This window comes from Triticum urartu, chromosome 3 (genome assembly GCF_003073215.2).
Source record: "Triticum urartu cultivar G1812 chromosome 3, Tu2.1, whole genome shotgun sequence".
Classification (NCBI taxonomy): domain Eukaryota; kingdom Viridiplantae; phylum Streptophyta; class Magnoliopsida; order Poales; family Poaceae; genus Triticum; species Triticum urartu.
This window is the reverse complement of record NC_053024.1, coordinates 699,422,660-699,555,014: the sequence shown is the minus strand read 5'-3', so window position 1 is coordinate 699,555,014 and position 132,355 is coordinate 699,422,660. Positions and strand designations below refer to the sequence as shown.

Here is a 132,355-nt window from a genome sequence, read left to right as displayed (position 1 = left end):
GAGGAGTAGTTCCGGGAGGCGCAGGTGGACGCCAACTACAACTACAACCTCCCCAGAAGCATCTGCAGGCGGAGTAGCAGATTGCCACAGGTAGGGTGATCATGTCAAACGTGGACCCGACGAAGAAAGAGGCGTTGCTCGACTCCTACCGCACCACCCGCGACATCTGCCTCGTCCACTAGCGATACCACCGGCAGGTGGCCAAGGTGGCGGCTGTTGGAAATATGCCCTAGAGGCAATAATAAAAGCATTATTATTATATTTCCTTGCTCATGATAATTGTCTTTATTCATGCTATAACTGTATTATCCGGAAATCGTAATACACATGTGAATACATAGACCATAATATGTCCCTAGTAAGCCTCTAGTTGACTAGCTCGTTGATCAACAGATAGTCATGGTTTCCTGGCTATGGACATGGGATGTCATTGATAACGGGATCACATCATTAGGAGAATGATGTGATGGACAAGACCCAATCCTAAGCATAGCACAAGATCATGTAGTTCGTTTGCTAGAGCTTTTCCAATGTCAAGTATCTTTTCCTTTGACCATGAGATCGTGTAACTCCCGGATACCGTAGCAGTGCTTTGGGTGTACCAAACGTCACAACGTAACTGGGTGAATATAAAGGTGCACTACAGGTATCTCCGAAAGTGTCTGTTGGGTTGACACGGATCGAGACTGGGATTTGTCACTCCGTATGACGAAGAGGTATCACTGGGCCCACTCGGTAATGCATCATCAAAATGAGCTCAAAGTGACCAAGTGTCTGGTCAGGGATCATGCATTACGGTACGAGTAAAGTGACTTGCCGGTAACGAGATTGAACGAGGTATTGGGATACCGACGATCGAATCTCGGGCAAGTAACATACGATTGACAAAGGGAATTGTACGGGGTTGCTTGAATCCTCGACATCGTGGTTCATCCGATGAGATCATCGTGGAGCATGTGGGAGCCAACATGGGTATCCAGATCCCGCTGTTGGTTATTGACCGGAGAGTCGTCTCGGTCATGTCTGCTTGTCTCCCGAACCCGTAGGGTCTACACACTTAAGGTTCGGTGACGCTAGGGTTGTGAAGATATGTATATGCAGTAACCCGAATGTTGTTCGGAGTCCCGGATGAGATCCCGGACGTCACGAGGAGTTCCGGAATGGTCCGGAGGTAAAGAATTATATATAGGAAGTGATTTCGGCCATCGGGACAAGTTTCGGGGTCACCGGTATTGTACCGGGACCACCGGAAGGGTCCCGGGGGTCCACCGGGTGGGGCCACCTGCCCGGGGCCACATGGGCTGTAGGGGGTGCACCTTGGCCTATATGGGCCAAGGGCACCAGCCCCAAAAGGGCCCATGCGCCTAGGGTTTGGGGGAAACCCTAAAGGGGGGCGCCCCCTTGCTTGGGGGGCAAGCCCCCCACCCCTTGCGCCGCCCCTAGGAGATTGGTGAAGGAAATATGCCCTAGAGGCAATAATAAAGTTATTATTTATTTCCTTATTTCATGATAAATGTTTATTATTCATGCTCTAGAATTGTATTAACCGGAAACATAATACATGTGTGAATACATAGACAAACAGAGTGTCACTAGTATGCCTCTACTTGACTAGCTCGTTAATCAAAGATGGTTATGTTTCCTAACCATGGACAAAGAGTTGTTATTTGATTAACGGGATCACATCATTAGATGAATGATCTGATTGACATGACCCATTCCATTAGCTTAGCACCCGATCGTTTAGTATGTTGCTATTGCTTTCTTCATGACTTATACATGTTCCTATGACTATGAGATTATGCAACTCCCGTTTGCCGGAGGAACACTTTGTGTGCTACCAAACATCACAACGTAACTGGCTGATTATAAAGGAGCTCTACAGGTGTCTCCAAAGGTACATGTTGGGTTGGCGTATTTCGAGATTAGGATTTGTCACTCCGATTGTCGGAGAGGTATCTCTGGGCCCTCTCGGTAATGCACATCACACTTGCAAGCATTGCAACTAATGAGTTAGTTGTGGGATGATGTATTACGGAACGAGTAAAGAGACTTGCCGGTAACGAGATTGAACTAGGTATTGGATACCGACGATCGAATCTCGGGCAAGTAACATACCGATGACAAAGGGAACAACGTATGTTGTTATGCGGTCTGACCGATAAAGATCTTCGTTGAATATGTAGGAACCAATATGGGCATCCAGGTCCCGCTATTGGTTATTGACCGGAGATGTGTCTCAGTCATGTCTACATTATTCTCGAACCGTAGGGTCCGCACGCTTAACGTTACGATGACAGTATTATGAGTTTATGCATTTTGATGTACCGGAGTTAGTTCGGAGTCCCGGATGTGATCACGGACATGACGAGGAGTCTCGAAATGGTCGAGACATAAATTGATATATTGGAAGCCTATATTTGGACATCGGAAGTGTTCCGGGTGAAATCGGGATTTTACCGGAGTACCGGGAGGTTACCGGAACCCCCCGGGAGCCATATGGGCCTTATGGGCTTTAGTGGAAAGGAGAAAAGGGGCAGCCCAAGGTGGCCGCGCGCCTCCCCCCTCCCCTAGTCCTATTAGGACTAGGAGAGGTGGCCGGCCCCCCTCTCTCTCTTTCCCCCTCGGGGAATCCTAGTCCAACTAGGATTGGGGGGGGGAGTCCTACTCCCGGTAGGAGTAGGACTCCTCCTGCGCCCTCCTCCTGGCCGGCGGCCCCCTCCCCCTTGGCTCCTTTATATACGGAGGCAGGGGCACCTCTAGACACACAAGTTGATCCTTGAGATCATTCCTTAGCCGTGTGCGGTGCCCCCTGCCACCATATTCCACCTCGATCATATTGTAGCGGTGCTTAGGCGAAGCCCTGCGATGGTAGAACATCAAGATCGTCACCACGCCGTCGTGCTGACGGAACTCCTCCCCGACGCTTTGCTGGATCGGAGCCCGGGGATCGTCATCGAGCTGTACGTGTGCTAAGAACTCGGAGGTGCGGAGTAACGGTGCTTGGATCGGTCGGATCGAGAAGACGTACGACTACTTCCTCTACGTTGCGTCAACGCTTCGCAGTCGGTCTACATGGGTACGTAGACAACACTCTCCCCTCTCGTTGCTATGCATCACCATGATCTTGCGTGTGCGTAGGAATTTTTTTGAAATTACTACAGTTCCCCAACAGTGGCATCCGAGCCTAGGTTTTATATGTTGATGTTATATGCACGAGTAGAACACAAGTGAGTTGTGGGCGATATAAGTCATACTGCCTACCAGCATGTCATACTTTGGTTCGGCGGTATTGTTGGATGAAGCGGCCCGACCGACATTACGCGTACGCTTACGCGAGACCGGTTCTCCCGACGTGCTTTGCACATAGGTGGCTTGCGGGTGACAGTTTCTCCAACTTTAGTTGAACCGAGTGTGGCTACGCCCGGTCCTTGCGAAGGTTAAAACGGAGTCAAATTGACAAACTATCGTTGTGGTTTTGATGCGTAGGTGAGATTGGTTCTTGCTTAAGCCTGTAGCAGCCACGTAAAACTTGCAACAACAAAGTAGAGGACGTCTAACTTGTTTTTGCAGGGCATGTTGTGATGTGATATGGTCAAGACATGGATGCTGAATTTTATTGTATGAGATGATCATGTTTTGTAACCGAGTTATCGGCAACTGGCAGGAGCCATATGGTTGTCGCTTTATTGTATGCAATGCAATCGCATGTAATGCTTTACTTTATCACTAAACGGTAGCGATAGTCGTGGAAGCACAAAGCTTGGCGAGACGACAACGACGCTACGATGGAGATCAAGGTGTCACACCAGTGACGATGGTGATCACGACGATGCTTCGGATATGGAGATCACAAGCCCAAGATGATGATGGCCGGCCATATCATATCACTTATATTGATTGCATGTGATGTTTATCTTTTTATGCATCTTATCTTGCTTTGATTGATGGTAGCATTATAAGATGATCTCTCACTAAATTATCAAGAAGTGTTCTCCCTGAGTATGCACCGTTGCCAAAGTTCGTCGTGCCCAGACACCACGTGATGATCGGGTGTGATAAGCTCTACGTCCATCTACAATGGGTGCAAGCCAGTTTTGCACACGCAGTTTTGCACACGAGAATACTCAGGTTAAACTTGACGAGCCTAGCATATGCAGATATGGCCTCGGAACACGGAGACCGAAAGGTCGAGCGTGAATCATATAGTAGATATGATCAACATAACGATGTTCACCATTGAAAACTACTCCATCTCACGTGATGATCGGTTATGGTTTAGTTGATTTGGATCACGTAATCACTTAGAAGATTAGAGGGATGTCTATCTAAGTGGGAGTTCTTAAGTAATTTGATTAATTGAACTTAAACTTATCATGAACTTAGTACCTGATAGTATCTTGCTTGTTTATGTTGATTGTAGATAGATGGCTCGTGCTGTTGTTCCGTTGAATTTTAATGCGTTCCTTGAGAAAGCAAAGTTGAAAGATGATGGTAGCAATTATACGGACTGGGTCCGTAACTTGAGGATTATCCTCATTGCTGCTCAGAAGAATTACGTCCTGGAAGCACCGCTAGGTGCCAGGCCTGCTGCTGGAGCAACACCAGATGTTATGAACGTCTGGCAGAGCAAAGCTGATGACTACTCGATAGTTCAGTGTGCCATGCTTTACGGCTTAGAATCGGGACTTCAACGACGTTTTGAACGTCATGGAGCATATGAGATGTTCCAGGAGTTGAAGTTAATATTTCAAGCAAATGCCCGGATTGAGAGATATGAAGTCTCCAATAAGTTCTATAGCTGCAAGATGGAGGAGAACAGTTCTGTCAGTGAGCATATACTCAAAATGTCTGGGTATAATAATCACTTGATTCAATTGGGAGTTAATCTTCCGGATGATTGCGTCATTGACAGAATTCTCCAATCACTGCCACCAAGCTACAAAAGCTTCGTGATGAACTATAATATGCAAGGGATGAACAAGACTATTCCCGAGCTCTTCGCAATGCTGAAAGCTGCGGAGGTAGAAATCAAGAAGGAGCATCAAGTGTTGATGGTTACAAGACCACTAGTTTCAAGAAAAAGGGCAAAGGGAAGAAGAAGGGGAACTTCAAAAAGAACGGCAAGCAAGTTGCTGCTCAAGAGAAGAAACCCAAGTCTGGACCTAAGCCTGAAACTGAGTGCTTCTACTGCAAGCAGACTGGTCACTGGAAGCGGAACTGCCCCAAGTATTTGGCGGATAAGAAGGATGGCAAGGTGAACAAAGGTATATGTGATATACATGTTATTGATGTGTACCTTACTAGAGCTCGCAGTAGCACCTGGGTATTTGATACTGGTTCTGTTGCTAATATTTGCAACTCGAAACAGGGACTACGGAATAAGCGGGCACTGGCAAAGGACGAGGTGACGATGCGCGTGGGAAACGGTTCCAAAGTCGATGTGATCGCGGTCGGCACGCTACCTCTACATCTACCTTCGGGATTAATATTAGACCTAAATAATTGTTATTTGGTGCCAGCGTTGAGCATGAACATTATATCTGGATCTTGTTTAATGCGAGACGGTTATTCATTTAAATCAGAGAATAATGGTTGTTCTATTTATATGAGTAATATCTTTTATGGTCATGCACCCTTGAAGAGTGGTCTATTCTTATTGAATCTCGATAGTAGTAATACACATATTCATAATGTTGAAGCCAAAAGATGCAGAGTTGATAATGAAAGTGCAACTTATTTGTGGCACTGTCGTTTAGGTCATATCGGTGTAAAGCGCATGAAGAAACTCCATACTGATGGACTTTTGGAACCACTTGATTATGAATCACTTGGTACTTGCGAACCGTGCCTCATGGGCAAGATGACTAAAACACCGTTCTCCGGTACTATGGAGAGAGCAACAGATTTGTTGGAAATCATACATACCGATGTATGTGGTCCGATGAATATTGAGGCTCGTGGCGGATATCGTTATTTTCTCACCTTCACAGATGATTTAAGCAGATATGGGTATATCTACTTAATGAAACATAAAAGTCTGAAACATTTGAAAAGTTCAAAGAATTTCAGAGTGAAGTTGAAAATCATCGTAACAAGAAAATAAAGTTTCTACGATCTGATCGTGGAGGAGAATATTTGAGTTACGAGTTTGGTGTACATTTGAAACAATGTGGAATAGTTTCGCAACTCACGCCACCCGGAACACCACAGCGTAATGGTGTGTCCGAACGTCGTAATCGTACTTTACTAGATATGGTGCGATCTATGATGTCTCTTACAGATTTACCGCTATCGTTTTGGGGTTATGCTTTAGAGACGGCCGCATTCACGTTAAATAGGGCACCATCAAAATCCGTTGAGACGACGCCTTATGAACTATGGTTTGGCAAGAAACCAAAGTTGTCGTTTCTTAAAGTTTGGGGCTGCGATGCTTATGTGAAAAAGCTTCAACCTGATAAGCTCGAACCCAAATCGGAGAAATGTGTCTTCATAGGATACCCAAAGGAACTGTTGGGTACACCTTCTATCACAGATCCGAAGGCAAGACATTCGTTGCTAAGAATGGATCCTTTCTAGAGAAGGAGTTTCTCTCGAAAGAAGTGAGTGGGAGGAAAGTAGAACTTGACGAGGTAACTGTACCTGCTCCCTTACTGGAAAGTAGTACATCACAGAAAACTGTTTCAGTGACACCTACACCAGTTAGTGAGGAAGCTAATGATAATGATCATGAAACTTCAGATCAAGATACTACTGAACCTCGTAGATCAACCAGAGTAAGATCCGCACCAGAGTGGTACGGTAATCCTGTTCTGGAAGTCATGCTACTAGATCATGATGAACCTACGAACTATGAAGAAGCGATGGTGAGCCCAGATTCCGCAAAGTGGCTTGAAGCCATGAAATCTGAGATGGGATCCATGTATGAGAACAAAGTATGGACTTTGGTTGACTTGCCCGATGATCGGCAAGCAATTGAGAATAAATGGATCTTCAAGAAGAAGACTGACGCTGATGGTAATGTTACTGTCTACAAAGCTCGACTTGTCGCGAAAGGTTTTCGACAAGTTCAAGGGGTTGACTACGATGAGACTTTCTCACCTGTAGCGATGCTTAAGTCTGTCCGAATCATGTTAGCGATTGCCGCATTTTATGATTATGAAATTTGGCAGATGGATGTCAAAACTGCATTCCTGAATGGATTTCTGGAAGAAGAGTTGTATATGATGCAACCGGAAGGTTTTGTCGATCCAAAGGGAGCTAACAAAGTGTGCAAGCTCCAGCGATCCATTTATGGACTGGTGCAAGCCTCTCGGAGTTGGAATAAACGCTTTGATAGTGTGATCAAAGCATTTGGTTTTATACAGACTTTCGGAGAAGCCTGTATTTACAAGAAAGTGAGTGGGAGCTCTGTAGCATTTCTGATATTATATGTGGATGACATATTACTAATTGGAAATGATATAGAATTTCTGGATAGCATAAAGGGATACTTGAATAAGAGTTTTTCAATGAAAGACCTCGGTGAAGCTGCTTACATATTAGGCATTAAGATCTATAGAGATAGATCAAGACGCTTAATTGGACTTTCACAAAGCACATACCTTGACAAAGTTTTGAAGAAGTTCAAAATGGATCAAGCAAAGAAAGGGTTCTTGCCTGTGTTACAAGGTGTGAAGTTGAGTAAGACTCAATGCCCGACCACTGCAGAAGATAGAGAGAAAATGAAAGATGTTCCCTATGCTTCAGCCATAGGCTCTATCATGTATGCAATGCTGTGTACCAGACCTGATGTGTGCCTTGCTATAAGTTAGCAGGGAGGTACCAAGTAATCCAGGAGTGGATCACTGGACAGCGGTCAAGAACATCCTGAAATACCTGAAAAGGACTAAGGATATGTTTCTCGTATATGGAGGTGACAAAGAGCTCACCGTATAAAGGTTACGTTGATGCAAGCTTTGACACTGATCCGGACGATTCTAAATCGCAAACCGGATACGTGTTTACATTAAATGGTGGAGCTGTCAGTTGGTGCAGTTCTAAACAAAGCGTCGTGGCGGGATCTACATGTGAAGCGGAGTACATAGCTGCTTCGGAAGCAGCAAATGAAGGAGTCTGGATGAAGGAGTTCATATCCGATCTAGGTGTCATACCTAGTGCATCGGGTCCAATGAAAATCTTTTGTGACAATACTGGTGCAATTGCCTTGGCAAGGAATCCAGATTTCACAAAAGAAGCCAAGCACATCAAGAGACGCTTCAATTCCATCCGGGATCTAGTCCAGGTGGGAGACATAGAGATTTGCAAGATACATACGGATCTGAATGTTGCAGACCCGTTGACTAAGCCTCTTCCACGAGCAAAACATGATCAGCACCAAGGCTCCATGGGTGTTAGAATCATTACTGTGTAATCTAGATTATTGACTCTAGTGCAAGTGGGAGACTGAAGGAAATATGCCCTAGAGGCAATAATAAAGTTATTATTTATTTCCTTATAATCATGATAAATGTTTATTATTCATGCTAGAATTGTATTAACCGGAAACATAATACATGTGTGAATACATAGACAAACAAAGTGTCACTAGTATGCCTCTACTTGACTAGCTCGTTAATCAAAGATGGTTGTGTTTCCTAACCATGAACAATGAGTTGTTATTTGATTAACGAGGTCACATCATTAGTTGAATGATCTGATTGACATGACCCATTCCATTAGCTTAGCACCCGATCGTTTAGTATGTTGCTATTGCTTTCTTCATGACTTATACATGTTCCTATGACTATGAGATTATGCAACTCCTGTTTACCGGAGGAACACTTTGTGTGCTACCAAACATCACAACATAACTGGGTGATTATAAAGGTGCTCTACAGGTGTCTCCGAAGGTACTTGTTGTTGGCGTATTTCGAGATTAGGATTTGTCACTCCGATTGTCGGAGAGGTATCTCTGGGCCCACTCGGTAATACACATCACTATAAGCCTTGCAAGCATTGAAACTAATGAGTTAGTTGCGGGATGATGTGTACCGAACGAGTAAAGAGACTTGCCGGTAACGAGATTGAACTAGGTATGGAGATACCGACGATCGAATCTCGGGCAAGTAACATACCGATGACAAAGGGAACAACGTATGTTGTTATGCGGTCTGACCGATAAAGATCTTCGTAGAATATGTAGGAGCCAATATGGGCATCCAGGTCCCGCTATTGGTTATTGACCGGAGATGTGTATCGGTCATGTCTACATTGTTCTCGAACCCGTAGGGTCCGCACGCTTAAGGTTACGATGACAGTTATATTATGAGTTTATGCATTTTGATGTACCGAAGGTTGTTCGGAGTCCCGGATGTGATCATGGACATGACGAGGAGTCTCGAAATGGTCGAGACGTAAAGATTGATATATTGGAAGCCTATGTTTGGATATCGGAAGTGTTCCGGGTGAAATCGGGATTTTACCGGAGTACCGGGAGGTTACCGGAACCCCCCCGGGAATCATATGGGCCTTAGTGGGCCTTAGTGGAAAGGTGAAAGGGCTGCCCATAAGGGCTGCGCGCCTCCCCCCCTCCCCTAGTCCTATTAGGACTAGGAGAGGTGGCCGGCCACCCCTCTCCCTCTTTCCCCCTTGGGAATCCTAGTTGGAATAGGATTGGGGGGGGGAGTCCTACTCCCGGAAGGAGTAGGACTCCTCCTGCGCCCTCCTCCTAGACCGGCGCCCCCTCCCCCTTGGCTCCTTTATATACTGAGGCAGAGGCATCCCAAAAACACACAAGTTGATCCACGTGATCTATTCCTTAGCCGTGCGCGGTGCCCCCTGCCACCATATTTCTCGATAATACTGTAGCGGAGTTTAGGCGAAGCCCTGCTGCTGTAGTACATCAAGATCGTCACCACGCCGTCGTGCTGACGGAACTCTTCCCCGACACTTTGCTGGATCGGAGTCTGGGGATCGTCATCGGGCTGAACGTGTGCTCGAACTCGGAGGTGCCGTAGTTTCGGTGCTTGATCGGTTGGATCGTGAAGACGTAAGACAACTTCCTCTACGTCGGTTCAGCGCTTCCGCAGTCGGTCTGCGTTGGGTACGTAGACAACACTCTCCCCTCTCGTTGCTATGCATCACCATGATCTTGCGTGTGCGTAGGAATTTTTTTGAAATTACTACGTTCCCCAACAATTGGATCTCCTAGGGCCGGCTCCCCCCTAGGCACCCCTATATATAGTGGGGGAGATGGAGGACATCACACCTCAGCCTTTTGGCGCCTCCCTCTCCCCTGTTACATCTCTCTCTCGTAGTATAGGCAAAGCCCTGCTACTGTGACGCCCTACATCCACCACCACTCCGTCGTGCTGTTGGATCTTCATCAACTTCTCCTTCCCCCTTGCTGGATCAAGAAGAAGGAGACGTTACGCTGACCGTACGTGTGTTGAACGCGGATGTACCGTCCGTTCGGTGCTAGGATCTTCGGTGATTTGGATCACGTCGTGTTCGACTACCTCATCCCCGTTCTTTGAACGCTTCCGCTCGCGACCTATAAAGGTATGTAGATGCATCCGATCACTCGTTGCTAGATGAACTCATAGATGGATCTTGGTGAAGCCGTAGGAAATTTTTTTGTTTTCTGCAACGTTCCTCAGCAGTGACATCATGAGCTAGGTCTATGCGTAGTTCTTCTTGCGCGAGTAGAACACAATTTGTTGTGGGCGTAGATGTTGTCAACTTTCTTGCCGCTACTAGTCTTATCTTGCTTCAACGGTATTGTGGGATGAAGCGGCCCGGACCAACCTTACATGTATGCTTACGTGAGACCGGTTCCATCGACTAACATGCACTAGTTGCATAAGGTGGCTGGCGGGTGTCTGTCTCTCCTACTTTAGTTGGAGCGGATTCGATGAAAAGGGTCCTTATGAAGGGTAAATAGAAGTTGACAAATCACGTTGTGGCTTTCACGTAGGTAAGAAAACGTTCTTGCTAGAACCCTAATTCAGCCACGTAAAACTTGCAACAACAATTAGAGGACGTCTAACTTGTTTTTGCAGCAAGTGCTTTGTGATATGATATGGCCAAAGTTGTGATGAATGATGAATGATCTATATATGATGTATGAGTTGTTCATGCTATTGTAATAGGAATCACGACTTGCATGTCGATGAGTATGACAACCGGCAGGAGCCATAGGAGTTGTCTTTATTTTTGTATGACCTGCGTGTCATTGAGAAACGCCATGTAAATTACTTTACTTTATTGCTAAACGCATTAGCCTTAGTAGTAGAAGTAATAGTTGGCGAGCAACTTCATGGAGACACGATGATGGAGATCATGATGATGGAGATCATGGTGTCAAGCCGGTGACAAGATGATCATGGAGCCCCAAGATGGAGATCAAAGGAGCTATGTGATATTGGCCATATCATGTCACGTTTATTATTTGATTGCATGTGATGTTTATCATGTTTTGCATCTTGTTTACTTAGAACGACGGTAGTAAATAAGATGATCCCTCATAATAATTTCAAGAAGTGTTCCCCCTAACTGTGCACCGTTGCGACAGTTCGTTGTTTCAATGCACCACGTGATGATCGGGTGTTTGATCCAAACGTTCACATACAATGGGTGTAAGACAGATTTACACATGCAAACACTTAGGTGACTTGACGAGCCTAGCATGTACAGACATGGCCTCAGAACACAGAAGACCGAAAGGTCGAGCATGAGTCGTATAGAAGATACGATCAACATGAAGATGTTCACCAACGTTGACTAGTCCGTCTCACGTGATGATCGGACACGGCCTAGTTGACTCGGATCATGTTATACTTAGATGACTAGAAGAGGGATGTCTATCTAAGTGGGAGTTCATTGAATAATTTGATTAGATGAACTTAATTATCATGAACTTAGTCTAAAATATTTACAATATGTCTTGTAGATCAAATGGCCAACGTAGTCCTCAACTTCAACGCGTTCCTAGAGAAAACCAAGCTGAAAGACGATGGCAGCAACTATACGGACTGGGTCCGGAACCTGAGGATCATCCTCATAGCTGCCAAGAAAGATTATGTCCTACAAGCACCTCTAGGTGACCCGCCTGTCCCACAGAACCAAGACGTTATGAACGCTTGGCAGACACGTGCTGATGACTACTCCCTCGTTTAGTGCGGCATGCTTTATAGTTTAGAGCCGGGGCTCCAAAAGCGTTTTGAGAGACATGGAGCATATGAGATGTTCGAAGAGCTGAAAATGGTTTTTCAAGCTCATGCCCGGGTCGAGAGATATGAAGTCTCCGACAAATTCTTTAGCTGTAAGATGGAGGAAAATAGTTCTGTCAGTGAGCACATACTCACTATGTCTGGGTTACATAACCGCTTGACTTAGCTGGGAGTTAATCTCCCGGATGATGCGGTCATTGACAGAATCCTCCAGTCGCTTCCACCAAGCTACAAGAGCTTTGTGATGAACTTCAATATGCAGGGGATGGAAAAGACCATTCCTGAGGTATTTGCAATGCTGAAATCAGCAGAGGTAGAAGTCAAGAAGGAACATCAAGTGTTGATGGTCAATAAAACCACTAAGTTCAAGAAGGGCAAGGGTAAAAAGAACTTCAAGAAGGACGGCAAGGGAGTTGCCGCGCCCGGCAAGCAAGCTGCTGGGAAGAAGCCAAAGAATGGACCCAAGCCCGAGACTGAGTGCTTTTATTGCAAGGGAAGTGGTCACTGGAAGTGGAACTGCCCCAAATACTTAGCAGACAAGAAGGCCGGCAAAACAAAAGGTATATATGATATACATGTAATTGATGTGTACCTTACTAGTACCCTTAGTAGCTCCTGGGTATTTGATACCGGTGCAGTTGCTCACATTTGTAACTCAAAGCAGGGGCTGCGGAATAAGCGGAGACTGGCAAAGGACTAGGTGACGATGCGCGTCGGGAATGGTTCCAAGGTCAATGTGATCGCCGTCGGCACGCTACCTCTATATTTGCCTTCGGGATTAGTTTTAAACCTTAATAATTGTTATTTAGTGCCAGCTTTGAGCATGAACATTGTATCGGGATCTCGTTTAATTCGAGATGGCTACTCATTTAAATCCGAGAATAATGGTTGTTCTATTTATATGAGAGATATGTTTTATGGTCATGCTCCTATGGTGAATGGTTTATTCTTAATGAATCTCGAGCGTAACGCTACACATATTCATAGTGTGAGTACCAAAAGATGTAAGGTTGATAATGATAGTCCCACATATTTGTGGCACTGCCGCCTTGGTCACATAGGTGTCAAACGCATGAAGAAGCTCCATGCTGATGGACTTTTAGAGTCTCTTGATTATGAATCATTTGACACGTGCGAACCATGCCTCATGGGTAAAATGACCAAGACTCCGTTCTCAGGAACAATGGAGCGAGCAACCAACTTATTGGAAATCATACATACTGATGTGTGCGGTCCAATGAGCGTTGAGGCTCGCGGTGGCTATCGTTATGTTCTCACCTCACTGATGACTTGAGTAGATATGGGTATATCTACTTAATGAAACACAAGTCTGAAACCTTTGAAAAGTTCAAGGAATTTCAGAGTGAGGTTGAGAATCAACGTGACAGGAAGATCAAGTTTCTACGATCAGATCGTGGAGGAGAATACTTGAGTCACGAATTTGGCACACACTTAAGAAAATGTGGAATAGTTTCACAACTCACGCCGCCTGGAACACCTCAGCGTAATGGTGTGTCCGAACGTCGTAATCGCACTTTATTAGATATGGTGCGATCTATGATGTCTCTTACCGATTTACCGCTATCTTTTTGGGGCTATGCTTTAGAGACTGCCGCATTCACTTTAAATAGGGCTCCGTCGAAATCCGTTGAGACGACATCGTATGAATTATGGTCTGGGAAGAAACCTAAGCTATCGTTTCTAAAAGTTTGGGGATGCGATGCTTATGTCAAGAAACTTCAACCTGAAAAGCTCGAACCCAAGTCGGAAAAATGCGTCTTCATAGGATACCCTAAAGAAACTGTTGGGTATACCTTCTACCTCAGATCCGAAGGCAAGATCTTTGTTGCCAAGAATGGATTCTTTCTAGAGAAAGAGTTTCTCTCGAAAGAAGTAAGTGGGAGGAAAATAGAACTTGATGAAGTATTACCTCTTGAACCGGAAAATGGCGCAACTCAAGAAAATGTTCCTGAGGTGCCTGCACCGACTAGAGAGGAAGTTAATGATAATGATCAAGATACTTCTGATCAAGCTCCTGCTGAAATTCGAAGGTCCACAAGGACACGTTCCGCACCAGAGTGGTACGGCAACCCTGTCTTGGAAATCATGTTGTTAGACAACGGTGAACCTTCGAACTATGAAGAAGCGATGGCGGGCCCGGATTCCGACAAATGGCTAGAAGCCATGAAATCTGAGATAGGATCCATGTATGAAAACGAAGTATGGACTTTGACTGACTTGCCCGTTGAACGGCGAGCCATAGAAAATAAATGGATCTTTAAGAAGAAGATAGACGCGGATGGTAATGTGACCATCTATAAAGCTCGGCTTGTCGCTAAGGGTTATCGACAAGTTCAAGGGGTTGACTACGATGAGACTTTCTCACCGGTAGCGAAGCTAAAGTCCGTCCGAATCATGTTAGCAATTGCCGCATTTTACGATTATGAGATATGGCAAATGGACGTCAAAACAGCATTCCTTAATGGTTTCCTTAAGGAAGAATTGTATATGATGCAGCTGGAAGGTTTTGTCGATCCTAAGAATGCTGACAAAGTGTGCAAGCTCCAACGCTCGATTTATGGGTTGGTGCAAGCATCTCGGAGTTGGAACATTCGCTTTGATGAGATGATCAAAGCGTTTGGGTTTACGCAGACTTATGGAGAAGCCTGCGTTTACAAGAAAGTGAGTGGGAGCTCTGTAGCATTTCCCATATTATATGTAGATGACATACTTTTGATGGGAAATGATATAGAACTCTTGGACAGCATCAAGGCCTACTTGAATAAGAGTTTTTCAATGAAGGACCTTGGAGAAGCTGCTTATGTATTAGGCATCAAGATCTATAGAGATAGATCAAGACGCCTCATAGGTCTTTCACAAAGCACATACCTTGATAAGATATTGAAGAAGTTCAATATGGATCAGTCTAAGAAGGGGTTCTTGCCTGTGTTACAAGGTATGAAATTGAGCTCAGCTCAATGTCCGACCACGGCAGAAGATATAGAAGAGATGAGTGTCATCCCCTATGCCTCAGCCATAGGTTCTATTATGTATGCCATGCTGTGTACCAGACCTGATGTAAACCTTGCCGTAAGTTTGGTAGGAAGGTACCAAAGTAATCCCGGCAAGGAACACTGGACAGCGGTCAAGAATATCCTGAAGTACCTGAAAAGGACTAAGGACATGTTTCTCGTTTATGGAGGTGACGAAGAGCTCGTCGTAAAGGGTTATGTCGACGCTAGCTTCGACACAGATCTGGATGACTCTAAGTCACAAACCGGATACGTGTATATTTTGAATGGTGGGGCAGTAAGCTGGTGCAGTTGCAAGCAGAGCGTCGTGGCGAGATCTACATGTGAAGCGGAGTACATGGCAGCCTCGGAGGCAGCACATGAAGCAATATGGGTGAAGGAGTTCATCACCGACCTAGGAGTCATACCCAATGCGTCGGGGCCAATCAAACTCTTTTGTGACAACACTGGAGCTATTGCACTTGCCAAGGAGCCCAGGTTTCACAAGAAGACAAGGCACATCAAGCGTCGCTTCAACTCCATTCGTGAAAATGTTCAAGATGGAGACATAGAGATTTGTAAAGTACATACGGACCTGAATGTAGCAGATCCGTTGACTAAACCTCTCCCTAGGGCAAAACATGATCAACACCAGAATTCCATGGGTGTTCGATTCATCACAATGTAACTAGATTATTGACTCTAGTGCAAGTGGGAGACTGTTGGAAATATGCCCTAGAGGCAATAATAAAAGCACTATTATTATATTTCCTTGCTCATGATAATTGTCTTTATTCATGCTATAACTGCATTATCCGGAAATCGTAATACACGTGTGAATACATAGACCATAATATGTCCCTAGTAAGCCTCTAGTTGACTAGCTCGTTGATCAACAGATAGTCATGGTTTCCTGGCTATGGACATGGGATGTCATTGATAATGGGATCACATCATTAGGAGAATGATGTGATGGACAAGACCCAATCCTAAGCATAGCACAAGATTGTGTAGTTCGTTTGCTAGAGCTTTTCCAATGTCAAGTATCTTTTCCTTTGACCATGAGATCGTGTAACTCCCGGATACCGTAGGAGTGCTTTGGGTGTACCAAAGTCACAACGTAACTGGGTGACTATAAAGGTGCACTACAGGTATCTCCGAAAGTGTCTGTTGGGTTGACACGGATCGAGACTGGGATTTGTCACTCCGTATGACGGAGAGGTATCACTGGGCCCACTCGGTAATGCATCATCAAAATGAGCTCAAAGTGACCAAGTGTCTGGTCACGGGATCATGCATTATGGTACGAGTAAAGTGACTTGCCGGTAACGAGATTGAACGAGGTATTGGGATACCGACGATCGAATCTCGGGCAAGTAACATATCGATTGACAAAGGGAATTGCATACGGGGTTGCTTGAATCCTCGACATCGTGGTTCATCCGATGAGATCATCGTGGAGCATGTGGGAGCCAACATGGGTATCCAGATCCCGCTGTTGGTTATTGACCGGAGAGTCGTCTCGGTCATGTCTGCCTGTCTCCCGAACCCGTAGGGTCTACACACTTAAGGTTCGGTGACGCTAGGGTTGTGAAGATATGTATATGCAGTAACCCGAATGTTGTTCGGAGTCCCGGATGAGATCCCGGATGTCACGAGGAGTTCAGGAATGGTCCGGAGGTAAAGAATTATATATAGAAAGTGCTATTTCGGCCATCGGGACAAGTTTCGGGGTCACCGGTATTGTACCGGGACCACCGGAAGGGTCCCGGGGGTCCACCTGCCCCGGGGGCCACATGGGCTGTAGGGGGTGCACCTTGGCCTATATGGGCCAAGGGCACCAGCCCCAAAAGGGGCCATGCGCCTTGGGTTTTGGGGAAATCCTAAAGGGGGGCGCCCCCTTGCTTGGGGGCAAACCCCCCACCCCTTGGCCGCCGCCCCCCTAGGAGATTGGATCTCCTAGGGCCGGCTCCCCCCTAGGCACCCCTATATATAGTGGGGGAGATGGAGGACATCACACCTCAGCCTTTTGGCGCCTCCCTCTCCCCTGTTACATCTCTCTCTCGTAGTATAGGCGAAGCCCTGCTACTGTGACGCCCTGCATCCACCACCACGCCGTCGTGCTGTTGGATCTTCATCAACTTCTCCTCCCCCCTTGCTGGATCAAGAAGAAGGAGACGTTACGCTGACCGTATGTGTGTTGAACGCGGAGGTACCGTCCGTTCGGTGTTAGGATCTCCGGTGATTTGGATCACGTCGTGTTCGACTACCTCATCCCCGTTCTTTGAACGCTTCCGCTCGCGATCTATAAAGGTATGTAGATGCATCCGATCACTCGTTGCTAGATGAACTCATAGATGGATCTTGGTGAAGCCGTAGGAAATTTTTTTGTTTTCTGCAACGTTCCTCAGCAACGGCCGCCTACAAAGCCAAGTGGCGACGCGAGCGAGGCTCTGTTCGGCGACACCGACGAGGAGGAGGACATTGTTAGCTCCGTCGAGGCCGGGTCCCGCCACCATGACCATGAACCCGGGACGTCCAAGGGTGCCGCCGGCAGTGAGGAAGAGTAGTGCACGGTAGGTCGCCGCCGCTCGGGTCCTAGGAAGGCCACCGCTCCTCCCCTCTCCTTGACGCTAAGCTTGGTGGACGCCAAACACATTTTCTTAGTGGGGAAACCGCTGGATATGTGTCCCACTTTACCGCATTTATAACACTTTGGGCCTTCATTTTCCTTACCCTTGCGTCTAGTTTGCTTTGGGATGGGTCATTTTGTCTTTGGTGGAGCGGTCTTTTCTTCCACTCTATTAGTGTGATCCTTAGACGAGCTTTCGATATGAGGATATGGAGACTTAGTTGTCTTTCTTGTCCTCACAAACCTCTCGGCCTTTAATGCTAGGGCTTGTGCTTGATCAATGGATCATATTTGTTGCATTATCAATCGAAAGATCTTGAATAGCATCATTGAGACCATTGATAGATGTACCTTGCAACGTGTTAATCTTTAGTTTCGGCAAGGTTGCGCCTCACTTGTAGCCTCAGAAACTCCTCCGTGTAATCTGAAACGGTCATATTTTCTTGGGGGAAATTTTGGAATTAGATAAATAGGTCTTGTCATAATCAACGGGTTAAAATCTCCCTTTCAAAAGACTTTTCATTTGCCGCCAAGTTCTCATACAAGGTTCTTCTCTCAGCTTGTGCTCTTCTTGCACGCGATCCTTTCAGCTTGTGCGCGACCAAAGGAACTCTACGATCTTCCAAAACCTCCATGACCTCAAAGAAAGTCTCCACTTCATATAACCAATCAAGGCACCCTTTAATGTCAACATTCCCATTAAAAGTTGGGATCTCAGCTTTCACCTTGTATGTATCCCTTGCATATGTAGAGTTGGGTACTTTCCGATATGCATAGAGACTAGGTTCTTCAAGGGCATCATCATATTCTTCACCTTCAAAAGCTTCAATATAGATCGGCCTTCTTGAAGTACGTTGAACAACACGTTGTTATGGCGGTCTTGCTCCAAGATTACCTCTCCTTCTTTGTTGAACATCTTATTTTTCTTTAGATGAATCTCCTTCATTGGTAGTAGGGGGACACTCTTTCTTATCATCTTATCATCTCAATCAGTCGGTCAAATCTCCGATTAAGATCTTCATGCAACTCTTTGATTTGTTCTTCTGCAGCATCTATCTCTTCCCCAATTGCTTCATTGCTTGCTGGAGCTTGCTCTCAAAGAGAACAACAAGAACTTGTATGGATCAACGAGGCTTTGATACCACCTGAAAGCAGCACAAGGTTGTGGAGGAGCGACTCCGCCTTGTTGGTACAAAGTGTACAACACTAGAGTTGAAGGGACTACTTCAACGTCTTGTGGTAGATATCGCTCTAGAGGCAAATGTAGGCCGATATGACAGGAGGAGTTCAATCCAAAACTCCTATAGCACAAGATCTACTCCAAGATCTTAGATAAAAACACCAAGTTATATTACAGATAGTGGGGGTACATAGTCTGGATATAAAGTAGAGGTGAGGGCCTCTATTTATAGGGCTCTTGGAAGCCTTCACATACTCCTACTTATAGCTGGAACACTCTAGAAAACATTAATTAAGATTCACCATTCTACTCATAGCTACTCACAACTAGAGGGCTCTAGAAAACAGTAGGTAGGATAGAAAAAAAAATATTTTTTGAGGAAAGGGAGAGCTTCATTTATATCAATATACCTGGGTTACAAATGGAAGCAATTACATGTTTCTAAGCTTGTGGCACATCAACTAACACAAAGAAATCCCCATTCACTCTAGCATGGGCAGCAAGCTCATGCGCGACCACATTGCTCTTCCTATGGACTTTGGAAACAGAACAAACTCCACCCTCCTTAATATCCTTAGAGTTATCATAGCAAGCCCACGAGCTGCCCCTGCTAACATTACAATCATTCACAACGGCCACTACTGCGATGCAATCGGTCTCCATCTGCATTGTTCAAATTCAGTTTACGATCCTGGTTGAGGCCAAAAGATAGGACCTAGACTTCAGCTTCCTCTGCATCCGAGCATCCATGAAAATAGGAAGCCGCTGAGAAGACAATATCACCAAAACAATCCCTGCCAACCGCTCCCAGCCCAGCCAATCCCGTGCCTGCAACGAAAGAAGGGTCCACATTGATCTTTATGTGATTCTTGGGCGGCTTAATCCAGCCAACCACATCAACCTACGGGGGTAGGCTAGAAGACTGCATATTAACTTCATAAAGCTTTTGCTTCCCCTTAACATCATTTGATATTAGATAGAAAAAATATATATTACACTAGAGCGAAAGCATCTAGAAGTAGCCAAACAAATCCAACATACATTTTTCTTTTCTTTTTACTCATCTAGTGTTCTTCATGAACGAACCCCTCCGTCCTAGTAACAGTGAAGCGAAGGAGTATTAGACGAGGCTCAAGCTCGATGCGATCTTGAGATGGGCAAAAAATGGCCCTTGGATGCCGCTTCGACTGCAGTGATCAGGTTAAATTAAACCGCGTCACTGGTCTCCATGCGCGCACTTTACTCGCGTGCTGTCGTGCCTAAGAAAAGTGTCAGGACAGATTGCTCTCTTGCTCCTGAGACCATGTGTAGGTGTGAGCAACTCTTTTTTTTTTGAGGGAATAGGTGTGAGCAACTCTAGTTAATTACTCCACCCATGCAAATGCAATACTTAATTAAACTCTCTTTGGCACTTGTGAAATCGTAGTATGTGCCTGCGATGCCATCTATGCCTCTGAGCATGTGCACTCTGGTTTAGTTATAATGTGCTTGGTTTGCACTGCCTAGAGATGCCTCTGAGCAGATGCATTAGTTTAGTTATATAAGCTTGGCAGTTTGCAATTAGACAGAAGACACCACCTCCGTATTTTGGCACTCCCACCATGCGTACCCATTTAACTCGTTCCTGAATTCTCTGATGGATTATGCGTCCAATTCATCACTTGTACGCTTGCTCGTAACCTCGTATTGTACCGTTGTCAAGCATGGCATCGCTACTCCAGTCAGTCATAGAGACATCCCCCGCAGATTGAGGTCTTGTCAGTGGAAGAGGCTGGAACCTGGTGGCTGTATTTCACGACCAGCTGTACTGTGGGGGCAAGCCCAATGACTGAATGACACGGTTTGCATCCCCAACAGAAAAGAAAGAAAGGAGAATGGCACTGTTTGCATCATCGCCATCTACAGCTCGGCCAAAGCAGCCTATCAAAATACTTCTACTACAGAGTAAACGACAGCGAAGCAGCCTATCAAAATACTTCTACTACAGAGTAAACGACAGCGAAGGTGCGCCTGAGATGAAATGGCGAGTCAAGTTCCAGTTATACTCAAATAAAGATTTACTCAATACAGGTCCTAAGCCGGCACATTAAAATGACACAGCTGACTTCCTCGTATATTCGATCAAACCAGCACGACAAATAGAAGATGAAACTTCAGAACATAGTACAAGCTGAACATGGTTTTTTGGTTTGTGAGTCTGAAATAAAGCTGTAACAAACAAAGGAGTGTAATGATGAATGCAGGAGAGGAAGCAAACATGACATCAGTACATAAGAACTAATGGTTCTTAAGGACAAAATGTAAGGGATGCCAGGTTACATTAACTTGAGCTGGCGTAAAATTAACCTGCCAGGCATACATCATAAGTACAAAACTCTTCCTTACAAAAGAATGAAATGGAGAAGGAAGTTCATCCTGAGAAAAATGCAGGAGGTGCCGCAGAAACTTGGTCGTTCTTGAATCTGACGGAAGTGATAATGTATTCAGGCATAAGTGGGTATAGTTACAATGAGAGCTTCATGTTGATGCAGAAGACAAATCAAAACACCATGGTTAATGCACACTGTTCTTGAGTCTCAAAATATCAATTGGAAAGAATGGAAGCATGCAGCACAATATTCTAAATCTAACACATGTAGAACATGAACACTCAGCATAAGCAACACTGAATAGACAATAGCACATGAATATTGCAAAGAGAGCTCACTTGTGGCATTGTTGCTGCTTCTGATGGTGGTTATGTCTGTCGTGCTATTTCAGATGGATGATCTTCAAATCTTGCCTTTGGATTCACCCAATGCCATACAAGTGGTTTTCTTCACTTGGCAAAAACATATGGGATCAATCATCATATCATGTATACGATAAGATTTATTCCATGCCTTCATCAGCATTGATGTCTGTTGGTTCAATCATGTTTCTATTTATTGTCTCATTGAGTAACTCTATTCCGATCTCAAATAAGCTAATCTCTTGTTTTTCATGATAAACAAAAACATTCAGCTATCCATTTACTATCAACTGACCTTGCTTAATCTTCTAATCTTCTGAAAACATACTTAAATATAATAACTAATCCTATAGCAGATGTCAAGGTAGACCAAAACTAGTAGTAAAAGAAGCTTGATTCTAGACCATCACTTTGACATAATCTACAAGTCAGGAGCTTGTTTTACTATTTCATTGCTACTTTCCATATAGTTGGTGTGTGTGGCTCCTGTTGTGTTCTATCTCTAGTCTACACTGACTTGCCAAAGTCAAAAGATTATGTTGTTGTTCTATGATCTACCTTCACATCATTTATTATAAGTAAGCATGTATCCAGAAGATTACAAAATGAAGAGAGACCAGTTCATATGGAGATGGATATCTGAATTTTTTATGTATCATGTAAACGAGAAATTGGCCCATTTGAGCTAGGAGAGGGTTACTTCAATCTGTTGATAAATAGAAGCATGATCGAACTGGTAGACATCGACTATGAAGACAGCAAAAGCTTATGGTGTACATGACATGATGCTCGATCTAATATATTCGTTGCGGAGAGGAACACTTATTGCATTCTGTAACCCAAAAGAACATGGATGGCAACAGCCAAATAACAAGACATTCTTCCCTTCCTCCACAACAATTGTGATTCCCATCTCATGCCCATGTACCTATGCATGTGAAGTTTTTGCAACGATTAGTTGGCAGTATGTCATCATGATGCGTATACTATTTCTAAATATAGAGAAGACATCAATGAATGAATAATAAGCTAGTTATCAAGGCAAAAAACATTAGCAAATCCCAAGGGAAAAACCATCTTTTACCAACCAATGTAAATCTACAGGGAATCACCAACGATTTGTACTTAAGGCGCAAACACCAAACCAGCAGTAAAAAACAGTGGACGATAACAGCTAATTAACAGCGCCCTCTTCATTTCTTCTGCACTGGCATCTCTTTTAAGTCCGCAAACAGCGGTAACTTTCATCCAAGACTGACCTATTTATATGAAGTTTTTGCACCCTTCAGTTGGCAAACAAATCAAGATGCATCTTTTTTTTCTTGTCGGGATAAATCAAGATGCATCTGATATATGTTTCTTCATAAAGAGAGATGAGTATTGAAGTATGTTTTAGTTATCTGGCAAAAAAGGACTCACTGGAGCAGACCCTACAAAGTAGCCTACACGGCCAAATTAGCACTATAAATCTATCGTGGATAACCAATAATTTGCACCGAAGAACTGAGATGCACACACCGGCCAACCAGCACAGAAATGATTTACTTGAAGAAACTAGAGTACACGAAGAAAGATCTACTAGAACGGATGGACATTTTTTTTGCGGGACAAACCAAGATGCATCTGATATACGACTATGTTTCTTGATAAAGAGAGGTCGGTATTGAAGCATGGCTAGTTATCTGGCAACAAAGGACTCACTAGAGCAGACCCTGCAAAGTACTAGCTTATACGACCAAATTAGCACTGAAGAACTGAAATGCACACACCGGCCGACCAGCACAGAAATGATTTACCTGAAGTAACTAGAGTACATGATGAAAGATCTAGAACGAACGGAACGAAATCTGTGGTGGACGACGAACAATTCGCACTTAAGATGCATACCGTGACCCACACGATTGTAGTCCAAGAAACTAATTTAGTCAGATCTACTATAGAACAGAAGAACAGATTCGTACCTGATATCGCTGTCCTGGGAGATCCGGGGAAGCCTTCCCCTGCACGTGCCTCTTCGGGCCGCTGCATATACTCACCGGTGGTCGGCAGGACCTAGCAGCCCCGGGAGGAGGCCGGGGGCCGGCGGCCGGCGGAGGCCCCTTCCGCGAGATCCACTCGACGGCTTTCCCCTCTCCATATGCGGTAGAAATAATCATCGGGAGCAGAGGACCTATGAACCAACACGACCGGTCATGTGCACGCACAGAACCGCTGTCTTGTGGTCCTCCTTACGGTATGGCCCCATGTGTCATCCAGCTATGGTTGTTATTATCATGAAAACATGAACAAGTAGGACGAGTATGAGGTTACTGGTAAAAACAAGATACTTCATGGCACGCAGAAAACATCACCTGGTTTGTTCCGCTGTATAATGGGCCCCCCAATTTATGTGTCTGAGTTGATTGATCCTACTTCGGCATGCTGGGATAGACAGAGGGTTGAGGAAGTTTTTCTGCCCATGGATGTGAATATTATTCGGGGGATACCACTCTGTACCAGAAACGTTGAGGATTTTTGGAGCTGGAGCTATGAGAGGAACGGGATTTTTTCAGTTAAATCGGCCTACAGAATGCTAGTGGCAACACGTCAGAGGAGAGAAGCATGGTTGGAAGGCTCATCCGGATCATCTACAAGGTCAAAAGAGGAAGGATGTTGGAAGATGCTGTGGAAAACAAAGGTACCAGGGAAAGTCAGGCAATTCTTATGGCGTCTTGCGAAGCAATCTATACCGACAAATGATGTCCGATCGCATAGACATATGGCTGACAGCAGCGCGTGTGGTTTCTGTGGATCACCAGATTCGTGGCGACATTCCCTCATTGAGTGTACAGTGGCACGATGTACATGGGCACTGGGAGATGAGGAGCTAGCGCAGATGCTGGTTGCAACTTCCGAACCTGACGCAAAAAACTGGCTCTTCACTCTCATGGAATCATGCTCACACACCGTCTTTATTAAAATCACGGTAACGCTATGGGCGATCTGGTCAGCGAGGCAAAAAGCGATCCACGAAGGAGTGTTTCAAAGTCCTCAAGCTACTAATGCTTTCATTGCCAGGTTCATTCTTGAGCTTCAGATGGTACAGGAGGGCGAACCAAAACAAGCCAGGGGCACATCTCTTGCTGCTCCTGCCCGACGACCCAAAGCGCCACCACCTGGACATGCAAAGATACACGTCGATGCGGGCATCAGAACTGGGCGCGGAGGAGCTGCAGCAGCAGTATGCAAAGACACTGATGGCACTTACTTGGGTAGTTCTGCCCTTGTTATCGGCGGGGTAGATGATCCAGCCACAATGGAGGCAATTGCGTGTCGGGAGGCGCTGGCACTAGCGGAGGACTTGCATATACAGTACTTCGTCGTCTCATCGGACTCAAGACAAGTTGTTGCTGATATCCAAAACAAAAGTAGAGGGAACTACGGAGCTATTATTAGTGAAGTCAACACTAGAGCTAGCTTCTTTCATTGTAATTTCCAGTTTGAAGGTCGTGCTTCCAATCTTGAAGCACATAGGTTAGCCAAGTTCGCACTTTCATTGGGTTCGGGACACCACGTCTGGTTTGGCCAATCCCACAACCTGAACTGTATCCCACACCATGTGGCTTTTGCGGAATAAAACTTGGTTTTACCCCTAAAAAAAAAAGTGCAAGTAAGGAGAGACTGACAGTCGATGAAGGGTGTACATCGAATCACATTCTTACCTCCAGAAACCATTGCATCAGTTTAGGACCAATAATTCTACAGAGTAAAAGACAGCAAGGGCACACGGTGTGATTCAGTGGCAAATTCAAGTTCCAGTTCACGATTTATTTGATCAAACCAAGTCCAACATGACAAATGGAAGATAAACTTCAGACCATAGTACAAACTGAACTCTGGCTTTACAGTTTACGAGTCTGGAATAAACATCGAGTCTGAAATAAAGTTGTTACAAATAAAGGAGTGTAATGAACAATGCTGGGGAGCATCCAAACCAGACATCTTCAGTACATGAAAATTAATGGTTCATCAGGGCAAAATGTAGGGGGCGCCCTACAAACTTGACTGTTGTTGAACTGACGGAAGCAAGAAGAGACTTCAGGCATGGGTGGTGGACAGAACGAGAGCATCATCTCGTTGCGGAACAAAGACAGATCAAACGGCAAGGCAAACGCAGTGTGCTTGACTGTATTGGTTGGAAAGAGGAACGCACGATCGAGTCCATGTCGGCGAAATTTATTAACTCATGCTACCTGCAGTGCCACATGTGAATGGCTCAGTTAAATGTTACAGAACAAGAGAACAGAGTTCAACCAACTGCCGTAGTGAATTGCTTGCTAATCTGTAGCACATCATATGAGACCTTGTCTTTTCAGAAAATGCGAGACCTTGCGTGGCAAGAAAAAGTAACTAGTGATCCTATTATGTACTTATGCGCCGTAAAGTAACCAAGGCGAAAATGACATTGCAGTTCTGTTGGCACTTCGAAACACACACATAAAAAAACACAGGGTTCATCCAAGTAGAGAAACACATAGTACTTGGTGGGCTGCTCACTAATCTAGACTTGTTGTGAACTTGTAGCATGCAGGAATAACAATTAAGGGGCCCTATGTATCTTTGCAGCAGAAATGAACAGGCCAACGCTGAATAGATTCATATCGTAGTAATGTTTAGGCTTTAGGGGCCTGATCGATCGAGCTAGCTGGCTTATGGAAATGCTGAAATTGAGAATACTTTGGTACTTGTATAATCAAATCGATGGAGTTAGTATAGTACCTGGGTGCAAGATTCGATGAATCGACCTAAGCACTCGGGCTGCCTGAAACTGAAAAACGGAAGAGGAGAGGAATAAAACACTTGGTGTGGAAACTAGGGACAAAACCGTGGAGGAGTATCTAGCGAACCTCAATCGCATGCCTCGCTTCGTCCGCCTGAAACAAACAAAGAGCAATGAATATCATATATCAAGGACAATGTACAAAGAGCAATGATGTGAATACATGCTTGTGCGTCTAGTGTATGTACCTCCACTGCGGCCCTTTGCATGCGTCACCATAGCCCAATCTCAAGGACGGGACGGTTGGGGTGGTCCTCCGCTGCGGCCCTTAGCGCATCCTCCGCTTCAGCCACCTCCTGACGGCTAGCTCCCTCCTCGATAAAGTCAACCCTGACTCGCTGGAGGGAAGGGAGGTGCCGCATGCCCAAATCCAAGTTTTCACGGGAGATCCACTTGGCTGCGAAGGAGAACACAAGGCGTTTAAGCCTTGGCGCTGCTCCTCGTGGAAACATTGATGGCATGGCACAAATACTATAGAAGCGGCACTCCGTCGCACATGGGAATAACGCAGCACCAGAGGAAAGGACCGGCGCTTCCACCTCATGCCCTTTTCTGTACAAAGAATAATTCCATATCTGAAGATAAACAAGAGCAGGCAGAGTCCCAAGAAGCTGGATGACCTCCGATCGCACTTCAAACAACGTTATCTCCAGATAGGAGAGGAGAGGAAGCGATGAAGGATTAATCCATAACGGCAATGTCTTGAACCAACTTTGAGTTGACGGGAAAGCCAATCTACGGAGTTGTGGAGGAGGCACCCAATCTTCGCTCGGCCAATTGATGAGTCCATGAAAGACATATACATCTAGACTCTCCAGTTTGTATATATTACTAATGGATTCCTCCAAAGCTTTACTCAGGCTCTCATCAAAACCATTGCAGTCAAGCCGGAGCACCCTGAGCTTGGTCAGATGGCCCAATTCTTTCACAAAATCAAGGTCTACATCATATAACCCCAAGTTATCTAGCACTTCTAGGGAAGTCAGGTTGCCTATTCCAGATGGCAACTTCATATTACAACCAACATACAGGCACATTAGACGTCTTAGTTGAACAACACTCGATGGCAGTACTTCTATCTTAGAACCTCTTAAGTCCAAGGTAAGCAAAAACTTCAGCTTCCCTATTTCCTTGGGAAGGTCCTTAACATGAGTACCTTTTAGCCCCAAGTACCTCAAATGCAACAGATTCCCCACATACCCAACATCTGAGACATTTTTACAGCCTTCTAAATCCAACACGTGCAGAACTTGGAAACTTGAAATATCCAACACTTTCCCAACAACATCACTTGTGAAAATGGTAACAGATCTGATATGCTCCATCCTAGTGGTTTCCACATCTATCTTGCTATTTTGGATGGACAATCTGCGAACCTTGATCTCTGAGTTAGGCATTTTTCTTCCGATGCCATCCAGTATCGTTCCAAAGTTTTCTTCACTTGCCAATGAGCATATAAGGTCAAGCACCATGTCATGTACACGGCAAGCCTTTACCTTTTTTTCATTATCAATGCCTATGGGTTGGATCATACTTCTATTTACTAGCTCATTGAAGTAGCTGTCACCGAGCTCATATAATCTAATATCTTGATTTTCACTATAAACAAAGCCTTCTGATATCCACCTCCATATCAGTCTATCTCTCCTAATCTCGTGGTCTTCTGGGAAGATGCTTAGATATAATAAGCATGGTTTCAAATAAGAAGGTAGATCATAGTAGCTGAATAATAATATCTTTTTCATCTGCTCCAAACTGCGATCTTTTGTGAGTCCATGACCAATGGAACTAAGCAAAGCATACCATTCATCCTTTGCTTTTATATGACCCTTATTAGCTAGAAGACTTGCTATAGTAATAATAGCTAACGGTACACCGCCACATTTCTTCAAAATTTCTTCGGATACTTTCAATAATTCTTGAGGGCAGCCTTCTTCTTGTGAAAATATTCTTTTACAGAAGAGTGTTCTTGATACATCATTGGAAAGGGGTTCCATTCTGTAAATATCATCCTCAGAAGAGCAACATGCTTCAGAGACACTAGCATTTCGGGTTGTCGTGATTAGTCGGCTTCCGGTGCTCTTCTTGGAGAAAGCACACTTAATTAACTCCCATGCTTTTTCATTCCATATATCATCGATTACGATGAGGTACCTTGATGAATGCATTTAATAATTAGTTAACAAATCAATACAATGAAGATAACAAAATAATATATTATTATATTAGTTTGGATAAATTACTTCTAAGCAAACTCGACCAAATTGCATAATCAGAGACTTGTATTACCCCCCCCCCCCCCCCCCCCCCCCACTCACACACACATAATTGAGATCGTCGACCTAGAATATATATTTTCAATTACCTTAAAAATGTGCACTCACTAATTATTACATCATATGATTTATACAATAACTATAGAAATTTACATCAAAAGTATAAATTAACAATATGCTATCAAGATGCATATGCACTAGTATTAAACGATGTCACTATTTTACTAGATGAAATGGAAATCAGTGTGTATAAGAGGAAAAAAGCATACATACATACCTCTTGTCATTAAGGAATTCAATTATATCGTCTATGAGATACTTTTCGTCCCTCGCTGCATTATGTATGTTTTCGTACTTGACCTTGTCAAGTCCATAGAGAATATCCTTCAAAACCTTTTTCATTTCAGGGTTTTGCGAAACCGAGACAAAAGCACCACAATCAAATTGCACTTTGATCTTGTCGTATGCTGCTTTGGCAAGAGTCGTCTTGCCTAACCCACCAAATCCAACAATAGATATCGTCTTCAACGGATGCTTCGACCAATCATCACCTTCAGTCAACATATTGATCAACTTGTCTCGTGTTTCTTCAATACCGACGAGCTCTGTAACATCTGTGTACAAGGCCATCATGCGAGGGTCAACACTAGTATTAGCACTAGTGTCCCGCATCTCTTGCTCGTACCTCTGACGCAGCTCGGCCAACTGCTTCGCTTGAAGAACCACTTCTTCCAGAGCATCAGAGATCCGATGAAGATCCTTGCCGTTCTTGAATAATCTTTTGACCTTCTTGAGTATCTTCTTGACTCTGTTCTTCGGGTTGGTGGACTCGCCGCCATCCCCCACACGCACCATGAAAGCATCAACGATGTCCTCCATTTGGTAGGACAACTCCTTGACATTTCCTGCCCAGATCTTGACCCCCTCGTCAAGCTGGTCCGCCGGCACTTTTGACACCTTGCTAAGGACAGCATGCATTAATTTCAGCTCTGTTACGAGAGACTCGATACCTTTCCTTACTTGTTTCTCCATGGTGAGCTCGCTATGAAGCAGCTCGCGGAGCTTGGGGAGGAGAGGGCCGATAGCCCCCATAGCGATCTCCATAGCTGGATCTCTCTCTACTTGCGAGATTGCAGTTGTGTGGTGGTGGAAGAAAGATGATGTCTCCGTGCTGCTGCTGCTACTACGATGGCCTCTCCTCGCAGTGTGTTTGCTCGTTGTTGTGGAGAAGACGAGCTGGGTTCAGATTAATGATCGCTGGTCTGTGTAAGGAAGAGCTGGCTTTTTATTTCGCCACCAACCGACCGGGCTTCTAATCACGTCAGGTCAGGCTGCAGTTCACCACAGGCTGGCCGCTGCTGGACTGATGCGTTGGGGATTAAAGAAAGTTGAGCACGCCACCAGTGTCCAGTGTCCAAGCCTTTCACTGTGGTAAAGTCATCATATGTAAAGTAGAGATCCCTGCTCAATGCAACTGTGGCATCATGCGTTGCTGTCGGCAAGACTGCAGCTCGATTAAACGGATCAGAGCGTCCAGCCCGTACTGGACCCAACCTACAAACAAAATAATTACGTACACCTCAAAAGAGCATGCATGTTTTCTGCATGCGGCCAAAGCTGCTAAATGCAATTTCAGAAAATATATTTCAAACTAAACTAATTTCAATTTCAAGAGAGATGATTGATCTCTTTTCTTAGCTCATCTCTCTGTTTGGTTGGAGGGATGTACATGAAATAGGGTAATTTCAGAAAATATATTTCAAAACTAGAAGTAGATACGTACAGCAACGCGTACTATGTACTATGAAGTCCACAACCACAAACAACTGTGATTTCTTCCTAGACTGACCTATGTACTATGAAGTTTTTGCACCGTTTAATTGGCAAATAAATCAAGATGAATCTAATATATGTTTATTCATAAAGAGAGGTGAAGCGTGTACTAGTTATCTGGCGTCATGGGCTCATGGACCCAATTAGCACTGTAAATCTGTCGTGCATAACCAACAGTTTGCAGTTAAGAACTGAGATGCACACACCGGCCTGCCAGCACAGAAGTAGTACGCACACATGATTTACAGGAAGAATTTAAACTATAAGTAAACCAGCATGCACCTCATCGAGCTTGATGTGTGAGGTGATGAATCTGAATTCCTGACCATAAATGTTGATTTCAGGAGTAGGCAAAAGTAACTAGACAACGCCAGGAATTAGTAACCCAGAGTGCGACAACGACAGAATGATTACCTGAGTTTGATGTTGAGCTGGGCTTCAGGACTTTCAGCTTCAGCTTTACTTAAACGGTGACTGTAAATTACAAGGTTGGCAACATCCTCATCTGATCTCTCTTGCATCTCGGCCGAAGGAATAGAACGGCAGTCGATGAAGGGAGTACACCGAATCATTCTTGCCTCCAGCCTCCAGAAATCAATGCATCAGTTCAGGGCCAATATTTCTACAGAGTAAAATGATAGCAAGGGCACATGGTGTGATTCAGTGGTAAATTCAAGTTCCAGCTCACGATTTATTTGATCAAACCAAGTCTAACATGACAAATGGAAGATTAACTTCAGACCGTAGTGGAAACTGAACTCTGAAGTTATAGTCTACGAGTCTGGAATAAACACCGAGTCTGAAATAAAGCTGTTACAAATACAGGAATGCAAGGAAAAATGCTGGAGAGCAGGCAAACCAAACATCACCAGTACAACAATCAGCTTTACTTAGATTTCTGTCAAAATGGTGACTGTAAAATTATGCGGTTGGCACTTGCAACGCATCCTCATCTGATCTCGGCCGAAGCAGGCTATTGCGGTGGAATGCAGTAAAAAGAGAAGCAAAGACGTGTGCCTTGTCATTGAGTTGCTAATAAACGGGTCTTCCTCTGCCACTACCAGAATTTACCCAATTGCCGACGGCCCCGTCGGCATCGATGGATGTATCCCGACGGCCCAGGTCAGGCCGTCGGCGTAGAAAAGACGTCAGCATACATCCACCTATGCCGACGGGGGCCGTCGGCACAGATCGGCCGTCGGCATCCCAATCAATATGCCTACGGCGGCCGTCGGCATAGAGGCTGTCTTCGGCATATCTGTGGGCCCGACTACCCGGGCGGCGACATCCTTTGAGGGCGTGAAGCCTACGCCGACGGGGCCTAACGGTGGCCGTCGGCATAGCTATGCCGCCGTCATCGATCCGCGTGATCCGCCACGTCAACGATCCGAAATGCTCACCGGTCCGGGGGTGGCATATCTATGCCGACAGCCTCGCCGTCGGCATAGGCTTGGCCCGTGGACGGTGCCACGTCATCGATCCGCGCCATACGCCACGTCATCGATCCGCGCCATACGCCACGTCATCGATCCGCGCCATACGCCACGTCATCGATCCATGGCTCTACCCTTCCGTGGCTGTAGCTATGCCGACGGCATAGCCGTAGGCATAGATTTCTAATATTTTTTCATATTTTTATTTATTTTCTCTTTTTCCTTTTTATTTTTCTTCCAAAATAATTAGATTAACTTAAATGTGCCTTATGTACAGAAAACATATCTCGATTATATATACATACATACATACATACATATATATAGGTAAAATATATATATATATATATATATATATATATATATATATATATATAGGTAAAATAGATGGGGCACCTAGGTGTCTGGACACCTTGATTGTTTTGGAAACCATGATATATTTAATTAGTTTCCTATCCATTCTTCATGCAAGACTTTCCATAGTTACGATTTATTTTTGTTTCCTAATTATTAGGCATGCAAGACTTGCCATATAATAAATCATATTAATGTTTGATTTTATTTGAACTGCTATGGTTATCTAATACGCGTATTTTTGTTTCCTAAATATCTAATACATACCAACTCGTATATACTCAATATTTTTTTTGAACTATTATATTTCATTTTTTTCCTAACTATCTAATATGGGTATCGAATACCTACTAATGAAATTATTTACATACGTGGTATGTATATACCCAATAATTTATTTTCTAACTATCTAATACTTGTATCCGGTACCTACTGACGATGTATATACGCGGGTACGTATATTTCAGGCTGCATAAAATATGGCTACATAGATACCCTGCTATGTAAAATATACCCAATGAACTCCTAGTATACCTTCGTAACAAAAAAAACTCCTAGTGTATCCACATACTTTATACGACATGCTCACATAAATCTTCTAGTATATACCCAACGTACTTACATAAAACAGTATACCCAATGTGTCTGCACACGTATATACCCGGCTATATGAAAAGGTGTAGAAAACTGTTCTAGGTTTCCTGTCAACATATATATATATACAATAAAATATGGCTACATATATACCCGACTACATGAATTATGGCATGCATATGCAGCATACATGGTCTTAATGGACCACTAATTGTTGTTTTTTTTCTCTATCTTGTTTAATCTAGGCATTAAGTGTCCATATGAAGCAATAATTTGCAATAATTCTTTCCTAACATGGTTGACCCATCAGTGCTAATACTAATTACACATGCACACATCTCAATGTCATCCATCTATTGCCCCCTCACGGGCGTCGCTTCCGTCGTGTTACGGAGAGGGGAGACGGGACGGGGTACCTGGGGGGTAGCAATGCCGCCAGGTGTTGCGGTGGGCCCTCCTACGGTTGTGGAAGCGTGGTGGCAGGCGCAGGCACCCGGCACGCGGCTCCGGGGTGTGCCCCTCCCCTCACGGGCGTCGCTTGTTGGGGAACGTAGCAGAAATTCAAAATTTTCCTACGTGTCACCAAGATCTATCTATGGAGAAACCAGCAACGAGGGGAAGGAGAGTGCATCTACATACCCTTGTAGATCGCTATGCGGAAGCGTTCAAGAGAACGGGGTTGAAGGAGTCGTACTCATCGTGATCCAAATCACCGGAGATCCTAGTGCCGAACGGATGGCACCTCCGCGTTCAACACACGTACAGCCCGATGACGTCTCCCATGCCTTGATCCAGCAAGGAGAGAGGGAGAGGTTGAGGAAGACTTCATCCAGCAGCAGCACAACGGTGTGGTGGTGGTGGAGGAGCGTGGTACTCCAGCAGGGCTTCGCCAAGCACCGCAAGAGACGAGGAGGGAGAGGGGTAGGGCTGCGCCAAGAAGGAGATTGAATCCCTGTATCTGGCAGCCCAAAACCTCAAGTATATATAGGGGGAGGGGAGGGGCTGCGCCCCCATCTAGGTTTCCATCCCTAGGGGTGGCGGCCAGCCCTAGATCCCATCTAGGGGGGCGGCCAAGGGGGGGAGAGGGAGGCGCACCACTAGGTGGGCCTTAGGCCCATCTGAGCCTAGGGTTTGCCCCCTTCCACTCTCCCTTGAGCCTTGGGCCTTGGTGGGGGGGCGCACCAGCCCACTTGGGGCTGGTCCCCTCCCACACCTGGCCCATGCAGCCCTCCGGGGCTGGTGGCCCCACTTGGTGGACCCCGGGACCCTCCCGGTGGTCCCGGTACGTTACCGATAAAACCCGAAACTTTTTCGGTGACCAAAACAGGACTTCCCATATATAAATCTTTACCTCCGGACCATTCCGGAACTCCTCGTGACGTCTGGGATCTCATCCGGGACTCCGAACAACATTCGGTAACCACATACAAACTTTCTTTATAACCCTAGCGTCATCGAACCTTAAGTGTGTAGACCCTACGGGTTCGGGAACCATGCAGACATGACCGAGACGTTCTCCGGTCAATAACCAACAGCGGGATCTGGATACCCATGTTGGTTCCCACATGTTCCACGTGTTGGGTTTTGCAGTAATTTCAAAAAATTTCCTACGCACACGCAAGATCATGTGATGTATAGCAACGAGAGGGGAGAGTGTTGTCTACGTACCAACGCAGACCGACTGCGGAAGCGATCACACAACGTAGAGGAAGTAGTCGTACGTCTTCACGATCCAACCGATCAAGCACCGAAACTACGGCACCTCCGAGTTCGAGCACACGTTCAGCTCGATGACGATCCCCGGACTCCGATCCAGCAAAGTGTCGGGGAAGAGTTCCGTCAGCACGACGGCGTGGTGACGATCTTGATGCACTACAGCAGCAGGGCTTCGCCTAAACTCCGCTACAGTATTATCGAGGAATATGGTGGCTGGGGGCACCGCACACGGCTAAGGAATAGATCACGTGGATCAACTTATGTGTTCTAGGGTGCCTCTACCTCAGTATATAAAGGACCAAAGGGGGGGGGGAGGCTGGCCGGCCACAAGGGGCGCGCCAGGAGAGTCCTACTCCTTCTGGGAGTAGGATTCCCCCCCAATCCTAGTTGGAATAGGATTCCTTGAGGGGGGAAAGAGAGAGAGGGGGCCGGCCACCTCTCCTAGTCCTAATAGGACTAGGGGAAGGGGGGAGGCGCACAGCCACCTTGGGCTGCCCCTTTCTCCTTTCCACTAAAGCCCACTAAGGCCCATATAGCTCCCGGGGGGTTCCGGTAACCTCCCGGTACTCCGGTAAAATCCCGATTTCACCCGGAACACTTTCGATATCCAAACATAGGCTTCCAATATATCAATCTTTATGTCTCGATCATTTCGAGACTCCTCGTCATGTCCGTGATCACATCCGGGACTCCGAACAACCTTCGGTACATCAAAATGCATAAACTCATAATATAACTGTCATCGTAACCTTAAGCGTGCGGACCCTACGGGTTCGAGAACAATGTAGACATGACCGAGACACGTCTCCGGTCAATAACCAATAGCGGGACCTGGATGCCCATATTGGCTCCTACATATTCTACGAAGATCTTTATCGGTCGGACCGCATAACAACATACGTTGTTCCCTTTGTCATCGGTATGTTACTTTCCCGAGATTCGATCGTCGGTATCCAATACCTAGTTCAATTCGTTACCGGCAAGTCTCTTTACTCGTTCCGTAATACATCATCCCGCAACTAACTCATTTAGTTGCAATGCTTGCAAGGCTTATGTGATGTGCATTACCGAGAGGGCCCAGAGATACCTCTCCGACAATCGGAGTGACAAATCCTAATCTCGAAATACGCCAACCCAACATCTACCTTTGGAGACACCTGTAGAGCTCCTTTATAATCACCCAGTTACGTTGTGACGTTTGGTAGCACACAAAGTGTTCCTCCGGGTAAACGGGAGTTGCATAATCTCATAGTCAAAGGAACATGTATAAGTCATGAAGAAAGCAATAGCAACATACTAAACGATCGGGTGCTAAGCTAATGGAATGGGTCATGTCAATCAGATCATTCAACTAATGATGTGACCTCGTTAATCAAATAACAACTCTTTGTTCATGGTTAGGAAACATAACCATCTTTGATTAACGAGCTAGTCAAGTAGAGGCATACTAGTGACACTCTGTTTGTCTATGTATTCACACATGTATTATGTTTCCGGTTAATACAATTCTAGCATGAATAATAAATTTATCATGATATAAGGAAATAAATAATAACTTTATTATTGCCTCTAGGGCATATTTCCTTCAGTCTCCCACTTGCACTAGAGTCAATAATCTAGTTCACATCGCTATGTAATTAACACCAATAGTTCACATCTTTATGTGATTGGTTCACATCTTCATGTGACTAACACCCAAAGGGTTTACTAGATTCAATAATCTAGTTCACATCGCTATGTGATTAACACCCAAATAGTGATCATGTTTTTCTTGTGAGAGAAATTTAGTCAACGGGCCTGCCAAATTCAGATCCGTATGTATTTTGCAAAATTCTATGTCTACAATGCTCTGCACGGAGCTACTCTAGCTAATTGCTCCCACTTTCAATATGTATCTAGATCGAGACTTAGAGTCATCCAGATCTGTGTCAAAACTTGCATCGACGTAACTTTTTACGACGAACCTTTTTGTCACCTCCATAATTGAGAAATATTTCCTTATTCCACTAAGGATAATTTTGACCGTTGTCCAGTGATCTACTCTTAGATCACTATTGTACTCCCTTGCTTAACACAGTGTAGGGTATATAATAGATTTGGTACACAGCATGGCATACTTTATAGAATCTATGGCTGAGGCATAGGGAATGACTTTCATTCTATTTCTATCTTCTGCCGTGGTCGGGCTTCGAGTCTTACTCAATTTCACACCTTGTAACACAGGCTAGAAACTTTTTCTTTGACTGTTCCATTTTGAACTACTTCAAAATCTTGTCAAGGTATGTACTCATTGAAAAACTTATCAAGCGTCTTGATCTATCTCTATAGATCTTTGATACTCAATATGTAAGCAGATTTACCGAGGTCTTTCTTTGGAAAAAAACTCCTTTCAAACACTCCTTTATGCTTTACAGAATAATTCTACATTATTTCCGATCAACAATATGTCATTCACATATACTTATCAGAAATGCTGTAGTGCTCCCACTCACTTTCTTGTAAATACACGCTTCACCGCAAATCTGTATAAAACTATATGCTTTGATCAACTCATCAAAGCGTATATCCCAACTCCGAGATGCTTGCACCAGTCCATAGATGGATCGCTGGAGCTTGCATATTTTGTTAGCACCTTTAGGATTGACAAAACCTTCTGGTTGTGTCATATACAACTCTTCTTTAATAAATCTATTAAGGAATGCAGTTTTGTTTATCCATTTGCCAGATTTCATAAAACGCGGCAATTGCTAACATGATTCGGACAGACTTAAGCATAAATACGAGTGAGAAACTCTCATCGTAGTCAACACCTTGAACTTGTTGAAAACCTTTTGCGACAATTCTAGCTTTGTAGATAGTAACACTACTATCAGCGTCCGTCTTCCTCTTGAAGATCCATTTATTTCCATGGCTTGCCGATCATCGGGCAAATCCATCAAAGTCCATACTTTGTTCTCATACATGGATCATATCTCAGATTTCATGGTCTCAAACCATTTCGCCGAATCTGGGCTCATCATCGCTTCCTCATAGTTCGCAAGTTCGTCATGGTCTAGTAACATGACTTCCAGAACAGGATTACCGTACCACTCTGGTGCGGATCTCACTCTGGTTTACCTACGAGATTTGGTAGTAACTTGATCTGAAGTTACATGATCATCATCATTAGCTTCCTCACTAATTGGTGTAGTAGCCACAGGAACAGATTTCTATGATGAACTACTTTCCAATAAGGGAGAAGGTACAATTACCTTATCAAGTTCTACTTTCCTCCCACTCACTTCTTTCGAGAGAAACTCCTTCTCTAGAAAGGATCCATTCTTAGCAACGAATGTCTTGCCTTCGGATCTGTGATAGAAGGTGTACCCAACAGTCTCCTTTGGGTATCCTATGAAGACACATTTCTCCGATTTGGGTTCGAGCTTATCAGGTTGAAGCTTTTTCACATAAGCATCGCAGCCCCAAACTTTAAGAAACGACAACTTTGGTTTCTTGCCAAACCACAGTTCAGATTGTGTCGTCTCAACGGACTTAGATGGTGCCCTATTTAACGTGAATGCAGCCGTCTCTAATGCATAACCCCAAAACGATAGTGGTAGATCGGTAAGAGACATCATAGATCGCACCATATCTAATAAAGTACGGTTATGATATTCGGACACACCATTATGCTGTGGTGTTCCAGGTGGCATGAGTTTGTGAAACTATTCCACATTATTTTAATTGAAGACCAAACTCGTAACTCAAATACTCTTCTCTACGATCAGATCGTAGAAACTTTATTTTCTTGTTACGATGATTTTCAACTTCACTCTGAAATTCTTTGAACTTTTCAAATGCTTCAGATTTATGTTTCATTAAGTAGATATACCCATATCTGCTTAAATCATCTGTGAAGGTGAGAAAATAACGATATCCACCACGAGCCTCAATATTCATCGGACCACATACATCGGTATGTATGATTTCCAACAAATCTGTTGCTCTCTCCATAGTACCAGAGAACGGTGTTTTAGTCATCTTGCCCATGAGGCACGGTTCGCAAGTACCAAGTGATTCATAATCAAGTGGTTCCAAAAGTCCATCAGTATGGAGTTTCTTCATGCGCTTTACACCGATATGACCTAAACGACAGTGCCATAAATAAGTTGCACTTTCATTATCAACTCTGCATCTTTTGGCTTCAACATTATGAATATGTGTATTACTACTATCGAGATTCAATAAGAATAGACCACTCTTCAAGGGTGCATGACCATAAAAGATATTACTCATATAAATAGAACAACCATTATTCTCTGATTTAAATGAATAACCGTCTCGCATTAAACAAGATCCAGATATAATGTTCATGCTCAACGCTGGCACCAAATAACAATTATTTAGGTCTAATATTAATCCCGAAGGTAGATGTAGAGGTAGCGTGCCGACCGCGATCATATCAATCTTGGAACCACTTCCAACACACATCGTCACTTCACCTTTAACTAGTCTCTGTTTATTCTGCAACTCCCGTTTCGAGTTACTAATCTTAGCAACTGAACTAGTATCAAATACTGAGGGGTTGCTATAAACACTAGTAAAGTACACATCAATAACATGTATATCACATATACCTTTGTTCACCTTGCCATCCTTCTTATCCGCCAAATACTTGGGGCAGTTCCGCTTCCAGTGACCAGTCTGCTTGCAGTAGAAGCACTCAGTTTCAGGCTTAGGTCCAGACTTGGGTTTCTTCTCTTGAGCAGCAACTTGCTTGCCATTCTTTTTGAAGTTCCCCTTCTTCTTCCCTTTGCCCTTTTTCTTGAAACTAGTGGTCTTGTTAACCATCAACACTTGATGCTCCTTCTTGATTTCTACCTCCGCAGCTTTCAGCATTGCGAAGAGCTCGGGAATAGTCTTGTTCATCCCTTGCATATTATAGTTCATCACGAAGCTTTTGTAGCTTGGTGGCAGTGATTGGAGAATTCTGTCAATGACGCAATCATCCGGAAGATTAACTCCCAATTGAATCAAGTGATTATTATACCCAGACATTTTGAGTATATGCTCACTGACAGAACTGTTCTCCTCCATCTTGCAGCTATAGAACTTATTGGAGACTTCATATCTCTCAATCCGGGCATTTGCTTGAAATATTAACTTCAACTCCTGGAACATCTCATATGCTCCATGACGTTCAAAACGTCGTTGAAGTCCCGATTCTAAGCCGTAAAGCATGGCACACTGAACTATCGAGTAGTCATCAGCTTTGCTCTGCCAGACGTTCATAACATCTGGTGTTGCTCCAGCAGCAGGCCTGGCACCTAGCGGTGCTTCCAGGACGTAATTCTTCTGAGCAGCAATGAGGATAATCCTCAAGTTACGGATCCAATCCACATCATTGCCACTAACATCTTTCAACACAATTTTCTCTAGGAACATATCAAAATAAACACAGGGAAGCAACAACGCGAGCTATTGATCTACAACATAATTTGCAAAATACTACCAGGACTAAGTTCATGATAAATTTAAGTTCAATTAATCATATTACTTAAGAACTCCCACTTAGATAGACATCCCTCTAATCCTCTAAGTGATCACGTGATCCAAATCAACTAAACCATGTCCGATCATCACGTGAGATGGAGTAGTTTTCAATGGTGAACATCGTTTATGTTGATCATATCTACTATATGATTCACGCTCGACCTTTCGGTCTCTGTGTTCCGAGGCCATATCTGCATATGCTAGGCTCGTCAAGTTTAACCTGAGTATTCTGCGTGTGCAAAACTGGCTTGCACCCGTTGTAGATGGACGTAGAGCTTATCACACCCGATCATCACGTGGTGTCTGGGCACGACGAACTTTGGCAACGGTGCATACTCAGGGAGAACACTTCTTGATAATTTAGTGAGAGATCATCTTATAATGCTACCATCAAACAAAGCAAGATAAGATGCATAAAAAGATAAACATCACATGCAATCAATATAAGTGATATGATATGGCCATCATCATCTTGTGCTTGTGATCTCCATCTCCGAAGCACCGTCATGATCACCATCGTCACCGGCGCGACACCTTGATCTCCATCGTAGCATCGTTGTCGTCTCGCCAATCTTATGCTTCCACGACTATCACTACCGTTTAGTAATAAAGTAAAGCATTACATCGCAATTCCATTGCATACAATAAAGCGACAACCATATGGCTCCTGCCAGTTGCCGATAACTCGGTTACAAAACATGATCATCTCATACAATAAAATTCAGCATCATGCCTTAACCATATCACATCACAACATGCCCTGCAAAAACAAGTTAGACGTCCTCTACTTTGTTGTTGCAAGTTTTACGTGGCTGCTACGGGCTTAAGCAAGAACCAATCTCACATACGCATCAAAACCACAACTATAGTTTGTCAAATAGACTCCGTTTTAACCTTCGGAAGGACCAGGCGTAGCCACACTTGGTTCAACTAAAGTTGGAGAGACAGTCGCCCGCAAGCCACCTATGTGCAAAGCACGTCGGGGGAACCGGTCTCGCGTAAGCGTACGCGTAATGTTGGTCCGGGTCGTCTCGTCCAACAATGCCGCCGAACCAAAGTATGACATGCTGGTAGGCAGTATGACTTATATCGCCCACAACTCACTTGTGTTCTACTCGTGCATATAACATCAACATAAATAACCTAGGCTCGGATGCCACTGTTGGGTTTCGCAGTAATTTCAAAAAATTTCCTACGCACACGCAAGATCATGTGATGTATAGCAACGAGAGGGGAGAGTGTTGTCTACGTACCAACGCAGACCGACTGCGGAAGCAATCACACAACGTAGAGGAAGTAGTCGTACGTCTTCACGATCCAACCGATCAAGCACCGAAACTACGGCACCTCCGAGTTCGAGCACACGTTCAGCTCGATGACGATCCCCGGACTCCGATCCAGCAAAGTGTCGGGGAAGAGTTCCGCCAGCACGACGGCGTGGTGACGATCTTGATGCACTACAGCAGCAGGGCTTCGCCTAAACTCTGCTACAGTATTATAGAGGAATATGGTGGCTGGGGGCACCGCACACGGCTAAGGAATAGATCACGTGGATCAACTTGTGTGTTCTAGGGTGCCTCTACCTCAGTATATAAAGGACCAAAGGGGGGGAGGCTGGCCGGCCACAAGGGGCGCGCCAGGAGAGTCCTACTCCTTCTGGGAGTAGGATTCCCCCCCAATCCTAGTTGGAATAGGATTCCTTGAGGGGGGAAAGAGAGAGAGGGGGCCGGCCACCTCTCCTAGTCCTAATAGGACTAGGGGAAGGGGGGAGGCGCACAGCCACCTTGGGCTGCCCCTTTCTCCTTTCCACTAAAGCCCACTAAGGCCCATATAGCTCCCGGGGGGTTCCAGTAACCTCCCGATACTCCGGTAAAATCCCGATTTCACCCGGAACACTTCCGATATCCAAACATAGGCTTCCAATATATCAATCTTTATGTCTTGATCATTTCGAGACTCCTCGTCATGTCCGTGATCACATCCGGGACTCCGAACAACCTTTGGTACATCAAAATGCATAAACTCATAATATAACTGTCATCGTAACCTTAAGCGTGCGGACCCTACGGGTTCGAGAACAATGTAGACATGACCGAGACACGTCTCCGGTCAATAACCAATAGCGGGACCTGGATGCCCATATTGGCTCCTACATATTCTACGAAGATCTTTATCGGTCGGACCGCATAACAACATACGTTGTTCCCTTTGTCATCGGTATGTTACTTGCCCGAGATTCGATCGTCGGTATCCAATACCTAGTTCAATCTCGGTACCGGCAAGTCTCTTTACTCGTTCCGTAATACATCATCTCACAACTAACATATTAGTTATAATGCTTGCAAGGCTTATGTGATGTGCATTACCGAGAGGGCCCAGAGATACCTCTCCGACAATCGGAGTGACAAATCCTAATCTCGAAATACGCCAACCCAACATCTACCATTGGAGACACCTGTAGAGCTCCTTTATAATCACCCATTTACGTTATGAAGTTTGGTAGCACACAAAGTGTTCCTCCGGTAAACGGGAGTTGCATAATCTCATAGTCATAGGAACATGTATAAGTCATGAAGAAAAGCAATAGCAACATACTAAACGATCGGGTGCTAAGCTAATGGAATGGGTCATGTCAATCAGATCATTCAACTAATGATGTGACCTCGTTAATCAAATAACAACTCTTTGTTCATGGTTAGGAAACGTAACCATCTTTGATTAACGAGTTAGTCAAGTAGAGGCATACTAGTGACACTCTGTTTGTCTATGTATTCACACATGTATTATGTTTCCGGTTAATACAATTCTAGCATGAATAATAAACATTTATCATGATATAAGGAAATAAATAATAACTTTATTGTTGCCTCTAGGGCATATTTCCTTCACCACGATGATCTCATCGGATGAACCACGATGTCGAGGATTCGATCAATCCCGTATTCAATTCCCTTTGTCTAGCGATATTGTACTTGCCCGAGATTCGATCGTCGGTATCCCGATACCTTGTTCAATCTCGTTACCGGCAAGTCTCTTTTACTCGTTCCATAACACATCATCCCGTGATCAACTCCTTGATCACATTGTGCACATTATGATGATGTCCTACCGAGTGGGCCCAGAGATACCTCTCCGTCACATGGAGTGACAAATCCCAGTCTCGATTCGTGCCAACCCAACAGACACTTTCGGAGATACCTGTAGTGTACCTTTATAGCCACCCAGTTACGTTGTGACGTTTGGCACACCCAAAGTATTCCTACGGTATCCGGGAGTTGCACAATCTCATGGTCTAAGGAAATGATACTTGACATTAGAAAAAGCTTTAGCATACGAACTACACGATCTTTGTGCTAGGCTTAGGATTGGGTCTTGTCCATCACATCATTCTCCTGATGATGTGATCCCGTTATCAACGACATCCAATGTCCATGGTCAGGAAACCGTAACCATCTATTGATCAACGAGCTAGTCAACTAGAGGCTTACTAGGGACATGGTGTTGTCTATGTATCCACACATGTATCTGAGTTTCCTATCAATACAATTCTAGCATGGATAATAAACGATTATCATGAACAAGGAAATATAATAATAACCAATTTATTATTGCCTCTAGGGCATATTTCCAACATCGCTGTCGCCGTGTCCCGGATGGGGGAAACGGCAACGTCGGGCCGACACGGAGGGAATCTTGGGGTGGGTTGGGCCGGGACTGTGTTGGGGGTGTAGCTATGGGCTGGGCTATGACAACCAGGTGAAAAGGTCCACCGGTCAAACCCCGCCCGGCGGAAGTCAAAGGGCTAGACCCGGCGGTCGTCTGTGTCAGGGTTAGACGGGATGGTGTACCTGGGGGGTAGCAATGTCGCGAGGTGTCGCAGTGGGCCCTCCTACGGTTGTGGAAGCGTAGTGGTAGGCTCAGGCACCCAACATGCGGCTCCGGGGTGTGCCCCCCTCATGGGCGTTGCTGCCACCGTGTCACAGAGGGGGGAAACGGCCACGTCGGGCCGACACGGAGGGAATCTTGGGGTGGGTTGGGCCGGGACGGTGTTGGGGGGTCTAGCTATGGGCTGGACTATGACAACCAGGTGAAAAGGTCCACCGGTCAAACCCCGTCCGGCGAAAGTCAAAGGGCTAGACCCAGCGGTCGTCTGTGTCAGGGTTAGATGGGACGGGGTACCTGGGGGAGGGGGGGTAGAAATGCCGCCAGGCGTTGCGGTGGGCCCTCCTACGGTTGTGGAAGCATGGTGGCAGGCGCAGGCACCCGGCACGCGGCTCCGGGGAGTGCCCCCCTCACGGGCGTCGCTGCCGCCGCCAGCAGCGACGCACGTGAGGGGGGCACTCCCCGGAGCCGCGTGCCGGGCGTTTGCAACCGCCACAACACTTCCAGACTTGTGAGAGACCGCCTACGCAAGATTTGGCGGCATGCTAGCCCCCGGAGGCCGCCGGCCACAGTCGTAGACGCGCGAAGAGCAATCCGCGTAGAGGGAAGTGTTCAGATACTTCTCCATTACGAAAAATTATGAAAAAATTACCATCGGTCCTATAACACATGTGCCCACGTCTTGTAAATAACTCATGATTTTATCGCGCTCCGAGTATTTAATAATATTCACGCCGCATCATTACCGTAGAACATCTACTACCGTGTCATCGCCGTCCGTGAGGGGGGCCACACCCCGGAGACGCCTGCCACCTCTTCGTACATACCACCACACCGTACGGCATGTATGAGGTCCCGGTGCGACGCTCCGGTGGCATTGCTACCCCCCAGAGCCCCCGTCCCGCCTAACCCTGTAGCGTTTGACCACGGGATCTAGCCCTTTGAGTTTGCATGGACGGGCTTTGACCAGTGTAACTATCAACCCGGTTATGTTAGGTCAGCCCATAGGAACACTTTGGAGCAACATCCGGGCCAAAGCCACGCGTAGACCTGACGCGTCCGTTTCCCCCCTCCAGGTGCCGGCGGCGGCGCCGTCCGTGAGGGGGACCACACCCCGAAGACGCGTGCCGCCTCTTCGGACATGCCACCACACCACCCCGCATGTATGAGGGCCCAGAGCGACGCTCCGGTGGCATTGCTACCCCCAGGCCCCCCGTCCCGCCTAACCCTATAGCGTTTGACCACGGGATCTAGCCCTTTGACTTTGCACGGACGGGCTTTGACCAGTGGACCTCTCCACCCGGTTGTGTGAGGTCAGCCCATAGGAACACTTTGCAGCAACATTCGGGATAGACCCACAGCAAGATCCCCTCCGTGTAGACCCGACGCATCCGTTTCCCCCCCTCCAGGTGCCGGCGGCGGCGCCGTCCGTGAGGAGGGGCACACCCTGGAGACGCGTGCCGGGCGTTTGCAACCACCACAACACTTCCTGACTTGTGAGAGGCCGCCTACGCAAGATTTGGCGGCATGCTAGCCCCCGGAGGCCGCCAGCCACAGTCGTAGACGCGCGAAGAGCAATCCGCGTAGAGGGAAGTGTTCAGATACTTCTCCATCACGAAAAATTATGAAAAAAATTACCATCGGTCCTATAGCACATGTGCCCACGTCGTGTAAATAACTCATGATTTTATCACGCTCTGAGTATTTAATAATATTCACACCGCATTGTTACCGCAGAACGTCTACTACCGTGTCATCGCCGTCCGTGAGGGGGGCCACACCCCGGAGACGCCTGCCACCTCTTCGTACATACCACCACACCGTACGGCATGTATGAGGTCCCGGTGCGACGCTCCGGTGGCATTGCTACCCCAGGGCCCCCGTCCCGCCTAGCCCTGTAGCGTTTGACCACGGGATCTAGCCCTTTGACTTTGCACGGACGGGCTTTGACCAGTGGACCTCTCCACCCGGTTGTGTGAGATCAGCCCATAGGAACACTTTGGAGCAACATCCGGGCCAGACCCACAGCAAGATCCCCTCCGTGTAGACCCGACGCGTCCGTTCCCCCCCCCTCCAGGTGCCGGCGGCGGCGCCGTCCGTGAGGGGGCACACCCCGGAGACGCGTGGCGGGCGTTTTCAACCGCCACAACACTTCCAGACTTGTGAGAGGCTGTCTACGCAAGATTTGGCGGCATGCTAGCCCCCGGAGGCCGCCGGCCACAGTCGTAGACGCGCGAAGAGCAATCCGCGTAGAGGGAAGTGTTCAGATACTTCTCCATCACGAAAAATTATGAAAAAAAATTACCATCGATCCTATAGCACATGTGCCCACGTCGTGTAAATAACTCATGATTTTATCGCGCTCCGAGTATTTAATATTATTCATGCCGCATCGTTACCGCAGAACGTCTACTACAGTGTCATCGCAGTCCGTGAGGGGGGCCACACCCCGGAGACGCGTGCCACCTCTTCGGACATGGCACCACACCACCCGACATGTATGAGGGCCCGGGGCGGCGCTCTGGTGGCATTGCTACCCCCCAGGGCCCCCGTCCCGCCTAACCCTATAGCGTTTGACCACGGGATCTAGCCCTTTGACTTTGCACGGACGGGCTTTGACCAGTGGACCTCTCCACCCGGTTGTGTGAGATCAGCCCATAGGAACACTTTGGAGCAACATTCGGGCCAGACCCACAGCAAGATCCCCTCCGTGTAGATCCGACACGTCCGTTCCCCCCTCCAGGTGTCGGCGGCGGCGCCGTCCGTGAGGGGGGGCATACCCCGGAGACGCATGCCGGGCGTTTGCAACCGCCACAACACTTCCAGACTTGGGAGAGGCCGCCTACGCAAGATTTGGCGGCATGCTAGCCCCCGGAGGCCGCCAGCCACAGTCGTAGACGCGCGAAGAGCAATCCGCGTAGAGGGAAGTGTTCAGATACTTCTCCATCAAGAAAAATTATGAAAAAAATTACCATCGGTCCTATAGCACATGTGCCCACGTCATGTAAATAACTCATGATTTTATCGCGCTCCGAGTATTTAATAATATTCACGCCGCATCGTTTCCGCAGAACGTCTACTTGTTGGGTTTCGTAGTAATTTCAAAAATTTTCCTACGCACACGCAAGATCATGTGATGCATAGCAACGAGAGGGGAGAGTGTTGTCTACGTACCAACGCAGACCGACTGCGGAAGCGACCACACAACGTAGAGGAAGTAGTCGTACGTCTTCACGATCCAACCGATCAAGCACCGAAACTACGGCACCTCCGAGTTCGAGCACATGTTCAGCTCGATGACGATCCCCGGACTCCGATCCAGCAAAGTGTCAGGGAAGAGTTCCCTCAGCACGACGGCATGGTGACGATCTTGATGTACTACTGCAGCAGGGCTTCGCCTAAACTCCGCTACAGTATTATTGAGGTATATGGTGGCAGGGGGCACCGCACACGGCTAAGGAATAGATCACGTGGATCAACTTGTGTGTCTAGAGGTGTCCCCTGCCTCCGTATATAAAGGAGTAGAGGGGGGGAGGCTGGCCGGCCAAGGAGGGAGGCGCAGGAGAGTCCTACTCCCTCTAGGAGTAGGATTCCCCCCCCCCCAATCCTAGTCGGAATAGGATACGCGGAGGGGGAAAAGAGGAGGAGGGGGTCGGCCACCTCTCCTAGTCCTAATAGGACTAGGGGAAGGGGGAGGCGCACAGCCCATCTAGGGCAGCCCCTTCTCTTTTCCACCAAGGCCCACTATGGCCCATATAGCTCCCGGGGGGTTCCGGTAACCCTCCCGGTATTCCGGTAAAATCCCGATTTCACCCGGAACACTTCCGATATCCAAACATAGGCTTCCAATATATCAATCTTTACGTCTCGACCATTTCGAGACTCCTCGTCATGTCCGTGATCACATCCGGGACTCCGAACAACCTTCGGTACATCAAAAATGCATAAACTCATAATATAACTGTCATCGTAACCTTAAGCGTGCGGACCCTACGGGTTCGAGAACAATGTAGACATGACCGAGACATGTCTCCGGTCAATAACCAATAGAGGGACCTGGATGCCCATATTGGCTCCTACATATTCTACGAAGATCTTTATCGGTCAGACCGCATAACAACATACGTTGTTCCTTTTGTCATCGGTATGTTACTTGCCCGAGATTCGATCGTCGGTATCCAATACCTAGTTCAATCTCGTTATCGGTAAGTCTCTTTACTCGTTCCGTAATACATCATCTCACAACTACCATATTAGTTGTAATGCTTGCAAGGCTTATGTGATGTGTATTACCGAGAGGGCCCAGAGATACCTCTCCGACAATCGGAGTGACAAATCCTAATCTCGAAATACGCCAACCCAACATCTACCTTTGGAGACACCTGTAATGCTCCTTTATAATCACCCAGTTACGTTGTGACGTTTGGTAGCACCCAAAGTGTTCCTCCGGCAAACGGGAGTTGCATAATCTCATAGTCATAGGAACATGTATAAGTCATGAAGAAAAGCAATAGCAACATACTAAATTATCGGGTGCTAAGCTAATGGAACGGGTCATGTCAATCAGATTATTCAACCAATGATGTGACCTCGTTAATCAAATAACAACTCATTGTTCATGGTTAGGAAACATAACCATCTTTGATTAACGAGCTAGTCAAGTAGAGGCATACTAGTGACACTTTGTTTGTCTATGTATTCACACATGTATTATGTTTCCCGTTAATACAATTCTAGCATGAATAATAAACATTTATCATGATTATAAGGAAATAAATAATAACTTTGTTATTGCCTCTAGGGCATATTTCCTTCACTACTACCGTGTCATCGCCGTCCGTGAGGGGGGCCACACCCCGGAGACGCGTGCCGCCTCTTCGGACATGCCACCACGCCACCCTGCATGTATGAGGGCCCGGGGCGACGCTCCGGTGGCATTGCTACACCCTCCCAGGGCCCCCGTCCTGCCTAACCCTGTAGCGTTTGACCACGGGATCTAGCCCTTTGACTTTGCACGGACGGGCTTTGACCAGTGGACCTCTCCACCCGGTTGTGTGAGGTCAGTCCATAGGAACACTTTGGAGCAACATCCGGGCCAGACCTACAGCAAGATCCCCTCCGTGTAGACCCGACGCGTCCGTTTCCCCCCCTCTAGGTGCCGGCGGCGGCACCGTCCGTGAGGGGGGCACACCCCGGAGACGCGTGCCGCCTCTTCGGACATGCTACCCCACTCCACCCCGCATGTATGAGGCCGGGTGCGACTCTCGGGTGGCCTGCCTAGTCGGAGTGGTCGAGCACGCAATCCTCCCCCTTGGCTACTTGACGATGACTCCTCATAGGGAGGTCGAGGGAGAGGTGCCCCTAGAGGAGGAGGGGCAGGGGGAGAGCCTCTAGAGGGCAAGGTGGTGGGGGGAGAGCCACTACAAGGGGTCGCGGCCAGAAAGAGCGCACCCTCACCGACTTAGGGGTGTTGTCTTCGAGGCCCTCCTCTAGTGAGGTACCCTCTAGGGAGGAGGAGGACGAGGAGGTGGAGGAGGAGGAGGAGGTGGAGGAGGAGGCAGGCGAGGAGGAGGTTGGGGAGGGGGAGGCAGGCGAGGAGGAGGGTGGTGAGGGGGAGGCAGGCGAGGAGGAGGGTGGTGGCAGGGATGATGGTGGTGACGGGAAGGGGGTTGACAACAAGGGGTGGCTGCGTGGTAACGCAAAGCTACCAAAGCAGGTTCCTACTACTGAGGAGCAGAAGTGGCTCATTGAGTCCACGGGGAAAGAGTAAGTGCCACTTTGTAATAATTTCATTATTTTGCTTGTCACATGCTTATTCCGGTTGTTATTTATTTTTCTTGTCACATGCTAATAGTTCATTCTTTTGCAGCAACTGGATATATTCTAAAGGGGTCCGTATTCCCAACGGCCTGATCACCGTCTTGCTGAAGTTATACTGGCCGGGGTTGTACTGTCCGGATCCAGTCAGGCAGCCGGACCGTCGGGTTTTGGCCACGAGCTGGGACCACTGGGAAGCGGCCCTCCATGCGGACCATGAGACCCATGCCAAGGCCGTGATCGCTACTTTCTGGGTGAGTTCTCTTCAGAAGCACAAGTCCATTCTAGTTTCATGAATGATTTAACTCATGGCTTCTTCCATTCTTGTTTCATGCATGATTGTAGAAATTCTATCGAGTTCTTCCGGAGCACAGGGCCAGAGCGAACCAGATCGTGTTGCGCCAATGCAAGAAGAAGGCCCGCCAGATGCAGTACGAGGTGCACCATGTGGCCATCTCGACATACTACCACGACGTTCTTGGTGTGAAGATGACCAAGGAAGAAGCGCGGAGGATGGGCATTACCGTGGAGAGGCCCCAGTTCTTGGCGGTAAGTATAAAAGATTTTTCATTATGCTTTCATTACCTTGTGGTACATTTCACCGTTTCGTGTTGACATGTCATTATGCTTTTATTATGTAGGTGTGTCCAAATTGGTGTTATGGAAAAGACGAGTCCTGGGCGGCATTGGTGGATCTTTGGTGTGATGAGGCTGGAGCCTGGGCGACTATGAGAATCTAAAATAAGGCTAATCGAGGGAAGGCGGGAGTACATGCTCAGGGAAACCGAAACCACTATCTCCACAAGGCAGTTAATGTATGACTAATCCCATTAAACATTCTTCTTCTTCTATTTACCATCACTTTCTTATGTATGACTAACCTCTGTTTGGTGGTGCAGGAGGAGAAACTGAAGCGGCCACTCTCACACATGCAGGCGTGGGAGATCGCCCATACGCGGAAGGACTCCAAGCCTGGCGAGCCCAAGTACTACGGCAAGAAGACTGCGGGGAGGAAGAAGTCCTACTCCGAAGCGTATCTGAAGTTACATCCTGACACACCTGACCCCATTGCGGCGGATCTGGACGAGGGGGCGGTGGTGAGCATGGGGCCCAAGGAGCACGGTCGGGAGGCGGTTCTCGATGCTGTGATCACTCCTACTATCTCCTACACACAGCTCCGTCGGATCGACCCGAGCCTGAGCCAGCGCACGAGCCAGCCAGTGACCAGTGCACAGTCCCTCTTTCAGGAGCAACAATCCGTAAGTATTTTCTCTCTTATCTTCATTGCTCACTTTATTTTCCGCATTTAGTAGTTTTATGAGTTTCATCATGTCATACCGCAGGCCTACCTGGAGTACACACGCCAGGAGACCATGGCGTGGCATGAGAGGCTTTATGAACACCAAGTGCAGAGGGATCGCCAGATGCAGCAGGCTTTTCAGGAAATGGCGGCCGACAGGTGTCCTCAGTTGCAGCCAGCACAACCAGTGCTGCTGACTTTTGAGGAGTTTGTGGCACAGAACGCTAGCCCCTCGCCGGTTAGTTCATCCCCAATCTATTCACCCAAAGCATGCCATGCCTTTCAACACAGTCATATATCCCGTTAATATGTCTTTTCAACATCCAGGGAACAGGTGGATCTACCGTTGGCGGTGGTCTTCGCAGCACTCCCGAGACACGGAGCCCGACCACTCCGATCCACGGAGGTGGAGGCGGAGGCGGAGGCGGAGGCGGTCTTGGCGGTAGCGCTGCCGCTAGCAGTGACGACCTGGGCTTTGGCGGTCTTGGCGGTGACGACCTCCGCGGTGATCGACGTCCTGGCGCTTAAGCCTTTGGGTCACATTGTGGCTGTCTTGGTGGTGATGATACTTATATGCTAGTGATGTTTCTTATTGTTGTTTGTGAGATTCTTATATGCTTTGGTGGTGATGATACTTATATGTTTATGCTTTGTGATGCTTCTTATGATGTGTGATGCTGAATTTGTTGTGTGATGCTGCTCCTTATTGTTATGTGATGCATATATTGCTGTATGATCCTTATATATGTTGTATATATTCAAATGAATTGAGCTGAAACAAAACAGAAAAAAGAAAAAAAAAACAGGCAGAAGCTATGCCGACGGCTAGGCCGTCGGCATAGAGCTGGCGTGAGCTCCCAGTGGCTGACACGCGGCAAGCCTAGCCATCGGCATAGTTTCAAACTAAGCCGACGGCCAGGCTGTCGGCATAGCCCTGCCCTAGGAGAGCCCAGTTGCTGCCACGTGGCAGGTCTATGCCGACGGCCTGGTCGTCGGCTTAGTTTGAACCTATGCCGACGGCCAGGCCGTCGGCATAGACCTGCCCCAGGGGTGACGCCTGCTCGCCACGTGGCACGTCTATGCCGACGGCATAGTTTCAAACTAAGCCGACGGCTAGGCCGTTGGCGTAGACCTGCCACGTGGCGAGCAGGTGTTGGTCAGAACTTGACGGCGGCCGCTGTTAGGAGGTAACGTTGCCGACGGCCGGGGCCGTCGGCATACATGTACGGACACAGTCGGGATAGGTCCTATGCCGACGGCCTTTCTATGCCGACGGATATGTTGCCGACGGCCCTATGCCGACGGGAGCCGTCGGCATAGGCCTGTCCCGACGGCCAGTCAGGGCTATGCCGACGGCCAGGGCCGTCGGCATAGGGTGCGATTCCGGTAGTGTGCGTTACAGCATATGATTTACTTCATGACACAGTGAGAAATAGAAGATTAACTTGAGACCATAGTACGAACTGAACTCTGACATCATAGTTTATGAGTCTGGAATAAACATCGAGTCCGAAAGAAAGCTGTTTCAAATAAACAAATGGCATGGCAAACGCAATGTGCTCGACTGTATTGGTTGGAAAAGAAGTTGCACCGGAGATGGAGGCACGCACAACTGAGTACATGTCGACGAAATTTATTAATGCAATGTGCTAACTGCAATGCCCCATGTGAATTGCTCAGTTAAATGTTATAGAAGAAGAAAACATAGTTCATCCAACTAGAGAAGTTGCACATATTACTACGGTAGTGGGTTGCTTGCTAATCTGTACCACATTATATGAGACCTTGTCTTTTCCAAAAATAGGAGACCTTGTACGTGGCAAGCAAAAGTAACTACTGATCCTATGTGCTTATTCACCATAAGTAACTAAGGTGAAAATCACATTGCAGTTCTGTTGGCATTCCAGAATTTAGGTAAGACATATACAAATGTGGATTGTCGAAGTAAAAACACTAGTACTTTTTTAATACTGAGCCAGACTGCCCACTGTTTTAAAGCTGAGCAAGCTATCAATGTCAAGAGCGTTCAACCGGTCAGCTTAGTAAGGAACCAACAAACAGAAAATGTGGAGAGCGTTCACATTAGGATCAAGCAAAGAAGAAATTCCTACTCGACGCAACTGTCTGCAAAATTGCAGCTCGAGTTAAACGGATCACATACAAACAAAGAAAATAAAAGAGCATGCATTTTTACCAAGAAAGCTGTATGCATTGTTACTGGATCAGATACCATTTTCATTAATCAGAACGACCATACCAGAGCCGAACTGATACTTTTTTGCTGCCTATTCGTTGCGTGTTGGCTGATGCAAATAATAAGGCCTTGCAACCCAAGTCAAGCATAAAGATTCTCCTCATTACGATCGCCTTTGTGCAATTCCTCACCTAGAGTCGTCACTTTGGTGACACACACACACAACAAACCGGCAGCATGACTGCTATGGCAAACGCAACTACCAATACCATGCATCCCGAGCTGCTGGAGGTGGCGTGCCATGCATGGCAGCTGCCGGGAACTGACGAACCTTCTGAACGGAGGAGCGGCCAACGTGCCTATTGAGGTCGTCGTCGACATCGACCGCCCCGGGCGCTCAGCAGCGTCGTCCTTGCTCCTGGAAGGGGTAACCCCAGACGGGGACTCCGCACTCCACATCGTAGCAGCCTACGGGTACCAGATGAAAGCCAGGGCGGTCTACGACAAGGCACCACACCTCTTGGGCGCACGCAACAGCGGCGGCAGGACGCCGTTGCACTGCGCCGCTAGAGCCGGTCATGCCCCGATGGCCGCTCTCCTCATTGAGCTGGCCAGAGGGGAAGAAGTCGCCGGTGAAGATGGGAGGGTGGAGACGCTGGTGAGGATGCAGAACGAGCTCGGGGAGACAGCCCTGCATGAGGCCATCCGCGCTGGTCACATGCTCACGGTGGCTGAGCTGATGACGGCGGACCCGTTCCTCGCTCGCGTTCCGGAGAACGGAACCTCGCCGTTGTTCCTCGCCGTCTCTCTGCGACATGAAGAAATTGCGCGGGAGCTCTACGAGAGAGACAAGAAGTTGTCATACTCCGGGCCAGATGGACAGAATGCTCTTCATGCCGCAGTTCTTCGAAGCAGAGGTACCTGACTTCTATGCCACTATGTTGTGATCATAAAAATGATTGTATTTAATTTGCTACTCCCTCCATCCCAAAATAAGTGTTGTTGATCTAGTACAAAATTTGTACTAATTTAGTATTAAATCTGCGACACTTATTTTGGGATGGAGGGTGTATATATGAGTACAATACAACTTAACATTTTGAATGTAAGATAATTGTATTTACTTAGCATGTCAGATATGCTAGAGCATTCTTTTCCTCTTCTACATGATCAATCCAAATGTACCTTTCACACGGCTTTTTGCATATTTCACTGTTTGACACAGAGAGGACCAAATTGCAGATATGACAGAATTACTAATGAACTGGAACAAGGAGCTTACTAAAAAGCGAGATCAACTTGGAAACACACCTCTACACTTTGCGGTATCATTAGAAACGGGCACACGTGGTATGCTTCCCCAATATGCCGTGCCAGTGGTAAACGGGACTAGTATTACAAGTTTTCTGAACGTAGTGGAAACACCAATGGACCTTACCATGCAAATATTGGAGGCAGATGCATATTCAGCATATCAACCGGATGAGGAAGGATCATTCCCCATACATGTCGCTGCTTTAGCAGGGAGACTTTCATCTCTCATCATCTTACTTTTAAAGTGTCCAGGTTGCGCCAGCCTACGTGACACCCGTGGGAGAACTTTTCTCCATGTTGCTGTCATGAAGAAAAGATATGATATAGTTCGGTATGCCTGCCAGACACCCATGTTTTCATCAATTATGAACAAGCAAGATAATGAAGGAAACACTGCACTACATCTAGCTGTGGAGGTTGGGGATTGGTGGAGTTTCGCTTGTCTCTTCGCAAACAAAGAAGTAGATTTGAATCTACCAAAAAACAAGCAACATACCCGGCGAGAAATTTCAGTTAGCAGTACTCCCACAGGGTTGTACTGCCTACTGGTAAACTACTTCCATTCCTTTCATTCAGTACTTTATTTTCTAGATTCAGAGAAAAAAATAGGAAGTTGATAAGTTGATATTGTTTCTTTTTTTCTGATCTGCAGCACTCGCGGATTTTGATACAACAAGCTCTAATATCTGCCGATGCTACACTTCATATTTGTCGGCGGGATATCATGAAAAAAGGACCTAGTACCCAATCTGATGATAAGATTGACGCGGTAATATCAAACTCAACACAATTTCTCGGCCTTGGCTTAGTATTAATTACAACAATGGCTTTTGGTGCTGCTTTCGCCTTACCTGGGGGTTACAGAGCTGATGACCACCTTAAGGGCGGCAAGTCGGAGTGCAGGCCGTTCGCAACTACTCCTGGGATACTATCTTCATGCTTTATGATGAAATTAAACAGTGTTAGGAAAAACTTTAAAATAAATAATGTGTACATTGAACCCCTCTCTGGTCTGAAAAATGTTCGGATGCAATGGCAAGTCCAAGTTCTACTCAAAGAAGTAGATGATGATACAGATTGGTACATTGAAACAACACAGCTGAACTCCCGATTTGTTTGATGAAACTATTTGATGAACCAGCATGACAAATACATAGAGACAGAGAAAACAAGGACCAAGCGATACAAACATACTGAAATTTCACGAACTGAATGTTGACGTGTCTCGAATAAAAATGAGTTTGCAGCTAGCTGCTACCTGCTAGGAACAAAGCAATGCAGTGAGTGGTTAAAGTAGATAAACAACCCAGCAGTACTCAGACGCTGGTTCTTGAATCGCTGGACGGAAGCAAGAAGAAGATTCAGACATTAGTGGACAGATTGAGAGCTTCATCTCGTTGCTGGAGGAAGACGGATCAGACGGCAAGGTGAACACAGACGCAGTCCTCTAGACTGTCTTTGGTTGGAGCGGAAGCAGGACGGGAGTCGGAGGCTCTTGCACGGTCAAGTCCATGTCATCGAAATTTATGAGCTCTACTGCGATGTGAAAGAATTACATGTCAATGTCTCAGTTGAATGTTCCAGAAACAAAAACAGAGTTCACTCAAGTATAGGAAAATGGAAAATTATATGCTACAGTAGTGGTGAATTTGCTTTGCTAATCTGTGCCACCTACGCACCATAAGTAACCAAGGCGAAATTCACATTGCATTTTTCTTTGAACTTGAAGCAGACGGCCACGTAAGCTCTTATTGAACTTGCTAGCAGAATAAAACATGGTAAAGGAGATGCTGCGGAATGGTACCTGTCTGCAGTATTTTGATGGCTCGAGCCCTTGATCTGAAATTGAAAAGAGAAGAAGGAAGATGAATGCTAAACACTTGCTGGATGAAAAAGGAAATCTGAACAATCGGCGAAACACAAACCTCAGCGCCTGCAGCTTCGGCATGTTCCTCCGACTGAAATTGAGAAATAGAGAGAGGAATGAACATTTAATTTGCCACGTGGTGGATCACAGCACAGGGATGGGAAGAAGCGCATGCATGATGCCTCGAGGTGCAGTTGTGTACCTTCTCCGACCGATGTGCCCTCAGGGAAGGAGGATACGAAGGTCCGGGCAGTTGGGATGGTCACTCGCTGCAGCCCTCAGCGCAGCCTCTGCTTCCTTCACCTCTGAATCGCTGGATTCAGTACGGTGAAGGCAGACCTCAACGATCTCGAGGGAAGGGAGGTGGCCCATGCCCAAATCCATGTCGTCACGGCTGATCCACTTAGCCGGGAAGGGAAACTCAAGGTGTTTAAGCCTTGGGGCGGCTCCTCGAGGGAATGCTGACGGCATCACAGGAATATGAATGAAGGATAAGTTGGTCACACATGGGAAGGCATCAGAGGTAAGGAACATCTTCACTGCGGAACTGAAGCAGAAAGCGGAACAACCAGAGCTGGAAATTATTGTGACGCCCTTTCTTGATAAGCTCTTGGTGATATCCACATTGAACCAGAGATAACGAAGAGTGGGCAGCATCCCAAGAAGCTGAATATCCTCTGGTCGCAGTTCAAACACCGATATCACAAGGTAGGAGAGGAGAGGAAGAAATGTCGGGTTAATAAATGAAGGCAGTGTTTCGAAAGCGGCGCCATATACGTAAAACTCTAATTTGCGGAGCTGTGGAGGGGGCACCCAGCCTTCCTGCAAGAAATCCAATGCTCCACCTAGAATACATAGTCTTTCCAACCTATGCAAATTACTTAGGCATTTCGCCAAAGTTTTTCCCATGCTTTCATCAAGAGGACTACAATGCCATTCAATCACGAGCACCTTCAACTTGATCAGATGGCACACCTCTTTCACCATGTGTAGGTCATCATCGCCAATATTCAGTCTGTATCATGGTTTTCAATTTCAGTTTCAGAAAAATTTCAGCACCAACCGAAATCACTGAAATTCAATGAATTTCAGTGATTTCAGTTTCCATTTCAGCCAAATGATCGAAATATTCACTTGAATTCAATTAAAAATTTGAATTTTTTTTAAAAATATTTTGAAAAATATTGGAATTGTTGTTCTATACTGAAATTGCTGAAATATTTTGGCTGAAACATAATATTTCAGTGTCGACTGAAATTACTGAAATTCAATGAATTTCATCGAAATCTCACTGAAAGTGAAAACCATGGTCTGTATAGCACTTCTAGGGACGTCAGGCTAGCAATCCCAGATGGAAGCTTCATCCACCAATCAGTATATAGGCACATTAGATTCCTTAACCAAACAATGCTTGATGGCAATTCACATATATTTTTAGTTCCTCTCAAGTCCAGTGTTTGCAGAAAATGCAGCTTTCCTATATCCACCGGAAACTCTTCAACACATGTACCTCTTAGCCCTAGGTACCTCAAGTGTAACAAATTGTCCACGTGCCCAATATCCGAAATGGTACAGCCTTCTAAAGCCATCACACGCAGCCCTTTAGAACTTGAAACAAGCGGCATTTGGTGACCAGCATTATTTCCAAAAACAGTAACAGACCTCGCTTGTGCTATGTTGGTGGTAGCCACATCTGTGTTGCTCTTATGGATGGATAATCTGCGAACCTTGCTTTGCGGGTTGGGCAGTTTTCTCTTAGTACCATCCAATATAGTGACAAAGTTTTCTTCACTTGACAAGGAACATATGATGTCAAGCACCATGTCATGCACACGACAAGCTTCTGCCCTTCCCTCTCCATCGATGTCTACTGCCTGGACCATGTTTCTATTTATAAGCTCATTAAAATAGCACTCACCGAGCTCATATAAACTAGCTTCATGTGTTTCATTGCAAATAAACCCTTCCGCGATCCACCTCCATATAAGCTCATCTCTCACAATCTTGTGATCTTCTGGAAAGATACTCAGATATAACAAACAAGGCTTGAGATATGAAGGAAGATCATAATAGCTGAATAATAATATCTTCTTCATCTCCTCAACATCGGGATCTTCTGTAAGTCCTCTACCAATGGAGTTGAGCAAACCATGCCACTGATACTTTGTTTTTATTCGACAATTGCTAGCAAGAAGACTTGCTATAGTAATAATGGCTAGTGGTATCCCTCCACATTTCTTCAAGATATCTTCGGATACTTGCACAAATTTATGAGGACATTCTTTTTCATGAGAAAATACTCTTTTATAGAAGAGTCTTCTTGCTACATCATTGGAAAGAGCTCTCATTCTGTAAATGTCATCACTAGATGAACAACATGCTTTAGACACACTGACAATACGAGTTGTTGTTATTAGCCGACTGCCGATACTTTTCTTGAAAAATGCACACTTGATTATTTCCCACACCTTTTTATCCCATATGTCATCAATTACAATGAGGTACCTGCATAGATGCTCTCAAGAGTCAGTTAAAAAATTGATCGGTGAAGATACATATGCAAGGAGACTATTATTAAATGATATCCAAGTGAAACTTCATCAATTATACTCAAAAATGTCTATATAGAAAGTATATGGAACTATATAGAGTGGATCAAAGATTGCTATCAAAACACATATATATACTAAGGCAAATGTTTCGTGATTTTACTTGAAGAAAATGCCTACTGGTATGTAATAGGAAAATGAAGGATACCTCTTGTCATTAAGAAATCTAATGATCTCGTCAATGAGATGTGTTTCATCCCTTACTTCATCATAAATCTTTGTATACTTGTCGTTATCAAGCTCAAAGAGAATATCCTTCAAGATTGTTTTCATGTCGGGATTCTGAGAAACTGTAACAAATGCTCCACAATCAAATTGCCCTTTGATCTTGTCATATGCTGCTTTGGCAAGAGTTGTCTTGCCTAAGCCGCCAAACCCAACAATAGAGACCGTCTTCTGTGGATGGTTCAGCCAATCATCACCCTTGATCAACATGTTGATCAATTCATCCCGTGTATCTTCAATGCCAACAAGGTCTGTGACATCTTTGTATAGAGTCATGACACGAGGGTCAATGCTTGCACCAGCACCGGTGGCATGCACAAGCTCGTACCTTTGACATAGCTCAGCCAATTCTTTAGCCTGACCAACCGCTTCTTCTAGAGCTTCGGATATTCGATGGAGATTCTTGCCCTTCTTGAATAATTTGATGGTCTTCTTGAGTAACTTCTTGACTCTATTCTTTGGGTTGGCTGGCTCACCACCATCCTGCACATGCACCATGAAGGTGTCAACGATGTCCTCCATTTGGTAGGACAACTCCTTCACCTTTTCTGCCCAAATCTTGACCCCCTCGCCGAGCTCATCTGGTGGCGCACCTTGGCCACCGTGCGGAGGGCAGAGTGCATCAATGTGAGCTCTGTGATGAGAGACTCGATGCCTTTCTTCACCCGCTTCTCCAGGGTGAACTCGCCGACAAGCAGATTGGTGAGCCTTGGGAGTAGAGGGCTGATGGCCCCCATGGCAATCTCCATGGCTCGACCTCACTACACACGTTTGTGGTATTGCTTTGGGCGGAAGAGAGAGCTCTACTATTGTGACATGGTTAGTAGGAAGGATCCCTAGCAATGTTTGTTCGGCTGTCCTAAAAATGAAGCGAAAGAGTGTTAAAGAGGAGGCTCAAGCTCAATGCGATCTTGAGATGGGCGAAAAATGCCCTTGGATGCCACTTCGACTGCAGTAACGGGTTAAATTACACCGTGTCACTGGTCTCCATGCACGCACTTTACTCGCGTGCTGTCACGCCAAAGAGAAATGCGAGGAGAGATTCCTCTTGCTCCCTAGGCCATGTGTACGTGTGAGCAACTCTAGTTAATTACTCCACCCATGCAATGTTTAAACGCCTGCCCGTTTCTTTGGCACTTGTGAAATCGTATGTTGCGATCTAAGTATGCCTCTGAGCATGTGCACTAGTTTAGTTCGCATTGCCTAGAGATGACTCTGAGAAGATGCATTAGTTTGCATTAGACGGTCTGACACCTCTGTGGGATTAATCAAATTAGGCACCACCATGCGTACCCATTTAACCCACTCCAAGTATGGTTGTGATAAGATCAATTCCTCAAATCTCTCCAATGGATTATTGAATGAAAATGGCACTTGTAAAGAAAGAAATGTGCATGGCCCGGCCGGACGCTCAGATTGCCTACGGCCGCGGCGCTTGCAGACATGGTCACTGATGCTCATTCTCTTGTGCAAATTAAACATACTTCAGTTGGATATATCTGTGGAAACAACGACCGTGAATGACACGGTTTGCATCTGCATCTACATCTCGGTCAAAGCAGCCTATCAACATAGCTTGAACGTGGCAAGAATAATCACACGCTAACAAGAACAAGTCTGAGGGGGGGACCTGAACAGGATGCTTCTATGAATTTATCATATCAAGTTGCTAGTAGACGACTCTTATTTGTCTGCGGCACCATACAATTTGGTCGCAAAATAGCAAACTAAAACATCGCATGATTTCTACCCCTGTATAGAGATCAAAGAGCCATTTGAGTTGAGGGCACATCCAATCTCAGTCTCTCATCCAGGAAGTGTTGCATCAGTTCAGGGCCAGCCAATACTTCTACTAGAGTAAATGACAGCGAAGGTGCACGTGAGATGAGATGACAAGTCAAGTTCCAGTAATACTCTAATAGAAACATGTACTCAATCCAGGTCCTAAGACGGCACATCAAAATTACACTGCCGACATCACCGTTTATTGGATCAAATCAGCATGACAAATAGAAGATGAAACCTTGGAAAATAATACAAACTGAACACGACTTTTTAGTTTGCCAGTCTGAAAAAAACTGTCACAAACTAAGGAGTGGAGAAAAGTGCAGGAGAGCAAGCAAACCAGTACGCAAGAACTAGTGGTTCATAAAGGGCAAAAATGCACGGGAGCACCCTACAAACTTAATGGTTGTTGAACTGACGGAAAATTAACCAGCCAGGCTGTTATGTCCGGCCTGTCATATGGAAGGCCCATCGGGCAATCTTAGTCCACAAGTTATCTTAGGTTAATTCGTGTGCAAGTTATCTAGGTTATAAATATAAGTTGTAAAACTCTTTTCAGATCAAGCAATAAGAAGAATATTATCTCCTATTGCCCGGCTCCCTGAGAAGCCGGAAACCCTAGCCGCCAACAGCCCTAACCGCCGCCGCCCTTCTCCTAACTCGCGACGGCGCCCTGCCGCCGGCGCGCCCGTTCCTCGCCACGTCCCCCTCCATCCTTCCCTTACCACCTACGCCCTAGACCTGGTAGAGTACTTGATTCTACCAAGTTGGTATTCAGAGACACCAGGCCGATCATGTCGCTCCCTCCATCACCGCCGCCGCTGCCATCCTCCTCCGCCCCGCTCTCGCTGCCGCCGGCCACTTCCACGCCGAAGACGGCGATCACGTCCGGCACCACCACCACCACCGCGCCCACGCCCATCACCACCACGGCGGATCCGCCCCCGATCCTCTCGCCCGAGGAGGTGTCGAGCACCCTGCGGGAGCTTGTCCAGGCGGTCAGGGGCATTACCCTCTACCTCGCCGGGAACCAGCCCCCGCCACCGAGCGCCGCCACCACCGCCTACGGGCCGCCGCCGCTCCAGTGGGCCGCACCGGCCTTCCAGGCGCCCTACGGAGGGGCGCCCCAGCCGCCGCTGCTGCTGCCGCACTACTCCGCCGCGGGACAGCCTTGGCCAGCGTGGCCGGCCTCCATCGCGCCGCTGGGGGGCCCGACCCAGCAGTTTCTCCCGGCACCACCGCCGGCCCCCACGACGCAGGCGCCGGTGCAGCAGCTCCACCAGGCGCCACCACCATCGACAGCACCACCACCCGCGTCTAGGGCCACGGGTCGGCCCCTGCACCAGGTGCAGTTTCCACTGTCACCTTCGCCGATCCCCGCATGGGCGACCGGCTCGTCTCCGGGCCTGGTATACTCCACGGCGCCGGAACACCCGACGCCCTCCCTGCGGTTTGATCACCCCTCCAGCTCGGCGACGTACGCCCCGGCGCTTTTCGACCAGGCGTACGCGCTGCCGGCGACTGCGGCCGCCCTCGGGCACGGCGGGCCAACACCCCCTCGCTTCGCCAAACTGGACTTCGCCACCTACGAGGGCACGGAGGACCCCCTCAACTGGCTCAACCAGTGCGAGCAGTTCTTTCGAGGGCAGCGGACGCTCGCTTCGGATCGTACCTGGCTCGCGTCCTATCATCTTCGAGGCGCGGCGCAGACCTGGTACTACGCCCTCGAGCAGGACGAGGGCGGCATGCCACCATGGCAGCGCTTCCGGGAGCTCTGTCTCCTCCGCTTCGGGCCTCCGATCCGCGGGAGCCGACTGGCGGCCCTCGGCCGCTTACCCTTCACATCCACGGTGTAGGACTACGCCGACCGCTTTCAGGCCCTGGCATGCCACGCGCCGGGCGTCTCCGCGACTCAGCGCACCGAGTTATTTGTGGGCGGTCTGCCGGACAATATTCGCGTGGACGTCGAGCTACGGGATCCCCCCGATCTCCATACGGCCATGTACTATGCCCGTGCATTCGAGCGCCGCGCGGTGGCCATTCAGCAGGACTCACCGTTCCGGGCCGCTGGCTCACTACCTTCGCCGGATTCTGCACCGGGTCGGCCTGTGAAGGCTTCCGCGGCACCTCTCGCCGCGACCGCGGCGCGCCCGTTCTGCCGGCTCACCCCAGCCGAGATACTCGAGCGTCGCCGCCAAGGGTTGTGCTTCAACTGCGACGAACCCTACAAGCCCGGCCACGCCTGCCCGCGACTCTTCTACCTGGAGGTGGCAGACTACATTCCGGAGGACGCCGTCGCCGCCGACCTGGCCGCCCCAGATGTCGAGAAGGTGTTTGACGCTGGTTGATTACCTCGAGGAGTTCAACAAGCGCTTCCCCACCTTACAGCTCGAGGACGAGCTATTTGTGCAGGCGGGGAGAAGTGTTATGTCCGGCCTGTCATATGGAAGGCCCATCGGGCAATCTCAGCCCACAAGTTATCTTAGGTTAATTCGTGTGCAAGTTATCTAGGTTATAAATATAAGTTGTAAGACTCTTTTGAGATCAAGCAATAAGAAGAATATTGTCTCCTATTGCCCGGCTCCCTGAGGAGCCGGAAACCCTAGCCGCCAACAGCCCTAACCGCCGCCGCCCTTCTCCTAGCTCGCGACGGCGCCCTGCTGCCGGCGCGCCCGTTCCTCACCACGTCCCCCTCCATCCTTCCCTTACCACCTACGCCCTAGACCTGGTAGAGTACTTGATTCTACCACAGGCATACATCATAAGTACATAACTATTCCTTACTAAAGAAAGAAATAGAGAAGGAAGTTCATTATTAGCAGGATGCAGGAGGCGCCGCAAAAACTTGGTGGTTCTTGACTCCGACAGAAGTGATAGCAGCTTTTAGGCATAAGTGGGTACAACTACAATGAGAGCTTCATGTTGTTGCAGAAGACAAATCAAAACACCATGGCAAACGCAGTGTTCTTGAGTCTTGCCATCTCAATTGGCAAGAATGGAAGCATTCAACACAATATTCTAAATCTAACAGATGTACAACATGAACGCTCAGCATAAGCAACACTGGATCAACAATAGCACATGGATATTGCAAGAGAGCTCACTTGTGACCTTGCTGCTGTTGACGGTGGTTATATCCGCCTTGCTCTTTCGGATGGATAAGCTTCAAATCTTGCCTTTGGATAGATTGCCTTCACTCAATGTCATGCAAGTAGTTTTCTTCACTTCGCAAAAACATATGGGATCAATCATCATATCATGTATACGATAAGATTTTTCCACGCCTTCATCAACATTGATGTCAATTGGTTGAATCATGCTTCTATTTATGATCTCATTAAATAACTCTATCACCGAGCTCAAATAGGTTAACCTCTTACTTCTCATGATAAACAAATCATTCAGCTATCCACTTACATATCTAGTGACCTTGCTTGATCTTCTAAACACATGCTTAGATATAATAGCTAATCCTATAGATGACATGGTAGATCAAAACTAGTAGTAAAAGAAGCTTTGTTGGAAATATGCCCTAGAGGCAATAATAAAATGGTTATTATTATATTTCCTTGTTCATGATAATTGTCTATTGTTCATGCTATAGTTGTGTTATCTGAAAATCGTAATACATGTATGAATACATAGACCACAACACGTCCCTAGTGAGCCTCTAGTTGACTAGCTCATTGATCAACAGATAGTCATGGTTTCCTGACTATGGACATTGGATGTCATTGATAACGGGATCACATCATTAGGAGAATGATGTGATGGACAAGACCCAATCCTAAGCATAGAACAAAGATCGTGTAGTTTGTTTGCTAGAGCTTTTCCAATGTCAAGTATCATTTCCTTAGACCATGAGATTGTGCAACTCCCGGATACCGTAGGAGTGCTTTGGGTATGCCAAACGTCACAACGTAACTGGGTGGCTATATATAAAGGTGCACTATGGGTATCTCCGAAAGTGTCTGTTGGGTTGGCATGAATCGGGACTGGGATTTGTCACTCCGTATGACGGAGAGGTATCTCTGGGCCCACTCGGTAATGCATCATCATAATGAGCTCAATGTGACCAAGTATTTGGTCACAGGATCATGCATTACGGTACGAGTAAAGTGACTTGCCGGTAATGAGATTGAACGAGGTATTGGGATACCGACAATCGAGTCTCGGGCAAGTAACGTACCGATTGACAAAGGGAATTGTATACGGGATTGATTGAATCCTCGACATTGTGGTTCATCCGATGAGATCATCGAGGAGCGTGTGGGAGCCAACATGGGTATCCAGATCCCGCTGTTGGTTATTGACCGGAGAGTCGTCTCCGTCATGTCTGCGTGTCTCCCGAACCCGTAGGGTCTACACACTTAAGGTTCAGTGACGCTAGGGTTGTAGAGATATTAGTATGCGGTAACCCGAAAGTTGTTAGGAGTCCCGGATGAGATCCCGGACGTCACGAGGAGTTCCGTAATGGTCCGGAGGTGAAGAATTGTATATAGGAAGTCTAGTTTCGGCCACCGAGAAAGTTTCGGGGGTCACCGGTATTGTACCGGGAGCACCGGAAGGGTCCCGGGGGTCCACCGGGTGGGGCCACCTATCCCGGAGGGCCCCATGGGCTGAAGTGGGAGGGGAACCAGCCCCTGGTGGGCTGGTGCACCCCCCTTGGGCCTCCCCCTGCGCCTAGAGTTGGAAACCCTAGGGGTGGGGGCGCCCCACTTGGCTTGGGGGGCAAGCCACCCCCTTGGCCGCCGCCACCCCCCCCATCTAGATGAGATCTGGAGGGGCCGGCGCCCCCTGGACCCCTATATATAGTGGGGGGAGAGAGGGCAGCCGCACCCTAGCCCCTGGCGCCTCCCTCTCCCTCCCGTAACACCTCTCCCTCTCGCTGAGCTTGGCGAAGCCCTGCCGAGATCCCCGCTGCTTCCACCACCACGCCGTCGTGCTGCTGGATCTCCATCAACCTCTCCTTCCCCCTTGCTGGATCAAGAAGGAGGAGACTTCTTCCCCAACCGTACGTGTATTGAACGCGGAGGTGCTGTCCGTTCGGCACTTGGTCATCGGTGATTTGGATCACGACGAGTACGACTCCATCAACCCCGTTCTCTTGAACGCTTCCGCTCGCGATCTACAAGGGTATGTAGATGCACTCCTATCCCTCTCGTTGCTAGAATACTCCATAGATTGATCTTGGTGATGCGTAGAATTTTTTTAATTTCTGCTACGATCCCCAACAAGCTTGACTCTAGATTATCACTTTGAAATAATCTACAAGTCAAGAACTTTATTTTACCATTTCTTTGCTACTTTGCCATACCGTTGCTGTTTGTGTGGTTCCTATTATGTTCTATATCTAGTCTATCATAATTCATTTAAGACTAAAGATTATGTTGTTGTTCTATGATCTACCTTCACATCATTTATTATATGTAAGCATATATCCAGAAGATTACAAAATTAAGCGAGACCAGTTCATATGGAGATGGATAGCTGAAGATTGTGTATCATCTATCATGTAAACATGAAATTGACCCATTTGAGCTAGGAGAGTTCCTTGAATGAGCTCATAAACAGAAGCAGCATCCAACCTGCAGACATCACTATCAAGGCAGAAAAGTCTCATGGTGTCCATGATATGATGCTTGATCTAATATATTCGTTGCGTAGAGAAACACTCATGCCAATGTTTAATCTGAAAGAACATGGATGGTAGCAGCCAAATAACAAGATATTCTTCATTTCCTCCACAACAATTGTGATTCCCATGCCATGCGCAAGTACCTATGTATGTGAAGATTTTGAAACAAATTAGGTGGCAGGGAAGTAAACATGAGTATACTATTTATTCATAAAGAGAAGATAACAGTGAATAATGAGGTAGTTATCAAGACAGAAAAATGAGCAGGCCCTTGGGAAAAAAACATCTCATGCCAAGCAATGTAAATCTAGGGTGAATCACACAAACCATTTGCACTTAAGATGGTAACAGCTAAATAACATTATTCTCTTCATTTCTTCTGCACTAGCATCTGTTTTAGGTCCACAAACAGTTGTGATTTTCATCCCACACTGACCTATGGATATGAAGTTTTTGCACCGTTTAGCTGGCAAACAAATCTGACCTAACGTGTTTTATGGAACGTTTAGTTGGCAAACAAATTAAGATGCATCTGATGTACTTATGTTTATTCACACAGAGGGGTCAGTAGTGAAGCATGTGCTAGTTATCTGGCAACAAATGGCCTCATACTAGAGTAGACCCTAGGAGTAAATCTAACATGGATAACCAAGGATTTGCACTGAAGGATTAAGATGTACTAGAACGGAAGAAGACCAGCAATTTGCACTGAGTTCAAGTTCATCGGATCCAGATCAGGAAGAAACGAAATATACCTCGATGTATTTGTTCTGCGAGATCCAACCTTTGGCCCCTGCACGTACTCACCGACGAGGAGGTCGCCGGTGACCGGCAGGACGCTCCAGCCCCGGGACGAGCCTAGTTGGGGGCCGGACAATGCTTCGGTGCCTTAAGGCACCTGCTTTTGTGTCTATGACATGTGGATCCAATAGGTGACTGACCCACATGTCAGTGACCCAAAGGCAGGTGCCTTTAAGGCACCGAAGCTGCGTCCCTGGGGCCGGTGGAGCCCCGCCGCGAGATCTACTCCACGACTCTCGTTCCGTCTCTGACTATCGGACTCTCCCTCTCTCCAAAGATGTAGAAATAAACGACCGGAGCAGAGGGCCTATTAACGGATCCCACTTCCCACCGATCACGTGCCGGCACAGAGCTGCTGCCGTGTGGGTCCTCCGCCCAGTATTGTCCCATGTGTCATCTAGCTAAGACAAACATGAAGAACTAGGTTGAGGTCTGATAGATCTCCTAGTCTCTTTTTTTTAACACTGTACAGACGCAAGCGCTCATATACACGTGCATACATTCATCCATATGAACGCACACATGCACACCCTACCCCTATGAGCACCTACTGAGCCGGCATATCATCTCAAAATTTACGAATTCACCGTAGGCACCTCGTCGTCGACAGGAACGTCTCCTCCCACTGAATGCGCATCGCCGGAAATCCTGAAATAATTGAAATAATACAGGAATAAATGCGAGTAGCAGGACTTGAACCCTGGTGGGCTGGGGATACCACAGTCCCTCAAATCAATCAACCATAGGTAGGTTCGCAGATCTCTTGAGGATCATTTTCTTATGCTACTAATAAGATTGGGACACTGCATCGTTCTGATTGCAATTCTATCTGAAATCTCTCTACAACGTTTTTCAAAGAAATTGCCTTTAGGTATGTTCAGGGTTGAAGTCCACTAGGTGCATATGTTGGCGGGTGGATAAGCATCTGTTAGCTATATTCGGTCCCTGCAGGGACCCGAGACAGGGGTTGCGGCAAGTAGTCGGCAATCACACAGGGATAGCTGACATAGGCCGGCTCATTTGTGGTAGCATGCGATGAAAAAAAAAGTGCGAACAGAGGGAGATTCACTCACGCTACTAGCCACTGCGACTAGCTGACTATAGTGAGATTCCCAGCATGATTCTTAAAGAAACTAACAGTAGCGGCAAAACTTAAACACTAGTTTGCAAAATCCGAAAAATCTATAGTGTGTGACAGCGTGAGCGGGATAGAAAACACGACCTCCCGCGAGTGAACCACGTCTCTAGCATCTGTAGTTCTTGAGATTTGTTGTGTAAATAGACAATACCGTTTCTATGAACTATAAGCCGACAAAAATACTTTTAAAAAAAATTAAATTGCGATTTTATTTTTGACAACAATCAAATATTTTTAAAACACAAGCATTTTCAAAATCTGTGAACAAATTGTTACAAACTCGAACATTTCGTGGAAACATGAATACATTTTGGATCTCAATTTCTATTTTAAAAAGGGGGACAAAACTGAACAAGAAATTTTTGAAAGTGCCTACAACTTTTCCAAAATGAGAACATTTTTTCAAAAACCGGAATTTTTTTGAAAAACGTGGACATTTTTAGACGTTATGAAGTTTTTTTTTTAAATATGAACATTTTACGGATTTTGCCACACATTTTTTACATTTGCAAACATGATTTTTTTGTATTTATGAATAAATGTTGCAAATGGGAACATATTTCGAATTTTCAAACAAATTTGAAAATCCAAACATTACTATTTTCGTATTTCTGAATATATTTTGAAAGAAGCGAATAATTTTTGAAATTATTAAATATTTTGCAATTTTTAACAAAATTTAAATAGAGGAACAATTTAGAAAAAACAAATAATCTTGAAAAATGGAACATTTTTAAATCACTGAACAGTTGTTTAAAAACTGAAAATAATATAGAAACTAAAAATAAAATGATAGAAATTTAAAAAGGATCGAAACAGAAAAAAGAAACAAAGAAAGAAAAAGAAAAAAAGTAACAGGAAAAAAAGGGAAAAACCAGAAATCACAAAAGAAAAAGAACATAGAAAGAAAAAAAATGGTTCAACGACCTTCTAGAAAGTTTCAAAAAACGAAAAACCTCATTTTGGAATCTCAAATACCGGGATCGGTGAAATGCTTAACGGGTCGACCCACCCAGAACGCTCGCCCAATCTCCCTTTGGCTCTGACAATTTACCGTGACGAGCGTTAAATAGGGTTTTCCCAAGAAAGTTGGCTTGTCTCCCTAACTTTTACCGCTGGAGCTATATCTCGCTTATACGGAGATATATCCTGCCGTCGTCCGAAATCTTTTTCCCACGTGTAGCCATGGGCCCATCCTAGTTTTATCGATAGTTTTTGTTCAATCTGCTTTAATCAAGATGATCGATGGTGGTTGCGCCTACTCTGGTTTCTTTGATTTCTTTGATTTCTTTCTTTTTTTACTCCGTTTTTCTTTTGTTTATTTAAAAAAATTGCTTTTCCAATTTTTTTATTTTCTTGGTTCTCATGTTTTTTGGTTTCTTTGTTTTTTCTTCATTTTTTGTTTCTTTTCTCGGTTTTCTATGGACTTTTGTTTCCTTTTATTTTTGCATGGGTTTTTCTTCAGTTTTCTTGTTTTTTTACTTCAGTCTTCTTTTGTTTCTTCCCCGGTTTTTCTTTTTCTTTGTTATACTTCTATTTTCTTTGGTTCTTTAATAGGTTTTCTTTGTTTTCTTTATGTTTATTTGTTGGCTTTCGTCATTTTTCGTTTTTCATCAACACATATCTAATGAAACATGAAACGTTTTTTTCCTACGTGTTGCACATTTCTCAAATACATGATGTACATTTTCCCCCTAAAAACATGTTATGAACACTTGTTTGAATACATGGTTAACATTCTTTCAATTAGACATTGAATATTTTTTCTACGGTAATATACATTTTTTAAACTGCACGAGCATGTTTTATATACATGATTAACTTTTTTCAAACATATATTTTTTGTCTACTTTTTCATAGACATTTGTATATTTATTATATACAGTACGAACATCTTTTTATACACGTTTAACATTTTCTGAATATATGATTAAAAAATTTCAAAACTTATATTTTTCTATGTCTATATTTTTCATAAATATTGTACTTTTTTATACATTCGTAATTTTTTAATACACGTTTAACATTTTCCAAATACATGGTTAGCACTTTTCAAAACTTATATTTTTTTCTCTACCATTTTGATACACATTGTAAAAAATATATAACAGGATCATTTTTCATATACATGTTTAAGATTTTTGAAATACATGACTAACATTTTGCATATATATGTCTTGATGTGTACTTTTCATACATATTGTATACTTTTCGTATATACTAGGAACAGTTTTCATACACATTGTATTTTTTGTATATATGACAAACATTTTTTCCTATACACATTTAACATTTTTCTAATGCTTGATCAACATTTTTTAAATACTTGATTGACATTTCTTATGTAAAGGTTTTTTGTAATATTTTAGAATATTCGAAAGTATAAACAAAAGTAATAAAAAAGAAAGCATCATAGGCAGCTCTGTCGAGTGTCGATCTACATGCTACAGAATAGCAGAGCACCTGATGTAATTCGGCCTTTACCTTGATCAGGAGGCGTTGACCTACCGGCGGTTCCTAAGAAGACAGTAAGCAAACAGCAGAGGACCTGACCAAAATTCTGGAACGTGTGGTGACAAATCAGAATACCTCACAACAATGCCAGGAACAATTAATTTCCCAAAGGAAGAAGCATCAAGAATTACACCCGAATGTGTCTACGTATAACAAACGCTGCACAAACTGAGTAATCTCTAAAAATCTGTAACTGAATTGGGCGTGGCTTCAGCCTTACACCTTCAGTCAGATTTCTGTCAAAACATCAACTGAAACCGACTCGGTTGCCATCATCGACATCTGCATCACTAATATAGCTGAGAGCAAAATAAATGCGTGTAGCTTTGATCGTAACAAGAGTACTCTCACGCACCGTTCAAAAGAGTAACCATGGAATAACTCGGAGGGGCAACATAACAAGGTACTGCTATGATAATTCGGGGTCATATGATATTATGGTCTTCATATGCATCGCCTAATACGATTTGGTTGCAAGATAGAAAAAAGCATCATGTGATTTGCTCCCCTGTATAAAGATAGAAGAGTCAGTTCAGGGTCAATACTTCTACTACAGAGGAAACATCAGCGAAGCACATGTGAGATGTAACAGCTAGCAATTCAAGTTCTAGTTCTACTCAAATAGAAACATGTACTACTTGATACAGGTGCAAAGCCGGCGAATAAAAATGACACTGCTGATCTCCATATTTATTTGATCAAACCAAAATGACAAATACAAGATGTAACTTCAGGACATAGTACATACTGAACGCGGTTTTTTAGTTTGCGAGTCTGAATAAAGCTGTTACAAAGAAAGGAGTGTGATGAAGGATGCTGGAGAGCAGGCAAACCAGCCAGACATCAGTACATAATAGCTAATGGTTCATCATGGAGAAAATGCGGGCTAGAAACCATGTTGAGTTCAGACTTCAGACATGATTGGACAAAATGAGAGCTTCATTTCGTTACAGAACGAAGACGGATTGAACGCATGGCAAACGCAATGTGCCGGAGAGGATGCGTAGGAAAACATTTGTTAGCTCATGCTACCTGCAATGCCATGTTGAAGGAGATACATGTGAGTGTCCCAGCTAAATGTTACAGAAGAGGAAAACGTACTTCATCCAACTACAGAGAAGGGCACATATGCTACTAGTGGATTGCTTGGTAATGTGAACCACGTTATATGAGATCTTGTGGCAAACAGAAGTAACAATGGCTGCTACGTATTTGTGCGCCATAAGCGAAGTGACCGAGGCACAATCCACATTACAACTTTGTTGGAACTTCAGATAGGCACATATACTGCTAGCAAATACATAGAGTTCTGGGTTGTGGAAGCAGAAGCATGCAAATGGTTCAGTCAAATGTTCCGAACAGAAAATAAAAAACACAGGGCTCATCCAGGTACAAATATGCATATTAGTTAGAGCATAGTATACCTGATTGAGAGATTTGATGAATCGACTAGTATATGTCAAAGGCAAGGATTGGATGGTTGGGGTGGTCCTCCACCACGGCCCTCAGCGCAGCCTCCGCTTCACTCGCATCTGCATCGATAATGTTAACCTCGACTCGTTGGAGGGAAGGGAGGTGCCGCATGCCCAAATCGAAGTTTTCGCGGGAGATCCACTCAGCTGAGAAGGCGAACAAAAGATGTTTCAGCCTCGGCGCAGATCCTCGTGGAAACATAGAGGGCACGGCACCAATACCAATGAAGCGGCACACTGTCACACATGGGAATAATGCACTAGAGGAAAGTGCAGGCATTTCCACCGTATACTCTTCACACCCACAGACCTTAGAATAATCCCATATCTCGAGAACACAAAGAGCAGGCATCGCTCCAAGAAGCTGGATGACTTCCCACCGCACTTCATCCAATTTGATACGAAGATGGGTGAGGAGAGGAAGCGATAGAGGATTGATCCATAACGGTAGTGCCTGGAACCGACTATAGACTGACCGGAAATCCAACTTACGGAGTGTTAGAGGGGGCACCCAATCTTTGCTCAACAAATTTATTAATTCATCTTCGGTAAATATCTCTATCTCTAAACTTTCCAATTTGTGCAGATTACCGAGTGATTCCTCCAAAGCTTTATCCGAGGCCTCATCCAAACAGTTACATAAAACCCGCAGCACCCTGAGCTTGGTTAGATGGCCCAATTCTTTCACAGCATCAAGGTCCAAGCCAGACACCCCTAGTTGACCTAGCATTTCTAAGGAAGTCAGGTTACCTATACCAGATGGCAGCTTCATAGTATAGTCAACATATAGGCACATCAGACGTCTTAGCAGAATAACACTCGACGATAGTTCTTTTATCTTAGTACCTCTTAAGTCCAAGGTAAATAAAAACTGCAGCTTCCCTATTTCCATGGGAAGTTCCTCAACATGAGTATCTTTTAGCCCTAAGTACCTCAAATGCAATAGATTCCCCACATACCCAACATCTGAAACATCGCAACCTTCTAAATCCAACACGCGAAGAACTTGAAAACTTGAAATATCCAACACTTTCCCAACAACATTATTTGTAAAAATGGTAAAAGATCTCACGTGTGCCATCCTAGTGGTATCCACATCTATGTTGCTATTGTGGATGGACAATCTACGGATCTTGCTTTTCAAGTTAGGCATTTTTCTTCCAGTGTCATCCAATATTGTGATGAAGTTTTCTTCAGCTGACAATGTGCATATGAGATCAAGTACCATGTCATGTACACGACAAGCTTCTAAGTTTTCTTCATCTTCACCATTAGTGCCTATTAGCTGGATCATACTTCTATTTACTAGCTCACTGAAGTAGCTATTACCGAGCTCATATAAGCTAGTTTCTGGTTTTGCACTATAAACAAAACCTTCTGATATCCATCTCCATATTAGCTTGCCTCTCATAATCTTGTGATCTTCTGGAAAGATGCTAAGATATAATAAACAAGGTTTCAGGTATGAAGGTAGATCATAATAGCTGAATAATAATATCTTTTTCATCTCCTCTAAACTTTGATCTTCTATGAGTCCGCGACCAATGGAATTGAGCAATGCATACCATTGATCCTTTGTTTTCCCCCGATGATTATTAGCTAAAAGACTTGCTATAGAAATAATAGCCAATGGTATGCCACCACATTTCTTCAAAATGTCTTTGGATACTTGCACCAATTCTTGAGAACACCCTTTCTCATCAGAAAATACTCTTTTATAGAAGAGAGTTCTTGATACATCGTCAGAGAGAGGTTTCATTTTGTAAATGTCATCCATAGAAGAGCAGCATGCTTCGGAGACACTAACGATGCGGGTTGTCGTGATTAGTTGGCTTCCGGGACTCTTCTTGGAGAAAGCAGTACACTTGATTAATTTCCACACTTCTTTATCCCATATGTCATCAATTATGATGAGGTACCTATATGATTAAAATTTTGAATTAGTCGACAAATCAATTTTTTTAGCAATCCTACGGGCACAATATTTCTATGGCAATCAAATTACATGCTGTGTCGCGTGCAGTAGTTGTAGTTGTAGAAATGTGCAATAGCGCCTATTGCACATTTCTAAAAACTTAAGCTGCCCATGTTTTTGAAATGGGTAATCCTATAATTTTCATAGGGTATTGATTCAATGATTGAGAACATCGACCTATAAGCAAGAATTTCTTGGCTGCCCTAAAAATATACTCCATAATTCTTACTAGAGGTTTAACACCAGGAGGGTTTACTATAAACTTGTAATTAATCAACCATATGATATTATATATAAGAATTGGTGTTTTAATTTTACAAGACGAAAATGTATCGATCCATAAGAACACGAAAAAAGAAGCGTACCTCTTGCCATTAAGGAATTCAATGAGTTCGTCGATCAGATGCTTTTCTTCCCATTCTTCATTACGAATATGTGCATACTTCTTCTTGTTAAGTTCATAAAGAATATTTTTGAAAACTTTCTTCATGTTGGGATTCTGAGAAACCGAAACAAAAGCACAACAATTGAATTGCCCTTTGATCTTTTCATATGTTGCTTTGGCAAGAGTTGTCTTGCCTGACCCACCAAATCCAACAATAGAGACAATCTTCAATGGACGATTTGACCAATCATCACCTTTTGTCAACATGTTGATCAACTCATCTCGTGTTTCTTCAATGCCGACAAGCTCTATAACATCTGTGTACATGGCCATCATGCGAGGGTCAACACTAGCACCGGCGTTTGTATCTTGCATATCTTGCTCGTACCTTTGACGTAGCTCGGCTAACTGCTTTGCTTGATGAACAGCTTCTTCGAGAGCATCAGAGATCCAGTGGAGATCCTTTCCAATCTTGAATAATCCTTTGAACTTCTTGAGTATCTTCTTGACTCTATTCTCTGGGTTGGCAGGATCGCCACCATCTTCCACACGCACCATGAAGGCGTCAACTATGTCCTCCATGTGACAGGACAACTCCTTCACCTTTTCTACCCAAATCTTAACTCCCTCGTCGAGTTGTTCTGGTGGCACTTTCTCCACCTTGCGGAGGGCAGCGTGCATCAGCGTGAGCTCTGTCACAAGAGATTCAATGCCTTTTCTCATGCGTTTCTCCAGGGTGAAATCGCCGACGAGGAGAGCACCGAGCTTGGGGAGGAGAGGGCCGATAGCACCCATGGCGATCTCCATGGCAAGCTGGATCTAGCTAATGTTGTGGATGTGTTTTAAGTGGAAGGAAGCTAGGTGGTAGAGCTCTGAGGTTGCAACGAGGGCACCGTGGTAATGTTTGTATCGCTGTTCCAAAATGAGAAGCTATGTATAGGGCATGATTTTATTTTGTCAACCAAAAGCAAACAATGTTACTCTACACAGCTGGTCATGTGCGCAAACTCACTACCTTGTGGTCCTCTACACATCGGGGTCCCAGGTATCAGCTAGTTGTAGTTGTAGTAGTACCTAACAGTGTTACTCTGGTTGCTCACACAAGGCTCAGTCCGATCTTAGACGGGCCAGGATGCCCTTGGACTGCATATCAAAAGTTAAATTACACGGCGCTACCAATCTACAAGCGTAGACCCTGCGAACAAGTCGTTGTACCAAAGAAAAAAAATAGAGTACGTAAGCCCACCTGCTCCGTGAATGAGACCATATATGTGTTACTCACTAAAAAAAACTAATGAATACCCATGTGGATGTGCATGTGTTGTGACCATGTCTAAACGTACGTATGGAGATAGTTTAGCTTAGTTAAACAACTCAGTTTGCATTATCTCAGAAAGACCCATAGCCGCCTTGGTCGTTTGTTTAATCACCATGCGTACACGTAAGGACAAGGTCACAACTAACCAATTTGAAAATGGTGGTTGATCTAGACCCCACAACGACAAGGTCACAACTATTTCCGCAACCATCGTTAGTTGGATGGAAGGACAAGGGTGGATAAGAACATATCTGGTGAGTCGGGGCTTGTGGTGCGCTTGGTGCATCCAATCTCAAACTGGCATTATTATCAGCCACAGTCATGGTTTGGTGCACTACCGGAGATGCTCAACAGGGGGGAGGGCTTATATTGCCATGAGAGTGTAACTTGTCTAGCTTCATGACTTACCGACCAAAGTTCATCATGAGCAAAATCCTGGAGGCACCGCAGAAACTTAACGTTTCCTAAATCGGCAGAAGTGATAGCAGAATTCAGGCACAAGTTGACTGCATGTTGTCGCGGAAGAAAAGAGAATGAAACAGCAAGGCAAATGCAGCGTTCTTGGCTTCTTGCTTGGATTGGAAGCAGCAGAGGGAGTTTGAGGTGGACATTTCAATTTATAACTCTGGAATAAACATGACTCTGAACGCTGTTACAAACAAAGAAGTTGAACAAAGAATTAAAGTGGGCAAACCAGCCAGCAGTGCATCGTAATTAATGGTTCAGCAAAACTTGGTTGTTCTTAAGTTGCTGCAAGCAAGAAGAGAATTCAGACATAAGTGAACAGTCTGCATGAGAATTCAGACATAAGAAGAGAATATAGTTGGATTGCCTCCCCGCTCCCCGGTGACAGTAAACATTTCGTCAGGGGAATCAGAATCACATTCACATCCGACCGCGTGCGCCAGTGAGTGCCTTAATTTATAACAGACGCAATTGCACGAATCAGTTGAGGTATCTGAAAAGGATTGTCTGAGTTTTGCATTGAGCTGGGGGCTTCTCGCTTTCAGGTTCAGTTACCGAATAAGGATGAGCATCGTCCTCTCGCCTGATCTTGGCTGCTGCATGTCGGACAGAGCAGACTATTACTATGAAAGTACGTAGAGTACATAGCTTGATTGCAATAAGACTAACCACACAGACACTCGAGATAAACCAAGGACAACATAACAAGATACCGTCATGACATTGAAACAATCACTGCTGACTTCCCTGTTTGGCTTATGGAACATGATGGCAAATGCAAGGAGACAGGGAAAACAAGGAGCAAGCGATACAAACAGTAAGTGGACATTCAGAAGATATCACGAACTGAATGCTGACGAGTCTCAAATAAAAAAAAATGGCTCCGTGTCTGCTATAGGAAGAAAGCACCACATAGAATAATTAAAGTAAATATATACAAGCCAGCAGTACATAGAGAAAACTAATAGCAACCAATAGGAAAAAAAGGATGAAATTTCAAAATATTGTATAAACTGAAGGACCTTAATTTCATTCCAATTTGCTGGAGTAAAACGGCTCTGAAAGCTGCTAGGAACAAAGAAACATAATGGATAATCAAAGCAGGCAAATTAACATTACTCCACCGCGGTCTGTCAACACGTTATTTGGAACGTGGCTTAACGGGATAGGGCCCGAAACAGCGAGACACATTCGCGTAGGAGTCTGTGCTTTACTGTGGGTAGTCTGGAACTGCAGAAATGACTTGGTTTTTAACAGAACAACAAATATTCATTTTTTGCAGGTTATTTTCCGAGCCACTGCGTTGATCCGTATGTGGTCGCTACTTACTCCGACGGAGGCCAGGGAGCGTTTGGTTACTGGATCTATCCACTGGGAGATGCTAGCATGGGATATCTTTAACCGGTTTGGATGGCGGTCATGTAATAGGATAGGCAATTAGTTTACCTATCTTTCTTATGTCAGCCCGGTTGTGGCTTTTTCTGGCGAGTTTGTTTTTCGCCTTTTTAGCTCTTTGTGAGCTCTCCTTTATTTTTCGTTTTGAGACTTGAAGACCTTGTTGAACCTATTTATTTGTTTAATAAGTTGGCCGTATGCATCGTTCTGATGCAGAGGCCGGGGAGTCCCGCCTTTTTGAAAAAAAAGCAGGCAAATTAACCAGCCAGGCATACATCATAATTACATAACTCTTCCTTGTATGAAAAGAAAGAAATGGAGAAGGAGGTTCATCATTAGCAAAACGCAGGAGGCGGCGCAGAGGCTTATTTGTTCTTGAATCTGACCAAAGTGATAAGAGTATCCAGGCATAAGTAGGTACAATTACAATGAAAGCTCAAAGTTGCTGCAGAAGAAAAAATCAAAACACCATGGAAAATGCAGTGTTCTTGTCTTCTTGAGTCTCACTGTCTAAGTTGGCAAGAGCGAAAGCATTCAGACAATATTCTAAATCTAACACATGTAGAAGACGAAAGCTCAATATAAGCGACACTAGAACAAACATAGCACATGGATATTGAAAGAGAGCTCACTTGGACCTTGTTGCTGTTGATGGTGGCCATGTCTGCCACGCTCTTTCGGATGGATAATCTTCAAATCTTGCGTGCCATGCAAGTGGTTTTCTTCACTTGGCAAAAACATATGGGATCAATCATCATGTCATGTATACGATAAGATTTTTCCATGCCTTCAACAACATTGATGTCTATTGGTCAATCATGCTTCTCTTTATGATCTCATTGAGTAACACTATCACCGAGCTCAAATGGGCTAATCTCTTGTTTTTCATGATAAACAAAACATTCAACTATCCATTTACATATTAAGTGACCTTGCTTAGTCGTCTAATCTTCTAAAAAAAATACTTAGATATAATAACTAATCCTATAGGTGACAAGGTAGATCAGAACTAATATAGTAAAAGAAGCTTGACTCTAGATCATCACTTTGACATAATCTACAAGTCAAGACTTCTTTTACTATTTCTTTGCTAGTTTCCATGTTGTTATGTACGTGACACATATTGTGTGCTATCTCTAGTCTACCCTAACTTGCCGAAGACAAAAGATTGTGTTGTTGTATGATATGATATACCTTTGCATCATTATTATATGCAAGCATATTTCAAAAGATTACAAAGTTAAGAGAGACCAATTGATATGGAGATGGATAGCTGAAGGATGTGTGTATCATGTAAACGAGAAATTGGCCCATTTGAGCTAGGAGAGAGTTACTTCAATCAGCTCATAAACAGAAGCATGATCCAACCGGTAGGCATCGATGACGAGAAGAGCAAAAGCTTAGCATGTACATGATATGATGCTTGATCTAATATATTCATCGCGGAGAGATAAAGTTATGGATGGTAACAGCGAAATAACAAGATATTCTTCGTCCGCACTATCATCTTTGTAAATCCACAACAGTTGTGATTCTCATCGCATGCCCCAAGTACCTATGCATGTGAAGTTTTGCAATGATTAGTTGGCAGGCAAGTCAACAAGCGTGTACTATTTCTTTGTAAAGAGGACATCAATGAATAATTGGCTACTCACTCTGTAAAGAAATATAAGAGTGATCACTAAATTAGTGATCTATAAACGATGTTATATTTCTTTATGGAGGCAGTAGTTATCAAGGAAAAAAACAAATGAGCAAAGACTAGGGGGAAAAACAGCTCATACCAAACAATGTAAATCTATAGTGAATCACCAATGATTTGCACTAAGGTGCACAGACAAAACAAGCACTAAAAAACAGTGGATGGTAACGGCTACATAACAATATCCTCTATTTATTTGTTCCGCGCCAGCATCTCTTTTAAGTCCACAAACAGTTGTGATTTTCATCCCACACTGACTCTATGTATATGAAGCTTTTGCACCGTTTACTTGGCAAACAAATCAAGATGTATCTGATACATCAACATGTGCTTCTTCGGGCAACGAACGGACTCACTGTAGCAGACCCTAGGATTAGCTAGCTTATTATACGTACAACAAAATTAGCACTGTAAATCTATCAGTGATAACCAACGATCTGCACTTAAGAACAGAGTTACAGAGATGCACACACCGGCCGGCCATCACAGAAATAATGGGCACGCATGATTTACTAGAGGAAACTAGAGTACACGATGAACGATATAGAGGAAACTAATTTAGTCAGATCTAGAGCAGAAGGTCGGATTTAAACCTCATGTTCCTGCAAGATCCGGCGCCTTCCACTGCACGCGCGGACGCGCCTATTCGGGCCGCTGCACATACTCACCGGCGAGCAGGTCCGCGGGAGGAGGCCGGCGTCCAGGTCCGCGGGCGGAGCCCAAGCCGCGAGATCCACTTACCGGCTGGACCTCTCTCCCTCTCTCTCTGACCGCACTCGCCATCTCCAAACGCGGTAGAAATAATCGTCCGGAACAGAGGACCCATGAAGGGACCCGACTGAGCATGTGCCCGCACAGAGCCGCTGTCCTGTGGTCCTCCGCATGGTATGGTCCCACGTGTCATTCAGGTACACCGAAACATGAACAGCTGAGACGGATTTGAGGTTTCAGAGCGCAACATACTAACGAGATGCTGACTGATGATGTTAGTGATGAATTGGCCTTATTTATGCCAATATGACAGACAGGGAGTGAACAGGCCTTACTTATGCAAATATGACAGGGATTGCATCCAGTTAAACATGCAATCTGGAGTAGGAGTAGTAGCCTGCGTGATGCAGCTCCAAACGGGTTGACTGAATTTTGTGCTTTCAGCTTCAGTTAGTTTGATTTTCTTTTGAAACCGCGAGCGGTCTAGGTACGATGTAGGTGTAATTCCTGTTTGCTCAGAAAACGCAAAGCCGCATCCGGGATCCATCGATCACATATTCACATTCCGGGGCTGAAAGAAGGCATTCACAATCGCACAGAGCATGCGCCTGGTCGAGCTAGCTTCATGTGCCCCAACCCAAAAAGAAAAAAATCTTCTTGGCGTGATGAACTGTATGTGGTGATAAATCTGAATTCCTGATTGCCGATGTTGATTCCAGGAGTAGACAAAAATGACTGATTCTCATAGTTTCAACAGCGCCAGGGATTAGAAACGCAGGGCATGGCCACAGAGAAAGAAGGGACTGCCTGAGTTTCGATGTTGAGCCGGGTTTCAGGGCTTTCAGCTTCAGTTAGATTTCTGTGGAAACGACTACAGTAAATTACATGGTTGGCAACGTTCTTGTCTGATCTCGGCCGAAGCAGGCTACTTATTGACGTACTCCCTCCGTTCGGAATTACTCGACAAGTAATTCCGAACGGAGGGAGTAGAATACAGCGGAAAGAAACATGGGTGCTTCATCTGCATTGCAGACTTGCAGCATATGATTTGCTTTATGGCACACCAAAAGCACCTGATTATTTGCTCCATCTATAAGTGCAAGTAGAAGACAAACGGGCAGTTGATGAAGGGAGTACACTGAATCGTTCTTATCTCCAGAAATCATTGCATCAGTTCTGGGCCAATAATCCTACAGAGTAAATGACATCAAGGGCACACCGTGTGATTCAATCGCAAATTCAAGTTCCAGTTCACGATTTATTTGATCAAGCCAACATGACAGATGGAAGATAAACTTCAGACCATATTACAAACTGAACTCTGACATTACAGTTTACGAGTCTGGAATAAACATCGAGTCTGAAATAAAGTTGTTACAAATAAAGGAGTGTAATGAACAATGCTGGAGAGCATCCAAACCAGACATCATCAATACATGATAACTAATGGTTCATCAGGGCAAGATGCAGGGGGCGCCCTACAAACTTGATTGTTGTTGAATTGACGGAAGCAAGAAGAGACTTCAGACATGGGTGGTGGACAGAATGAGAGCTTCATCTCGGTGCGGAACCAAGACAAATCAAACGGCAAGGCAAACGCAGTGTGCTCGACTGCATTGGTTGGAAAAGAAAAGGCACCGGAGTTGGAGGCATGCACGATCGAGTCCATGTCGCCGAAATTTATTAACTCATGCTACCTGCATGCCACATGTGAATGACTCAGTTAAATGTTACAGAACAAGAGAACAAAGTTGAACCAACTGCAGAGAAGGTACACATATTTTACTGCGGTAGTGGATTACTTGCTAATCTGTACCACATCATATAAGACCTTGCGTTTTTGGAAAATACGAGACCTTGTACGTGGCAAGAAAAAGTTACTACTGATCCTATTATGTACTTATGCACCGTAAAGTAACCAAGGCAAAAATCACACTGCAGTTCTGTTGGCACTTCAGAATTTAGACAGACATACAAATGTGGATTGCCGAAAGGCATACATAAAAAAACACAGGGTTCATCCAAGTAGAGAAACACATAGTACTTAGTGGATTGCTCACTAAACTAATCTAGATTACTTGTAATCTTGTAGCATGCAGAAATAACAATTAAGGGGCCCTATGTATCTTTGCAGCAGAAACGAACAGACCAATGCTGAACAGAGTAGATTCGTATTGTAATGTTTAGGCTTTAGGGGCCTGATTGATTGAGCTAGCTGGCTTATGGAAATGCTGAAATTAAGAATACTTTGGTGCTTGTAATCAAATCAATGGAGTTAGCTTAGTACCTGGGTGCAAGATTCGACGAATCGTCCTAAGCACTCCGGCCGGCTGCCTGAAACTGAAAAACGGAAGAGGTGAGGAATAAAACACAAGGTGTGGAAACAAGGGACTACACGTACAAAATCGTGGAGGGGTACCTCGCGAGCCTCAATCGCTTGGTCCGCCTGAAACAAAGAAAGAGCAATGAACATCGGAGACAATGTACATATGATGCGTCATCAGATGATGTGTATGTACCTTACCCCTTGCATGCGTCACCAGATAAAGTCAACCCTGACTCGCTGGAGGGAATGGAGGTGCCGCATACCCAAATCAATGTTTTCACGGGAGATCCACTTGGCTGGTAAGGTGAACCAAAGGTGTTTAAGCCTTGGCGCTGCTCCTCGGGGAAACATAGATGGCACTGCACCAATACCATAGAAGCGGCAGTCCGTCGCACATGGGAATAACGCAGCACCAGAGGAAAGGACGGGCGCTTCCACCTCATGCGCTGCTTCGAAAATAGTAGAATAATTCCGTATCTCAAGAAAAACAAGAGCAGGCAGAGTCCCAAGAAGCTGGATGACCTCCGATCGCACTTCAAACAACGTTATCTCCAGATAGGAGAGGAGAGGAAGCGATGAAGGATTAATCCATAACGGCAATGTCTTGAACCAACTTCCCCTTGACAGGAAAGCCAATATACGCAGTTGTGGAGGAGGCACCCAATCTTCGCTCAGGAAATTGATGAGTCCATCAGAGACATATACATCTAGACTGTTCAATTTATAAATATTACTAATGGATTCCTCCAAAGCTTTACCCAGGCTGTCATCAAAACCATCGCAGTCAAGCCGGAGCACCCTGAGCTTGGTCAGACGGCCCAATTCTTTCACAGAATCAAGGTCAACGTCAGATAACCCCAGGTCATCTAGCACTTCTAGGGAAGTCAGGTTACCTATCCTAGTTGGCAGCTTCATATCATCATCAACATACAGGCACATTAGACGTCTTAGTTGAACAACACTCGATGGCAGTACTTCTATCTCAGAACCTCTTAAGTCCAAGGTAAGCAAAAACTTCAGCTTCCCTATATCCATGGGAAGGTCCTTAACACGAGTACCGTTAGCCCCAAGTACCTCAAATGCAACAGATTCCCCACATACCCAACATCTGAGACATCACGACAACCTTCTAAATCCAACACGCGCAGAACTTGAAAACTTGAAATATCCAACACTTTCCCAACAACATCACTTGTGAAAACAGTAATAGATCTCATATGCTCCATCCTAGTGGTATCCACATCTATCTTGCTATTTTGAATGGACAATCTGCGAACCTTGATCTCTGAGTTAGGAATTTTTCTTCTGGTGTCATCTAGTATTGTGACAAAGTTTTCTTCACTTGATAATGAGCATATAAGGTCAAGCACCATGTCATGTACACGGCAACCTTCTACATTTCCTTCAACATCAATGCCTATCGGCTGTATCATACTTCTATTTACTAGCTCGTTGAAGTAGCTATTACCGAACTCATATAAGCTAGTTTCTTGTTTATCACTGTAAACAAGACCTTCGGATATCCATCTCCATATCAGTCTATCTCTCATAATCTTGTGGTCTTCTGGGAAGATGCTAAGATATAATAAACAAGGTTTCAGATATGAGGGTAGATCATAATAGCTGAATAATAATATCTTTTTCATCTCCTCCAAACTTTGATCTTCTGTGAGTCCACGGCCAATGGAATTGAGCAAAGTATACCACTGGTGCTTTGTTTTCATCTGACGATTATTAGCCAGAAGACTTGCTATAGAAATAATAGCTAATGGTATGCCACCACATTTCTTCAAAATGTCTTTGGAAACTTGCAACAATTCTTGAGGACACCCATTCTCTTGAGAAAATACTCTTTTACAGAAGAGTGTTCTTGATACATCGTCAGAAAGTGGTTTCATTTTGTAAATATCATCCCTAGAAGAGCAGCATTCTTCAGAGACACTAATGATGCGGGTTGTCGTAATTAGTCGGCTTCCAGGACTCTTCTTGGAGAAAGCACACTTGATTAATTTCCACACTTCTTTATCCCATATGTCATCAATTATGACAAGGTACCTTTGTGAATACATTTTGGAATTAGTTAACAAATAATACAATGAAGATATATACAAAGGGAACTAACAAAAAATATTTATAACTCGGCCAAATTGCATGTTCTGAGACCTAGATTTCCACACACACGAAAACTTGTGTGCAACTATAGTTGTAGAAATGTGAAATTGTTGCACATGGTTTTAAACAGTTGAGATTGTCCACTTAGGCATAAGAATTTCACGGCTGCCTTAAATATATACACTCGCTAACTGTTGAAAGATGGGCTAGTTTACGCCAAACGGATAAAACTATAAATCAAAAGTATAGTATCAAGATGCGTATGCACTAGTCTAAAATATATTATCGTCATTTAACTACACAAAATGATAATCGTTTTGCAAAAAGAAAAAAATATGTACCTCTTGCCATGAAGGAATTCAATGATTTCATCGATCAGATGTTTTTCTTCCCATTCTTTGCTATGAACGTGTGCATACTTGTTCTTGTCGAGTTCATAGAGAATATTCTTGAAAACTTTCTTCTTGTCGGGATTCTGAGAAACCGAAATAAAAGCATCACAATTGAATTGCCCTTTGATTTTTTCATATGCTGCTTTGGCAAGAGTTGTCTTGCCCAACCCACCAAATCCAACAATAGAGACCGTCTTCAATGGATGCTTCAACCAATCATCACCTTCAATCAACAAGTTGACCAGCTCATCTCGTGTTTCTTCAATGCCGACGAGCTCTGTCACATCTGTGTATAGGGCCATCATGCGGGGGTCAACACTAGCACCAACACTAGTATCCGGCATCTCTTGCTCGTACCTTTGACGTAGCTCCGCCAACTTCTTAGCTTGTTGGACCGCTTCTTCTAGAGCATCAGAGATCCCATGGAGATCCTTGCCATTCTTGAATAACCTTTTGACCTTCTTGAGTATCTTCTTAACTCTGTTCTTCGAGTTGGTTGGCTCGCCTCCATTCTCCATGCGGACCTTGAAAACATCAATGATTTCCTCCATTTGGTAGGACAACTCCTTGACATTTCCTGCCCAGATCTTGACCCCCTCTTCAAGCTGGTCCGCCGGCACTTTTGACACCTTGCTAAGGACAGCATGCATCAATTTCAGCTCTGTTACGAGAGACTTGATGCCTTTCCTCACTTGTTTCTCCAAGGTGAGCTCGCCGATGAGCAGCTCACCGAGCTTCGGGAGGAGAGGGCCAATGGCCCCCATGGCGATCTCCATATGCCTCGACCTCTCTCGTGGTGTTTTTGGTGTAAAGAGAGCTGGAAGTGCTACAGTGTTGCTCCAAAGGCACTCTGGGCAATTGTCATGTCCTAGAGGAGAAACTAGACTGGTATAGAAACCAGAGTTGGGGAGTACATAATTCTAATTTAATGACGAGATCGAAGATTGGATACGATGATAATGGCGTAGGCTGGCTGCCCTGCGGGCCTGTCAAACAGCTAGGTCCCATGCATCAGCGGTTGTGGTAGTAGTAGACAAAGATAATCTCACAAGGCCCAGATGCAAACTTGAGACGGGAGAAAATGGCCTCGGAGATGCCGCTCGGACTGAACTGGCTTATAAACTAATTATACCGCCCCACCAATCACCAAGCTAGCGTTGATTTAGAAAAATTAGAGAGATTCCTGCTGCTCCCTAAGCCATGTGTGCAACACTAACTAACACCCATTTTGTGTGTTTAAGCTAGGTGGTAGACACGGTACCAAGTGTCATGTGATCCTGAGATGGGAGAAAAGTTTCCTTGGATGCCGCTTCGACTGCAGTGACCTGTTAAATTACATAGCCTCACCTGTCTCCATGCGCGCACTTTACTCGCGTGCTGTCGTGCCTAAGAAAAATGTCAGAAGAGATTCCTCGCTTGCTCCCTGATCGAGACCATTTGTACGTGTGAGCAACTCTGGTTAATTACTCCACTCACGCAATATTTCAGCTCCCGCCCGTTTCTTTGGCGCTTGTGAATGGAACTATGTGCCTGAGACGATCCGATCTATGCCTCTCAGCATGTGCACTAGTTTAGTTACTATAAACTGCTTAGTTTGCATCGCCTAGAGAGATGCCTCTGAGCAGATGCATTGGTTTGCATTAGACAGAAAGACTGGCACCTCTGTCTGTGGGATTAATCAAATTAGGCACCACGCCACGCACCACCATGCGTACCCATTACATGTATATATGGTTGTTGTGATAATTAAGATCAATTCCTCATGTGTCCAGGAAGAAAATGGCGCTTGGAAAGAAGACACTCGGATTGCCTACGGCCGCTGCTGATGCTCATTCTCTTGCCCATGGTCACTCACTGATGCTCATTCTCTTGTGCAAATTAAACAAACTTCAGTTTTATATATATATATATATATTTGTGTGTGTGTGTGTGTGTGTGTGTGTGTGTGTGTGTGGAAAGAACGACTGTGAATGACACGGTTTGCAACATCGGCATCTACAGCTCAGCCAAAGCAGCCTATCAACGTAGCTTGACCGTGGCAAGAGGAATCACAAGCTAACAAGAACAAATCTGAGGGTGCAACTGAACAAGATGCTTCTTTGAATTTATCATATCAAGTTGCTATTAGACGAGTGTTTGTCTGCGGCACAATAATTTGGTTGCAAAATAGCAAAATAAAACATCACATGATTTGCGCCCTTGTATGAAGATAGATGAGTCAGTTGAGTTGAGGTCATATCCAATCATTCTCTCATCCAGAAAGTGTTGCATCAGTTCAGGGCCAATATTTCTACTACAGAGTAAATGACAGCAAAGGTACACGTGAGATGAAATGGCAAGTCAAGTTCCAGTTATACTCGAATAGGAACATGTACTAAATACAGGTCGTAAGCTGGCACATCAAAATGACATTGCTGACTTGCCCGTTTATTAGATCAAACCAGCATGACAAATAGAAGATGAAACTTTGGAACATAGTACAAACTGAACTTGCCTTTTAGTTTGCGAGTCTGAAATAAAGCTGTCACAAACAAAGGAGTGTAATGAAGAATGCAACAGAGCAAGCAAACCAGACATCAGTACATATATAGTAACTAATGGTTCATACGGGCAAATTGCAGTGGCCGCCCTACAAACTGGTTGTTAAATTGACAGAAAATTAACCAGCCAGTATACATCATAAGTACATAACCCTTCCTTGCAAAAGAAAGAAATGGAGAAGGAAGTTCATCATTAGCGAAATGCAGGAGGCGCCGCAGAAACTTGGTGCTTCTTGAATCTAACTAAAGTGATAGCAGTATTCAGGCATAAGTGGGTACAATTACAATAAGAGTTTCATGTCGCTGCAGAAGACAAATCAAAAGACCATGGCAAATGCAGTGTTCCTGAGTCTCACCATCTCAATTTGCAAGAATGGAAGTGTTCAGCACAATATTCTAAATCTAACACATGTAGAACATAAACGCTCAACATACGCGACACTGAATCGACAATAGCACACGGATATACAAGAGAGCTCACTTGTGGCATTCTTGCTTCTTCTGATGGTGGTCATATCTGACATTCTCTTTCGGGTGGATAATATTCAAATCTTGCCTTTGTATAGATCGCTTTCACTCAGTGCCATGTTAGTGTTTTTCTTCACTTGGCAAAAACATATTGGATCAATCATCATATCATAACACAATAAGATTTTTCATGCCTTCATCAAATTGATGTCTATTGGTTGAATCATGCTTCTATTTATGATCTCATTGAGTAACTCTATCACCGAGCTCAAATAGGCTAATCTCTGGTTTTCCATGATAAACAAAAAATTCGGCTATCAATTTACCTATCAGGTGACCTTGCTTAATCTTCTAATCTTCTGAAAACATACTTAGATATAATAACTAATCCTATAGATGACAAGGTAGATCGAAACTAATAGTAAAAGAAGCTTGACTCTAGATTATCACTTTGACATAATCTACAATTCAAGAACTTCTTTTACTATTTCTTTGCTGCTTTCCATGTCATTCGTGTGTGTGGCTTCTGTTGTGTTCTATGTCTAGTTTACCCTAACTTGCTTAAGACTAAAGATTATGGTTTTGTTCTATGATCTATCTTCACATCATTTATTATATGTAAGCATATATCCAGAAGATTACAAAATTAAGCGAGACCAATTCATATGAAGATGGATAGCTGAAGATTTGTGTATCATGTAAACACGAAATTGACCCATTTGAGCTAGGAGAGTTACTTCAGTGAGCTGATAAACAGAAGTACGATCCAACCCGTAGACATCACTAGTGAGGCAGAAAAGTCTTATGGTGTCCATGACATGATGCTTGATCTAATATATTCGTTGCGTAGAGAAACGCTCATGGCAATGTTCAATCTAAAAGAACATCGATGGTAGCAGCCAAATAACAGGATATTCTTCATTTCCACCACAACAATTGTGATTCCCATTCCATGCCCAAGTACCTGTGCATGTGAAGATTTTGAAACAATTAGTTGGCAGGCAAGTTAACATGAGTATACTATTTATTCATAAAGAGAAGATAACAATGAATAATGAGCTATTTATCAAGGCAAAAAATAAGCAGAATCTAGAGTGAATCACAAATGATTTGCACTTAAGATGTTAATCTGATATATGTTTCTTCACAAAGAGAGGTCAGTAGTGAAGTATGTGCTAATTATCTGGCAACAAATGGCCTCACTAAAGCAGACCCTAGGAGTAAATCTAACATGGATAATCAAGGATTTGCACCGAAGGATTAAGATGCGCACACCGGCCGGCCGGCCGGTACTTGAGGAAACTAGATTAAACAACCTAGAACGGAAGAAGACCAGAAATTTGAACTGAAGATGCACACCACCATGAGTTTAAGTTCATCGGATCCAGATCAGGAAGAAACGAAATATACCTCATGTCCTTGTTCTGCGAGATCCAGCCTTTGGTACCTCTCCGGGCTGCTGCACGTACTCACCGACGAGGAGGTCGCCGGTGGCCGGCAGGACGCACCAGCCCCGGGACGAGCCCAGCCGGCGAGATCTACTCCACGGCTCGACCTCTGCCTCTGACTGACGGACTCTCCCTCTCTCTAAACGGGTCCCTCCAAACGCTGTAGAAATAACCGCCGGGGGGAGAGGGGTTAACGGATCCGACCAATCACATGCCGGCACAGAGCTGCTACCATGTGGGTCCTCTGCGCGGTATGGTCCCATGTGTCATCCAGCTTAGACAAACATTGAACAGCTAAGTTGAGGTCTGATAGATCTCCTGGTCAAAGAGCATCTCCAGCCGCGCCCTTAGAAAGGCTTCCCAGATGATTTTTTTACGCCGGCGCCGAAAAAACGGCCCAGTCGCGTTCTCGGGAATCCGTTTTTCACCGGTTTGGGCCGAAATCAGCGTCGGCGGACCCAGGTCGAACCCGACGCGCCGGGGGGCGCCGGGGCGAGTGTTTTTGCGCGAAACAGCCGCGGGCCCGCCGAGTCAGCGAGACAGACGCTTCATCGACCTCATCGCCTCGGTTCCCGTGGGAATCAATGTGAAGGCTGCCGCGCTGCCGCGCCGGTCGCCTCCATTGATGCCTCACGGGCGGCGCAGTGAAGACGCGCGTCCCGCCCGCATGCGCCACGCGTTCGCCCGCATGCCGCCCCCCGGCGACCCCCCTTCGGCTATAAAAAGGCGCCCCTCCCCGCTGGTGAGCGCCACAGCCTCCCCCTCTACCTTCAGTGAAAGCCTTTTCCCCGCCGGCGAGCTCTCCCACCACTCCCCTGCCCGCCGACGAGCGAAACCATGGCGGAGAGATACCCAGGCGACGGCGGATCGGCGAACGGCTTCGACCGCCGACACCTCCAGGAGCCGGAGGCGCGCCTTCTGTACGAGGCCGAGTACCCGGCGCCCCCCGACATGCGCGTGCCTGGCTCGTGGAGACTGAGCGCCGGCGGCGTCCCGGTGCGCGAAGGGGCGGCACGACGGGCGAAGATCGCCCGCATCCGCTCCTCGTTGACGGAGGAGCAGCGGAACGAGCCGAGGTACGCGCCTGACAGCGAAACGCTATGGACGATGTACTTCCAGCGCTGTCGCGTGGAGCAGATCGCCTCCGTCAACGGCATTGTCCCCCCGCGGCTACCACAACTCCGAAGGACGGCGCGAGTGGTGGGGCGTCCCCGGCCGCACACTCGACGCCGTCCTCGACCACATCGAGACCGGCAATGTGTCGCGGCTGGAGTACCCGACACGGCCCTCCTTCTCTCGTCGGCGTGGCAGTTCCTGGATGCCGCGGCGAATGGAGCCGGGGTCGTCCTCGTCGTCGGGCTTCGGCTCGCCGGCCCTCCGCCCCGTCAAGCCCGAGCCGAAGGAGACACCGCTCGGGCGCCGTGCTCGCAGCGGCACCCTCGTCATCAACGAGCCCTCGCCTGCGACTGCACCGACGAGGCGCTCCGTCCGCCTGGTCCGGCCGAAGCCCGAGCCGGACATGCTCCCCGTGAAGCCGGAGCATGCCGGCATGGTGGCCCCCTACGACGAGTCCGCCCTCAAATGGGCGAGGGAGGACTACGTCCGCGAGCAGGTGCGCCGCCAGCGTCGGGCGTAACTGGAGACCCAGGCCCGTAGCCGCGCCGAGGAGCGTCGCCGTGTCGCCGAGGAGGGCGGCGTTATCATCATCGACAGCGACGACGAGGGCGAGTCCGGGCCGTCAACCGCTGTCGGCGACCCCGACGAGGGATGCAGCAGGCACGCAGGTGAGGCGCGCGGCGACGACGACGACGGCGGCGACTACACCCGCTTCTACAGACTTCTTGGCATGTAGACGGTGGCGACAGCGGCTTATTAGGCTTTTAGTTCGTTTTTAAGTTAGTTCATGCATGTTTTTAAGTTTTTGTACAAATTTTGTCGAAAATTGGCCGAATTTTGCCGAGTTTGCAAAAAAATTGAAACGAACTTCGCCGAACCCGCGGCGACCGCGGGCGCATGACTGGGAGCAAACCGAGCCCCAGGGGGCGATCTAGCGCCGGCTCGCCCCCAGGGCGCTCTTTTTCGGCGCCTGGGGGGCCGAATGGCTGGAAATGCTCTAATCGTGCGTGATTTCGCTTTCACCTAAGGATCATTTTCTTACTACTACTAGTAAGCTTGGGCACTGCATCTTTCTGATTGCAACTCCATCTGAAATCTCCCCACTCACGCAGAAGTTGCTACAAAAGAGCAGACAGCAGAAGGCCTGACCAACGTTTCTGGAACGTGTGGTGACAAATCGGAATACCTCACAACAACGCAAGGACCTGGCCAGTAATTACACCCGAATGTGCCCATGTATAACAAACGCTGCACAAACTGAGGCATCGCTAAATAATCTGTCCGACTGAATTTGGCGTGGCTTCAGCCTTACAGCTTCACTTAGATTTCTCTGGTTGAAACTGCGTCCGAAACCGACTGGCTCTCACGCACCGTTCAAGAAAAAAGATTAATCATGCATTAACCGAGGGGCAACATAACAAGACACTGCTAATGACAATCGATCTATGAGATCATCGTCTTTGTATGCTTCACTTGATACAATTTTGTTGCAAGATAACAAAAAAAAACATCACATATATGATTTGGTCCCCTGTATAAAGTTAGAAGAGTCGGTTGATTTGCCTCATCTTGTTGCAGAACGAAGACGGATCAAACGGCATGGCAAACGCAGTGTGCTTGACAGTATGGCTGGAGAAGAAGTGGAGGCATGCGCGATCAAGTACATGTCGACGACATTTGTTAGCTCATGCTGCCTGCAATGCCATGTTGAAGGGCATACATGTCAATGGCCCAGCTAAATGTTACAGAAGAAGAAAACATAGTCCATCCAACTACGAAAAGGGCACATATACAGGGCACGTATTTGTACTAGTGCTACTAGTGGATTGCTTGCTAATGTAACGTGGAGCACTTTATATGTGATCTTGTGGCAAGCAGAAGTAACAACTGATGCTATGTATTTATGCACCATAAGTAACCAAGGCGAAATCCACATTGCAGATTTGCTGGAACTTCAGATGGGCGCGTAGCATATACTGCTAGCAAATACATGCAGATGTGGATCGTGCAAGCACATGCATACAAATGGTTCAGTCAAATGTTCCGAACAGAAAATAAAAGCACAGGTTTCATCCAATAGAAACACATATTACTTAGTGGATTGCTCACTAATCTGAATTACTTAACATATGTAATCTTGTAACTTTGCTGCATAAGTAGAAGTAGTTCATATTACAATATTTAGGCTTTAGGGTCCAGATCAATCGACCTAGCTAGCTAAACAAAATATTGAAATTAAGTATAGCTCAATGCTGTTAGCATAATACCTGCTGAGTGAAAGATTTGGTGAATCGACCTAGCACTCTCGCCGCCTAAAACTGTACAAAGAAGTGGAGAGGAATTAAACACTTGGTGAGAAAACAAAAGAATACACGTACACCAGAGGTTAGCTCGTGGAGGTGTATTTCTCTAGAAACTGAGAAAGAAACAAAGAAAGAGCAATGACACATAAGAATGAACACCTAGTGTGCGTACCTATTCCTATACATGCGTCAATGTAAGTCAAGGACGGGATGGTTGGGGTGGTCCTCTGCTGCGGCCCTCAGCACTGCCTTTGCTTCATACACCTCGCGATCACTAGCTTCCTCCTTAATAACTTTAACCTCAACTCGCTCCAAGGAAGGGAGGTGGCGCTTGCACAAATCGATGTTTTCACGGGTGATCCACTTAGCTGAGAAGGTGAAGCCAAGGTGCTTAAGCCTCGGTGCAGCTCCTCGTGGAAACATAGATGGCAATGCACCAATACAAAGGAAGTGACACTCCGTCGCACACGGGAATAACGCAACAGAGGAAAGGGCGGACATTTCCACCACACGCTCTTCATAGAACTTAGAAATATCCATTATCTCGAGAACACAAAGAGCAGGAAGCATCCCAATAAGTTGGATGGCCTCCGATGACACTTTAACCACCTTTATATGAAGATAGGTGAGGAGAGAAAGCGATGAAGCATTGATCCATGATGGCAGTGTCTTGAACCAACTCGACGGTAACGAGAAAGCCAATCTACGGAGTTGCAGAGGAGGCACCCAATCTTCGCTCAGGAAATTGATTTCTCCACCACGGACATAAATATCTAGACTGTCCAGTTTGTACAGATTACTAAGAGATCTCATCAAAGCTTTATCCAGGATCTCATCAACATGGTAGTAAACTTGGAGCACCCTGAGCTTGGTCAGATGGCCCAATTCTTTCACAGCATTGAGGTCCTTGTCAAACATCATCATTGTACCTAGCACTTCTAGGGAAACCAGATTACTTATCCCAGACGGCAGCTTCATATGATAGTCAACATGCAGGCACATCAGACGTCTTAGATGAACAACACTTGATGGCAGAACTTTTATCTTAGTACCTCTTAAATCCAAGGTAAGCAAAAATTGTAGCTTCCCAATTTCAGTGGGAAGGTCCTCAACATGAGTATATCTTAGTCCTAAGTACCTCAGATGTAAAAGATCTCCCACATACCCAATATCCGAGATATCACAACCTTCGAAATCCAACACACGAAGAACTTGAAAACTTGAAATATCCAACAGTTTCCCGACAACCTTATTGGTGAAAATGGTAATAGATCTCATGTGTGCCATCCTAGAAATATCAACATCCATCTTGCTATTTTGGATGGACAATCTGCGAACCAAATTAGGCATTTTTCTTCCGGTGCCATCCAAAATTGTGACGAAGTTTTCTTCACTTGACAGTGAGCATATGAGATCAAGCACCATGTCATGTACACGACACGCTTGTTTATCTTCTCTATCATCAATGCAAATTGGCTGGATCATACTTCTATTTACAAGTTCATTGAAGTAGTTGTTACCAAGCCCATATAAGTCAGTTTCTTGTTTTTCACTATAAACAAGACCTTCTGATATCCATCTCCATATTAGCTTTCCTTTCATAATCTTGTGATCTTCTGGGAAGATGCTAAGATATAACAAACAAGGTTTCAGATACGAAGGTAGATCATAATAACTGAATAATAATATCTTTTTCATCTGCTCCAAACCGCAATCTTCTGTAAGTCCGCGACCAATGGAATTGAGCAAAGCATACCATTGGTCCTTTGTTTTCATCTCATGATTATTAGCCAGAAGACTTGCTATAGAAATAATAGCTAATGGTATGCCACCACATTTTTTCAAAATGTCTTTGGATACTTGCACCAACTCTTGAGGACACCCTTTCTCATTAAATACTCTTTTATAGAAGAGCATTCTTGACACAACGTCTGAAAGAGGTTTCATTCTGTAGATATCATCCTTGGAAGAGCAGCATGCTTTAGAGACATTGATGATGCGGGTTGTCGTAATTAGTCGGCTTCCAGGACTCTTCTTGGAGAAAGCGCACTTGATTAATTTCCACACTTCTGTATCCCATATGTCATCAATTATGATGAGGTACCTTTGTTTACATTTTGCATTAGTTAGTAAATCAGTACAATGAAGATATATACAGTAAGATATATATTATATTAGTATGGATATGTTATTTCAGAGGAAACTAACAAAAAAGTATTTATAACTCGACCAAATTGCATATTCTGAGACCTAGATTTCCACACACATACCATAACTTATGTGCAACTATAGTTCTAGAAATGTGCAATTGTTGCATTAACAGTTGAGATCATCCACTTAGGCATAAGAATTTCTTGGTCGCCTTAATGTATGCACTCCCTAATTGTTGAAAGATGGGTTATGTACTAACTACATCATTTACGCCAAAAGCATAAAATTGTAAATCAACAATATGGTATCAAGATGCATATGCACTACTCTAAAATACTATCATTATTTAAGTAGACAAAATGATAATTAATCCGTTTGCAAAAGGAAAGAAACACATGTACCTCTTTCCATTAAGGAATTCAATTATTTCATCGACCAGATGATTTTCTTCCCATTCCTCACTATGAATGCGTGCATACTTGCTCTTGTCAAGTTCATAGAGAATATTCTTGAAGACTTTCTTCTTGCTGGGATTCTGAGAAACCGAAATAAAAGCATCATAATCGAATTGCCCTTTGATCTTCTCATACGCTGATTTGGCAAGAGTTGTCTTGCCCAACCCACCAAATCCAACAATAGAGACTGTCTTCAATGGATGCTTCAACCAATCATCACCTTCAATCAACATGTTTATCAACTCATCTCGTGTTTCATCAATGCCGACGAGTTCAGACACATCTGTGTATAGGGCCATCATGCGAGGGTCAACACTAGCACTAGTGCTAGGATCTCGCATCCCTTGCTCATACCTTTGGCGCAGCTCGGCCAACAGCTTAGCTTGATGAACCGCTTCTTTTAGAGCATCAGAGATCTGATGGAGATCCTTGCCATTCTTGAATAATCTTTTAACCTTCTTGAGTATCTTCTTGACTTTGTTCTTTGGGTTGGCAGGTTTGCCACCATCCCCCACGCGCACCATGAAAACATCAACAATTTCCTCCATTTGGTACGACAACTCCTTGACATTTCCTGCCCAAATCTTGACCCCCTTGTGAAGCTGGTCCACGGGAACTTCTGCCACCTTACTCAGGGAAGCATGCATCAATGTGAGCTCTATCATGAGAGACTCGATGCCTTTCCTCACTTGTTTCTCCATGGTGAGCTCTCCCATGAGCAGCTCACTGAGCTTCGGGAGGAGAGGGCCAATAGCCCCCATGGCAATCTCCATGTCTCAGCCTCTCTGGGAGTGGTTTGGGTCTCAGAGGGCTGGAAGCGCTATGTGGTTACTCCAAAGGCACACTAGGCAATGATCGTGTCATAAGGGAGAAACTGGCTAAGGTATAGAAACCAGTGTTGTACAGAATTCTTACTAATTTAACGATGTATCTGGATTAGTTAGACGGTCATGTTCATAGTCTGGCTGCCATGCGGGGCTGTGGATAGCGGGGTCCCATGTATCGGCGGTTGTGGTAGTAATAGTAGACGGTGTTACTCTCACAAGGCTTAGATTAGATCTTGAGATGGAAGAAATAAATAGCCTCGTAATTATACACCGCACCACCAATCACAAGGCACTGACTTAGCGTACGCGTAGTTTTCATGTGACTTAGAAAAACTAGAGAGATTCCTGATGTTCCCTAAGATCATGTGTGCATCACTAATTAACATCCATGTGGCCATGTTTAAGCACCAGGACAACTCAGTTTGCATTGACTCCAGACAAGCATGACAGTTACTTGGATAATTGGATTAATCAACTAGGGAACCACCGCCCGGCGCACCGAAAGAAAAGAAAAAAAAACAAAGGACAGATTTGAACCTGTTTAACTCCATGAATTGTTGCATCATTTAAGGGCCAATAACTCGAGAGAAGCGTTTTGGATCTCGGCCTACATGAAGGCCGAATTTTTGAAAAATAAAAACTTTTGGTTTCAAAAAAAATCTGGAAAAAACTGTACAAGTAAACAAGGATGTGAGGTGTATGTGTGTAAAATTTCAGAATGAAATACGTTGAAATACTACTTGTACAAAAAGACAAATTCATGGTCTGGGGATGACTAGTATCATGTGTTAAAAAGCCCCAAATGTTTTTTATTTTCTGCAAAGCCCTCATTCCAATGTATTTCATCCTGAAAATATACACACTTGTGCATTATGCCTTCATCTATATCTGTATTTTTTTCCAGAATTTTTTTGAAATGTATGAATTTTCATGAATTTTGAATTTTGCATTTGGAGGCCTCCATGGAGCTCGGCCTCCAAAAGTAATTTCCACAGTAACTCATATGTCTTTCCTATTTGTATTGTCAAATTTGAGCCAATCAATCTCCATGCGCTGACTTTGCGACGCGTTGTCACCCATGTGGAACACACTAATTAATAGCCATGTGGATGTGGATCAGTGGATGTGTATGTGACTATGTCTAAGTATGCGCTAGGATAAGCGTATGCCCCTTTGGCCCTGTCCTTTGGTGCTTGCCAATAGACAATGGGCGTCAGGACACTTGAGATGATGCCATCGATGGCTCGATGCCCCAACTCTCTAAACAGGTGCATTAGTGTAGTTAAATAGCTAAGTTTTGCATTGTCTAGAAACCCACAGCTGCCTTGGTCGTTGGATTTAATCAACTTTGGAACCACGCACCTCCTTGCGTCCGTAGTGGAGCAAATGACCACATATTGCTAATTTTAAGAACGGTGGTTGATCTAGACTCCGCAGCTATATTCCCGCAGCTAACTTCGAAGGGCCTCTTTCACTCAAATGATTTTTAAAGACAATTTGTAGGATTGTAATCCTTAAGGCTTTTTCCTACATTCGTGGTTTGATTCCTAGGATTACAATTCGTAAGATTTTCTTCCTTAGGATTTGTTTGTACTAGTTTTCATAGTAGAATTTCCATCTACTCCAGCTCCGTGTCAAGAACATCTATCCTATGTGCAATCAAACGCCCATTAGTCCTATAAGATTGGAGATGCCATGCTACTGCGTTCCAGTATTTTTCCTATTCCTGCATTTTAGAAATCCTATGAATCAAAGAGGTCCTAAGACTATTTCCTTGCACTGTTTGATTGAAAGTATAAGGCCTCATTCGGTATGGAGGAAACAAAAACATAGGATTTAGGAGTAGTAGAGAAATTGTCTTGTCTCGCTCGTACACACAAAATAAGCTTTGAGTGGATGTGTAGATTTCTCTAAACATAGAAAATAAATAGTATTCCTACAAAATTCCCGTACGCGTTTCCTACAAACCGAATGCATCTATAGGAAATTCTTCTCTGGATCTCTTTGTTCCTATGCTTTTCTTGTAAAAATCCTTCAAACTGAATGAAGCCTAAGGATGGATACAAAATATATTTGCTGCATCGGAGCATCTAATGCGCTTGTGGACAAACAGATGCCATCATAAACTGAAGAAGTCCTCATGATAGAATTAAAACAATTTTGTCATTCTGCTCATCAGCCATCAGTTGGTGGGATGAAGTATCATCAACACGGTTTGTGGTGTTCACAAAAAAGGGCAGAAATTTGACAACATCAACACGATATGCTTTTATTACACCACACAGTTTCTAATCTAGATTCAAGTTTCACATCAATAAATAAAATAGAAAAAAAATAGTTGATTATATAAATTTGTGAATTCTAGCTAATTAAAAAAGATGGTGCGTGAAAAGTGCGACCCAACTAGAGGCGAGAACGCGTAGAAGAAAGAACCAGCGAATAGTTGATTATATAAATTTATTTATTTACATTTTTTCAAAAGGAGAATTATTTATTTTGTTGCCTTTGTATTTCCTTTTGTTTGCTACTGTGTGCCCTATCAACCTAAAATCATGCTTATGTACCGTCATGACATGTGGTGTAAACTGACGTGTTGCTACGCTACAGAAAAGTAACAAGTTGCCTGATATGGTTTGCTCATCAAATCTTTCTTAACTTCAGACATCGATGCATCAACAGGGTCACTAACACCCACTACTTTCCCTCTTTGTTTGGTAAACTTTGTACCATGAAAAGGTGATGAAGAAACAAAAACGCAACGGCTAGAATTGAAGGCAAAACTTCACAAGATCTTATTAACTGAACAAATTCTTATTCCACAAGTCTGCACTAAACGAGTCTGAATTCTGAAAGCTGCTATGAAGAAAGAAACGAAACAGATAATCCAAGCAGGCAAATTAACCTACCAGCAGTACATTGTAATGCAGGAGGCACGGCAGAAACTTGACAGTTCTTGAATCGACGGAAGTGATAACGGAATTCAGGCATAAGTGAATATCATGTAAGGAGGTGTTCGGCAGTCCTCTAGCTCCTTGAAATCTCAGAATCTATGGAGCTCCTTTTTCCCCGCTCCGTCATTTTCAACTATAGCTCCACCAACTCCCGGAGCGGACTTGGGTAGTGGAGAGTCTTCGAACAGACCCTAAGCTTCATGTTGTTACAGAAGGCAAGGCAAATGCAGCGTCCTTGAACCTATATCTTGGTCGGACTAGAAGCAGGGGAGCGCTGGAGGCTCGCACCTTGGAGTCCATGTCGACGAATTCGATTAGCTCCTGCTACTTGCAATGCCACGTGAGAAGACATGCGTTGATATGAACGGCTCGGTTACTCTAAATACAGAAGCACACACAGTCACATGTAATATTCACCACGTTATGTGCAATGTTGAAGCATGCAACATAAATGCTTCAAACAGTTAATGTGATGCATCACCTCTGTTCCAAATAATAAAACGTTTTCGACATTTCAATATAGACTACATTCGGACTGAAATAAATAAACAAACACATGAAACACGTGTATATAGTTCTGATTTTTAAATATATTAGAACATCTTATAAATCAAACTGGGGGAGTAGTATTTTCTGGCACCATCAGTAACCTGTCGAAGCGAAGATCACACTGCGATCTCCCTGTCTTAGCTTGTGCGGCTTTAACTAAACGCGAGTCTGGTGGTGTTCTGGGTGAAGTGGCTGGTAGCGTGCGAATATTCATTTCTAACCCGGGCTCGGCTGCTCTCAGTGAACAGTAAAACTTTTAAAAAAAACACTAGAAAAATCTTTGTTTCCTAGTAGAAGCTGGGGTAGCCAGGAATGTAGGAAACCAACATTGACCGCATCAGTACTTTTCTCAGCTCGAGATCAAATGCTTCTGGTGTGAACAATAGGGTCCAAAAAAATGTGAACCATTTTTTACAAACTTTAGGTAATGTTTGTAGTGCTTGCAGAGTTTCATTATAATAAAATCACATTGGTGAAAATCATGGCAAACAAAATAAATTTATGTGTTCAAAAGTACCATTTCAGAGCATTGATTTGATTTTTCTTTTTGGCCACGAGTGCAAGCACTCCAAACATTTCTTAAAGTTTGCCTAAAAGAATTCAGATTTTTTTTAATTTTTAAACAATTTTCAAATTTACTGTTCATCCAAGAGCATATGAGCTGACCGCGTTGTTGTTGTTTGTGCCAAAGAAAGGTACATCTTGCACCATGGGCCGCTATAACTATCCAAAGTCTCAAAAAATTGAAAGGATCATGTACACTACAGCTTGGAATTGGCTTTGGATCGAGTAACACTAGAATTTCTAGGGATCAAAAAATTGTTGCGGCTAAATTAAATCGAATCTCAATTACAACTTCATGTCTTATTATAAACTGAACTGTTTGAAAAATTGTACTATAAACTGAACTGACTGCAATACAATCTCAATTAGAACTTAATGCCCCTACTACAGAAGAAATACAAATCAAAACAAGGCAAATGCAGTGCTCTAGAGCCTCAGCCTCTTATGCCGCCTCAATTAGCAAAAACTAGTTAGCAAAAATGGAAAGCATGCATGACCAATATCCTCAAACGGTTCAACAAGTAGATAAGCACGGACATTGCACGGCCTCACTTGTGATCCTGCCACTGATGGCAGTCAGAAAGAAAATAACAGTTGAAGACGTTGGTACTGTACATCTAATTTTACCTACAAAAAATCATTGCATCAGTTCATGTAACATATACAGGACATTAAAAAAATACACAGCAACATATACATATCATTTCAGAACAATTACCTTACATTTCATACAAAGAGCAGAGCAAGAAGACTTCAAAAGCTGCTACTGCTATAAAGAAAAGGGACACATTGTATAACCAAAATCACACAGAATAACAAGCCAGCATCAAAATAAAGGAATGGGGTAAACAAGTCTGCAGGAGCCGACACAGAACTTTGACAGTTCTTGACTCAACTATAATTCAGCATCAGTGGGTACAAATACACCAAGAGACTCATGACTAATTCAGCACTAGTTGGTAGAAATACAATAGGAACTTCATGTCATTGCAAACACAGTATTCTTGAATCATTGTGACTGCCAAGAATGGAGACATGCAGCACAATATTCTAAATCCAGGGCATGTAGAACTTGGAGCACTCAACAAGCTACACCCAATCAACAATTGCAACAGACCTCATTGTGACATAGCTGCTACCTGTCATGCTCTTTCGGATGGATAATCTTCACATCTTGCCGCCTTAGGATAGAAGGCTTTCACTGAGTGCCATGCAAGGGTTCTTCAGCATATGGAATCAATCACCATATCATGTATACAATAAGATTTTTCCATGCCTTTATCAACATTGATGTCAATTGGTTGAATCATGCTCCTATTCACGATCTCACTAAGCAATTCTACCACCGAGTTCAAACTTGCTAATCCCTTGTTTTTCATGATAAACAAAACCTCAAACTATCCACCTTACATATCGAATGAGCTTGCTTAATCTTCTAATCTTCTATAAACATGCTTAGACATAATAACTAATCCTATGGATGAGAAGGTAGATCAAAACTACTGGTAAAAGAGGGTTGACTTCTAGATCATCACTCTTTTATAATCTACAAGTCAAGTGCCTCTTTTACTCATTTTCTTTGCTAATTTTCTTAGTATTGGTGCATGTGTGCCTGCTATTTGTGTTAAATCACAAAAAGTAGCCTACACCATCTTGCTTTAGATTAAGAATTGTGTTCATGTTTCTATGATCTACCTTCGCATCATTTATTATATGTAAGCATATTTCCAGAAGATTACAAAATTAAGAGAGAACAACTGATATGGAGATGGATAGCTGAAGGTTTTGTGTGCCACGCAAACGAGAAATTGGCCCATTTGAGCTACAAGAGAGTTACTTCAATGAGCTCATAAACAGAAGCATGATCCAACCAGTGGGCATCAACGGTGAAAGCATAGCAAAATCTTATTGCGCACATAATATGATGAATTGATTAGTACGACCAAGATACTCTGCTCTCTTCACTTTATTCTATACCAAGGTACCTATTGAAAAGAAAATATTTGTAAGGTCGGCAGGCAAGCAAACCTGCAGGAGTACAATATATCTTCATGAAGAGAAATACAGTACTGAATCATGAGCTAGTTATCTCATCTAGGAAAGAAATGAGCATTACCTAAAAGAAACTCAGACACTCTAAATGTACACATAAAAAATAACAGTGAATGACAAGCGGTCTGCACTTAAGATCGCACACACACCAACCATCACAAAAAAAGTAACGGGCTAATAACAATCTCACACTATTATCACTGGTGCACATCTCTTCATAGAAGAAACCCAGACCTACGTAGAAGTAGTAGAGCAAGGCATAGAGAACTTTTGGTTTCCTCGAGCAGCTTGTACCATCAGATTAGCACACTATAAATCTACCATGGATGGCCAGCAATCTGCACTGAAGAACTAAGATGCACACACGAGCCGGCAATGAAAAAAAGTACTTGGCACGCATGATTTACTTGCTGAAGAAAATAGATCTACTCATGATTCGGTCGAACCCCTACGATTTAATCAAGTTTCAAAGTGAACGCGCGATTCTACTACGGTGGATGCCCAGCAGTTCGGGCTTGAGATGCACGCACCTATGATCCTAGTCCAACAGCCTAGCTCAAGCGGATCTACTGAAACGGAAGGAGGAGATAGTAAAACCTACGGCGGATCACCAACAGCTCACGCTTAAGCAGTGGATCTACTTAGTAAACTGTACGAAACTGAAGTAGACGGACGGATCCAGACAGGAAGAGAACGAGGTATACCTCGGATCGCTGGCGCACTTTGCCCCGCGAGATCCGGCAGTCCCCCTGCGAGCACGCGCCTCTTCGGGCCGCTGCGCGTGCTCACCGACGACAGAGCAGGCCGGCAGGGGCGTGCTCGCCTCGGTGGTAGAGGCGGCCGGAGACCCCGCTACAAGATCTAGTCTAGTCCATTCCACCTCCACTGACTCTGCCCTCTCCAAGCGCGGCTCGGCCCGGTAGAAATAACCGCGGGGGGAGCGGGCGAGGTGGCGGTCGCGACCGGCCATGTGCCCACGCGGAGGCGCTGCGCTGTGGCCCTCCGCGCGGAATGGGCCCATGCGTCGGCGGGGTGGGGCGGGAGTGAGAGGTGGTGGGCGTGGAGGGCTCAGATCCGATCTCGGGGCGGGTGGGTGGGGGCATTGGATGCCGCCGTCTGGACTGGTGTGCCAGGGCCCAGGGGTGGGTAAATTATGGTGGATGGGCCGGGGCGGGCGGTGGTGGGTCGGCCACGAGCGCGCCTGCACGCGGATTTGGCGCTTGCGGGGAAGCTTCCCGGAACTTGCCGTGGCGTGGCGTGCGGGGTGCGGTGTGCAGGAGTAGTTTTTCTTCGAGTGTTTGGCTCGAGGCAGGCAGTGAAGCCCGAAACAATGGCTGAGTTAATTATCTACTATGGGTGCGGTGTACATGGGAGTGCTTGTTCGCTCTCTTGTGCACGAGTTGTTTTACTGAGATCTCTGGTCATTTTTACTCCTCGTGTCAGATTTGTGTCAAGACAAATTTTATGAAGTTTAAATCTTGACCAAATTTATATTGAAAAACATGAACATCTACAACACCAACTACATATACTACGAATCTACATTTTATAATTAATCTAGCAGTATTGCCTTGACATTATGAGTACTGATACCTTTTTCTGTAAATTTGATCAAAGGACTGATACTTCGGACAAAACTAATATGCACACTAAAAAGGACAAGAGGTAGCACCTTGTAGCTGTACGAAATAGAGAAAAACGTGCAGTACACAGTAAGTTTACTGCTAATCCACGTATCAGTTCGAGAGAGTATCACCTTGTAGCTGTACGAATTACAGTAAGATTACTGCTGATCCACGTACAAGTTTTGACATGACCACGAAATAACTCCCCGCGCGTGCATGGTCACACGCCATACTACGGGCAAAGATTCCGATCGACATAACGCATTCCGTGCACAAAGAAAAAATTGCATATCCAGACGAGGGCAACCCATCACGTGACACCTGCTACGCTCGGCATGTGTGCTTTACTCGCCCGTGGCCTAGGCTGCCACAGACGCTTTAAACCTCAAATGCGACGCGCTCGCCACGCTACTACAGCAGGGCCAGCAAATTCTACCGACTGAATTTCCAGCCAAGGCATGCATGCACGCACGCACGCGCACTTCAGAGACGACCGCAAGCCGTCCACATTATTTCCACACACTTCGTCTCGTCTCAATCCAACCGACACACGACGCATACACAGAAGTGATAACAACACAGATGGTAGTATATGGAGGCAGGCGACGCCGCTGACTTGGCACTTCTACCGATCGCATCACTCGCTACAGGTGGCTGGCCAGTCAGCTGCTCTTGAGGAACTGGGCGTGGTGCGCGATGTGGTCGTCGATGAAGGTGGCGATGAAGAAGAAGGAATGGTCGTATCCCGGCTGCATGCGCAGGATCAGGGGAGCGCCCGCCGCCTTGCACGCCTCCTCGAAGTTGCCCACCAGCAGCTGCTCCGCCAGGAACTTGTCATCCTCTCCCTGTTCCAATCCACACATAAACTTAAGTGATTGTGCCAACATTACTTCCTCTTCACTGTTATATGATTGGAAGCAAGATAATTAAGCAATGCAGATGTGAGCATTAGGCAGTCCAGATTGCAAATAAAGCGCACTCTGATTGTGAGATGATAAATGTCACATCTTCTCAAATTCATATCCTTCAGAAACAAGTCATGTACAAGCCAACGGTTACTCCCCAGGGCCTTGTACTCTCAACTAGTTCAATCGAACCTGTCATCCTATGTATAATCGATTCCTTGACGCAGTGCTGTTGAATTGCCAAACTTCAGCTCTAGGCAGTTCAGTTGAACATGCATAATTATAACCTCGCAACATCTCACTCCCTGCCAGAAAAGGGATGCTACACTTGGAACTTCTAACATGTTGACCTTGATATTGGCAGATTCACTTACTGAAACATGCAATGAACTCCTACCAGTGTTGGCCAATCTAGACGGAAGAAAGTATCAAAGCTAACCGATCATGCCCAGCTAGAATATCAATCAAAATGGCATCACGTCTTTCAGGCACCAACTCATTTTAAATTGGTCTAGGCCCCAATTTATAACTAACCGATCAATTCCCTGTTGTCCACGAGGATGACTCCATGTTATCACAAGCACCTTACAACAGGATCCTTGTGTCACATCAAGTGAATGGCTGGTTTGAGAATGGAAGGAGGGGGGGAGGGAAATGATCTCAGAGAAGACTGCGTCTCATTTATACCTTCCAGGGACCTTATCCAACTACCTTGTATGCTTATGGAGATGACTAGTTGCTTGGTTGTACTACACTTCGAATTGAAATATGCAATGTAACACACTAAATGGTTCATTCCAACAATATAGAATAAAAACATCGATGGGCTAGAAATAACATGAAAGCAGGAAAAGGGCATTATTTATCGCACTGTTGCATTATACCTGGTCAACCAGGATAGGAGTTGAAAGTGTGTTGCACTTCTTAACCAACAAGGTTGCATCGTATTCCTGCAGTAAGCATGCACTATTAAGTACTTTACATGGCCGGTTTGAGAATGGAAGGAGGGAGGGAGAGAGGGGAATGATCTCAGAGAAGACTTGCCTCCCATTCTGATTTAGTTGTGCCCAGATAGTTTGAGAATGCTTTCTGACCCCAAGGGCAGTTTATTGGGTTAGCAATTGGAGCAAATGCAGACACTGACTGCATAGGTAAGATAAATTCGCAATGCCAAGTGAGATTTCATGGAAGTAATTACAAGAGAGTACAGATATTGCGTGAAGTAGATGCCTACGGGTTTCCTAATCTGAAAAAAGGTTCATAGACAGGAATTTCCAGATGCAGAGGGTTTAACAAATAGTGTCAAATAGTACCTTGTATTTGTCAGTGTTCTTCAAGTAGATAGTCAGTGCACCGTGCCCTCCCATAGAGTGGCCAAAAATTGATGCACATGACGTGTTAAGCTGTTCAAAGTTGTCAGTTAAAACTTTTGGCAGCTCCTTCACAACATAATCATACATGCGCCAGTTTTTCCACTTCTCATTTGTGGCATTCAAATAAAATCCAGCACCTACGCATAAATAGTCAAGATAGGGAAGTTAGTTACCTCTAGCCACATGCACAACACATAGGCCTATCCATATGACACAATTCTTGAAGTGGTACTTGCATATAAAAACTCAACAAATATAAAGCAGCTGCACCTTCTAAGGGACAAATTCATGAATTCATTATTACCTAAATGATTTAGACCTTGTGTAGAAGAACCTCACAGATTAATGAATAGAAATCCTATTATGACCAAATAACATGTACTCCATTATTGAATCTTTAAGGTCAAAAATAGGTGACAGATGAAAGAAAAATGTCCACATGACATTTCCATTTGCCATATCTGTCAAATTCACTTGGTGAATGAATAGTACATGATGTTTGACTTAACAGGTAACAAAGGCTAAAGAGCAACCACATTATCAGATACCACATTGATAAAAAAAAATCTAATCCACCAGATATAAATCTGCTATGCTTTGCATAATTAGAAATAAAAACATCTGAGCTGGCGGCACACTGATGGTTGGGAACTTGGGATAAAGCGTGTCACCGCTAGCTGTTAGGACAATCAGACTACTTTCTGGTTGAGTTTTGACCACATAAATATACAGCAATGTCAACATGAAAAGGACTATTCTTCATCTGATGTGTTGATTAAATAATTACTTTCTCTTCAACACCACAAGAGGTTTATCTGTCAACTGCGGCAATTATGTGCAGATGTTTTTTAACAAAAGCAAACAAAATTATAAATATATGCACCGTAACTAACACAATACAAACAAAGCAGCATAAATTTAACACAAAAAATAGCAAACAGTACAGCTACTGGAAGGTTTTCGACGAATGCTAGAAATCATGCAGAATATCGTTATTCCGTTTATAAATGGCAATGGAAGTTCATGCGTAATTTGTAGACTCCCATGGAAGTTGCCGAATTATATATCCCATAAAGTGCAAATGGCACAACAAGAGTATCGTAGGTATAGTCCTTACCAACACCAAAATCCCAACTATCTGCCTCCCCTTCTACATTTAGTCCACCTGCATGAAACAAAGGAGTGATGAGAAAAGGAAAAGGTTTAAACAAGGACCAAGATCATATAATGTGTTCATGACAAAAGAAAGGCAATAAGAAGAATACATATGAGATCACATTGAACATTCCAAAAGTTATTTGGTAGTCAAAGGAAACGAAACACTTTGTCGGTTGGCAGAATATCAGGAAAACGGCAGTCATTCATCAAGCTAGAATGCCCATAAAACTATTCAGACTCGACTCTACGCCTTCTTTAGGCTGGACAGAAGAATCTGAATCTTATTCCTCAAAAAATTAAAAAATGAAATGTAAAATACAGTTTATACATGTTGCAGACAAGGGGCAGATTGTGTTTTGTTGGCCTTGTTTGGTTATAGTGTCTTCCAGGCTCCAGCCCCGAACAATCCCACTACCGCAAACAATTTTGGACACAATAATCCATGGAGGCACAAAAATGGCATAACATAACCATTAAACAGGGGCAATTCAAACAGTCAGATGGAGGCGTGGTGCTAGCAAATGGACATGGGAAATTGCACCAGATATCAAGTAACACACTATTAGTTGGCGAAAGTCATATTGTATGAGTCAGATGATACTCATGAGCATCACCATGTCCAACCCAGCAAAGAAAGGATCAGGACTATTTATGGGTGGATAATGTAACAGACCCAATTGTGTAGTTTACTAATATCTGATCAGTTTTAGCATCTATGGTTGCAAATTGCCCTGAAGCCTCAGCGTTCAGCAAACACATCACAAACGTAATCATCAAACAAATAGACGACATGGTACCACAAGTCATGTGCACTGCCACCATTGACACGATGCAATTGCACATTAGTGATTAGAGTTAGGCCCTTAATAGTCCCTGAGGCAGAAAATGCTTGGAATTGAGTGTATCCATATGCACGCACAAAACTTACTCTGAGGCATCAGAGGTATTTTCCGTCGAAATTCAACATGCAGAATTCAAGCCGCTCATACCTATCCTGATTGATCTCAATTTTCTTTTCCCTTTTATTTTTCTTTTTCTTTTTTGATAAAATAAAAAAATAATTGGTCGTGAACCCGTGGTAATTGCAGGCATATGGGTACATCCTACAATTTGTCTGGTAGAGGCATCCCAATTCCCGAATCTAAATGCATAAACCACCAAAAAATTCCACAAAAAAAAAATCTTAACCTTACTGCGTTTCGCCAGTCGCCACATCCCCCCACCAATTCCAATATTCCACTCACAATTGGATGGTACGGCCGCGGAGGGAGGGGCAGGCATAAACCCTAGAAATTGAACGCGGCGAGAGAGGGGGGTTAAAGTTAAACGTACGCGGGGAGGTGTCGGGGGCGACGAGGGCGACGCCGTGTGCCGCGGCGGCGCGCTGGGCGCCGGACTTGATGATGAAGTTCTCGTCGGTGCAGGTGAGGCCGGAGAGCCAGTACAGCACCTGCACCACACCCACGACAACGCCGTCAGATCTCTAGGCCGGAGACGGGGAGTGCGGTCCTGGGGGCGGGAGGTAGGGCACGCACGGGGAGCTTGGAGGCCGGGGACGCGGGGAGGAAGAGGGAGAAGGTCATGGGGCAGCCGAGCGAGGCGCTCTGGTGGCGGAAGCGGAGGTTGTGGCCGCCGAACATCTTGGTCTTGCTCAGCTGCTCCAGCGCCGCCGCGGGAGGGGGAGCGGCCGCCGCCATCGCGCGGTCGCCGGCGGGGTGTGAGGGAGTGGTGGTGGGTGGAGACTGGACTGGAGATGGGAGAGTGTAGATTCTAGAAGGGGATGGATCCCAATCCAAACCCCATGGTCACCCGGTGGCCTCTTTTAAGTGGGACCTCCTCCTATCTGTCGCTCCGTTGGTATTTTCGTATTCTCATCTTGTTTTTCCTTGGTTTTTTTCTTTTCGGTCCCAAAAACACGACAATAATTACTTTAAAAACATTAAAAAGCATTTTAAAACAAGGAAACCATTTTATAAACTCCTATGAACATTTTTTTAAACAAAAAATTCAAAAAGCATGATTTTTAGAACTTTTGTGGTCATTTTTAATACTTAATTTATTTATTTTGCTATTTTTTCAAAGTTAGTTTTTCAGAAAATATAAAATCCTAAAAATTATGAACTTTTAAAAAAATTATGAATATTTTAAAAATTATAAACAATTTTACCAACATTGTTGAAAAATAATAATAAAAGACAAAAGGGTAAAAAAGTATAAATAAAATAACGAAGGAAGACAAATAAAAATAAAGTGGCAGCTTCTATAATGTTGAAAAAATCGGATTCTATGTAGACATAATTGCGGCAACTCATTACTTGTAACGCCCACGATGCGGCTATATCTCCCACGTGTCGAGGCACGACTTAGAGGCATAACCGCATTGTGGTTTTGTTGCAAGAAAGATCATCTTCACACAATCCATGTAATGAAACAAGAAAGGGATAAAGAGAATTGGCTTACAATTGCCACGTCACACAATTTTTAAATAATTCATACATCATCCAAAATACACACATAGACCGACTATAGTCAAATCCAAATGAAAAGAAGATAACCCCAAATGCTAGATTCCCGATCGTCCCAACTGGGCTCCACTACCGATCATCAGGAAACGAAACATAGTAACGACCAAGGTCCTCGTTGAACTCCCACTTGAGTTCGGTAGCATCACCTGCACTGGTATCATCGGCACCTGCAACTGTTTTGGTAGTATCTGTGAGTCACGAGGACTCAGCAATCTCAAAACCCGTGAGATCAAGACTATTTAAACTTATGGGTAGGATAAGGTAATGAGGTGAAGTTGCAGCAAGCGCTAAACAAATATGTTTGGCTAACATACGCAAATAAGAATAAGATTGGAAGCTACGCAACGGACGTGAAGCTAGAAGTGATTAAGAAGTGATCCTGAAACTACTTACGTTCAAACATAAACCAAAACCGTGCGGCTACACACGCGGTTGGTTCATTTTAATTAAGTCAAGTGTCAAGTTCTCTATAACTGGATATTAACAAATTCCCAACTGCCACATAACCGCGGACACTGCTCTCGAAAGTTTATACCCTGTAAGGGTGTCCCAACTTAGCCCATCACAAGCTCTCACGATCAACGAAGGATATTCCTTCTTCCGGAAAGACCCGATCAGTCTCGGAATCCTGGTTACATGACATTTCGGCAATGGTAAAACAAGACCAGCAAGACCGCCCGACTGTGCCAACAAATCCCGATAGGATCTGCACATATCTCGTTCTCAGGGCACACCGGATGGGCCAGACGTCGGGTTGGCTGAGACCCTAGTTGCCCAGGGGGCGCTGGACATCGCCCAGTTCGGACCAACACTCAGAGGAGCACTGGTGAAAGATCGTGGATGTCGCCTAGAGGGGGGGTGAATAGGCGTTTTAAAATAATTACGATTTAGGCTTGAACAAATGCGGAATAAACCTAGCGGTTAATTTGTCAAGCACAAAACCTAAAACAACTAGGCTCACCTATGTGCACCAACAACTTATGCTAAGCAAGATAAGCAACTATGCGATAGCAAGATATATGACAAGAAACAATACGGCTATCACAAAGTAAAGTGCATAAGTAAAGAGCTCGGGTAAGAGATAACCGAGGCACGCGGAGACGACGATGTATCCCGAAGTTCACACCCTTGCGGATGCTAATCTCCGTTTGGAGCGGTGTGGAGGCACAATGCTCCCCAAGAAGCCACTAGGGCCACCGCAATCTCCTCACGCCCTCGCACAATGCAAGATGCCGTGATTCCACTAAGGGACCCTTGAGGGCGGTCACCGAACCCGTACAAATGGCAACCCTTGGGGGCGGTCACCGAACCCGTACACTATGGCAACCCTTGGGGGCGGTCACCGGTACCCGTCAAATTGCTCGAGGCGATCTCCACAACCTAATTGGAGACCCCGACGCTTGCCCGGAGCTTTACACCATAATGATTGAGCTCCGAACAACACCAACCGTCTAGGGCGCCAAGGCACCCAAGAGGAACAAGCTCTAGGGTGCCCAAACACCCAAGAGTAATAAGCTTCTCAAACTTCACTTCCACGTATCACCGTGGAGAACTCAAACCGATGCACCAAATGCAATGGCAAGGGCACACGGAGTGCCCAAGTCCTTCTCTCTCAAATCCCACCGGAGCAACTAATGCTAGGGAGGAAAATGAGGGGAAGAACAAGAAGGAGAACACCAAGAACTCCAAGATCTAGATCCAAGGGGTTCCCCTCACATAGAGGAGAAAATGATTGGTGGAAATGTGGATCTAGATCTCCTCTCTCTTTTCCCTCAAAAACTAGCAAGAATCCATGGAGGGATTGAGAGTTAGCAAGCTCAAAGAAGGTCAACAATGGGGGCAAAAACGAGCTTAAGATATTTTGTTCATTGGGGAAGAAGACCCCCTTTTATAGGAGGGGGGAAATCCAACCGTTATGTGCTCAGCCCGCACACGAGCGGTACTACCGCTCCTGGTCCCGGTACAACCGGGACTCACAGTATACGCACAGAACCCTACCAGGCGGTACAACCGGGCGACCAGGCGGTAGCACCGGTTGAGAGGAACAACTGGACCAACCGTCCAGCCACCGCTCAACCACCGCATAGGAACATAAGGGAGTCACCCCTGAGTACGGTAGTCGAGCGGTACCGGGCCGGTGCAACCGCATGGCCTTGAGCGCTCGGGCGGCTAAGTCCTGAGCGGTAGAACCGCTCCGGACACCAGTGGTACCGGTATGACTGGACCAACCGGGCCACCACCGCCCGAGTACCGCATCAAAACAGAGGCCTGACTGGTACTTGGGCGGTGCCTGGCCGAAACAACCGCCCAAGTCTTTGCTGAGCAAGTTGGCGGTACCACCGCCCGGAAGCAGCGGTACAACGACTGAGAGTTCCAAGCGGTACTACCGCTGGGGCACGCGGTACTACCGCTGGGACCAGACAAAAACCACTTCCAAGAAAACAAGAACTGCCATAACTTCTGCATATGAGCTCCGAATTGAGCAAACTCAAGCTTGTTGGAAACAAGACGACGAGTAGCATCAAAACAATGACTGGTTATAGTAAGAAGAGGCAGGGGAGGTATGCCAACAAAAAAAGGAGTGAAACCTCCAACAGAGAAGAACCGGCAAAACCTCCAACATCGAAAACATCATAGAAGAAGCATGCGAACTCAGTTTTCGATGAACTCAAGCTTGTCATCAAGATGACCATAAGCTCTAAGACTCACAAATGGAACCAAACAAGAACCAAGAAAGATGATGCAAGGATGCAATGGTTTGATCTCTCTACGAACGATACGATCAAGCTACTCATCGAGAGCCCCCCTTGATAGTACGGCAATCGATCCTATAACCCAGTCTCCCAACTACCATTATGAGACCGGTAAAATAGAAAACCTATCAAGGGCAAACCTTTGCCTTGCACATAGTCCACTTGAGCTAGATGATGACGATCTTGACTTCCTCAAGTTGGACCACCTTTCTTGATTGTGTTGGCTCGATGAAGACTAGTTGATTGCTCCCCCATACTCCACTATGGGTGAGCCACTCTTTGGCACATCTTCACAAGTCCATCATCACCACAAAGGACGGCAAGCTTCAAGCATTTGATCTCTTCGTGATGCTCCACTTGAACTTGCACACCGCAACCTAACCCCACAAAGAACTCTCACGAAGACCATGGGTTAGTACACAAAGCGTGATTGACAATTCTTACCATACCATGGGATCACTTGATCCCTCTCGGTACATCTTCTGCGCTTTGTGAGTTGATCAACTTGATTCACTCTTGACTTAGTCTTGATCAACCTTGAACCTTTTCAATTCTCTTCATTTGAATGATGTCTTGAAGGTAGACATGAATGATCACACAATCTTCTTCTTCAAGACATGCTTGCAATAAGCTCAACTCTCACATGACCAATCTTTGGATAATTCCTTGAATAACACCTTGGTCGACACAAACTCTCCTTGAAATCAACACATGCACTCCAAGAAAAGCCTATGGACAAAACCTTCAAATATAACTCAAGGAAACCATTAGTCCATAGAGATTGTCATCAATTACCAAAACCAAACATGGGGGCACCGCATGTTCTTTCAACTGGCCCCGGGGGGGTTAAAATAAAGATGACCGTCGGGTTTGCAACCCCAAGGGAAAGTTATAGGCTGTTAGGCAAATGTAAAACCAATGTTGGGCCTTGCTGGAGGAGTTTTATTCAAAGTGAACTGTCAAGGGGGTCCCATTATTGGGGAACGTAGTAATTTAAAAAAAATTCCTACGCACACACAGGATCATGGTGATGCATAGCAACGAGAGGGGAGAGTGCGTCCACGTACCCTCGTAGACCGAAAGCGGAAGTGTTAGCACAACGCGGTTGATGTAGTCGTACGTCTTCACGATCCGACCGATCAAGTACAGAACACACGGCACCTCCGAGTTCTGCACACGTTCAACTCGATGACGTCCCTCGAACTCCGATCCAGCCGAGTGTTGAGGGAGAGTTTCATCAGCATGACAGCGTGGTGACGACGATGATGTTCTACCGATGCAGTGTTTCGCCTAAGCACCGCTACGATATGATCGAGGTGGATTATGGTGGAGGGGGGCACCGCACACGGCTAAGAGATCAAGAGATCAATTGTTGTGTCTATGGGGTGCCCCCTAGCCACGTATATAAAGGAGTGGATGAGGGAAGGGGCCGGCCCTCTCTATGGCGCGCCCTAGGGGAGTCCTACTCCCACCGGGAGTAGGATTCCCCCTTTCCTAGTAGAACTAGGAGCCCTTCCAAGTAGTAGGAGTAGGAGAGAAGGAAAGGGAAAAGAGAAGAGAAGGAAGGAGGGGGCGCAGCCCTTCCCCCTAGTCCAATTCGGACTAGGCCTTGGGGGGGGGCGCAGCCTGCCTCTCTCTCTTTCCCCTAAAGCCCAATAAGGCCTATACACTCCCCGGCGAATTCCCGTAACTCTCCGGTACTCCGATAAATACCCGAATCACTCGGAACCTTTCCGGTGTCCGAATATAGTCGTCCAATATATCGATCTTTACGTCTCAACCATTTCGAGACTCCTCGTCATGTCCCCGATCTCATCCGGGACTCCGAACTACCTTTGGTACATCAAAACACATAAACTCATAATATAACCGTCATCGAGCTTTAAGCGTGCGGACCCTACAGGTTCGAGAACTATGTAGACATGACCGAGACACGTCTCCGGTCAATAACCAATAGTGGAACCTGGATGCTCATATTGGCTCCTACATATTCTACCAAGATCTTTATCGGTCAAACCGCATAACAACACACGTTGTTCCCTTTGTCATCGGTATGTTACTTGCTCGAGATTCGATCATCGGTATCTCAATACCTAGTTCAATCTCGTTACCAGCAAGTCTCTTTACTCGTTCCGTAATACATCATCCCGCAACTAACTCATTAGTTGCAATGCTTGCAAGGCTTATAGTGATGTGCATTACCAAGTGGGCCCAGAGATACCTCTCCGACAATCGGAGTGACAAATCCTAATCTTGAAATACGCCAACCCAACAAGTACCTTCGGAGACACCTGTAGAGCACCTTTATAATCACCCAGTTATGTTGTGACGTTTGGTGGCACACAAAGTGTTCCTCCGGTAAACGGGAGTTGCATAATCTCATAGTCATAGGAACATGTATAAGTCATGAAGAAAGCAATAGCAACAAACTAAACGATCAAGTGCTAAGCTAACGAAATGGGTCAAGTCAATCACATCATTCTCCTAATGATGTGATCTCGTTAATCAAATGACAACTCATGTCTATGGTTAGGAAACATAACCATCTTTGATCAACGAGCTAGTCAAGTAGAGGCATACTAGTGACACTATGTTTGTCTATGCACTACTGGAATCAGCTACTTTGCCATCTGCCAGTTCTTTGCCATCAGCTTCCAAAAAGCGGACGGCAAAGAACTGGCTGATGGCAAAGACCAAGTTTGCCAATCAGCCAGTTCTTTGCCGTCTGCTAGCGGACGGCAAAGATTCTTTGCCGTCGGCTAGCGGACGGCAAAGAGGGAGGGGCCCCACTGACGAGCTGCAAAAAAAACCTAACGGGCCCCCTCTTTGCCGTCCGCTAGCGGACGGCAAAGAGCAAGAAGGCGGACGGCAAAGGGTGGCGGACGGCAAAGAGGGAGGCCCCACGTAACGTTAACGGGGCCGCGCCCCCACCCCCCCTCTCTCTCTCTTTCTCTCCCACTCTCGCAGCCCCGTCGCCCCCCCACCCGCCCCGCCCGCCCCCCCCGCCCCGTCGCCCCACCACCCCGCCGCCGCCCCGCCCCCCCCGCCCCGCCTCGCGCCCGCCGCCCGGCCGGCGCCGCCCGCCCCAGGCCGCCCCGCCCCCCTCCTCGCCGCCCCAGGCCGCCCCGCCCCGCTCCTCCGCCGCCCCAGGCCGCACCGCCCCCCTCCTCCACCGCAGGTGAGTCTCTTCTTCCTTTTTTTCCTTTTTTTTTCTGTTTTTTTAGTTTTAGGTTTATGTTTAGTTTAGATTTAGTTTTAGTTTTAGGATTAGTTTTAGTTGTTTAGTTTTAGTTTAGTTTTAGGTTTAGATTTAGTTTTTTTCTTTTTTCTGTTTTTTTAGTTTTAGTTTTAGGTTTAGTTTAGTTTTAGGAAAGAAGAAAAGAGAGAAAAAGAGGAGATAGAGGAGAAGAAGAAGAAGAGGAGGAGGAGAAGAAAAAAGAAGAAGAGGAAGAAGAAGAAGAAAAAAGAGGAGAGGAGGAGAAGAAGAAGAGGAAAAAGGAAAGGAGGAAGAAGAAGAAGAAGAAGAAGGAAAAAAAGGAAGAAAAGGAAAAAGAGGAAGAAGAAGAAAAGGAAAAAAACCCGACCCGACACGGTACCCTGCACCCCGACACGACACCCCGACCCCGAGACCCCGACCCCGACCCCGAGACCCCGACCCCGACACCCTGACCCGACCCCGACCCGACACCCCGACCCGCCTGACCCGACCACCCGACCCGAGCACCACACCCGAGCCCGACCGACAACGTACGCAGACCGACACGGCACCCCGACATCGACATCAATCAAGATTAGCATCATCCCTTCCATCGACGCCGACACCCCGATCGACCACGACCCCGACACCGACCCCGACACCCCGACCCCAACCTGACCCGACACCCGACCCCGACACCCCGACCCCGAGCCTGACCACACCCACCGACCGACCCGACCCCGACACCCCGCACCCCCCGACCGACCCGACAACACCCCGACACCGACACGGACTACCCCCGACATCGACACGCACACCCCGACCCCGAAACAGCACCCCGACCCCGACACGGCACCCCGACACCGACAGGACACCCCGACCACCGACACCTCCCGAAAAGGTGTTCTTTGGCCTTCCAGAGGCCGACGGGGTCATATATTTGTGAATTATTAGTTAGGTCATATATTTTTCGATTTTGTTATGAAAAACATCATATATAATTGTGTTGATCGTGTAGTTTTAAATGTGCAGTTGTTTCATCGCTGCGAGGTTTGGTGTTCGACGACCTCGCCGTGCGTTTGACGAGCTCTGCCCCTTCGTTCTTAGGTGAGCACAAATGACAAGTCCTCCTCCCCCATTAATTATTTGATCTATTCCGATGAAACTTGATAGCTAGCTATATATGTGTCTTGAATCATCAGTATGCGTAACCAATATGTGTCTCCCGTTCGAAAGCGTCATAGTTATAAATATGCATGCATTTGCATATTTATAACCTTGATTCTTTCGAATTGTCCAACGCTATCCATGGACAGCCCGAGTATGTGTAGATTGGGTTCGTTTTCCCATATGCTTTGCTCCGGATCCGACGCATATATTTCGTCAGTGCCTCCCCTGTTGTTCTCTGGGTACACATCCTCTCTGTTTATTGCAGAGACGTGTATCAGGAGAACAGTGGGGAGGTGCTGCCGAAATTTTGCGTCGGATCCGGAGCATAGCATGGGAAAATTAACCCAATCTACACATACACGGGTGGTATTAGGACCTATCATTACCTATTAGAGTGTAGGTTGCATGGACGTAATAAAATTGACAAAGTAGATCAACTGATGAATATATACATGGTGAATTACATATATAATTGTTGTGTGTCTAGTAGCTCTGAAAGTCAAGATGAGTGACCGTGCTTGGATGTATACCGGTCACACTGGTCAGAACAAATGGAGCGCTGAATGGTTCACAAAAACTAAGGGGTTTGTGCAAGCCGCATTTGCAAATGGCCAAAAGAAAACCTGGTCCCCTGTTTCCGGTGCGGCAATTGGGAAAAGAAGACAGAGGCTGAAATGGGCAAACACCTGCAGAAGAGTGGTTTTACGCCCGATTATATGGTGTGGACATTTCATGGTGAGTCTGCCCAACGTGACCGAGCTGAGGTGGATCGTCGTCGCACCGACGAGCATGGTACCGGGATGGAAAACATGGTGCAAGGCTATGATGATGCTCGGGATTCGGACGAGGAGATGGAGGAATCTGCAAAGGCCTTCAATGAAATGTTGGAGTCTTCGAAACGTCCGCTCCACGAGCACACTGAGCTTTGTCAGTTGGATGCCATCTCACAAGTAATGGCTCTGAAGGCTCAGTTCAACTTGGGCAGAGAATGCTATGACGCAATTATGACAGTATTTGGACGCTTTCTACCCAAAGGCCATGTAATGCCTGCAAACCTGTACCAGTCGGACAAAATCCTCCGTGCACTGAAGATGCCCTATGAGAAGATACATGCCTGTGAGAAAGGATGTGCCTTATTTAGGCTTGACTATGCGGACTTGAACTATTGTCCCATTTGCAAGTCTTCCAGGTATATTGTGGTAGACAACGGTATGGGTGAGAAGACACAGACCAAAATCCCCGTTAGTGTTCTTCGGTATATGCCAATCGTACCAAGACTTCAACGTCTTTTCATGGTCGAAGAGACGGCCAAACAGATGACATGGCACAAAACAGGCAAAAGAACCGAACTAGATGCAGATGAGAATCTGATGATGGTACACACATCGGATGGTGTTGCGTGGAAAAAGTTTGATGAATTACAGAAGCCTACTCCAGAACTTACGACACGAGGCTCGGGTGCAGACTGTTCGAGACTACTACGCCTTGCGTGGTATCAAGAAGACCAAGCCGACGTGCCGCGATAAGTTCCTGAGTAAGGAGCAGTACATGAAGGTAATTCTTAAGGCCTTCTCTACTTAAGTTCCTTCATTTAGTAATTCTTAGCCGTAGCACTCAAGTTTCTATTTGCTAACTTAGGCGCCTCCGAGATGGTGTGCGGATCGGATGGATTGTTGGGAGGTGTTGGTCGATGAGTGGTGCTCAAAACAATGGCTAGCCCTCCACAACGAGGCCAAGGACAAACGTGCCCAAATGGAAGGTGTGCCACACCATCAAGGCAACTCCAACTTATATCAGTTCGGGCGCAACTGGGTATGTGGTTTGCTTCATGATTCATGCAATTCATTCATCATGCTAGCTTGAGCCCTTTAATTACTAATTTTCTTTGTTTCTCTCTTTCAGGCACGCTACAATAAGGCGGATAAGGTGCCAGAGGTGTATGACCTGTATGCCATGGCCCACACTGCCTCTTTCAAGAAAGTCAAGGCTTTCTCTCAGTCTGACCTCGATGATGCAAACAACTTCACCAACATCTCCTCCCACAACAAGCTCGTGAGATATAGAGATGAGGGGAAGGCGAGGAAAGGGGAGGACTTTAACCCGAGCCAGGGTCCCATTGATCCAGAGCTGTTGATGATATCTGGTGGCGGGAGGTCCCATGGCTCCATAGCCATTGGAGATGGACTTATCCGTTGTCCTAGCACTCTCCCGGAGATCAAGGCGCGCCAGTCGAGCTCCGCTCCTGAGATAAGGCCTCGTGAACGGCCAGTGCAACTCGCCATCAAGGTTAGTGATACATACTCAGTTATCTTTCTCCATTACATTGTGTGCGCTTCCATCAATGATTACAAATGGTCATGTGAGTGGTGTTGCAGGCTGCTATACAGAGTGAGAGAGATAGAATGGAGAAACTTCTGGCGGAGGCGGTGGAGAGGCAGCGGGAGTTGGAGGAGAGGACGACAAAGATGATGGAGGAGGAGAGGGCATGGAATGACATGCAGGCAAGGGCCATGTACGAGCTCCTTGTGGTAAGTTTCTTCTGCAGATTAGCCAAAACATTCATGTAGTGTTTGTCTCATTACTAACTAGTATGACTGAGTCGTCAAAACCAAATGTGCAGTCTGTGTGCGAGAAGACAGGTCAGACCGCTCCGCCGATGCCAGTGATTGCTCCTGGGACCACGGTGAGTTTTATTTGAATGGACATTACTTGCTAGTCTTAATATTTGAGTGTCATCATGCTAATAAGACATTGGAAATGATCTTTGGTGCAGCGTAACTCCAGACAAGCATCGCACGATCCTTCTCCAGCTACCGACACGAGCCACCCCGCTCCTACACCTCCTGGATCTTGGTAAGTTTATCTAGTGTTTTGCTTAACACATGCATAAAGACCTAGACTTAGCTTTATTTCCTCCAATGCTTACCATAATGACCTAGACTTAGCTTCTTCTCCTCCAAAATGACTTAATAAGCTTACTGACCTCCAAAACCATCCATTTTACCTAAGTTAGCTCTAAAACGATATGTACTTAGCTTACTTATGTCAAAAATTGCATAATTAGCTTAGTTAGCTCATAGACGATCCATTTTACCTAAGTTAGCTCTAAAATGACCCATTTTACCCAGGTTAGCTTATAAATGATCTAGTTCATCCAAGTTAGCTCAAAAATGACCCATTTTACCTAGATTAGCTCCTAAATGATCCATTTTACCTACGTTAGCTTTAAAATGACCCATTTCACCTAGGTTAACTCCAAAATTACCCATCTTACCTAGGTTATCTCATAAACGATCCATTTCAACTAATTTAGCTCATAAACGATCCATTTCACCAAGTTAGCTAAAAAACGATCCATTTCACCTAAATTAGCTCTTAAATGATCCATTTCACCTAAGTTAGCTCAAAAAGATCCATTTCAACTAAATTAGCTCATAAATGATCCATTTCACCTAAGTTAGCTAAAAAACGATCCATTTCAACTAAGTTAGCTCATAAATGATCCATTTCACCTAAGTTAGCTAAAAATGATCCATTTCACCTAAGTTAGCTAAAAATGATCCATTTCACCTTAGTTACCTCAAAAACGATCCATTTGACCTTAGTTAGCTCATAAACGACCCATTTCAACTAAGTTAGCTCATAAATGATCCATTTCACCTTAGCTAGCTCATAAACGACCCATTTCAACTTAGTTAGCTCATATATGATCCATTTCACGTAAGTTAGCTCATAAATGACATACTCTTCTTGTTCTAGTCTTCTTCTTGTTCTACTCTTCTTGTTCTAGTCTTCTTCTTGTTCTACTCTTCTTCTTGTTCTACTCTTCTTGTTCTAACTTTCTTATTTTTCATTTTGCAGATTTCATTCACTTGACAAAAGCTTGCATAGATGGAGTGCTCCTTATCCCTTTCTCTGTTTCTTTTGTATCGTTGAACTATGCATGTATCGTTGGATGAAACTATTGTAATATATATGGTTGGATGCCTCTATGTTGAACTTGTTATGTATGATGGAACTATGCATGTAATATATATGGTTGGATGATGAAGTTATGTGTTGGATCTCTTATATGTTTGCTCTGTAATGGCCTTTTGAAATATATCTATATATGTCATATATATTTGTGATGAAAATTGTTGGATTTAATAAAAAACAGATAAAAGAGCCAATATGCAGGCTCTTTGCCGTCTGCCACTGACGGCAACGGGCTCTTTGCCGTCTGCCGCGGACGGCAAAGAAGACACGTGGCATCTAGCTGTGCTTCCTGGGAGCTGACCCATTTGGTCAGTTTGCCTACAGTGGCAGACGACAAAGACTTTGCCATTAGTGGTGGACGGCAAAGAACCTGCACTTTGCCATCAGTGGCAGACGACAAAGAACCTACCATGTAGTGACGTGTAGATGACATCATACGGCGGACGGCAAAGACACTAGAAATTTTGCCGTCAGCGGCGGACGGCAAAGGCCTGCCGTTAGCCACTTAACGGACTGACAGCGCAATTATTGCCATCCGCTCTCTTTGCCGTCCGCCGCAGACGGCAAAGGGCCTTTGCCGTCAGCCGCCAGGAAGCAGACGGCAAAGTAGCTGTTTACCGTAGCCTACTTTGCCGGAGCCTTTTGCCGTCCGCGGCTGACGGCAAAGGCCTTTGCCGTCCGCCGTTCATGCCTTTGCCGTCCGCCGTGGCAGACGGCAAAGTAGCTGATTCCTGTAGTGATGTATTCACACATGTATTATGTTTCCGGTTAATACAATTCTAGCATGAATAACAAACATTTATCATGATATAAGGAAATAAATAATAACTTTATTATTGCCTCTAGGGCATATTTCCTTCACCCATAACCCCAATCGTGTAAGGAATGCAAAATCATGGAACATAACACCAGTATGACGGAAACTAGGGCAGCAAGAGTGGAACAAAACACCGAGCAAAAGGCCAAGCCTTCCACCCTTTGCCAAGTATATAGATGCATTAATTAAATAAGAGATATAGTGATATCCCAACATATCCATGTTCCAACATGGAACAACCTACAAGGCACCTGCAACTAGCAACGCTATAAGAAGGGCTGAGCAAAAGCGGTAACTTAGCCAAACAACGGTTTGCTAGGAAGATGGGTTAGAGGCTTGACATGGCAATATGGGAGGCATGATAAACAAGTGGTAGGTAGCATGACATAGCGATAGAACGGACAACTAGCAAGCAAAGATAGAAGTGATATCGAGGGTAATGGTCATCTTGCCTGCAAAGTTCTCAAAGTTGTCGAAAGCTTGCTCCTCGTTAGCGTACTCAACAGGTTCCTCGTTCACGAACTCGTCTCCCGACTCTACCCAAAGCAAGAACACAAGCAACGGAACAACAATCAATCACGATGCAGTGCACAATCAACATGATGCAAGACATGGCACGGAATGCAAGATATGATGTGCAATGCATATGGGTACTCCGAAAGGGAAAATGATGAACAGGGCATCAACTTGGCAAACCAAGTATGCCACTGGAAAGGTGGGGTGATTTCGGTCGAAATCGATATAAGTATCACCAGAAACGGATGCACGGTTTGCAAATGACAAGCAAAACAAGAATGATGCAAAACTGCGATTAACAGCATCATAGCACCTAGAATGCAAGAAGAAACTATGCTACAACACTCCAACATAGCAACAAAGCACACGACCATAAATTACAGGTGAAGCTACAAATCATGAACACTAAGCTCCTGCTAGATCTCACTAAATCAAGCTCAAAATAGCATGGCAAAAATGCAAATGATGTCAGCTTCACAGACTTAGAGAAAATACTAAACATGTCAAAACAACATCAGGTAGCAATGTTTACAGCTAGCAAACAACATGCTACAGGAACATATCATGGCAAACAAAGGCATGACATGCTAGTACTAAATAAATAGAACAAAACTCCCTTATGGAACTTTATCCAAAGATGCATGGAAAATATGGTAGTAGCCATGCAAACATGGCAAGTTATATGAACAGTTTGACTTAGTAGAAAAACAGAGCATGGCAGGAACAGATTCATGATAGCAACTTTACAAACTCATGCCACTCACCACAAAGCATTTCATAGCATCACAAGAGAACCAACATGAATTAGACATATTCATGAAGCTAAACATGGCAAGAGCAAGTTCATTGGGTACATGTATCACTAGCAAAACACATGGCAAAACTGAATCTCATATTAACAATCTGCCAAAAAAATATTTAGCAAAAGTAGAGCATGGTTATGACAATCTAGAGTACTCCATAATTACAACCGGAGACATTAATGGATAGAGCAATACCACATCTTCAAAACACTCTTACTGAACTATCTCAAAATGTGCATGGATCTCATGGTAGCAACAAGTTTACATGGCATCAAAATGTAACAGGAAAATGACTCAGCAAAATTTTCTAAGTCCCTAAAATTCATCACCATGTGTGCATGTTCATCACATCATATCTTCATGCATATTGCTCCATGTTTTGCATGTATAATATGTCAAAATGTTCGTCTCGTGATGCTCTTCATGTTAGTGTCATTTTCATGCATGTTACTGTCCATATTAATGCCCTAATCCTCGTTGCAAAAGTGATATATGATGTTGTCTGCTAGAATTTAACAGAACTTGATGATTTGTCATTTTCGTTGCATTTTGTGTGTGCATCCTATGAGCATGATGTCTACATGTTTTATGAGCTCCATCATGCCATAGTCACTCTGTACGAAACGTCTTCACCTTTTTAACAAAATTAAAAATAAAAATTGACTTTTTAAAGATCCACTCTACCGCTCATTTGTCTAAGCCTCAAAGTTCTAAATGTTGGGCAGCCTTACGCCTTGATATTATACAGTCGAAAAATTAGCGTGTGTATGATGTGTTTTAAGTGTCTAAGAGTTGGTTTTAAGTGTGTCATTTAGCACCATTTTTCTTTAAAATGCAAATTATGCGATCATTGTACAAAATCAAATCATCTACACATGATGAGTGAAATAATAATAACTGCAAATTTATACTATTTTTCCTTACTTATCGCAAATCATTCACTTCACAATTTTAATCGTGTTTCTCTAATAATACAACTTCCAAATATTGTTTGAATATAAAACTCTTGTGGTCAAGCTCCATTTATTGTCAAGATATTTTATGGCATTTTGCTAAAACTAAACATTGTTTAAATATAATTAAGGCAGGAAGCAGATGAGAAAATCACATTTATCCATGGTATAATTGTTGATTAATTAGATGTATATAATTCATGTCTATTTTCACTATTATAAATATCAAGATATTTTCTTCTTCTTATAATGTAATATAACCCTAATAAATATCCTAATAGAAGTTTCTAGAGTACCATTGTCAAAATAATGAAAAATTAAATAGTGTGTTGTGCTGAAACACCAGAAGAAAATGACTCTCTAAAAACTTTTGGGATGTCTCCCAGAAAACACTTTCCTTAAAACCATATAGCCAGGCTTAAAGTGATCAATTAATCATTCCAATAGTTGTTCCAGCCCATCGGGCCGAGGGACGTTGTCGGGCCACGAGGCCGTGAGGTCGAGTTGGGTTGACCGGTTCCTCCAAGCTTGTGTAAAACATGAGAGTTAATTCCGAACAAGTAAATAATGTCAATTGCCGAAAAGGGAGATCACCAATGCACTTACCACCAGCACCGGCTTGAAGGCGGAAAATCTAAGGTCTCATGGCTCGTGATGAGTCTCTTTAGTGATCCCGTAACAGATAGCAGAAATGATTCTCGTCTTTTTCCACAAAGGTGACTCTGAGTTATCGAACCCACGAGAGGACATGCATTCATGACAAGGGTTTCTATCAAGATTTTGCAAGAGTATTAAATTTCAGTTTTTAGACCGAATCGTTATCACTTAGTTCCTAACACTTATACTAAAAATAGACATACGTATGAAACTGTAATCTTACAACCATATACTTGTCGTGAGGATCATTGTGATATTTAATTTGTGCTTTAGAAGATACCCGTTAAAATGTGCTTGCAACATATCGAGAGGGATGTGTCAAAGGACATCTTCACCAGAACGCACCCTGATCTTGGCCCTATCTTCCATGCCCCTGGTGGCAACACACAATCTCATCAGAGAGGCGTCATGGATCGTGCACGCGTATAATGCGATACGGAGTTCGCAAAGATGTGGGTGCTGTTGGAGTCGGCCACCAAAAGCATGACTTGGTTGCCCACCAGTGCATGCAACCTCATGTTGCTTGTGGCCTATGTGGCCATGACAGAGTGTATCAAGATGTGATAGCATGATGTCGCCTCCTCTGGATTTTCATCAAGCAGCTCATGGGTGCGCATGGCATCGTCAAATAAGAACTTGCCATGATCACCCACTTCAATGGTGAGGAGCTGGCCAGTGTGATTGCCCTCATGCTTGCGGCTGTACTTGAAGCATAAGCCATTGGGGCACTTGATTTCTCGGAGGTTCCAATGGCGAACAAAATCGTGTACTGTCAGTGTGCGGTTTGTGGTGGTAGCACCTGCGTGAACATCAGAGGGCGTACTCGCTGACGATTGTCCTCTGGCTCCTCTTTCTAGATGTGTTCTAGAGTTGCCTCCCTTGACACGTTTGTTGGTGCATGCTGACGAACACCTGTGCGCACTGATGTCTACTACACAACCTTTTTCTTGTAGACGTTGTTGGGCCTCCAAGTGCAGAGGTTTGTAGGACAGTAGCAAATTTCCCTCAAGTGGATGACCTAAGGTTTATCAATCCGTAGGAGGCGTAGGATGAAGATGGTCCCTCTCAAGCAACCCTGCAACCAAATAACAAAGAGTCTCTTGTGTCCCCAACACACCCAATACAATGGTAAATTGTATAGGTGCACTAGTTCGGCGAAGAGATGGTGATACAAGTGGTATATGGATGGTAGATAATAGTATTTGTAATCTGAAATTATAAAAACAGCAAGGTAACTAATGATAAAAGTGAGCGTAAACGGTATTGCAATGCTAGGAAACAAGGCCTAGGGTTCATACTTTCACTAGTGTAAGTCCTCTCAACAATACTAACATAATTGGATCATAAAACTATCCCTCAACATGCAACAAAGAGTCACTCCAAAGTCACTAATAGCGAAGAACGAAAGAAGAGATTATGGTAGGGTACGAAACCACCTCAAAGTTATTCTTTCCAATCAATCTGTTGGGCTATTCCTATAAGTGTCACAAACAGCCCTAGAGTTCCTACTAGAATAACACCTTAAGATACAAATCAACCAAAACCCTAATGTCACCTAGATACTCCAATGTCACCTCAAGTATCCGTGGGCATGATTATACGATATGCATCACACAATCTCAGATTCATCTATTCAACCAACACAAAGGACCTCAAAGAGTGCCCCAAAGTTTCTACCGGAGAATCACGACGAAAATGTGTGCCAACCCCTATGCATAGGTTCATGGGCGGAACCCGCAAGTTGATCACCAAAACATACATCAAGTGAATCACGTGATATCCCATTGTCACCACAGATATCCATGGCAAGACATACGTCAAGTGTTCTCAAATCTTTAAAGACTCAATCCGATAAGATTACTTCAAAGGGGAAACTCAATTCATTACAAGAGAGAAGAGGGGGGAAGAAACATCATAGGATCCAAATATAATAGCAAAGCTCGCGATACATCAAGATCGTATCATCTCAAGAACACGAGAGAGAGAGAGATCAAACACATAGCTACTGGTACATACCCTTAGCCTCGAGGGAGAACTACTCCCTCCTCATCATGGAGAGCACCGAGATGATGAAGATGGCCACCGAAGAGGGATTGCCCCCTCCGGCAGGGTGCCGGAATGGGTCTAGATTGGTTTTCGGTGGCTACGGAGGCTTCTGGCGGCGGAACTCCCGATCTATTGTGCGCTTTGGAAGTTTTAGGTTACGTAGGTATATATGGGTGCAAGAGGTACGTCGGAGGAGCTACGGGGGCCCCATGAGGCAGGGGGCACGCCCTAGGGGGGTGGGCGCGCCCCCCACCCTCGTGGGCAGCTCCCGTATCTTCTGACGTGGGGTCAAATCCATCAGGTGTGTTTCCTTCCAAAAATAACTTCTCCAGTTGATTTCGTTCCGTTTCGACTCCGTCTGATATTCCTTTTCTTCAAAACACTGAAATAGGCATAAAACAGCAAATCTGGGCTGGGCCTCCGGTTAATAGGTTAGTCCCAAAAATAATATAAAAGTGGATAATAAAGCCCAATATTGCCCAAAACAGTAGATAATATAGCATATGGAGCAATCAAAAATTATAGATACGTTGGAGACGTATCAAGCATCCCCAAGCTTAATTCCTGCTCGTCCTCGAGTAGGTAAATGATAAAAAAGATAATTTTTGATGTGGAATGCTAGTTGGCATAATTTCAATGTAATTCTTCTTACTTGTGATATGAATATTCAGATCCGAAAGATTCAAGACAAAAGTTTAATATTGACATAAGAATAATAATACTTCAAGCATACTAACTAAGCAATCATGTCTTCTCAAAATAACATGGCCAAAGAAAGTTATCCCTACAAAATCATATAGTCTGGCTATGCTCCATCTTCACCACAAAAAATATTTAAATCATGCACAACCCCGATGATAAGCCAAGCAATTGTTTCATACTTTTGATGTTCTCAAACTTTTTCAATCTTCATGCAATACATGAGCGTGAGCCATGGACATAGCACTATAGGTGGAATAGAATGGTGGTTGTGGAGAAGACAAAAGGGAGAGGATAGTCTCACAACGACTAGGCGTATCAACGGGCTATGGAGATGCCCATCAATAGATATCAATGTGAGTGAGTAGGGATTGCCATGCAACGGATGCACTAGAGCTATAAGTGTATGAAAGCTCAACAAAAGAAACTAGTGGGTGTGCATCCAACTCGCTTGCTCACGAAGACCTAGGGCATTTTGAGGAAGCCCATCATTGGAATATACAAGCCAAGTTCTATAATGAAATATTCCCACTAGTATATGAAAGTGACAACATAGGAGACTCTCTATCATGAAGATCATGGTGCTACTTTGAAGCACAAGTGTGGTAAAAGGATAGTAGCATTGTCCCTTTTATTTTTTTTATTTTTTTGGCCTTTCTTTTATTTGGCCTTCCCTTTTTTGGCCTTTTTTGGCCTTTCTTTCCTTTTTTTGGGGACAATGCTCTATTGAATGATGATCATCACACTTCTATTTATTTACAACTCGATACTAGAACAAAGATGACTCTATATGAATGCCTCCGGTGGTGTACCGGGATATGAAATGAATCAAGAGTGACAAGTATGAAAGAATTATGAACGGTGGCTTTGCCACAAATACAATGTCAACTACATGATCATGCTAAGCAATATGACAAGATGAATGCGTCATGATGAACGGATGGTGGAAAGTTGCATCGCAATATATCTCGGAATGGCTATGGAAATGCCATAATAGGTAGGTATGGTGGCTGTTTTGAGGAAGGTAAATGGTGGGTTTATGGTACCGGCGAAAGTTGCGCGGTACTAGAGAGGCTAGCAATGGTGGAAGGGTGAGAGTGTGTATAATCCATGGACTCAACATTAGTCATAAAGAACTCACATACTTATTGCAAAAATCTATTAGTTATCGAAACAAAGTACTATGCGCATGCTCCTAGGGGGATAGATTGGTAGGAAAAGACCATCGCTCGTCCCCGACCGCCACTCATAAGGAAGGCAATCAATAAATAAATCATGCTCCGACTTCATCACATAACGGTTCACCATACGTGCATGCTACAGGAATCACAAACTTCAACACAAGTATTTCTCAAATTCACAACTACTCAACTAGCATGACTCTAATATTACCATCCTCATATCTCAAAACAATCATCAAGTATCAAACTTCTCTTAGTATTCAACACACTCATAAGAGAATTTTATTATTAATCTTGTATACCTAGCATATTAGGATTTTAAGCAAATTACCATGCTATTTAAGACTCTCAAAATAATCTACGTGAAGCATGAGAGTTCATCTATTTCTTCAAAATAAAACCACGACCATGCTCTAAAATATATAAGTGAAGCACTAGAGCAAATGACAAACTACTCCAAAAGATATAAGTGAAGATCAATGAGTAGTCGAATAATTATGCAACTATGTGAAGACTCTCTAACATTTAATAATTTCAGATCTTGGTACTTTATTCAAACAGCAAGCAAAGCAAAATAAAATGACATCTAAAAATAGCAAACATCATGTGAAGAAGCAAAAACTTAGGAACAACCGATACTAACCGATAGTTGTTGAAGAAGAAAGGTGGGATGCCAACCGGGGCATCCCCAAGCTTAGATGCTTGAGAATTCTTGAAATATTATCTTGGGGTGCCTTGGGCATCCCCAAGCTTGAGCTTTTGTGTCTCCTTAATTCCTCTCATATCATGGTCTCCCTAAATCTCAAAAACTTCATCGACACAAAACTCAACAAGGACTCGTGAGATAAGTTAGTATAAACCATTGCAAAAACCTTATCATACTCTACTGTAGCAAATCACTAAAATTATTATTCAACATTGCATACTAAATGCCTCTGCATATTTAATAGTCCTATCCTCAAATAGAATCATTAAAGAAGCAAACATATGCAAACAATGCAAACATAACAGCAATCTGCCTAAACAGGATAGTCTGTAAAGAATGCTGCAACATCCATACTTCCCTAGCTCCAAAAATTATGAAATAAAATTCCCACTGTAAATTTATCAGAGCTTAATATGCAAAATGTTTCAACATTTTATCACATTCTGACTTTTCTAGGGAATTATTGCAACATAGGTAAACTTTCTGTTTTCAAACAGCAACATGTATACTTGTAACATAGGCATAGTAAAGACTATCAATGCCACTTTTATTGAAATAAAAGATGCAAAACATTGTTCTAAATAACAGAAAGAAAATCCTAACAAAATAAATTGACACTCCAAGCAAAACACATATCATGTGGTGAATAAAAATAAAGCGCCAAGTAAAGTTACCGATGAACGAAGACGAAAGAGGGGATGCCTTCCGGGGCATCCCCAAGCTTAGGCTCTTGGATATCCTTGAATATTACCTTGGGTCGCCTCGGTCATCCCCAAGCTTAGGCTCTTGCCACTCCTTATTCCATAGTCCATCGAATCTTTACCCAAAACTTGAAAACTTCACAACACAAAACTTAAAGTAGGAAACTCGTGAGCTCCGTTAGTATAAGAAAATAAATCACCACTTCAAGATACTGTAATGAACTCATTCTTTATTTATATTGGTGTTAAACATACTGTATTCCAACTTCTCTACGGTTTATAAACTATTTTACTAGCCATAGATTCATCAAAATAAGTAAACAACACATGAAAAACAGAATCTGTCAAAAAACAGAACAGTCTGTAGTAATCTGAATCAGACGTATACTTATGGAACTCATAAAATTCTCAAATAAATTGCTGGACCTGAGTAATTTATATATTAATCATCTGAAAAAATAATTAACTAAATAGCACTTTCCAAATAAAGATGGCAGCAATTCTCGTGAGCGCTAAAGTTTCTGTTTTTGACAGCATGATCAACAAGACTTTCCTAAAGTCTTCCCAAAGGTTCTACTTGGCACAAACACTAATTAAACACATAAAAACTCAATAATAACAGAGGATAGATAATTTATTTATTACTAAACAGGAACAAAAAGTAAGGAATAAGAATAAAATTGGGTTGCCTCCCAACAAGCGCTATCGTTTAACGCCCCTAGCTAGGCATGATGATTTCAATGATGCTCACATAAAGGATAAGAATTGTAACATAAAGAGAGCATCATGAATAATATGACTAGCACATTTAAGTCTCACCCACTTCCTATGCATAGGGATTTTGTGAGCAAACAACTTATGGGAACAATAATCAACTAGCATAGGAAAGCAAAACAAGCATAACTTCAAGACTTTAAGCACATAGAGAGGAGACTTGATATTATTGCAATTCCTACAAGCATATGTTCCTCCCTCATAATAATTTTCAGTAGCATCATGAATGAATTCAACAATATAACCAGCACCTAAAGCATTCTTTTCATGATCTACACGCATAGATAATTTACTACTCTCCACATAGGCAAAATTCTTCTCATTCGGAATAGTGGGAATATCATAGGAAACTTGAATACTATAAATTGTTTCCATATTAAAAGAGTAATGTTCAGAGAAGGGGTAATCATAATCATGACAAGTTTTATAAATATAATCACTACTTTTTATAGCATAAGTATCATCACAATAATCATCATAAGTAGGAGGCATGCTATCATCATTATAAACTTGCATATCAAAAGTTGGGAGACTAAAAATATCATCTTCATTAATCATAGCTTCCCCAAGCTTGGGACAAACATTAATTTCAGCAAATATATTCTCAAATATGTCATCCTCATCAAACATAGCTTCCCCAAGCTTGGGCCTTTTCATATCATAAGCATAATCACTCTCATCATTAATAGTATAGATAGCACCGATAGTATAGCAATTATCATATTCTTCCAAGCA

General features: G+C 44.7%; 4 protein-coding genes, 3 long non-coding RNA genes and 3 pseudogenes across 9 annotated transcripts; 1 reads left to right on the top strand and 9 right to left on the bottom strand.

The window, feature by feature from the left end:
- Nucleotides 1-21,179: 21,179 nt before the first annotated feature.
- Nucleotides 21,180-24,010, bottom strand: LOC125546002. Its single transcript, XR_007300396.1, has 3 exons — nucleotides 23,728-24,010; nucleotides 21,743-22,694; nucleotides 21,180-21,497 (listed from the first exon to the last, which is right to left on the bottom strand). It is a non-coding gene; the product is annotated as an uncharacterized LOC125546002 (long non-coding RNA).
- Nucleotides 24,011-25,597: 1,587 nt separating this feature from the next.
- LOC125546001 (disease resistance protein RGA5-like) lies at nucleotides 25,598-30,115 on the bottom strand. Of its 2 annotated transcripts, XM_048710076.1 has the most exons (5): nucleotides 29,139-30,115; nucleotides 26,774-28,739; nucleotides 26,653-26,679; nucleotides 26,525-26,573; nucleotides 25,598-25,998 (listed from the first exon to the last, which is right to left on the bottom strand). In XM_048710076.1, the coding sequence occupies exons 1-2, from the start codon at nucleotides 29,963-29,965 to the stop codon at nucleotides 26,798-26,800; spliced, it is 2,769 nt and encodes a 922-aa protein (XP_048566033.1). In that variant the 5' UTR covers nucleotides 29,966-30,115; the 3' UTR covers nucleotides 25,598-25,998; nucleotides 26,525-26,573; nucleotides 26,653-26,679; nucleotides 26,774-26,797. The 2 variants fall into 2 exon arrangements, with proteins under 2 accessions (XP_048566033.1, XP_048566034.1); XM_048710077.1 differs by having other exon boundaries at nucleotides 26,525-26,679.
- A 23,638-nt stretch (nucleotides 30,116-53,753) lies between these two features.
- LOC125547216 lies at nucleotides 53,754-55,950 on the top strand (annotated as a pseudogene).
- Nucleotides 55,951-56,919: 969 nt separating this feature from the next.
- LOC125547215 lies at nucleotides 56,920-60,366 on the bottom strand (annotated as a pseudogene).
- Nucleotides 60,367-71,543: 11,177 nt separating this feature from the next.
- LOC125549262 (disease resistance protein RGA5-like) lies at nucleotides 71,544-76,293 on the bottom strand. The gene is made up of 3 exons (XM_048712713.1): nucleotides 75,220-76,293; nucleotides 72,832-74,798; nucleotides 71,544-72,439 (listed from the first exon to the last, which is right to left on the bottom strand). Exons 1-2 carry the CDS (start codon nucleotides 76,044-76,046, stop codon nucleotides 72,857-72,859), a joined length of 2,769 nt encoding a protein of 922 aa, XP_048568670.1. The 5' UTR covers nucleotides 76,047-76,293; the 3' UTR covers nucleotides 71,544-72,439; nucleotides 72,832-72,856.
- An 861-nt stretch (nucleotides 76,294-77,154) lies between these two features.
- LOC125546000 lies at nucleotides 77,155-80,967 on the bottom strand. Of its 2 annotated transcripts, none has more exons than XR_007300394.1 (3): nucleotides 80,713-80,967; nucleotides 79,050-79,972; nucleotides 77,155-77,618 (listed from the first exon to the last, which is right to left on the bottom strand). It is a non-coding gene; the product is annotated as an uncharacterized LOC125546000 (long non-coding RNA). The 2 variants fall into 2 exon arrangements; XR_007300395.1 differs by having other exon boundaries at nucleotides 79,056-79,972.
- A 1,089-nt stretch (nucleotides 80,968-82,056) lies between these two features.
- LOC125545999 lies at nucleotides 82,057-87,387 on the bottom strand (annotated as a pseudogene).
- Nucleotides 87,388-88,218: 831 nt separating this feature from the next.
- LOC125545998 lies at nucleotides 88,219-90,289 on the bottom strand. Its single transcript, XR_007300393.1, has 2 exons — nucleotides 90,079-90,289; nucleotides 88,219-89,632 (listed from the first exon to the last, which is right to left on the bottom strand). It is a non-coding gene; the product is annotated as an uncharacterized LOC125545998 (long non-coding RNA).
- A 2,341-nt stretch (nucleotides 90,290-92,630) lies between these two features.
- Nucleotides 92,631-96,974, bottom strand: LOC125545997 (disease resistance protein RGA5-like). The gene is made up of 4 exons (XM_048710075.1): nucleotides 96,088-96,974; nucleotides 93,708-95,639; nucleotides 93,500-93,550; nucleotides 92,631-92,926 (listed from the first exon to the last, which is right to left on the bottom strand). Exons 1-2 carry the CDS (start codon nucleotides 96,912-96,914, stop codon nucleotides 93,725-93,727), a joined length of 2,742 nt encoding a protein of 913 aa, XP_048566032.1. The 5' UTR covers nucleotides 96,915-96,974; the 3' UTR covers nucleotides 92,631-92,926; nucleotides 93,500-93,550; nucleotides 93,708-93,724.
- Nucleotides 96,975-104,978: 8,004 nt separating this feature from the next.
- On the bottom strand, nucleotides 104,979-109,952 carry LOC125545996 (S-formylglutathione hydrolase). The gene is made up of 7 exons (XM_048710073.1): nucleotides 109,681-109,952; nucleotides 109,478-109,595; nucleotides 108,105-108,152; nucleotides 106,928-107,124; nucleotides 106,659-106,757; nucleotides 106,499-106,564; nucleotides 104,979-105,554 (listed from the first exon to the last, which is right to left on the bottom strand). Exons 1-7 carry the CDS (start codon nucleotides 109,840-109,842, stop codon nucleotides 105,372-105,374), a joined length of 873 nt encoding a protein of 290 aa, XP_048566030.1. The 5' UTR covers nucleotides 109,843-109,952; the 3' UTR covers nucleotides 104,979-105,371.
- Between the last annotated feature and the right edge of the window lie 22,403 nt (nucleotides 109,953-132,355).

Bases quoted from the DNA above. Each gene is read 5' to 3' on its own strand.
- LOC125545996 (XM_048710073.1), bottom strand. From the start codon at position 109,842: ATGGCGGCGGCCGCTCCCCCTCCCGCGGCGGCGCTGGAGCAGCTGAGC. The intron at 109,596-109,680 runs GTGCGTGCCCTA...GGTGTGGTGCAG, and splicing joins CCCCGGCCTCCAAGCTCCCC to GTGCTGTACTGGCTCTCCGG. The intron at 106,565-106,658 runs GCAAGTCTTCTC...TGCTTACTGCAG, and splicing joins CAACTAAATCAGAATGGGAG to GAATACGATGCAACCTTGTT.
- LOC125545997 (XM_048710075.1), bottom strand. From the start codon at position 96,914: ATGGAGATTGCCATGGGGGCTATTGGCCCTCTCCTCCCGAAGCTCAGT. The intron at 95,640-96,087 runs GTACATGTGTTT...ATGTAAACAAAG, and splicing joins GAATTCCTTAATGGAAAGAG to GTACCTCATCATAATTGATG.
- LOC125549262 (XM_048712713.1), bottom strand. From the start codon at position 76,046: ATGGAGATCGCCATGGGTGCTATCGGCCCTCTCCTCCCCAAGCTCGGT. The intron at 74,799-75,219 runs GTACGCTTCTTT...TTAATCATATAG, and splicing joins GAATTCCTTAATGGCAAGAG to GTACCTCATCATAATTGATG.
- LOC125546001 (XM_048710077.1), bottom strand. From the start codon at position 29,965: ATGGAGATCGCTATGGGGGCTATCGGCCCTCTCCTCCCCAAGCTCCGC. The intron at 28,740-29,138 runs GTATGTATGTAT...GCATTCATCAAG, and splicing joins GAATTCCTTAATGACAAGAG to GTACCTCATCGTAATCGATG.